The sequence below is a fragment of the Hyla sarda genome, chromosome 11, assembly GCF_029499605.1.
Source record: "Hyla sarda isolate aHylSar1 chromosome 11, aHylSar1.hap1, whole genome shotgun sequence".
NCBI lineage: Eukaryota > Metazoa > Chordata > Amphibia > Anura > Hylidae > Hyla > Hyla sarda.
Window position 1 is genome coordinate 13276435 of NC_079199.1, and position 144179 is coordinate 13420613.

General features: G+C 44.5%; 2 long non-coding RNA genes across 2 annotated transcripts; one reads left to right on the top strand and one right to left on the bottom strand.

Moving 5' to 3' along the window:
- The first annotated feature begins 23442 nt into the window (after positions 1 to 23442).
- On the top strand, positions 23443 to 34712 carry LOC130295210 (uncharacterized). Its single transcript, XR_008848733.1, has 3 exons — positions 23443 to 23617; positions 33304 to 33427; positions 34406 to 34712. It is a non-coding gene; the product is annotated as an uncharacterized LOC130295210 (long non-coding RNA).
- Positions 25837 to 89165, bottom strand: LOC130295211 (uncharacterized). Its single transcript, XR_008848734.1, has 3 exons — positions 89098 to 89165; positions 56802 to 57235; positions 25837 to 25926 (listed from the first exon to the last, which is right to left on the bottom strand). It is a non-coding gene; the product is annotated as an uncharacterized LOC130295211 (long non-coding RNA).
- Between the last annotated feature and the right edge of the window lie 55014 nt (positions 89166 to 144179).

Here is a 144179-nt window from a genome sequence, read left to right on the forward strand (position 1 = left end):
GGGGATTTGCTTCTACTCTGGACAGTTCCCCGAGACAGGTGTCATCAGAGAGCACTTAGACAGAAAACAACTCAACTTCAGCAGCTCATAAGTACTGAAAGGATTATGATTTTTTTTAAATAGAAGTAATTTACAAATCTATTTAACTTTCTGGAGTCAGTTGATATATATATAAAAAATAAAGTTTTTTTTCCCCTGGATAACCCCTTTAACAGAAGTCATTTTGTAGAATGCGGTCAAAGATGTACCAAAAATGCAAAAAAAAAGAGGCTGCCTTTCACATAATGTGACTGTGTCATGTGGCCACGAATGACTGTTTCTATTCGATGACAGCAAGCACAGGTCTTCCAAATAGTGAACAATTGATAAAGAAAGTTTGCTAGAAACTTTCTAATACTTTTTCTATGACTTTTTTTTTTTACGCTTTTCCGATGTCTTTGTGGAACTTTCATAAAGTTTGATCGTTTGGTGGCAAATTTGACCATCGTATTCCTACCTAATATGCGCGCGTTCCAAAGGATGGAGTCCTACAATGTATAGATCTGCATACGTGTTTCTCGGTCGCCCCGTGATTGGCGCGTCCCGGCTGGGTAGCTCTATGTCGTGGCGTGCAGCTCGGGCATGTGAGGGGGGGTGGTCTCGGGGGGCAGCGCCATGTAAAAAAGTGTCAACATACTAATTAAACCATCATTAATGGTACTAATTGGCACCCTAGGGGGTGGTCCCAGCAGCATGGCGAATAGATGAATGGACTTATTAAATTGCTATGGAAACGCAACTCCAGACTTACACATGTTGTCTGCAGCAAACATTATTCGGACAGAATTGGGACAGGGGATGACTGCGCGCTCATTCTTTTCGTATATGGCAACAAACGCGAAGCTCCGCGCCGCAGCTTCCAGCCTCATTTAACACGTGGACACTTTACTATGAACAGTGGGAACAGTCAAATCACATTACACATGTTTAGCAAACAATTGTCCTGTCTATGTTCTGTTTACAAATAGGGGGTCGTGCTATAAATAGTGGGTGACCACACAGCGGCTGAGCGGATGGGGGGGGGGGGGGGGTAAGATGGGGGGTATGGGGGGCACGACAGGTTTCGTATACTGCAGTCTGAGATTGGAAACCTAAAGCTAATAAAAGGCTTCTAAAGGTTTAATGTTTTCAAAGTATAAACATAAATGTTAAAGGGGTATTCAAGGAAAAAAACTTTATATATATATATATATATATATATATCCACTGGCTCCAGAAAGTTAAACAGATTTGTAAATTACTTCTATTAAAAAATCTTAATCCTTTCAGTACTTATGAGCTTCTGAAGTTAAAGGAGTAGTCCAGTGGTGACTCAGTGGTGAGCAACTTATCCCCTATCCTAAGGATAGGGGATAAGTTGCAGATCGCGGGGGGGTCCGACCGCTGGGGCCCCCTGCGATCTCCTGTACTGAGCCCGACAGCCCGCGGGAAGGGGGCGTGTCGACCTCCGCACGAGGCGGCGACCGACATGCCCCCTCAATACAACTCTATGGCAGAGCCAAAGCGCTGCCTTCGGCAATCTCCGGCTCTGCCATAGAGATGTATTGAGGGGGCGTGTCGGCCGCCGCTTCGTGCGGGGGTCGACACCCGCTATCTGGGCGGAGAGCCAGGGCCCCGTACAGAGAGATCGCAGGGGGCCCCAGCGGTCGGACCCCCCGCAATCCCAAACTTATCCCCTATCCTTAGGATAGGGGATACGTTTTTCACCACTGGACTACCCCTTTAAGGTTGTTCTTTTCCGTCTAAATCCTCTCTGATGACACGTGTCTCGGGAAACGCCCAGTTTAGAAGAGGTTTGCTATGGGGATTTGCTTTTAAACTGGGCGTTTCCCAAGACACGTGTCATCAGAGAGGATTTAGACAAAAAAAAAAAAACAACCTTAAAGGGGTATTCCATTTTTTTATATATCAACTGGCTCCGGAAAGTTAAACAGATTTGTAAATTACTTCTATTAAAAAATCTTAATCCTTCCAATAGTTATTAGCTTCTGAAGTTTTCTGTCTAACTGCTCAATGATGATGTCACATCCCGGGAGCTGTGCATGATGGGAGAATATCCCCATAGGAACTGCACAGCTCCCGGGACGTGAGTCATCAGAGAGCAGTTAGACAGAAAAAAACAACTCAACTTCAGAAGCTAATAACTATTGGAAGGATTAATATTTTGTGATAGAAGTAATTTACAAATCTGTTTAACTTTCCGGAGCCAGTTGATATATAAAAAAAAGTTTTGGCCTGGAATACCCCTTTAACTTCAGAAGCTCATAAGTACTGAAAGGATTAAGATTTTTTTTTAATAGAAGTAATTTACAAAACTGTTTTCTGGAGCCAGTTGATATAAATAAAAAAAGTTTTTTTTTCAGGAATAACCCTTTAACTCTCTTTAAAACTAATTTTTGCTATTGCACTCTTTTTGGTAAATAAAATAATATTTCTAATATACTTTGTTTAAAAAAAATGAAGTTTTCTATGTTTTATTTGTGCTTAAAAAAGCTCAAGAGCACATTTTCCCCCATCTTATACACAGACTTAGGACCGGAGCCCAAACACAGGAAGTGCAGCCTGGAGTGCTGAGGGGGGGGGGGGGGAGGGGGTCCAACCAACAGCATACAGTGATCCCTCAACTTACAATGGCCTCAACATACAATAGTTTCAACATACAATGTTTTTTTCTGGACCATCGTAACTTGAAACCAGACTCAACATACAATGTACAGGCAGTCCAGATCTGTGAAATGTGTCACAACTGGAGGAACTGACCAATCAGAATGGGCATTTTACTGGTAAACCACCTCTATTACTGAAGTGTATGCACTGACTGGCTGTCTGGTAGCGCCCCCTACAGTACAGGGAGGAACTACAAGTTCTGTACTACTCCTTACCTGTGCCAGGGTTAGCTGCTCCTTTGGACACCAAGTAAGGGCGGCTCCATTTGGGACACTGTGTGTACTGTATAGGACCCTGAAGAAGCTCCTGTCCTCTACATAAACCATTGTTTCCCAACCAGGGTGCCTCCAGCTGTTGCAAAACTACAACTCCCAGCATGCCCGGACAACCAACGGCTGCATGCTTGAAAAAGGCTGCATTGGCAGCCGAAACGTTGCACCTGTATTTGTGAAATGGAATAAAGCCACTTTATATTTTCTCTACTATTGGAGTGCTGCGACTATTCTATTGCTGTATCTGGATTGGGATCTCACACCGGGCCCAACTAGTTGCCTGCACCCTTTCATCTTTGCACTTTTTCTGGGTTGTACTGCTCTTCCAGTATTTTTTCTATCTAGATAGATAGATAAAAAAAGAAAGGATTACTGCAGCACTCAGTAGATAGATAGTTATGAGATAGATAAATATGAGATAGATAGATATGAGATAGATATGAGATAGATAGATAGATAGACAGATAGATATGAGATAAATAGATATGAGAGAGATAGATATGAGATAGATAGATAGATAGATAGATATGAGATCGATAGATATGAGATAGATAGATAGATATGAGATAGATAGATAGATATAGTTACATAGTTAGTATGGTTGAAAAAAGACATACGTCCATCAAGTCCAACCAGGGAGATATGAGATAGATAGATATGAGATAGATAGAAAGATAGATAGATAGATATGAGATACATAGATAGACATGAGATAGATAGATATGAGAGAGATAGATATGAGATAGATAGATATGAGATAGATAGATAGATAGATAGATATGAGATAGATAGATAGATAGATAGATATGGGAGTGATAGATAGATAGATATGAGATAGATAGATATGAGATAGATATGAGATAGATAGATATGAGATAGATAGATAGATATGAGATAGATAGATAGATAGATATGAGATAGATAGATATGAGATAGATATGAGATAAATAGATATGAGATAGATAGATAGATATGAGATAGATAGATATGAGATAGATAGATAGATATGAGATAGATAGATATGAGATAGATAGATATTAAATAAAAGATTTTCCTAAGCAAATTATTTGCATTCTATGGCTATATGGTGGCTGTCAGGGCATACTGGGAGTTGTAGTCTTTGCAGCTGCCGGGGTTCCGCAGGTTGGAGTTGCGGACGCTGAATGATTTCTGGTGTTTACGCCAATAATTGATGACATTTCCTTTCAGCCGCAGCCCGAGATGTTTTCTTTGATTGTTATCACATAAATTCTGGGAGTAAACTTTTCACCCGCCGGCCGGGCTCGTCCCTCTTCATTGCTGTTTATATTTGTAGCTTTTCCAGCTGAGATGAAAAGACAAAACATTGAGGAACGCACTTAATTTCTGATGTGACCTTTTTTTCCCTCGGAAATCGATAAAAAATAAAAAAATAAAAATGTTTAACCAGTTCATTGCCACTTCGAAAGGATTCGGAAAATTCAAAAATTCGGCTTTTCTTCCTGTTGTGATCTCCAAGACCTGTGTAGAGGAAGTGCGGTGCAGTTGCCCATAGCAACCAATCAAATCGCTTCTTTCATGTTTAAGCCCTTAACGATGCAGGATGCTCCCGCGATATGAAGCGGGGTCGCGCCGCGATCCGGCATCATACCGCGTCGGTCCCGGCGCTCATCAACGGCCGGGACCCGCGGCTAATACCACACATCGCCGATCGCGGCGATGTGCGGTATTAACCCTTTAGAAGCGGCGGTCAAAGCTGACCGCCACTTCTAAAGTGAAAGTGAAACTATCCTGGCTAGTCAATCGGGCTTTTCGGGACCGCCGCGGTAAAATCGCTGCGTCCCGAACAACTTACAGGACACCGGGAGGGACCTTACCTGCCTCCTCGGTGTCCGATTGACGAATGACTGCTCCGTGCCTGAGATCCAGGCAGGAGCAGTCAAGCGCTGATAACACTGATCACAGGCGTGTTAATACACGCCTGTGATCTGTGTAAAAGATCAGTGTGTGCAGTTTTATAGGTCCCTATGGGATAACAATGATCAGTGTCCCTATGGGACCTGTAACACTGCAAAAAAAAGTTAAAAAAAGTGTTAATAAAGGTCATTTAACCCCTTCCCTAATAAAAGTTCGAATCACCCCCCTTTTCCCAAAAACAGTGTAAATAAAAAAATAAATAAACATATGTGGTATCGCCGCGTGCGTAAATGTCCGAACTATAAAAATATATCATTTATTAAACCGCACGGTCAATGGCGTACGCGCAAAGAAAATTCCAAAGTCCAAAAAAGCTTATTTTTGGTCAATTTTTATACCATTAAAAAATGAATAAAAAGTGATCAAAAAGTCCGATCAAAACAAAAATCATACCGATAAAAACTTCAGATCATGGCGCAAAAAATGAGTCCTCATACCGCCCTGTACGTGGAAAAATAAAAAAGTTATAGGGGTCAGAAGATGACATTTTTAAACATATAAATTTTCCTGCATGTAGTTATGATTTTTTCCAGAAGTTCAACAAAAACAAACCTATATAAGTAGGGGATCATTTTAACCATATGGACCTACAGAATAATGATAAGGTGTCATTTTTACCGAAATATACACTGCGTAGAAACGGAAGCCCCCAAAAGTTCCAAAATGGCGTTTTTTCTTCGATTTTGTCGCACAATGATTTTTATTTCTGTTTCGCCGTGAATTTATGGGTAAAATGACTAATGTCACTGCAAAGTAGAATTGGTGACGCAAAAGCCATAATATGGATTTTTTGGTGGAAAATTGAAAGGGTTATGATTTTTAAAAGGTAAGGAGGAAAAAACCAAAGTGCAAAAACTGAAAAACCCTGAGTCCTTAAGGGGTTAAAAGGGCCTCTGAGAAATGAAAGAAGTGATCCGATTGGTTGCTATGGGCAACTGCACCACCCTTCGTCTACACAGGTTTTGATAAATCTCTACCTATGTCCTATTCTGAGTGGACCATTGGGGGAATATAGATGGGGAGATTGTATAGAGGGGCATTATTACCATTGGGGGACTATAGATGGGGAGATTGTATAGAGGAGCATTATTACCATTGGGGGACTATAGATGGGGAGATTGTATAGAGGGGCATTATTACCATTGGGGGACTATAGATGGGGAGATTGTATAGAGGGGCATTATTACCAATGAGGGACTATAGATGGGGAGATTGTATAGAGAAGCATTATTACCATTGGGGGACTATAGATGGGGAGATTGTATAGAGGGGCATTATTACCATTGAGGGACTATAGATGGGGAGATTGTATAGAAGGGCATTATTACCATTGGGGGACTATAGATGGGGAGATTGTATAGAGGGGCATTATTACCATTGAGGGACTATAGATGGGGAGATTGTATAGAGGGGCATTATTACCATTGGGGACTATAGATGCGGAGATTGTATAGAGGGGAATTATTACCATTGAGGGACTATAGATGGGGAGATTGTATAGAGGGGCATTATTACCATTGGGGGACTATAGATGGGGAGATTGTATAGAGGGGCATTATTACCATTGTGGGACTATAGATGGGGAGATTGTATAGAGGAGCATTATTACCATTGGGGGACTATAGATGGGGAGATTGTATAGAGGAGCATTATTACCATTGGGGACTATAGATGGGGAGATTGTATAGAGGGGAATTATTACCATTGAGGGACTATAGATGGGGAGATTGTATAGAGGGGCATTATTACCATTGGGGGACTATAGATGGGGAGATTGTATAGAGGGGCATTATTACCATTGTGGGACTATAGATGGGGAGATTGTATAGAGGAGCATTATTACCATTGGGGGGCTATAGATGGGGAGATTGTATAGAGGGGCATTATTACCATTGAGGGACTATAGATGGGGAGATTGTATAGAGGAGCATTATTACCATTGAGGAACTATAGATGGGGAGATTGTATACAGGGGCATTATTACCATTGGGGGACTATAGAGGGGGAGATTGTATAGAGGGGCATTATTACCATTGAGGGACTATAGATGGGGAGATTGTATAGAGGGGCATTATTACCATTGGGGACTATAGATGGGGAGTTTGTATAGAGGGGCATTATTACCATTGGGGGACTATAGATGGGGAGATTGTATAGAGGAGCATTATTACCATTGGGGGACTATAGATGGGGAGATTGTATAGAGGGGCATTATTTCCATTGAGGGACTATAGATGGGGAGATTGTATAGAGAAACATTATTACCATTGGGGGACTATAGATGGGGAGATTGTATAGAGGGGCATTATTACCATTGGGGGACTATAGATGGGGAGATTGTATAGAGGGGCATTATTACCATTGGGGGGACTATAGATGGGGAGATTGTATAGAGGGGCACTATTACCATTGAGGGACTATAGATGGGGAGATTGTATAGAGAAGCATTATTACCATTGGGGGACCATAGATGGGGAGTTTTGTATAGAGGGGCATTATTACCATTGGGGGACTATAGATGGGGAGATTGTATAGAGGGGCACTATTACCATTGAGGGACTATAGATTGGGAGATTGTATAGAGAAGCATTATTACCATTGGGGGACTATAGATGGGGAGATTGTATAGAGGGGCATTATTACCATTGGGGGACTATAGATGGGGAGATTGTATAGAGGGGCATTATTACCATTGAGGGACTATAGATGGGGAGATTGTATAGAGGGGCATTATTACCATTGGGGGACTATAGATGGGGAGATTGTATAGAGGGGCATTATTACCATTGGGGTACTATAGATGGGGAGATTGTATAGAGGGGCACTATTACCATTGAGGGACTATAGATGGGGAGATTGTATAAAGAATAAAGAATGGAGGGTGAGGTGGGTGCACTATAAGGGATGGAGGGTGGGGTGGGTGCACTATAAGAAATGGAGGGTGAGGTGCAGCATCATCTTACATACCCCCCATCCTATAGTGCAGCGTCATATTACATACCCCCCATCCTATAGTGCAGCATCATATTACATACCCCCCATCCTATAGTGAAGCATCAGATTACATACCCCCATCCTATAGTGCAGCATCATATTACATACCCCATCCTATAGTGCAGCATCATATTACATACCCCCCATCCTATAGTGCAGCATCATATTACATACCCCCATCCTATAGTGCAGCATCATATTACATACCCCAATTCTATAGTGCAGCATCATATTACATACCCCCCATCCTATAGTACAGCATCATATTACATACCCCCATCCTATAGCGCAGCATCATATTACATACCCCCATCTTATAGTACAGCATCATATTACATACCCCCATCCTATAGTACAGCATCATATTACATACCCCCCATCCTATAGTGCAGCATCATATTACCTACCCCCATCCTATAGTGCATCATCATATTACATACCCCCATCCTATAGTGCAGCATCATATTACATACCTCCATCCTATAGTGCAGCATCATATTACATACCCCCATCCTATAGTGCAGCATCATATTACATACCCCAATCCTATAGTACAGCATCATATTACATACCCCCATCCTATAGTGCAGCATCATATTACATACCCCCATCCTATAGTGCAGCATCATATTACATACTCCCATCCTATAGTGCAGCATCATATTACATACCCCCCATCCTATAGTGCAGCATCATATTACATACACCCATCCTATAGGGCAGCATCATATTACATACCCCCATCCTATAGCGCAGCATCATATTACATACCCCCATCCTATAGTGCAGCATCACATTACATACCCCCATTCTATAGTGCAGCATCATATTACATACCCCCCATCCTATAGTACAGCATCATATTACATACCCCCATCCTATAGTGCAGCATCATATTACATACCCACATCCTATAGTGCAGCATCATATTACATACCCCCCATCCTATAGTACAGCATCATATTACATACCCCCATCCTATAGCGCAGCATCATATTACATACCCCCATCTTATAGTACAGCATCATATTACATACCCCCATCCTATTGTGCAGCATCATATTACCTACCCCCATCCTATAGTGCAGCATCATATTACAAACCCCCATCCTATAGTGCAGCATCATATTACATACCCACATCCTATAGTGCAGCATCATATTACATACCCCATCCTATAGTGCAGCATCATATTACATACCCCATCCTATAGTACAGCATCATATTACATACCCCATCCTATAGTACAGCATCATATTACATACACCATCCTATGGTACAGCATCATATTACATACCCCCATCTTATAGTACAGCATCATATTACATACCCCCATCTTATAGTACAGCATCATATTACATACCCCCATCCTATAGTACAGCATCATATTACATACCCCCATCCTATAGCGCAGCATCATATTACATACCCCCATCCTACAGTGCAGCATCATATTACATACCTCCATCCTATAGCGCAGCATCATATTACATACCCCCATCCTATAGCGCAGCATCATATTACATACACCCATCCTATAGCGCAGCATCATATTACATACCCCCATCCTATAGCGCAGCATCATATTACATACACCCATCCTATAGCGCAGCATCATATTACATACCCCCATCCTATAGCGCAGCATCATATTACATACCCCAATTCTATAGTGCAGCATCATATTACATACCTCCATCCTATAGTGCAGCATCATATTACATACCCCCCATCCTATAGTGCAGCATCATATTACATACCCCCCATCCTATAGTGCAGCATCATATTACATACCCCCATCCTATAGTGCAGCATCATATTACATACCCCCCATCCTATAGTGCAGCATCATATTACATACCCCAATTCTATAGTGCAGCATCATATTACATACTCCCATCCTATAGTGCAGCATCATATTACATTCCCCCATCCTATAGTGCAGCATCATATTACATACCCCCCATCCTATAGTGCAGCATCATATTACATACCCCCATCCTATAGCGCAGCATCATATTACATACCCCAATTCTATAGTGCAGCATCATATTACATACCCCATCCTATAGTGCAGCATCATATTACATACCCCCATCCTATAGTGCAGCATCATATTACATACCCCATCCTATAGTGCAGCATCCTATTACATACCCCCATCCTATAGTGCAGCATCATATTACATACCCCATCCTATAGTACAGCATCATATTACATACACCATCCTATGGTACAGCATCATATTACATACCCCCATCTTATAGTACAGCATCATATTACATACCCCCATCTTATAGTACAGCATCATATTACATACCCCCATCCTATAGTACAGCATCATATTACATACCCCCATCCTATAGCGCAGCATCATATTACATACCCCCATCCTATAGCGCAGCATCATATTACATACCCCAATTCTATAGTGCAGCATCATATTACATACCTCCATCCTATAGTGCAGCATCATATTACATACCCCCCATCCTATAGTGCAGCATCATATTACATACCCCCCATCCTATAGTGCAGCATCATATTACATACCCCCATCCTATAGTGCAGCATCATATTACATACCCCCCATCCTATAGTGCAGCATCTTATTACATACCCCAATTCTATAGTGCAGCATCATATTACATACTCCCATCCTATAGTGCAGCATCATATTACATTCCCCCATCCTATAGTGCAGCATCATATTACATACCCCCCATCCTATAGTGCAGCATCATATTACATACCCCCCATCCTATAGTGCAGCATCATATTACATACCCCAATTCTATAGTGCAGCATCATATTACGTACCCCCATCCTATAGTGCAGCATCATATTACTTACCCCATCCTATAGTGCAGCATCATATTACATACCCCCCATCCTATAGTGCAGCATCATATTACATACCCCCATCCTATAGCGCAGCATCATATTACATACCCCAATTCTATAGTGCAGCATCATATTACATACCCCATCCTATAGTGCAGCATCATATTACATACCCCCATCCTATAGTGCAGCATCATATTACATACCCCATCCTATAGTGCAGCATCATATTACATACCCCCATCCTATAGTGCAGCATCATATTACATACCCCCATCCTATAGTGCAGCATCATATTACATACCCCCATCCTATAGTGCAGCATCATATTACATACCCCCATCCTATAGTGCAGCATCATATTACATACCCCCCATCCCCCCATCCTATAGTACAGCATCATATTACCTACCCCCATCTTATAGTGCAGCATCATATTACATACCCCCATCCTATAGTACAGCATCATATTACCTACCCCCATCCTATAGTGCAGCATCATATTACCTACCCCCATCCTATAGTACAGCATCATATTACCTACCCCCATCCTATAGTGCAGCATCATATTACATACCCCCATCCTATAGTACAGCATCATATTACATACCCCATCCTATAGTACAGCATCATATTACATACACCATCCTATGGTACAGCATCATATTACATACCCCCATCTTATAGTACAGCATCATATTACATACCCCCATCCTATAGTACAGGATCATATTACATACCCCCATCCTATAGTGCAGCATCATGTTACATACCCCCATCCTATAGTGCAGCATCATATTACATACCCCCATCCTATAGTGCAGCATCATATTACATACCCCCATCCTATAGTGCAGCATCATATTACATACCCCCATCCTATAGTGCAGCATCATATTACATACCCCCATCCTATAGTGCAGCATCATATTACATACCCCCATCCTATAGTGCAGCATCATATTACATATCCCCATCCTATAGTGCAGCATCATATTACATACCCCCCATCCTATAGTACAGCATCATATTACATACCCCCATCCTATAGTGCAGCATCATATTACATACCCCCATCCCCCCATCCTATAGTGCAGCATCATATTACCTACCCCCATCCTATAGTGCAGCATCATATTACATACCCCCCATCCTGTAGTGCAGCATCATATTACATACCCCCATCCTATAGTACAGCATCATATTACCTACCCCCATCCTATAGTGCAGCATCATATTACATACCCCCCATCCTATAGTGCAGCATCATATTACATAGGTTACTAAGGTAACATTTAATTAGTAAATAGTAAAGCTTTGCCCGGAGTGTCCCTTTAAAACAATGTATCCTCACAATACTGTCCATTACGGAAAACACATTGCAACAATAGCAAATATTGATCGTTCTGTGCAAATAGCAAACTATCTCCTTTATGCTACAACCAGTCCTGGAAAATCACTGGCAGCGGTAAAGCGCCGTATCATTCCCTTCTGCCGTCTATTCATAGCTCAGCCCGAAATCCAAAGTTTCCATCTTTGGTATTTAAATGAGAAAAGATGCTATAATGATAATAAGTCACAAATGTCACTTCACACTATGGATGAGGCTGCTGGAATATTGGCCATATCAATTGTGGTTATATCTAGTTATCTCCTTATAAAGGGGAAGCCGCTGCCAGACGCCTTTGGTGCCAGCTTCCCTCCCAGAGAACAAATAGATTGGGCAGCTTTAATTCTATTCTAATTTAATTCCTAAGCTAACATGCTACTGTATAGTTTCTGATCGGAATATAAGGGGGGACACTACAGGCTTTTCAAAACTATTTTGGCGCACGTCCCTTTTTTGCAACATTTCAGAAAAGTGGGCAGAGCTTAGCAGGAGGGGGCGGGGTCTGGGCAGAGTTATTGTTGTAAATTATTGTTGAAATATAAAACATTTTATATCTCCCCCATAGAATTTCGGCCAATTGTCTTTAGCAGTGTTTCCCAACCAGGGTACCTCCAGCTGTTGCAAAACTACAACTCCTAGCATGCCTGGACAGCCGTAGGCTGTCCAGGCATGCTGGGAGTTGTAGTTTTGCAACAGCTGGAGGCACCCTGGTTGGGTAACGCTGCTCTTTCTTGTTTGGTCACCTTGACTGCCAGCATAGCTCCACCGAATGGCCAGAACCAGCGCACAAGGTATGAAAACTTTTTCAATTCTAGAAACTTTCAGAACTTTTTTCACGTCTAGAAACTTCTAGAACAGTTTTTCGCCTTAAATCTAGAAATTTTTAAAACTTTTTCAATTCTAGAAATTTTAGAACATTTTTTCAGATCTAATAACTATCAGAACTGTTGTTTTTTTTACGAGTTTAGAAGCTTCCAAAGCTTTTTCAATTCTAGAAACTTTCAGAACTTTTTTCACGTCTAGAAATTTCTAGAACAGTTCCCCCCTTAAATCTAGAAACTTTTAGAACTTTTGCAATTCTAGAAACTTTCTGAATATTTTAAATTCTAAACACTTTCAAGTTCACAGACTTCCAGAACTATATTTTTTTAAATCTAGAAACTTTTCCCCCTCCTATTCTAGAAACTTTCAGAACTTTTTTTGTACCCCCTTTTCTAGAAGCCAATAGAATGTTTTTAAAGTTTAGAAACTTTCAGAACTTTTCAATTCTAGAAACTTTTGAAACATATTTATTTTACAACTCTAGAAACTCTGAAGTATTACAATGTCATGTTTAGAAAATTTTCAGAACTTTTTAAACCTAGAAACATATTCAGTTCTAGAAACTTTCCGTCCTTTTTTTCAATTCTAGAAACTTTTTGAACATTTTAAATTCTAAAAACTTTCAGGTTCACAGACTCTCAGAACTTTTTAAAATCTAGAAACTCCCCCCTCCTTCCTATTCTAGAAGCGTTCAGAACTTTTTTATACCCCTTTTCTTTTGAAAACTTTGAAAACTTTTGAAACGTTTCTTTTTTTAAACAATTCTAGAAACTCTGAAGTTTTACAATTCTAGAAACTAATGTCATGTTTAGAAAAATTTCAGAACTTTTTAAACCTAGAAACATATTCAGTTCTAGAAACTTTCCGACCTTTTTTCAATTCTAGAAACTTTTTGAACATTTTAAATTCTAAAAACTTTCAGGTTCCTAGACTTTCAGAACTTTTTTAAAATCCAGAAACCCCCCCTCCTATTCTAGAAGCGTTCAGAACTTTTTTTTATACCCCTTTTCTTTTGAAAACTTTTGAAACGTTTCTTTTTTTTTTTAACAATTCTAGAAACTCTAAAGTTTAACAATTCTAGAAACTAATGTCATGTTTAGAAAAATTTCAGAACTTTTTAAACCTAGAAACATATTCTGTTCTTTTTTCAATTCTAGAAATTTTCTGTACCTTTTTCAACTCTAAAAAAAACTTTCTGAATGTTTCCAATTCTAGAAACTTTTCAAGTTTAAAAACTTTCGGAACCTTTTCAATTCTAGAAATGTTCTGAACCCTTTCTATTCTAAAAACTTTAGGGACGTTTTCCAATCCTAGAAACCTTTTTTTAAAACGTTTGTAAATTCTAGAAACTTCTAGAACTTCCTTCAATTTTATAAACTTTCATTTTTCGAATTTAGAAACTTTCAGAGCTTTTTCAATTCTTTGAAACTTTGTCAACTTTTACAATTCTAGAAACTTTTTGAACCGTTTTCTTTTTCAGTTCTAGAAACTTTTAGTGCTTTCAGATTCAGAAATTTTGTTGAACATTTTCAAATCTAGAAACTTTGCAGACATGTTTAAAAACTAGAAACTTTCAGAACTTTTTTCCCCCCAAAACTCTTAAAACTTTTTAATATGTAAAATGAGAAGAAAAAAAAAAACCTAAACACGTAACTCTGGGAGTTGGGAGAGAAGTTGTCAGCTTTCTTCTGTCTATGGGGATTTTTAGTCATTTTTGATCTTTTTGATGTTATTTGGGTTACACCAGATATCGATACAGACAGGGGTTAACACAGGACACACAGAAAGGCTCTTTTCCTTTCAATCGCTGAGTCCTGCATGAGTCATAGAGCAAATTTCCTCCCTGTGTCCAGTGTTCTCCGTCTCTGAATAATTTCCCCGAAATACTTTAATTGGCACTAATTCATTAATAAAAGAGTAGTTTTATTTTTATGCCGTGTCCTGGGATCTCATTCAACTACGAGAAAGAAGCAATCTGTCAGAGCCGAGACGGCCTCACATGAAATATTTATCCCCCACCCACCCCCGGAATGATCTGCAAGTTGAGGTGGGTGTAATGGGGAGCGGGGGGGGGGGGGGGGGGGAGAGGGGAAGGGTTCGCACCCCCTCAAATTTCGACAGCGTCTGGTATTGTCGTCTCCACTTGATGGGTCTTTTAACAAATGAGTCTGACATTGACTGCTCCTGAGTATGAGACTCGGAGGACCCCGCTCTGTTTGTTGGGGGGGGGGGGGGGGTGTAATAAAAGACTCTAATTCCCAGTGGGAGACTGGGAAAATAATGTCCCTGCCACTAAGACCCAGGAGGAGAGAGGATGCAGAAAATCACATTGTTGCTGCGCATTCAACTACCTATCTGCATGTACAGTGCTAGAAGTAAATAGCTGTTAGCTTCTCAGCCGTATTATTAACCCCTGCCGTCCTCCTCCCCCTAAGAATCGAATGGGGGCGGGGAGTGGATTTGGGTCTCGGTTGCTTTGTAAAAGAACAACAACGGTTCTGCGCCAAAAGATCCTGTGTGACCTCAGCTGCACCTTGAATTTTTGTACACAGAAACAGCGGAGGGAGAACAATTATATAACGGAGGATAGCACAAACAAATGGGGGAACAGAACAGCAACAACAGTGTAGCCTCCGCTGTGTCCTCTCACATTGGGGCGGCTGCCTGCCTGATGGGCGGTGGGTGTTATACAGGATCATCACATGGCGCCGGCATAGTCAGTGGGGCTGTACAGAGAGCAAAGTAAGGAGCCCATAATATGTCATTACCTTGCCTCAGACAGACATACACAGACACACACACACATACACACACACACACACACACACATACACATACATATATAGGTTCTCCACAATGGACAAACCACTTTCATTTGGTATAATACACATAGTGATGTCACAGTACAGGGATAATATACACAGTGATGTCACAGTACAGGGATAATATACACAGTGATGTCACAGTACAGGGATAATACACACAGTGATGTCACAGTACAGGGATAATACACACAGTGATGTCACAGTACAGGGATAATACACATAGTGATGTCACAGTACAGGGATAATACACACAGTGATGTCATAGAACGGGGATAATACACACAGTGATGTCACAGTACAGGGATAATACACACAGTGATGTCAAAGTACAGGGATAATACACACAGTGATGTCAGAGTACAGGGATAATGCACAGTAATGTCACAGTACAGGGATAATACACACAGTGATGTCACAGTACACCGATAATACAGACAGTGATGTCACAGTACAGGGATAATATACACAGTGATGTCACAGTACAGGTATAATACACACAGTGATGTCACAGTACAGGGATAATACACAGTAATGTCACAGTACAGGGATAATACACACAGTGATGTCACAGTACAGGGATAACACACATTGATGTCACAGTACAGGGATAATACACACAGTGATGTCACAGTACAGGGATAATACACACAGTGATGTCACAGTACAGGGATAATACACACAGTGATGTCACAGTACGGGGATAATACGCACACAGTGATGTTACAGTATTGGGGGTAATACACAGCGTTGTCACAGTACAGTGATAATACATACAGTGATGTCACAGTACAGTGATAATACACACAGTGATGTCACAGTATAGGGATAATACACACAGTGATGTCACAGTACAGAGTTAATACACAGTGATGTCATAGTACGGGGATAATACGCACAGTGATGTCACAGTACAGGGATAATACACACAGTGATGTCACAGTACAGGGATAATACACACAGTGATGTCACAGTACGGGGATAATACTCAGTGATGTCACAGTACAGTGATAATACACACAGTGATGTCACGGAATGGGGATAATACACAGTGATGTCACTGTACGGGGATAATACTCAGTGATGTCACAGTACAGTGATAATACACACAGTGATGTCACAGTACAGGAATAATACACACAGTGATGTCACAGTACAGGGATAATAAACACAGTGATGTCACAGTACAGGGATAATACACACAGTGATGTCACAGTACGGGGATAATACACACAGTGATGTCACGGAATGGGGATAATACACAGTGATGTCACTGTACGGGGATAATACTCAGTGATGTCACAGTACAGTGATAATACACACAGTGATGTCACAGTACAGGAATAATACACACAGTGATGTCACAGTACAGGGATAATAAACACAGTGATGTCACAGTACAGGCATAATACACAGTGATGTCACAGTACAGGAATAATACACACAGTGATGTCACAGTACAGGGATAATATACACAGTGATGTCACAGTACAGGGATAATACACACAGTGATGTCACAGTACAGGGATAATACACACAGTGATGTCACAGTACAGAGATAATACACAGTGATGTCACAGTACAGGGATAATACACACAGTGATGTCACAGTACGGGAATAATACACACAGTGATGTCACAGTACAGGGATAATACACACAGTGATGTCACAGTACAGGGATAATACACAGTGATGTCACAGTACAGGGATAATACACACAGTGATGTCACAGCAGGGGTAATACACACAGTGATGTCACAGTACAGGGATAATACACAGTGATGTCACAGTACAGGGATAATACACAGTGATGTCACAGTACAGGGATAATACACACAGTGATGTCACAGTACAGGGATAATACACACAGTGATGTCATAGTACAGGGATAATACACAGTGATGTTACAGTACGGGAATAATACACACAGTGATGTCACAGTACAGGGATAATACACACAGTGATGTCACAGTACAGGATAATACACACAGTGATGTCACAGTACAGGAATAATACACACAGTGATGTCACAGTACAGGGATAATACACACAGTGATGTCACAGTACAGGGATAATACACAGGGATAATACACACAGTGATGTCAAAGTACAGGGATAATACACACAGTGATGTCACAGTACAGGAATAATACACACAGTGATGTCACAGTACAGGGATAATACACACAGTGATGTCACAGTACAGGATAATACACACAGTGATGTCACAGTACAGGAATAATACACACAGTGATGTCACAGTACAGGGATAATACACACAGTGATGTCACAGTACAGGGATAATACACAGGGATAATACACACAGTGATGTCAAAGTACAGGGATAATACACACAGTGATGTCACAGTACGGGAATAATACACACAGTGATGTCACAGTACAGGGATAATACACACAGTGATGTCACAGTACAGGGATAATGCACAGTGATGTCACAGTACAGGGATAATACACACAGTGATGTCACATTACAGGGATAATGCACAGTGATGTCACAGTACAGGGATAATATACACAGTGATGTCACAGTACAGGGATAATATACACAGTGATGTCACAGTACAGGGATAATACACAGTGATGTCACAGTACAGGGATAATACACACAGTGATGTCACAGTACAGGGATAATACACACAGTGATGTCACAGTACGGGGATAATACACACAGTGATGTCATAGAACGGGGATAATACACAGTGATGTCACTGTACGGGGATAATACACACAGTGATGTCACAGTACAGGGATAATAAACACAGTGATGTCACAGTACAGGGATAATACACATAGTGATGTCACAGTACAGGGATAATACACACAGTGATGTCACAGTACAGGGATAATATACACAGTGATGTCACAGTACAGGGATAATACACAGTGATGTCACAGTACAGGGATTATATACACAGTGATGTCACAGTACAGGGATAATACACACAGTGATGTCACAGTACAGGGATAATACACACAGTGATGTCACAGTACAGGGATAATACACAGTGATGTCACAGTATAGGGATAATACACAGTGATGTTACAGTACAGGGATAATACACACAGTGATGTCACAGTACAGGGATAATACACACAGTGATGTCACAGTACAGGGATAATACACACAGCGATGTCACAGTACAGTGATAATACACACAGTGATGTCACAGTACAGTGATAATACACACAGTGATGTCACAGTACAGGGATAATACATACAGTGCTATACCGGCTACCCTGGTAGCTACGCCTATGGGCGTATGGAAGGAATATAGGGGAAGGGCAATACTGATGGCACAACCCCTATTGATATATTATAGCAGTGTTTCCCAACCAGTGTGCCTGCAGCTGTTGCAAAACTACAACTCCCAGCATGCTGGGAGTTGTATTTTTGCAACAGCTGAAGGCACATTGGCTAGGTATTATAGGATATCTATAAATTCTGCAACAGGTGATGATTGTAATGATGTGCCAATGCTGCAATGGGGAGGGGATCCTATATGGCCCCTTGTATGGGAGCAGCTGGAAGATTAGGAGAGATAGCAGGGTGAGGTCCGGGGGGTTAGAGGGGGTCTCGGGGCGAATTGTGCAGCGTGACACATTAATGTGATTAGTGATTCACACCATCTCCTAGGTAATCTCATGTCATGTCCCCACCGACGGGGTTGTGTCAGTTCACGCTGCAAATCTTTTTTTTTCCCCCCGTATTTTGATAATTTCTGAATTCTCTTGTTTGCAGGGATGAAGCGGAGAGCGCAGAAATGTCTTTTCATTGTAAAGAACACAGTAAACATTTCTGCGCCGCCTGCCAGCTCATTATCTAACTAGGTCTCTCCGGTTACTCCGAAAACAACAGGAGCCGAGACGCCACTGCCAAAAAACACATTTCAGCCGGTGAATCCATCTACAGCACATTATAAGAGATTATCACATTTCTGGGATCATTTATTTACATAAATCTCCAGTTTTCAGGCTGCTTAAAACTCCGCATCATAATAAGGAAAAAAACTGCAGAGAAAAACCTTAAAGGGGAACTCCACCTTAAAAAATAAATAAATCTGATGAATAAAGCCTGACACGCTTTCATCTTATTCGGTGTGCTGCTGTTTTGTTGAATTGGCTATATATATATATATATATATATATATATATATATATATATATATACAAATATTATATATATCCTCAGCGATCTGGTTATACCATGTCACATCCCCTGTTGCGGGTAGGTTACTGCCCAAAAGATTGGCGCTGTAACACTAAACAATATGTAAAAGGTCGGGTTTTATAAATGACAAGTAAAGTAGTTCCCTCTTTTTGTAATTTCAACCCAAATAACACCACCATGTAATGCCAAGATAATACTGCCATATGCATCCCACATAATATCACCATATAATACACTCTTAAACATCCCATATAATATTGTCATGTACTGCAAAGAGAGTCCTGTCATAGACATCCCACAAAATACCACTCGACAGTGTCAAATGCAGACTCAAACAACTCACAATACTGACATATAGTGCCAATAAAGTACGGCCATATACAGTGCATCCTACATAATACCATCATATAGTGCCATATAATACAGCTTGAAACAACTCACATATGACCACCATATAGTGCTAAATAGTACAGCCATATACAGTGCCAAATAATACAGCCTCAAACCACTCATATGTGACCTCTATGTAGTGCCAAGATAGTACAGCCGTATACTGTGCATTCCACATAATACCATCATACAGTGCCAAATAATACAGCCTCACACTACTCACATATTTCTGCCATATAGTGTCAAGATAGTAAAGCCATATACAGTGCATCCCACATAATACCATTTTATAGTATCATAATAATGCAGACATAAACCATCCACATAATACCACCATTTAGTACCCAGATAATGTTCCCTAGTAGGGTGAAGTTTCTGAGATGCCTCCTAGACATTCCCCCAATACCATGGATTGGTTTTACTCCAAAGCATGTCCTGCTGGTTAGGATTTAATGCTGCAAATGATTTGATCCCGAAATAATACTGCAATACTCTATTACATAAAACAAGACTGTTCCTGGGATCAATCTATCTCATATCTATCTATCTATCTCATATCTATCTCATATCTATCTATCTATCTCATATCTATCTATCGATCTCATATCTATCTATCTATCTATCTATCTATCTATCTCATATCTATCTCATATCTATCTATCTATCTATCTATCTCATATCTATCTATCTATCTATCTCATATCTATCTATCTATCTATCTATCTATCTCATATCTATCTCATATCAATCTATCTATCTATCTATCGCATATCTATCTCATATCTATCTATCTATCGCATATCTATCTCATATCTATCTATCTATCTATCTCATATCTATCTATCTATCTATCTCATATCTATCTATCTCATATCTATCTCATATCTATCTATCTATCTATCTATCTCATATCTATCTATCTCATATCTATCTCATATCTATCTATCTATCTCATATCTATCTATCTCATATCTATCTCATATCTATCTATCTCATATCTATCTATCTATCTATCTATCTCATATCTATCTATCTATCTCATATCTATCTATCTATCTCATATCTATCTATCTATCTTATATCTATCTCATATCTATCTCATATCTATCTATCTATCTATCTATCTATCTATCAATCTATCTCATATCTATCTATCTTATATCTATCTCATATCTATCTATCTCATATCTATCTATCTATCTATCTATCTCATATCTATCTATCTATCTATCTATCTATCTCATATCTATCTATCTATCTATCTCATATCTATCTATCTATCTATCTATCTCATATCTATTTATCTCATATCTATCTATCTCATATCTATCTATCTCATATCTATCTATCTATCTATCTATCTATCTATCTAATATCTATCTATTTCATATGTATCTATCTCATATCTATCTATCTTTCTCATATCTATCTATCTATCTATCTATCTATCTATCTTTCTCATATCTATCTATCTATCTATCTATCTATCTATCTAGAAAATAGTAGAAGAACAGCACATCCAGGTCCAATACAGTAGTAAGGAGGTGCTCGCAGATCCTGGATCCTTGGTTAGAGGATCAAAAATTACTTAGAGAAAGGTTGAGAAAGGTCAGGTTGAGCTGACTGAAACATCGCTGCTGTATTGACACCTGTTATGGAATAAAACCTACACTTTTTATGGAATTTGGTGCTGTGGACAAGATTTTTTCTGCTATCTATCTATCTATCTCATATCTATCTATCTTATATCTATCTATCTATCTATCTATCTATCTATCTCATATCTATCTATCTATCAATCTAATATCTATCTATCTCATATCTATCTATCTATCTATCTATCTATCTCCTATCTATCTATCTATCTATCTATCTATCTATCTCATATCTATCTATCTATCTATCTATCTCCTATCTATCTCATATCTATCTATCTATCTATCTATCTATCTATCTATCTATCTCATATCTATCTATCTCATATCTATCTATCTCCTATCTATCTATCTATCTCCTATCTATCTATCTATCTATCTATCTCATATCTATCCATCTCACATCTATCTCATTTCTATATATCTATCTATCTGTCGTGGGTTGGTGAGGGGGGGGGGGGGGGGCACCAGCGGATGTAATTCACCAGGGCAAAGCTTGAGTAATTTGTCTAATGTTACACAATGAATTGGCGCAGTGATATATGAGCTCCATATCCATTACTCCCTCCATTGGTTTCTCATGCAGACGCTGCCAGCTTTTCTTCACGGTTAATCTGTGTGGACTATAAACTATAGTAGTGAGCGGTGTAACCTATCCGTGCCCCTGCCCGGTTGCTGCTTTGTAGTGCAGTATTACAAGCGCCATCTTGTGTGCTGAACCAGGACTGCAGCGCTGTCATCTATCTATCTGCAGGGGGAGCAGACTCTGACATTAGCATCTGACGAATAACATTAAAAAGCTTTTCACCATGTTTGACTTGTACATAGGACAATATATATATATATATATATATATCTATAATGGAAAAAAATAACAGAAGTTTTAGATAAATGGGGCCATTTGAAAGGCTCCAATAACTGTAGAAAACATCTAAAAACAGCACCTGTGCTTTGACCCATAAAGACCCATTAGGGGGTCCCACTGCCATAGAGAGGGGTGGGGGTGGGGGCTTGGTCTGTACAATGGTTAGGTAGGTGGTACGTGTCTCAGTAACATCCACATGATGCCAGGACACAAGGTTTCCAGAAGAACATTGCCCATCACACTGCCTTCCGCCATCTTGTCTTCTTCCCACAGTGCATCCTGGTGCCATCTCTTTCCCAGGCAAGTGACGCACACGCACCCGGCCATCCACATGATGGAGAACGTCATCCATCAGACCAGACGCCTTCTTCTGATGTTCTGCTGTGTATGGGGTCTGCCCTTGCCCTCTGATCGGTTTGCAGGCCCCATACACAGCAGCTGCGATCTTCTGTGTGAGCTGACCTGAAGTTTTTCAGCAGTTTGCTTTACAGCAACTCTTCTGTGGGATTGGACCAGACAGGCTGGCCTTCACTCCCCACACACATCAATGAGCCTTGGGCCCCCATGATGATCTGATCACGGTCGATCAGATCCTTACATTTTGCCCATTTTTACACTTCCAATATCAACTTCCAGACCTGACCTAATAACCTATCTCACCCCTGACAGGCGCCATTGTCACCAGATAGTCCCATGTTATTCACGTCACCGGTAAGTGGTTTTAATCTTACGGCTGATCGGTGAATAACTCAAGATTTGAATAATCCTGCAAAATGGACAATCAGGTCATGAAATATTAGTAAAGAGCGGATGGCGCGGGGCCCGAACGATGAGCCGTCAATGTCACCGCCAACAGAAACATCCCAATTAGAACAGAAACCCTGATCCAGAAACGTATCACTTGTTGGCCATGAGCAGCATTCCTGATCATATGAGATCAGCTTCATCCCCTCATGGTCAGCTTTTAGTCATTAGGGGGCAATGTGAAGACGTATTGCCTTCCTGACTATTTATAGGGTGGCATTATATTCATTGTCTTCATGTTTATAAAGGGCAGTATTATAGGAAGTGAAAGTGAAAGCAGCATAGTAGTGAGGAGGAGGGCTTGTGCTTTAAGACTGTGGTCACTATGGTTACTGTTCTGGGAACATGGCAGCTGTCATTATGGAGGCCCTTTGGCAGTATCTGTGTAATGTGCAGTATAAACACTGCTCAAAAAAAATAAAGGGAACACTAAGATAACACATCGGAGATCTGAATGAATGAACTAATCGTATGAAATACTTTTGTCTTTACATAGTTGAATGCGCTGACAACAAAATCACACAAAAATTATCAATGGAAATCAAATGTATCAACCCATGGAGGTCTGGATATGGAGTCACACTCAAAATCACAGTGGAAAACCCCACTACAGGCTGATCCAACTTTATGTAATGTCCTTAATACAAGTCACAATGAGGCTCAGTAGTGTGTGTGGCCTCCACGTGCCCGTATGACCTCCCTACAACGCCTGGCCATGCTCCTGATGAGGTGGCTCCTGGACAGTCTGTGGTGGATGGAGCGAGACGTCCCAGATGTGCTCAATCGAATTCAGGGGAATGGGCGGCCAGTCCATAGCATCAATGCCTTCCTCTTGTAGGAACTGCTGACACACTCCAGCCACATGAGGTCTAGCATTGTCTTGCATTAGGAGGAACCTAGGGCCAACCGCACCAACATATGATCTCACAAGGGGTCTGAGGATCTCATCTCGGTACCTAATGGCAGTCGGGCTACCTCTGGCAAGCACATGGAGGGCTGTGCGGCCCCCCAAAGAAATGCCACCCCACACCATTACTAAACCACCGCCAAACCGGTTATGCTGGAGGATGTTGCAGGGAGCAGAACGTTCTCCACGGCGTCTCCAGACTCTCACGTCTGTCACATGTGCTCAGTGTGAACCTGCTTTCATCTGTGAAGAGCACAGGGCGCCAGTGATGAATTTGCCAATCTTGCACAACCCCCACCTGTGGACGTTGGCCCCTCATACCACCCTCATGGAGTCTGTTTCTGACCGTTTGAGTGGACACATACACATTTGTGGCCTGCTGGAGGACATTTTGCAGGGCTCTGGCAGTGCTACTCCTTGCACAAAGGCGGAGGTAGCGGTCCTGCTGTTGGGTTGTTGCCCTCCTACATCCTCCTCCACGTCTCCTGATGTACTGGCCTGTCTCCTGGTAGCGCCTCCATGCTCTGGACACTACGCTGACAGACACAGAAAACCTTCTTGCCACAGCTCGCATTGATGTGCCCTCCTGGATGAGCTGCACTACCTGAGCCTCTTGTGTGGGTTGTAGACTCCGTCTCATGCTACCACTAAAGTGAAAGCACTGCCAGCATTCAAAAGTGACCAAAAACATCAGCCAGGAAGGAACTGAGAAGTGGTCTGTGGTCGCCACCTGCACAACAACTCCGTTATTGGGGGAGGGTGTCTTGCTAATTGCCTATAATTTCCACCTGTTGTCTGTTCCATGTGAAATTGATCATCAATCAGTGTTCTTCCTGAGTGGACAGTGGGATTTCACACAAGTGTCAGTGACTTGGAGTTACATTGTGTTGTTTAAGTGTTCCCTTTAGTTTTTTTTTAATGTATGTATGTTGTAAACGTGTGTGTGTATGTATGAAGCATGTGCAGTAGGGTTATGATTATGTACATGTTATGTATTTGTACATGTGTGTAATATGCGTGAGATAAGGTATATGCTGTACAGTATATCTTTAGCTGTCCGGTCATGTTGGGAGTTGTAGTTTTGCAACAGTTGTCTCTACACTTCTTGGGAAACAGTGGCTTCAGGTAGTTTTTTTTTGCACAACAACATACAGGAGAGTAGAAAGTGTTAAGCGCGGTCCTTTTTTTAATTTTTTTATTTTATTTAAGAAGAACAAACAAAAAAAATAACAAGATAAATAAAGTTGTTTTTTGTTGTTGCATAACACAATTTTCACCATCACGTTGTTCCAAGTTCTCTTGGCGGCCACTGTAAAAAAACAAAAAAACAAAAAAATAAATAAAACTGTTCCTGTAAGAAGAAAAAAAGAACAAGAAAGTATCCTTTCCTATTATTTCATCTATTTCACAGAATTTCCTCTGCCAAAAGAATAAGCGAGCGAGCCCTCGATTATTCCATAAATATCAGTGGTCTCCGACCTGTGGACCTCCAGATGTTGCAAAACTACAACTCCCAGCATGCCTGGACAGCCAACGGCTGTCCGGGCATGCTGAGAGTTGTAGTTTTGCAACATCTGGAGGTCTGCAGGTTGAAGACCACTGCCCTAAATGTCTTGCCCTCGATTATTCCCTAAATGTTTTGTGTTACTTAAAGGGGTACTCCGGTGGGAAAACAATTTTTTTTTCTTTCTTAAATTAACTGGTGCCAGAAAGTGAAACATATTTGTAAATTACTTCTATTAAAAAATCTTAATCCTTCCAGTACTTATTAGCGTCTGAATGCTACAGAGGAAATTCCTTTCTTTTTGGAACACTGATGACATCACGACCACAGTGCTCTCTGCTGACATCTCTGTCCATTTTAGCAACCGTGCATAGCAAATGTATGTTAAGGGCAGCATGGTGGCTTAGTGATTAGCACTGCTGCCTTGCAGTGCTGGGGCTTGGGTTCAAATCCCACTAAGGACAACAATAAATAAATAAAGAATTATTATTATTATAATAACGTCAGCAGAGAGCAGTGTGTTCGTGATGTCATCAGAGAGAATTCCAAAAAGAAAATAATTTCCTCCGTAATGTTCAGCAGCTAATAAATACAGGAAGGATTAAGATTTTTTAATAGAAGTAATTTACAAATATGTTTAACTTTCTGGCACCAGTTGATTTATAAAAAAAAAAAAAAAAAAAAATAAGTTTTTCCACCGGAGTACCCCTTTAATAGTTTTGCATATCTCTCAATGCCTATGTATATTTGCACTAGTTTAGGGGGTTTATGTGATTACCTTATAATCGAGGTCCAGCGGTGTGGGTGGGAGGGGTAAGCCTTGCGCAAGAGGGATAGGGTAGATGATTAACTCCAATGTCACGGCCGTCTCTATTTTTTTGGGACTGGCTCAAATTTAATTGTAGAGCAAAGTTGAAAACATGTCTGAAGCGAGCGCTTCCATGGCTCGCTTCACATCCCAGGGACTCGTTCTGTTCTTATTGTGTCATTCGGTACCCACGGCCAGACTACATGTTAATAGTTGGCATGTCAGGTGGTGCCGCCCTGCCAACGTGCAATCTATCCTGACAATTAACCTTTGACTACTCTTTTTTTGTTGTTGCTGTTTTTACGTTGCTGATAGATATACAACCTGTAAATTGCTGATAGATATGCAACCTGTAAATTGCTGTGTATGGAAATTTGGATCTTCCAAAAGTCGTTGTGTCACAACATCTCTTGTGTGAAGATGGATCGTCAGACGTAGAACGTGCGAATGTAGCACAGCCGAGCTGTGCCAAGAACATCGGGCGCGAACCGCTTTATCGGCCTGTGCCAGAAACTGTGGCAAGGGGTTATGAACTCCTCATCTGTTCCTTGTGTAATATAATATAAATATTGCAGCTGTATTGAAAATTCCTATAGTCCTGTATTAACTTTAGGGCATTTCCCAATAACATAGGGGGAGTAATTCCAAAAATGCCAAGCTGTCCCCTATCTGCAGGATAGAGCAGTGTTTCCCAACGAGTGTACCTTCAGCTGTTGCAAAACAACAACTTCGGCATGCTGGGAGTTGAAGTTTTGCAACAGCTGGAGGCACACTCGTTGGGAAACACTGGGATAGAGGATAACTGTCTTAGCGAATGGAAAAGCACCGCGCGTGCTCTGCCACCGATCCATTGGCTGTCTGTTATCGGGATCATTTGGCACCATGAAATACTTTATTTCACCTGTGGTGGTGCTGTGACAGGAATGGTCATCAGGGATTGCTATATTTTTCCAAGGGGCCTGTTGTATATATATATATATATATATATATATATACACGGGTACATGCTTTCAGGAAGTTCCTGTCTTAAAATAGGGAAAGCCGGGTGAGATATGGAAAAATTAGAAAGCAGTTAAAATCCCTGGCAAAACTTAGCTTGCTAGGGAAATCTGCGAATCCTGTAATCAGGCTTGGATTTTTATGAGATAAAAGGCAGATCAGGTAGTGGGGTCTTTCATCCCCTTTCTGGGACAGTTCAGATTTTACGGTTGGCCCTGAGTCAGCACTGGTGCTGAGGCTGATTAGTAATAGGCTTACAAAAAGTGTGACCAAGTCAGCACAGGTGCTGAGGCTGATTAGTACTGGGCTTACAAAAAGTGTAACCAAGTCAGCACTGGTGCTGAGGCTGATTAGTACTGGGCTTACAAAAAGTGTAACCAAGTCAGCACTGGTGCTGAGGCTGATTAGTACTGGGCTTACAAAAAGTGTAACCAAGTCAGCACTGGTGCTGAGGCTGATTAGTACGGGGGCTTACAAAAAGTGTAACCAAGTCAGCACTGGTGCTGAGGCTGATTAGTACTGGGCTAACAAAAAGTGTAACCAAGTCAGCACTGGTGCTGAGGCTGATTAGTACTGGGCTTACAAAAAGTGTAACCAAGTCAGCACTGGTGCTGAGGCTGATTAGTACTGGGCTTACAAAAAGTGTAACCAAGTCTGCACTGAGGCTGTGAGGAACCTTTGATGAGAGTTGTAGTCCTGAGGTTGTAGCTTTCAATTGTGAATATTTACCTTGTGTGAGTAACACATTTTAGGTGATTGCAATGTTGGGTGGCTGGTAGTAAGCCACCTGTACAGAAAATGTAAGTGTAGTTGACGCTGGACAAGCAGGATTTATTTTGTATTTGTTTGTGCCTGAAGTTAAAGGCTGTATTTGTTTTCTTACTGAAAAATTAAAACGGTAAAAACCCTGTTTAAACGTTACTTCCTTGTCCCTGTCTCTGACTACTATTTTCTGCTACTGGACTGGTTCTACAGAGCTAATCTTCCACACTTTACATTAAGAAGTAAAAAAACGACCATTCTCGTCTTGCTTGATCCTCTATAGCAGTGGTCTTGGACCTGCGGACCTCAAGATGTTGCAAAACTACAACTCCCAGCATGCCTGGACAGCCAATGGCTGTCTGGGCATGCTGGGAGTTGTAGTTTTGCAACATCTAGAGGTCCACAGGTTGAAGATCACTGCTCTATAGCATGCCTGCCAAATTTAAAGGGGTACTCCACTGCCCCAGTGTTCGGGACATTTTGTTCTGAATGCTTGGTGGTGATGTCACGGCCACACCCCCTTATGATGTCACACCACACCCCTTCAATGCAAGTCTATGGGAGGGGGCATGGAGGCTGCCACACCCCCTCCCATAGACTTGCATTGAGGGGGAGTGGCGTGACATCATGAGGGGCGTGGCATTGACATCACGACACCCGCTGCCTGCACCCAGCCTTCTAAATGAAAGCCAGGTGCTTCACAGAGATTGTGGGGGTCCCAGCCATGGGACCCCCGAGATCAGACATCTTATTCCCTATCCTATGGATAGGGGATAAGATGTAAAGGGGCGGAGTACCCCTTTAAGGCCTGTGGCACGTCATTTTATGTGATTGGCCATCTTGTATGTGCAGTTCCACACCACACTGTTCAGCTACTCACAAGTGGTGCTACAGTTCTGACAGTCCTACCAGGGCGCCCTGACCACCCTCCAAGATAGAAAGCTGGGTGCTTACAAGGTGGAAGGGGATGACTATCATCTAACCTGGTCCTAAGAGACACCTTGGCCTTCTGGTTACAGAGGGGCGCACCATAACACCTCCGGTGGAACAATTTAAAGGGAACCAGTCATCAGATTTTACCCTATATAACGCTTGGCAAAGCGTTATATAGGGTAAAATCTTTATCCTCACCATTTCCGGGGGACGCTCCTGCCCCCAGGGATGGTGAAGATATGAAGTTATAAACTAGTCACCGCCACCGTAAGTAGTCACCTGGGCGGGGTGCTCTTCTCATCTACTCCCGTTCTTCGGCTGGAAGCGACGCCCCCTCCGCTTGATTGACGGGCCGCGTAATTGTTCTGCTCACTGAACAGACGGAGCAGAGCGATGACGCGGCCCGTCAATCAAGCGGAGGGGGCGTCGCTCCCGGCCGAAGAACGGGAGTAGATGAGAAGAGCTCCCCGCCCAGGTGACTACTTACGGCGGCGGCGGTGACTAGTTTATAACTTCATATCTTCACCATCCCTGGGGGCAGGAGCGTCCCCCGGGGATGGTGAGGACAACAATTTTACCCTATAAAACGCTTTGCCAAGCATTATATAGGGTAAAATCTGATGATTGGTTCCCTTTAAACTACCTTGATTTGTGATATACTGACACTCATTTACTAAGAGTGGAGTGTTTATTGTAGAGGGGTTTCTATATCACTCCATTTTTTACCAGGCTTATTAACTAATCTGTCGCACTTGTCGGTTATTTTTCTGACGCACGTTTTTTTGTGTCGCACTAGTCAATTGTGTCGCACAAACTCCAAACAGGTAACACAAACTTTTTTTTTGGACCTCAAAGACCATTTATAAATAGAAATGTATTTGTGTGAGTCAAAAGGTTTTGGACTAGTTTGTTTATAAAATAAAATAATGTCAAATAAAAAAAAATAAAAAAATAAATTAACACCCAAACATTAAATACTTTATTCATAAAAGTGTTTAACTGTACAAAATGTTTTCAGGCTATAAACCAAAGTTACTTTCACACAAAACACAATGGTAAACAGTCCCTTGTTAGAAATCGCTCCATTTTTGGAATTTCACTCGGCCTCTTGGCTGTCGGTTATTGTGTGAGGCAGACTCACACTTTTTCTCGAGTGATTTTGGAAGTACTTTGGAGTATTTTTGGGTTTTTGTCGGTAAAACGCCCATTTTTGCATAAAACACGCCCATTTCAGAGTGAAAAAAAAACACTCCGAATGTTTTCTAAAATGACGGTTGTGCAACAAAAATTTGGTCGCAAAATTAGTCGCACAGACGTTGCGACCAAAATTTCGGCGCAATAACCGAGAAAAAGAGTCGGTTGGAAATTTAGTAAATGAGGGCCAGTGTCTCAGGTTAATGTGGTCCTTGGTGAGTATGAGTATGACCCCCCATGCTCTATAGTAGATATATATGTGGAAACTTTCTCTTTATCACCCCTCACTGTAGTTGGACAAAAAGGACATGACTTTAGCTGGCCATACCCATTAGGTTAAAGGGGTTCTCCACCATAAGGTGATTTTAGTACGTACCTGGCAGACAGTAATGGACATGATTAGGAAGGATCTGCGCTTGTCTTGGGGCTAAATGGCTATGCTGTGATATTACCATAACACTGTGGCTAGCTATTTGTGAACTGGTATTTCCTGTTTGAGTTTTCTTCTTTTGCCTACAATTCCCATAATTCCATTTTCCTCCCTCCCACACATCAGCCACCCCACCCATTGAAACATAAATGAGCTGCATCCATTCAAAAGACCTGTGGTTTTCAATCAGGGTGCCTACAGCTGTTGCATTAGTTGCAGATTGATCTCTCTCCCACCAAGCGATCGCTCCACCCATTGAAGCAGACAGGCTCCCTGTCATCAGCTGACTAGTGATGTCATGTCTCGGTCACATTGCAACCTGGGAAAAATCCGAGACAACAGTCATTTTGTATGCTGCTAAAAATAAATATTGGGGTGAAAATCACAGAAGAATTGTGAGAAAACCGTCACATACAGGTTCAGACACTATATTATGAACTACACTAACTGTATAGCCCCTGTAGTATAGTCAAATAAAAAAAATTCCTGGAATACCCCTTTAAGCCAAACCCACCGATTTCATCAGCATTGGCCGGCTATCTAAATGTACATTGACTTCCTGACCTCCTCCTGGCTCGGAGAGAGAGAATGGTCCGGCATGTTGGATTTCATGCACCCATAATCCACTGCTGGAGGAGTCTGGTAGACTGGGGTTCAGTACAAGAGTTTTGTGTCACAAATGTTCCCCTATTTAAATAGAAAAGAATAAGACATACAATAGACTACAACTACAATGTAAGACATGCTTTAACATGCACCTCTAATGTTGAGGGCACTTTTTATATAATAAAATGACTATAGTGCAGCACTGTACACGATACTGACTGCTCTACTTCTCGGGCTTTGAATGCAGGCCCTTTTCATTCCAAAAAACCAAAGCCTTGAGATTTTCCTGCCTGATAGCTCCTCGAGCTTTACTGCTTAGCTCTATGTCTTGCACTGATGAGCGGAACAAACCTGGAACAGCCATGAATGCCGTATACAGTGACCCCCCCAACCTACGATGGCCCCGAAATACGATCATTTCAACATACGATGGTCTCTCAGAGGCAGCATCAACATACGATGCTTTTGTATGTCGGGGCCATCGCATAAATGGCTATCCGGCAGCGCAGACTGCTTCAGCTGCCACCGGATAGCCGTTTACGGTGCCCCGTGTGGTCCGCTGACGATCACTTACCTGTCCTCGGGGCTCAGGCGCGCCATCTTCGGGATCCCTGCATCGTCGGTGCTCTCCATCGTTGTCATCACGTCAATGCGCATGCCGCCACGTCAACCAATAGGAGCGGTATGCGTAGCGACGTGATGACGGCGACGGAGAGCGAGGATGCCGGGGAAGCAGAGGCCTTGCCGAAGCGTCGGGGAAACCTCGGGGACGCGGAGACAGTGATGGACGGCGACATCCAGGGCAGCGGTGACGAGCGGTGACGGTCCGGAGTGGCGGGGACATGTGAGTATAACCTCCAATACCAGTGGTCTTCAACCTGCGGACCTCCAGATATTGCAAAACTACAACTCCCAGCATGCCCGGACAACCGTTGGCTGTCCGGGCATGCAGGGTGTTGTAGTTTTGCAACATCTGGAGGTCCGCAGGTTGTAGACCACTGTCCTATACTTTACATTGCACGGATCCCTCAACATACGATGGTTTCAACTAACGATGGTCCATTTGGAACGGATTACCATCGTATGTTGAGGGACCACTGTACATTGGTCATCGAAATGTCAACGGTTTAATAGAAAGGGCAGTATATTCTACTATGGGGCCATTTCGGTTGGGGTCCTTCAGTTTTAGAGCCTTTTGTCCATACAGTGGCCTACAGACCGCACCCGCAGGCCGGTTACCCAACACAGTTTCCATAAATGTTTCCCGCTGGCATTGACGCAAGTGTCTCTATGAGCGGATTTGGACCGCCAGACAGTTCCCGGCTCCCTGGTTTAATGTGTTCTTTTGGCTTTCACAGGATGTCCACTCTAATTTACTGTTATATCATTGAAGTTTGTTTTTGTTATTCCAAAAAGAACAAATCGTACAGTTGTCTTTTGTAACTAACAGGGTTCAGAGAACACCCACTGTATGAGCGGAGATGATCTGCAGCGCCATGGGAAGATGACACGTGAAGGATAATGAACAATATTATATTATTCATCTATAGGAATACCTGAACAAGGGTATCAATGTAGGCAGTATTATAGTAGTTATATTCTTGTATATAGGAGCAGTATTATAGTAGTTATATTCTTGTATATAGAAGCAGTATTATAGTAGTTATATTCTTGTATATAGGAGCAGTATTATAGTAGTTATATGCTTGTATATATGGGATCAGTATTATAGTAGTTATATTCTTGTATATAGGAGCAGTATTATAGTAGTTATATTCTTTTATATAGGAGTAGTATTATAGTAGTTATATTCTTGTATATAGGGGCAGTATTATAGTAGTTATATTCTTGTATATAGGAGCAGTATTATAGTAGTGATATTCTTGTATATAGGAGCAGTATTATAGTAGTTATATTCTTGTATATAGTAGCAGTATTATAGTAGTTATATTCTTGTATATATGAGCAGTATTATGGTAGTTATGTTCTTGTACATAGGAGGCAGTATTATAGTAGTTATATTCTTGTATATAGGAGCAGTATTATACTAGTTATATTCATGTATATAGGAGGCAGTATTATAGTAGTTATATTCTTGTATAAAGGAGCAGTATTATAGTAGTTATAGTCTTGTACATAGGGAGCAGTATTATAGTAGTTATGTTCTTGTACATGAGAGGAAGTATTATAGTAGTTATATTCTTGTATATAGGTGGCAGCATTATAGTAGTTATATTCTTGTATATAGGAGCAGTATTATAGTAGTTATATTCTTGTATATAGAAGGCAGTATTATAGTAGTTATATTCTTGTATATAGGAGCAGTATTATAGTAGTTATAGTCTTGTACATAGGGAGCAGTATTATAGTAGTTATGTTCTTGTACATGAGAGGAAGTATTATAGTAGTTATACTCTTGTTAGAGATGACTGAGTTAGATGCTCTTTAAATGTATAAATTGTGTATCCCATATTGCTATACTTTTTGCTAACAGGCAGTGTTTTGCAGATGTTGCTCACCTTGACTTTTCTCTCTTTCGGTTTATTTCGCAGGAACACATTATACTTGCAGCCTCCGGAGAAGCAGAAATGTGTGTTCAGCCGTTCCTGAGACCGGAGATAGTACATTTCACCTCTTGCAAAATAAGAACTTTGACTTTCATCTTATTTTTGAAGCTCTTGGCCTTCAAGCCTCTTCTATGACATCTTTGGTTTTTGTCTGTAACAGAGACCTGTTTTTTTTTCCTGATTTCTGTAAAAATGGAGCTGCAATTTATGTTTTCTGGGCAAATGCTTTTTCTTTTCCCTATTGTTCATCATCTTCTGTTAGCAGTTTGTATTAGATGTGTAACTTAAAGCTACTGGGCCTCAATGTAAAATATGTTCCATTGAGTGAAATCTATGGGAAATCTTTGGCCGATCCCTTGTAGTTACATTCCATTGATGACTATGTCTACACCAGTGTTTTCCAACCAGGGTGCCTCCAGCTATTGCAAATACAAGCAAGAGGATAACAGCAGCACACTGTTAGTGCTAAACTATATGTGAAATATGACATGTGCTAGACCTTACATGCCCAAATATTGAGGCTCAATGCAGCCTAGTAAAGGCATATTCATCGTGTAGGGCCCATCCCAAATGAGGTCACATTATCGTGGTGGGATGGTACACACTATTTGGCCAAATGGTAAGCTAAGAACCTCTATTTTCACCATAGCAGTATTGCAAAGTAAAACATGTGATATTTCATATACAGTGCTCCCCCCAACATACGATGGCCTCAACATACGATCGTTTTAACATACAGTGGATTCTCAGATGCCATCATATGTTGAAGGCAGCATCAACATACGATGCTTCTGTGTGTTGGGGCCATTGCAAAAATGGCTACCAGGTCACGCTGACTGCTTCAGCTGCCGCCGGATAGCCGATTTATGTGCCACATGTGCCCCACTCAATTATGCTCACATGTCCCTGACGCTCTAGCCCGTCAATTCGCCGCTCCTCTGTAGCCGCTGCCCTGCGGGGTCACTCTGCGTTGCCGTCGCTGCTCACGCCGACCCCTTTGTCCAATAGGGGTGGCATGAGCGGCGACGTGATGATGGCGATGGAGAGCGACGGCGCAGGGCAGCGGCGACAGAAGAGCGGTGAACTGACGGCCCGGGGCAGCGGGGACATGCAAGTATGATTGAGCATCCATGTCCCTCAACATACGATGGTTTCAACAAATGAGGGTCCACCTGTAACCTATTACCATTGTATTTTAAGCACCACTGTATAGCTTTGTCCTGGCAGTGTGATGCTGTGATTCTTTTGCTTGTATTTGCTTATATATATATATATATATATATATATATATCATATCTATCTCATATCTATCTATCTATCTCATATCTATCTATCTTATATCTATCTATCTATCTATCTATCACATATCTATCTATCTCATATCTATCTCATATCTATCTATCTATCTATCTCATATCTATCTAATATCTATCTATCTCATATATATCTATCTCATATATATCTCATATCTATCTATCTATCTATCTATCTCATATCTATCTATCTATCTATCTATCTATCTCATATCTATCTATCTCATATATATCTATCTCATATCTATCTATCTATCTCATATCTGCATTGGACCCAATATCTCAGAATGTTTGAGATAATATCTTAGAGCATAAGAAAAAATATTTCATGGCACTGGAGATAATTTCTCAGAGCATTGAAGATAATATCTTAGAGCATTATAAGTAATATGTCATGGCACTACAAATAACTCAAAGCATACGAAATAATAAGTCATGACACTAGAGATAATAATTCAGAGCATTAGAAATATTAAGTCATGGCATGTAAGAAAATATCTCAGAGCACTAGAAATAATATGTAATGGCAGTTGAGATAATAATTCAGAGCATTGGAGATCATATCTCAGAGTATATTAAATAATAAGTCATGTCACGTAAGATGATAATTCAGAGCATTGGAGATCATTTCTCAGAGCATAAGAAATAATATTTCATGGCATTGTAGATAATATCTCTGAGCATTAGAAATAATGTGTCATAGCACTAGAGATAATAATTCAGAGCACTGGAGATAATATCACAGAACATTGGAGATAATATATCAGAGCATTAGAAATTTTATGTAATGGCAATAAGATAATATGTCATGGCATTGCAGATAATATCTCTGTCACATCCCGTGCTCTGGTCGGGCACTCCGGCCGGGAGCGCTCTCTCCTGTCCCCCTCTGTCCTGGGCAGTGCCGTAGTCCGCATAGCGGGACGTGCCTGCATGCGAAATCTGGACTGCCGCTCCCCTTCCGCTGCCTCCTCCTGCCATGTCCCTCTGTCCTTTGCGGGGCAAGCTGGTTTGCGAGCCCCACTCTGTTCTCCTCCTGCCCGTTCCTGCTGGCATGCGCGTCCCGCCTCCTAGGGCGCACGTGCACTGACTCTTCTAAATTTAACGGGCCAGTGCACCAATAAATGGTGCTTTGAAGAAACAGTCCCTATTTAGTTCCGGCACTTCCAGCGGCTCGCTGCTGGATCTTTGTGCCCTAGTTGCCGAGGGAAAGTGTATTTTGTGTCTAGTCTTGCCGTGTATCTGATCCCTTGCTACATATACTGACCTTGCTCCTGTGCCGCCTACCTTCTGAACTCCCGCTATGTGACCTGACCTTGCTTCATTGCCGCCTGTCCTGACCTCCTTCCTGTCCAGACTATGTCTGTGCCTCATCCTACTTGTGCCACGTTATATCTCGGCTGCCTGTGGGGAGGAGTCATATCAGGGGTAGCGACCTGGGTGCCGCCTGCCGCAGCAAGTGTATCCCGCTTTACGGCAGGCTCTGATGAAAACCAGCGGCACCTTAGACCTCGCTCCCTGGTACGGCCCAAGCCATCTTCCTCAACAGTTCAGTGGATCCTCCTACCACAGCCGTTACAGTAAGATCCGGCCATGGATCCCACTGGTGTGCCTCTGCCTGATGTCTTGGACCTTTCCACCGTCGTTGCTCAACAGTCGCAACAGTTCTCATGTCAGGCTCAACAGTTGAACCAGTTGTCAGCCATGATGCAACAACAGCATCCGCAACCAGCTTCAGTGTCTCCTTCAGTGCCAGCAGCTTCTTCCGGGTCCAAGCTTCATTTATCCTTACCTTCAAAGTATGAGGGAGATCCCAAGCTGTGTAGAGGCTTCGTGACTCTGTGCATTTGGAGCAAGGTAAAGTGGCCTTTGTGGTCAGTCTACTGTCTGGTAAAGCCCTGGCCTGGGCTACTCCTCTCTGGCATCGTAATGATCCGGGGTCTTCAAACCTGCACCTGAATTCTGCAATGTCTTTGAAGAACTCCTCGGCCTAGACGGCACTTCTGAACCTCCTCCAAGGGAACTCCTCCGTTGGTGACTAGGTGGTTCAATTCCGCACCTTGCCTCTGAACTGGCTTGGAATGACAAGGCCTTGTGTGCTACATTTAAAAAAGGACTGTGTAGTAGGATCAAGGATGCACTTCCTGCTTGTGATCCCCCGTCTACCCTGAGTGAGCTCATCCATTTGGCCACTCGAATTGATGTGCTTTTTGCCGAGAGGCAGGAAGAACTTCATCTGGAAAGAGAACCTGTCCGAACTTGTCGATTTCCTCGTCTGGCACCCGTGTTCCAACGTCTACCTCTACTGTCTCCTTTGCCTCCTGCCGAAGAGGCAATGCATTTGGATCGGTCTCGCTTAATGTAGCTGTAAAGAGCCCGTCAATGCAATGAGAATTTGTGCCTCTATTGTGCTAGTCCGGAGCACTTTCTCAAAGACTGTTCTATATGTCCTCAACGTCTGGGAAACGCTCGCACCTAGGACACATGGGAGAGGCATCCCTGGGTGTGAATACTACCTCTCCTCATTTGACCATGCCGGTTCTTGTTTATACTCCTGCCAAGACATCTTTCTACGCTTCTGCCTTTTCGAACTCTAGTTCCGCCGGAGATTTTATTGAAGCCTCCCTGGTCCATAAACATCGTCTCCCAGTGACTCGGCTTCCTAAGCCTTTGTACATTTCTTCTGTCAATGGAGAAAACCTGAACTGTACGGTGATATTCAGCACTGAACCTCTCATTATGCAAGTGAGCGTGTTACATAAGGAAAAGATTGAGTTCTATGTGCTTCCTTATTGTACTTCGGAGCTTCTTCTTGGTCTTCCTTGGCTTCAACGTCACTCTCCACTTCTCGACTAGAAATCTAGTGAGGTCAACCGCTGGGGACCTTTTTGCAAAAAAAATCACTGTCTTGGGTCTCTCCAGCCTAAGTCTGTCTCTTCACCTTCTTCTATGCCAGGCCTGCCTCTTCCATGAGCTCATTTTATTCCATTGCCCGGTTTACCATCTGCTCCGCAACTGGCCAAACACTTCCTTCAGCATATCTTCTGCTTACATCGCTTCCCGTCTCACATCATCTCGGACTGCGGGGTACAATTTATCTCTAAGTTCTGGTGAGCTTCATGCTCTTGTCTAAAAAATCATGTTGGATTTCTCATCTTCATATCACTCTCAATCCAATGGGTAAGTTGAGAGAGTAAATCAAGTTCTGGGAGAATTTATTTGTCATTTCGCTTTGGTCCAACAGGACGACTGGGTCGATCTTTTACCCCGGGCGGAATTCTCCTACAATCGTAGAGACTCTGAGGCCATGAAGTCTTCTCCATTTTTTGTTGTCTAAGGTCTTCATCCTCGGCCTTCTCTTCCAGTCACCTCAAGCATCCCAGCTGTTGATGAACTAGTTCGGGATTTCACGTCCATCTGGCTCAACGCTCCCTGCTTCAAGCCTCCTCCCGTATGAAATCCCAAGCGGATAAGAAAAGAAGACCTCCTCCATCCTTCTCTTCCGGTGATAAGGTCTGGTTATCCTCCAAATGTATCCATTTCAAGGTTCCCAGCTACAATTTGGGCCCTTGTTTCCTGGGTCCGTTTGAAGTGCTACAAAGGATTAATCCGGTCTCCTATAAACTTTGTCTGCCTTCTTCTCTTCGCATTCCGAATTCTTTCCATGTCTCCCTTCTCAAGCCATTTGTTATCAATCGGTTCTGTAAAAAAAAGTTGTTTCTGGGTCTTCTGATGTCTACGAGGTCAAAGAGATTTTAGCTACGAAAACTGTGACAGGGAGACGTTATTTTTTGGTGGACTGGAGAGGATTCGGCCCGGAAGAGAGATCTTGGGAGCAGGAGGAGAATATCCTGGGCCATATTTCGGAACTTTTTAAGTCCCAAAAAGAGGGGGAGACCCAAGGGGGGGGGTACTGCTGCCATGTCCCGCGCTCCGGTCGAGTGCTCTCTCCGTTCCCCCCTCTGTCCCTGGCAGTGCCGCAGTTCACATTGCGGAACATGCCCGCATGAAAAGCCCAGGCTGCTGCTCACCTTTTGCTGCCTCCTCCGGCCATTTCCCTCTGTCCTTTGAGGGGCACGCTCGCCTGCGAGCCCTATTCTGTTCTCCTCATGCCCGTTCCTGCCGGCCCGCGCGTCCCCACCTCCTAGGGCGCACACGTGCCAACTCTTCTAAATTTAAAGTGCCATTGCACCAATAATTGGTGCTTTGCAGAAACAGTCCCTATTTAGTTCCGGCACTTCCTGCGGCTCGCTGCCAGATCTTTGTGCCCTAGTTGTCAAGAGAAAGCGTATTTTGTGTCTAGTCTTGCCGTGTATCTGATCCCATGCTACGTTTACTGTGCCGTCTGCCTTCTGACCTCCTGCTATGTGACCTGACCTTGCTTCATTGCCTCCTGTCCTGACCTCCTGCCTATCCAGATTACGTCTGTGCCTCATCCTACCTGTGCCACGTTATACCTCGGCTGCCTGTGGGGACGAGTCATATCAGGGGTAGTGACCTGGGTGCCGCCTAACGCAGCAAGTCCATCCCGCTTTGCAGCGGGCTCTGGTGAAAACCAACGGCACCTTAGACTCTGCCTGGTATGGCCAAGCCATCTTCCTCAACAGTTCAGTGGATCCACCTACCCCAGCCGTTACAATCTCAAAACATTAGAAATAATGTCATGGCACTAGAGATAATAATTCAGAGCATTGGAGATAATATTTCAGAGCATTAAAAATATATCATGACACTTAAGATAATATCTCAGAGCTTTAGAAATAATATGTCATGGCACTAGAGATAATGTCACAGAACATTGGGGATAATATCTCAGAGCCCTTTAATTTGCCCCCAAATGCTGTTTTACACCATATAATACCTATATAATGCTTGCTCTAAGGCCTTGTTGTTGTCTTGTCCATATTTTATTTTCTTAGCTGCTGTGTATTATGTATATATCTTTTCACGCCGACCCCTGTCCGGGGAAGATCTCTTTTAACAGGTCTAATGCCAATGAGACAGATATTTCATACGGAGAGTGATTTTATTTCGGACAGGGGAGAAGTCATGGAGCGCTGAGGAATCTGTTTGATGTATGTTACAGCTATAACACGATCCATATGCCCCGTTCCCAGGATCTCGCTTTATGTCAACAATTCCCATTTGTACGCTTGTTCTTTTATTTGTAGACATTTCTGGACGCAGTTTGAGATTTTGGCGTGAGGGGGAGGGGGGGGGGGTATATGTTATTTATTAAACTTCTGATACGCGGCGATGAAGCATTTACATTAACTGGATGATTCCATACATTAACGTAGGGCGCCAACACCAACGCTGCGAGCCAAGTGCGGCTCTTCGAGGTAACGCACAGAGCCCCCCCCCCCCCCTGATTGGCTGACCCTGCAGATTTACTAGTAGGAAGTCGGAAAGCCAAGAACGCTTTAGGTTTAATAGGGAGGCCCGACACGTTATAAGACCTCAGGACGTAGATGGAAAACTGAAGCCCCTGCGCTATTGATGAGGTCAATGGATGAATGATGGGGGGGGTATAAGGACATGGTCCCTTTAAGAGATAGAATTTTCCTTTGATACATTTTCTACATGCTGCTGATGGTTCATTGTGGTTCATTGTAGCCAATGTGTACAACAGTGTTTTCAGACCAGTGTGTCTCCAGCTGTTGTAAAACTACAACTCCCAGCATGCACGGACAGCCCTTGGCTGTCCGGGCATGCTGGGATTTATAGTTTTTCAACAGCTGGAGGCACCCTGGTTGGGAAACACTGCTGTAGATAGACAGGAGATAAAAAGATTAGAAATATAGATATGTTAAATAAAAGATAGATGTATGTTTCATAGATAGATATGATAGATATATAAAATATAGATAAATCAATGAATAAATAGATAGAAGACAGATGATAGATAGATATGAGATAGATAGATAGAAGACAGATCAATTGATAGATGATAGATAGATAGATAGAAGACAGATAGATAGAAAAACAAAGCAACAGCACTCCCAAAGTAAAAAAAAGGGGAAAAAAAGGATGCTGGGTGCAAGCTACTGAAAAGTCCAAAAGTTCCAACGCATACAAAAAATTCAAAGCCAGTGCAGCGCTCCGTATTTAAGTTTATTCCATCAGAAAGATTCTGGAGAGGATCAAAACGTCGCTGCTTTGTCACATTTTCTGATGGAATAAACTCACATTTTTTCACTACTACGGAGTGCTGCACTGGCTTTGAATTTTTTTTTAGATAAATAGATAGATATGAGATAGATAGATATATAGATATAAGATAGATAGATAGATAGATATGAGATAGATATGAGATAAATAGATAGATATGAGATAGATATGAGATAGATAGATATGAGATAGATATGAGATAGATAGATATGAGATAGATAGATAGATAGATAGATAGATAGATAGATAGATAGATAGATATGAGAAAGATATGAGATAGATAGATATGAGATAGATAGATAGATATGAGATAGATATGAGATAGATAGATATGAGATAAATAGATAGATATGAGATAGATAGATAAATAAATAGATAGATATGAGATAGATAGATATGAGATAAATAGATATGAGATAGATAAATAGATAGATATGAGATAGATAGATAGATAAATAAATAGATAGATATGAGATAGATAGATAAATAGATATGTATGAGATAGATAGATAGATAGATATGAGATGGATTGATAAATATATATATATATATATATATATATTTATGCGATAGATAGATAGATATGAGATAGATAGATATGAGATATATAGAGAGATATGAGACATATATATGAGATAGATAGATATGAGATAGATATGAGATGGATAGATAAATATATATATATATATAAATATTTATGAGATAGATAGATAGATATGAGATAGATAGATATGAGATATATAGAGAGATATGAGACATATATATGAGATAGATAGATAGATATGAGACAGATAGATGGATAGATAGATATGAGATAGATAGACAAGAGACAGATAGATAGATATGAGATAGGTAGGTATGAGACAGATAGATAGCTAAATAGATACTGTATACTGTATACTACTGTACACTACTGTACACTACACATATACTATATATACATATACTATACACCCCTGTATACTATACATACGCCCCTCATGGGCACTGTATCACCCCTGTACACATACAGCTTATGGCTGTGCAGGGTTGGGGCCCGAGCTTTGGTTTTGCACCAGTTGCACAAGCTTTTACCTACACCCTATATCTGTATCCACCAGTCTGTGATGTCTATTTACACAGTAATGCGACTATTTGTGTATTTTACAATGCAAATACTGTAATTATATAACTATGAAATTGCGGTTATGCCCTTTAAGTAAGAAGTTCTTTGGAAATGGGACTTTTTTTGAGCCAACGTTTCTCTTTATCTCCCTAAGGACCTTTTGTAGTTTTATTTTTAATTTGCTTGGGCAGATAAGGTGACCCGAGTCCTTCTTATCTGCCGAAATTTATGTATCTATCATGTTTCCTCCAAATTTACTGCATGTGCGCTGTGCCAAATATTTATAATGTATAAGAAACACATTATGGAGATTAATCAAAATCAGCACCATTTCCCCTTGTAAATGAAGCGCAATGATTGCATCAAGATGTTGTCTCCCGGTTCATTGAAAGAGCCGCGCGCAAATCTGGAAACTGGGGGGCTTGGCGTCTGCCGCTCTTTATTTCATTTCCCTCTCTATTGTACGTAATGATTAACACAGTATTGAAATCTCTACTGTTTGGAAATGTGCGCAGAGACGTCCATTTGTTTCATTTCTATTCCAGCCTTATCTCACTGCTTAAATATTTATCTAAATTTTAAAACTCTCCTTGCCAAATTCCTGCACGGTTAAATAGCCGGACAATTTCCCGTCCAATTCTCAGTGGGCACTGTAATAGAGCATAATCACAAAACTTTTTTTTTTTTTTTTTTTTAATAAATGTTCAGTTCTTGTGAGAACATCTGTGAATTAATTGAATTGGTAATTTTTTCTACAAAAAAAAAATAAATCGAAAATTGATGGAAATGCTTAGATGCAGAGAACGAAGTAGGTGAATATAATAAAATTTTGTAAAAAAATGGCCATGCACCTGAGGGTATGTTCACACGGAAACTTCGGAACGGAATTTTGCTGTATGAATCTAACATTGATGTTAATGGGTTTTTTGTTGACCCATTCACAGTGCAGAAGTTTGGGATTTCGGAACATGATCATTGGCCCTGTTGCTGGGGGGGAGATTTGTTAAGTTTCAGATAGCGGTGCGGAGCAGGGTCAGCACGTGTCCTCCATTCATCTCTATAGAAGAGCCTAAGCACAGAACTCTGATATTTTCGGCTCGTAGGTAGTTGTAGCACAGTTTCCCCACATTAGGTAACACAGCACAGTTTCTCCACATTAGGTAGCGCAGCAGTTTCCCCACATTAGGTATCGCAGCACAGTTTCCCCACATTAAGTAGTGCAGCAAAGTTTCCCCACATTAGGTAGTTCAGCACAGTTTCCCCACATTAGGTATGGCAGCACAGATTCCCCACATTAGGTAGCGCAGCACAGTTTCCCCACATTAGGTAGCGCAGCACAGTTTCCCCACATTAGGTAGCGCTGCACAATTTCGCCACATTAGGTAGCGCAGCACAGTTTCTCCACATTAGGTAGCGCAGCAGTTTCCCCACATAAGGTAGCGCAGCACAGTTTCCCCACATTAGGTAGCGCAGCACAGTTTCCCCACATTAGGTAGCGCAGCACAGATTCCCCACATTAGGTAGCGCAGCAGTTTCCCCACATTAGGTAGCGCAGCACAGTTTCCCCACATTAGGTAGCGCAGCGGTTTCCCCACATTAGGTAGCGCAGCACAGTTTCCCCACATTAGGTAGCGCAGTACAGTTTCCCCACATTAGGTAGCGCAGCACAGATTCCCCACATTAGGTAGCCTTAGCACAGATTCCCCACCTGGACTATGCTACTTACATCTGACTGAGGGGACTTCCTGGTGGAGGTGCGTGCTATAAGTGATGTCATCGCACTCGCTGCGCAGGATATCGGTTTCCCTGCGTGGCACTTGCGATGACGTCACTCACCGCACGCACCTCTGCCAGGAAGTCCCCTCAGGCAGATGTAAGTAGCAGTTTAATGACGGGGCAAGACTTTTTGCCCCTTCATATGTGCACCGAGTCCCATGTAGCAGTGTTTGTCGAAGTGTGTGAAGTCTTCCGGCATTTAACCCTGCTTGCCTGAAGCAGGGCTAAATGCCTCAAGAAATCCCCTGCCCGGCGCCCGGAACGTCATGTCCCAGGTGTCTGGCGATACAAACTCCAGATCCCTGGTGCGGGCCGGGAGTTTGAGACACCGGGTCTACAGGGTTAACTCAGGATTGGAGCGCAGCTACCACGATGGGGCCCCCCTCACCACCGATCACTTCATACAGTGAAGCGACAGCGGAGTGAAGGAAGCAGGAGACCCCCGCCAGATCCCTGCTATTGTTCCTTCTGTAATGACGGACCAATAGCAGCGATTGCTGGCCGGGGACCACTGCGATTGGTCCCTGGCCGGCTTCAGGGGGGCTCTGCTGTGCAGCACAGCTGAGCTCCATAAACTGTCACAGTGACCGGTGGCGCTTCGACAGTCTATTTCCATCAGGTACACATGTATGTGATGATGCGGGAAGTCATCCCTAATCATCATGTACATGTACCTGATTTAGCGTAAAGGGGTTAAACCTATAGATCTTGGCAGACCAGTTGATTATCTAACGTAGCGTTTCCCAACCAGTGTGCTTCACGCTGTTGCAAAACTACAACTCCAAGGACAGAATTCAGCTGCTCTGTCTGACCTTTTCACTCCATAAGGTCGCCGTTTAATGACAGGAAGGGAGTGAGGCGCTCACTGCCAAGCACTTCACCCAGCTGAAACTGCCCATTGCAGCGAGACCCACTGTGATCTAAACTTTTGACATGTCTAGACAAATTGTCAAAAGTTTAATTAAATGATAGCACCGCTTTAAAGGGGTTATCCAGGAATTAAAAAAGAGAGATAATTTCTTTCAAAGACTGCACCCTGTCTGTCTCCAGGTTGGGTGTGGTTCTGCAGCTCATTTCCACTGTAGTGAATGGAGTCAAGTTGTAATACCACACCCAAAGTGACGACAGACAGGGAGCAGTCTTTCAAGGAAAACAGGTCTGTTTTTCAATTCCTGGACAGCCCCTTTAAGGCCTAACCTACCTTATATCATCTGCACTACCTAAGATTTTTTTAATTTATTTATTGAGAGATAGGGTGGAATTTTTTTATGTAAAGTTTTTTTTTTTTTATAAAAAGGGACCTGAGTTTTCAAATAACTTTTGCGTGAAACTAAATACTGCTTCTCTCCATCTGAACTCCCCCGGTTCCACCTGCCGCCTGCCCACTCCAGTCCGAAGTGGATGTTCGTATGGGTTTGGAAGTCCGGTTCACCGGGTGAGTGCACCGTTATATTTCTTGTAGTTTTCCTATCGTCATGGACTTGTAATTTCCACGTGAGCACCACCATCCATACCCATAACGACACCTCTTCCACATCCCGAGTGTGTTTGATCCCCATCATATGCGAGTCTACAGTGCCGGCATTCTTTCCTTTTTTTTCTTGTTATCGTTAAAACACAATAAGCCTTATTATCTGTAGGTAAATATGTAAAATCAGCCAGTTAACCAGCTGTAGACAACCTTTGCACTCACGTGTGGTCTTCTTGCTCTTCTTGCTTGGCAAATATGTATCTGTCACGTGCTGTGTACTCTCCTGTACCACATGGCAAGGTCATATTGAAAGGATTGCCTTGAGGTCACCTGTTATTTCTTTGAACTCTGTGGCACGGTCTACACTATTTTTAATTATTTTTTATTTATTTTTTGTGGAAAAGTTGGGAAACTTTACATAAAAGGATTTCTAAACACAATGTACATACAGAGAGAAGCTATAAACATTGGCTGAATGGTAAATGATTAAGTTACATTGATGGATATAAAGGGCACAACTTGGTAAAAATAAAATCTTTTGGGCGGTTTTGCAGTTTTTTTTCTATTTTTCATGTGTCTAAAGCAGGGGTATTCACTTAAAATATAAAGAGGTCCCAAGAGAAAATTTCCTCAAGCAGAGGAAAATCTACGATCCACTGTACTGAAGTGAAGATTAAATAAACTTCACTTCGTTTGGCATCTAAAGGGTGAGTGCTGTGCTGCAACTTCTTTTTCTACAAAATACCAAAAATGTCTCGTCCATCCCAACATGTTTCCCCCCCTGAAAATAACAGCAGATGCGGGGTTCATCATGGGATATAATAATGCAGGCAAAGCAAATTAATGATAGGGCTGAAAACAGAAAATCATTGAGAGCTAGTGGGTACAATGACCCAGGTCCACAGTGGGACCACTCACTTAGATCCATATAATATCAATAGGATTGGATAGTGGAGACCATTGGTGCGGTGATAGGTGATGACTCTTCTTTTGGCAGCAGTGTGGAGACTCTAACTCACCCTGTTAAATATGTCTGCATTGGCGCCCAAACTATAGTGGGAACACCTCCTAGTCTTTCCTCGTGGCCTACTAGTGACCGCGGATCTAAAAAATATGGTTGGATAGGTGACCAATATCGCCTACTGGCGTGAAATTATTCCACTTTATTACAAGAAATAGATAGGTTGAACCATATCTTCTACTAACATGCAACTATTTCGTACTTCTCATCGAGAGAAGATCTCATCAACTGGAAACAGTGGGTATTTGTATAACTGGATCTGTAGCACCCCATCGTCAACTAGCATGCAACTATTTCACACATTAAATCTCAGAGGTTGAAACCCTTAAAGGGGTACTCCACTAGCCAGCGTTCGGAAGTAAATGTTCCAAATGCTGTTTTCATGCTGCAGCACTCGGCCATGCCTCTCGTGATGTCATGGTCATGCCCCCTCAATGCAAGTCTATGGGAGGGGGCGTGACAGCTGTCACGCCCCCTCCCATAGACTTGCATTGAGGGGGCATGACCATAATGTCACAAGGGGGCGTGGCTGACCCCCACAGCGCAAAAACAAGCGCAAAAACAGCGTTCGGAACATTTACTTCTGAACACTGGCCAGTGGAGTACTCCTTTAAAGGGGTTGTCCAGGCTGCATGTTCTTGATGCATATGCTCAGGGTTAGGGTAGTTGTAGCATAACTTCAATCACCCTTCAGCAGGAGACTATCTGTTAACATTTGAGACTGCCATGACTACAGTGATTAGGATACGGATTTGGCAGAAGTCTCATAGACTTGCATGGGACTTCAGCCAAATCTGTATCCAGAGATTGCTGTTGTCTCGAGCAACAAAGATAACGCAAAAATTTGAACAGATATCTGTATCCTGCTGCTGAAGTTAAGAAGCACACGCACTTACCTTACTCGTTACAGTGCAGCCACTGGTATTACATAACTCCAATCCCTTTCTAGGCAGCCATTCGGGGATGTGATGTTACGGGCGGCCACAGATGTCCCATCTCACCCACTAATTGACCAAGTGACCTGTGATCACGTCCCCAAACCCAGAAGCGCCACACAATAGGGACTAGGGCTTTGTGATACTGGTGGCAAAGCAGAGGTCAGGAAGGTATTTGATTCCACCAGATGAATTAGCTCTGTACTACTAATTACCTGTATTACTGAAGTGCATGCACTGACTGGTGTCTGGTAGCGCCCCCTACAGTACAGGGAGGTATTACATGTTCTGTACTACTCTTTACCTGTATTACTGAAGTGTATGCACTGACTGGTGTCTGGTAGCACCTCCTACAGTACAGGGAGGTATTATAGTTACATAGTTACATAGTTACATAGTTAGTATGGTTGAAAAAAGACATACGTCCATCAAGTCCAACCAGGGGATTGAAGGGAAGGATGTAAGGGAATAAGGGAAAGGGATGTAGTTTTAAAATTCTGCATAAGCATTAATGTTATTTTGTTCCAGAAATGTATCTAACCCTGCTTTAAAGCTGTTAATTGTTCCTGCTGTGACCAGTTCCTGAGGTAGACCGTTCCATAAATTCACAGTCCTCACGGTAAAGAAGGCGTGCCGCCCCTTTAGACTAAACCTTTTCTTCTCCAGACGGAGGGAGTGCCCCCTTGTCCTTTGGGGGGGTTTAACTTGGAACAGTTTTTCTCCATATTTTTTGTATGGGCCATTTATATACTTATATACGTTTATCATATCCCCCCTTAAACGTCTCTTCTCAAGACTAAGCAATTGTAACTCCTTTAATCGCTCCTCATAGCTAAGATGTTCCATGCCCCATATTAGTTTAGTCGCGCGTCTCTGCACCCTTTCCAACTCCGCAGTGTCCCTTTTATGGACTGGTGACCAAAACTGAACAGCATATTCCAGGTGAGGCCGTACCAATGCTTTATAAAGGGGGAGTATTATGTCCCTGCCCCTCGAGTCCATGCCTCTTTTTATACATGACAATATCCTGCCGGCTTTGGAAGCAGCAGCCTGACATTGCATGCTATTCTGTAGTCTGTGATCTACAAGTACACCCAGATCCTTCTCTACCAGTGACTCTGCCAGTTTAAACCCCCTAAGACATACGACGCATGCAGGTTATTAGTACCCAGATGCATAACTTTACATTTATCCACATTGAACCTCATTTGCCAAGTGGATGCCCAGACACTTAGTCTATCCAAGTCATCTTGTAACTTATGCACATCCTCTATAGACTGTACCGTGCTACAAAGCTTGGTGTCATCTGCAAAGATAGAAACAGAGCTGTTAATACCATCCTCTATATCATTGATAAATAAATTAAACAGCAGCGGGCCCAGTACTGAACCTTGGGGTACACCACTAATAACCGGGGACCAATCAGAGTACGAATCATTGACCACCACTCTCTGGGTACGATCCATGAGCCAGTGTTCAATCCAGTTACAAACTAAAGTTTCCAAGCCCAAGGACCTTAACGTACCTGTCAGACGTCTGTGAGGGACAGTATCAAACGCTTTGGCAAAATCCAGAAACACTATATCCACAGCCATTCCTCTATATACAGAGCCCCCCTCTATATACACAGCCCCCCTCTATATCCACAGCCATTCCTCTGTCAAGGCTTCTACTCACCTCTTCATAAAAGCAAATTAGATTGGTTTGACAACTTCTATCCTTAGTAAACCCATGCTGGCTATCACTTATAATACTATTATCCCCTATATATTCCTGTATGTAATCCCTTATAAGTCCTTCAAACAATTTACCCACAATGCACGTTAGACTTACCGGTCTATAATTGCCTGGCGAAGACCTAGAGCCCTTCTTGAAGATTGGTACCACATTAGCCTTGCGCCAGTCCCTTGGCACAATACCAGACACCAGAGAATCTCTAAATATCATGAACAAGGGTACAGATATTACTGAACTTACCTCTCTAAGAACTCTTGGGTGTAGTCCATCCGGCCCTGGAGATTTGCTTACATTTACTTTACTTAACTTACCTTGTACCATCTCTACATTAAGCCAGTTCAATACATTATATGATGTGTTACCAGCACTGACCTGGCCAATGTCAGCTCCTTCTTCCATAGTATATACAGAACTAAAGAACCCGTTCAGTAGCTCCGCCTTCTCTTGATCGCCCGTGACAACCTCCCCATTATCATTATTAAGGGGTCCTACATGCTCGGTCCTTGGTTTTTTTGTATTTATATATCTAAAAAAATATTTAGGATTAGTTTTGCTTTCTTCGGCCACCAGTCTCTCATTTTGAATTTTTGCTGTTTTTATTACATTTTTACAGATTTTATTAAGCTCCTTGTACTGTTTAAATGTTATAGCTGACCCATCAGATTTGTATTTTTTGAAGGCTATTTTTTTGTTGTTTATTGCTCTTTTATCCTCATTTGTCAGCCATGTAGGATTTAGTTTTAATCGTTTATATTTGTTCCCCTTTGGTATATATTTAGCTGTATAGTTATTTAGAGTTGATTTAAAGATGTCCCATTTACCTTCTGTATCAGTATTTGAGAACACCTCCCCCCAGTCTATGTCCTGTAGTGCAGCCCTCACACAGGGAAGTACATGTTCTGTACTACTCTTTATATGTATTACTGAAGTGTATGCACTGACTGGTGTCTGGTAGCGCCCCCTACAGTACAGGGAGGTATTACATGTTCTGTACTACTCTTTACCTGTATTACTGAAGTGCATACACTGACTGGTGTCTGGTAGCGCCCCCTACAGAACAGGGAGGTATTACATGTTCTGTACTCTTTACCTGCATTACTGAAGTGTATGCACTGACTGGTGTCTGGTAGCGCCCCCTACAGTACAGGGAGGTATTACATGTTCTGTACTACTCTTTATATGTATTACTGAAGTGTATGCACTGACTGGTGTCTGGTAGCGCCCACTACAGTACAGGGAGGTATTACATGTTCTGTACTACTCTTTACCTGTATTACTGAAGTGCATACACAGACTGGTGTCTGGTAGCGCCCCCTACAGAACAGGGAGGTATTACATGTTCTGTACTCTTTACCTGTATTACTGAAGTGTATGCACTGACTGGTGTCTGGTAGCGCCCCCTACAGTACAGGAGGTATTACATGTTCTGTACTCTTTACCTGTATTACTGAAGTGTATGCACTGACTGGTGTCTGGTAGCGCCCCCTACAGTACGGGAGGTATTACATGTTCTGTACTCTCTACCTGTGTTACTGAAGTGTATGCACTGACTGGTGTCTGCTAGCGCCCCTACAGTACGGGGAGGTATTACATGTTCTGTACTACTCTTTACCTGTATTACTGAAGTGCATGCACTGACTGGTGTCTGGTAGCGCCCCCTACAGTACAGGGAGGTATTACATGTTCTGTACTACTCTTTACCTGTATTACTGAAGTGTATGCACTGACTGGTGTCTGGTAGCGCCCCCTACAGTACGGGAGGTATTACATGTTCTGTACTCTCTACCTGTGTTACTGAAGTGTATGCACTGACTGGTGTCTGCTAGCGCCCCTACAGTACGGGGAGGTATTACATGTTCTGTACTCTTTACCTGTGCCGGGGTTAGCTGCTCCTTTGGACACCAGGTGAGGGCGGCTCAATGTTCCTTTTTTGGACACTGTGTACTGTACAGGACCCTGAAGAAGCTCCTGTCCTCTACATAGACAGTTATTTACAGAGAAAGCTCTTACTTTCTTACTTTTATATGTAAGGACTTGCTTTATCTGTATTAGCTACTTTTTTTGTCTTTAATCTTCACTTTTACCTATTTTTGGATGACATTTTGGGGGCTTCAGAACCAATGACCAGGTTTTTGTTATGGTCTCAGCACACAGTGGCTGTCCTGGAACCGACTAATATTGTAACTTGTGGGACCAATGTATATTCATTCAGTATACCTGCTTATTGAATCTTATCAGTAACAATCAGCATGGTAGCACAATATTGATGTTCTACTGAGATATGACTATGTTCTGACTAGATACGATATAGATCTTCTACTGAGATACGACTATGTTCTTACTAGATATAATATGGATCTTCTACTGAGATACGACTATGTTCTTATTAGATACAATATGGATCTTCTACTGAGATACGACTATGTTCTTACTAGATACAATATGGATCTTCTACTGAGATACGACTATGTTCTTATTAGATACAATATGGATCTTCTACTGAGATATGACTATGTTCTGACTAGATACAATATGGATTTTCTACTGAGATATGACTATGTTCTTACTAGATATAATATGGATCTTCTACTGAGATCTGATTATGTTCTTATTAGATACAATATGGATCTTCTACTGAGATACGACTATGTTCTTACTAGATATAATATGGATCTTCTACTGAGATACGACTATGTTCTTACTAGATACAATATGGATCTTCTACTGAGATATGACTATGTTCTTACTAGATACAATATGGATCTTCTACTGAGATACGACTATGTTCTTACTAGATACAATATGGATCTTCTACTGAGATATGACTATGTTCTTACTAGATATAATATGGATCTTCTACTGAGATATGACTATGTTCTTACTAGTTACAATATGGATCTTCTACTGAGATACAACTATGTCCTTACTAGATACAATATGGATCTTCTACTGAGATCTGAGATATGACTATGTTCTTACTAGATACAATATGGATCTTATACTGAGATATGACTATGTTCTTACTAGATACAAAATGGATCTTCTACTGAGATACGACTATGTTCTTACTAGATACAAAATGGATCTTCTACTGATATACGATGATTTTCTTACTAAATACGTTAAGGATCTTCTTCTTGGAAACCACTATGTTCTTACTGGATCTTATTAGGTATGAATTAATCAGAATGCTATAAAAAGTTAGGTAGCATAATGTAGAACTTCTAATTCTTTTTGGGGACACTTTTATAATTTTAGGTTCCTACTAGATTTCATGAGTTAAACAATCCAAAAAGAACCGATAGGTAAAGACCGTTTCTTGCCTAAAACTTTCCCCCCCATATCAGACTCATCAGCTCCAGTAATGAAACAGTAGATTTTATTGTGTAATTTGTAGCAAAACTCAGATTTCTCATTAACAATACAGAAAACAAATCACGAGTTTTCTGTAAAATGATATCCTGTTGGAATTTAATCCCTGACGTTAATTCAGCGCCGGCCCCAGTGTTAACAACCTATGGTCTGCACAGTATATACGTACTTAGTAAGAGATCTGTTTCACATCTGCTCCTGTAATCATGATATTCCGGTGATGATGAATGACTTCCACGAAGCAGGGGAATATATTTGCGTGACTCGGTAACACTAAACAAGCGAGGAGTCATGTTAAGTAGTAGGAGGTATTAAATAGTTGTGGTCACGCTGGAATGGAAAGTAAAAACGGACCATCGACCCGACTTTGATTTTTTTCCCCCCTTCACTTTCTCTGCATCTCACACCTGCATTCATGGATCAAAGATACTTTTATTTCCATCACAACTGAATTGATAACCTCTTTTATAGGAGGATAATTTAACTTCATCAGGACTTGGCATAAAATGTTAAATTCTGGAACAGATTTATACTTAGGGTTAAACCAAACCCTATATAATGGATAACAAGAGGCTTCATTCTTTGGCGATAAACTGGGTATACAAAGCAGATTTCTGTCCCAGTCTAATAATTAAAGTGACGTCAAGTCGATGGGGCCAGAAGATAGGAACCGGAAAAAATGTTCCAATAATTAATGGAACACCGATAAACCATGTTATGTTTAGTACAGAAGCATGACACATGGGTTTACTTTTAGGGCACATTTACAATACAGAATTTAGTTTGGAAAATCCAGTGCATGTTCATTCTTTCTGTGGAATTCCGCTCAGACTGAATTGCCTTTAAAGGGGTGCTCCGCCCATAGACATCTTATCCCGTATCCAAAGGATAGGGGATAATATGTCTGATCGCGGGGGTCCCGCCGCTGGGAACCCCCGTAATATAGCATGCGGCACTCACCTGTTTCTGCTCCGGAAGCGCTGGAGGGTCTGGGTCCCGAACGCAGGAATGGAAGTCCGTGACGTCACGACTCCGTCCCCGTGTGACGTCACACCCCGTCCCCTCAATGCAAGTCTATGGGAGGGGGCATGACGGCCATCACGCCCCCTCCCATAGACTTGCATTGAAGGGACGGGGCGTGACGTCACACGGGGGCAGAGTCGTCACATCACGGACTAGATGTCTAAGGGTGGAGTACCCCTTTAAGGACCCAGGGTTTTTCCGTTTTGTACTTTCGTTTTTTTCCTCCTTACGTTTCCAATTTTGCACCTAAAAATCTATATGATGGCTTATTTTTTTTTGCGCCACCAATTTTACTTTGTAACTACATCAGTCATTTTAACCAAAAAATGTATGGCGAAATGGAAAAAAATCATTGTGCGACAAAATTGACAAATAATTGCCATTTTGAAACTTTTGTGGCTTCCGTTTCTACACCTTACATTTTTCGGTAAAAATTACACCTTCTCTTTGTTCTGTAGGTCCATACAATTAAAATGATGCCCTACTTATTTAGCACAGCAAAAACAAAAAAACAAAACAAAAATGTAGCCAGCACCTAAACCCAATACACGGGTGCACGCTGCTGTGGCAAGTACAAAACATGTAAAAAAAAGAAAATGGCAGCAGCACACTTGGTCAACAAAGTGGAGGCTCTTAGCGCACTTTTTGATCAAAACGTGTCCCCCCATCTACCACGCGGAGGTGGCCTCATATCGGATGGGACCCTAACACTAACTCACCTCTTATATCTTCGGACACCTTAAAGGGTTAGTCCAGGAAAAAAAATATTTTTTTTAGATCAACAGGTTCCAGAAAGTTAAACAGATTTGTAAATTACTTCTATTAAAAATCGTAATCCTTCCAGTAGTTATCAGCTACTGAAGTTGAGTTGTTCTTTTCTGTCTGACAACAGTGCTCTCTGCTGACACCTCATCTCAGAACTGTCTGGAACATAAGAGGTTTGCTATGGGGATTCACTCCTACTTTGGACAGTCCCCGAGACAGGTGTCATCAGAGAGAAGTTAGACAGAAAAGAACAACTCAACTTCATCAGCTGAAAAGTACTGGAAGGATTAAGATTTTTTTTAATAGAAGTAATTTACAAATCTGTTTAACTTTCTGGAGCCAGTTGAGATATATATATATATATATATATATATATATATATATATATATAAAAAGTTTTTTCCTGGCATACCCCTTTAATGGTGGAAAACAGAGGTTACTTATGTTGACCATGCACCGTAGTTTGGCCAACTCCACCATACACATACAAACTTGGCTAAACTTTTTGTCAGTATATTCTCACTAGGGACAGGGTAGTATGCCTTTTGTCTCTTGTCCAACAGGCTGATCTTTCCCTTGACGTCTGCCATCGAGGAGAGTCAGGGCACCCTTATGTATTCAGTCAGTCTGGCTGATATTGACAGCCGACGTTCATCTACTGTGTATGGGTTCATTCATACTCCTCCATTTCAGTCACTTAAGCTGCCAAAACTCTTTATTCCTCTTGACTCCACCATGTACACGCACATTTACAATGGAGAAGGGGATAAGACACCTTTGGCATCAGCTCATCTCATAAAGGAACAAAGGATCGGACATGTTTATGTTTAATAAGCCTGATGTTTTTTGCCGAGTGACAGTCTAGTGTTCCCAAGGGGCATGGCTGCCGATCCTGTGTATGGGAGGCTATAGTCCATTCATGATCCAGATTTGAATTCTAGCTGTACCTTACAAAGTTCTTAGCTCATTGTTAAAATCCACCACTGGAAATGATGACATCACGACATCTCAACATTGCAATTTACATATCACAATCACCACAATTTGAGTTTTAGGTACAAAGATTCTCAGTTACAAAATAAGTCAGAGAACCTAAAAAGAACTGTCTCCTGGCAGTAGGGCAAGAGCTGTATTTTATCTGCAATAGTTTGCAATACCGTGTGAACAAATAAGCGACTTTGATATGGAAGGTCGGTTTATTGGCACATCTTGCAGACATGAGGTGCTCTTTACAGACAGAAAGAGTGCAAACAGGGAAAGTTAAACATGTGGCAGCCAGCCATTAGAGGAAAACTTCCAGCAGACTGAGAGAGATTAGATATGTGTTTCTTACCAAGTAATCGGACATATCAAAGCTACATGTGTAGATCCAGCTCACATACAGAAGGAAAGCCGGGAAATCATGGTGAGCAAGTCTGACGAAACAAACCATAAAGGCTAAAATATCAGTAAAACATCATGGACACATACTTGGTGGGCATTATGGGCCATGGAGACATACAGCAAATTAAGGTGGAATCCACCTTCTTTGGGCTGCTCTTTTTCATAAGCATCAAGGTTAGAAAACAGGAAAGAGAGCCATCATGTGGGTCAATCATGGTTTCCCCATTGTAACAAAGTTCTTCGGAATGTCGTGGACCCATTCTTGGTGGCTACAATGACTTTGCAATAGCAAATCAAGGTCTTACCTACCTTGTCAGTGTTGCTCCTTCCTATGGGCACCAAGGCTCCTCATGAGGGTCACTTATGGCTTTCACATTCTTGCACAGTTCTTCAGAATGTGTTCCACCAACATTTTCCAATCACCTGAAGACCATGAGCCTATGCAATTGGGTAGAATTGATAGCATAGATGGTCTTGTTTGAATATGTTGACTTGGTCCCATTTTATGCAGTGTCTACTTCATTCATGTCATGGACACATCCTTGGTGACTACAATGACTCGTGGAGATGCATAGCAAATCAAGGTCCTTCCCACCTTGTCAGTGTTGCTTCTTCCTATGGCCACCATGGCTCATCATGAGGGTCACTCATGGCATTCACATTTTTGCAAAGTTCTTCAGGATGTGCCTCACCAACATTCTCCAACCTTCTGTAGACCATGTACATATACAATTGAAGCGTACCTGTCAGAGCCAACAACAAAAAAACATTTTTTAAATATATCACTCAGTACCTAATCCTGACCATGTACATCTAATTTTTATGTGTCTAGAACATTTATTTATTTATTTTTATTACACTTTTAATTTAGCTCTTTAGTCTGAATTCCTCTCAAAGGGAGGGGGCGTGGCCTCACTGTGCAGGTCTCCGCCCCCTCCCTCAGTATCCTGTCTGCTCACATCTCCCCTAGCATTAGCAAAACTACAACTCCCAGCTTGTCCTCACTGACAGTAGCGGGACACAAGATGACAGCGGGAGGATTTTTCCTCCAGCTATGAGCCCTGCACTCACAGCTGTCAATCAAGGAAGTGTGTCCATGACATAGGTGATGACTCATGGACACAGCAGGACTAGTATCTGTGCAGGCAGGGGGGGGCAGTTGTTTGTCTGGCTTCTTCAGTATTAATTTTCTATTTAAAGCAATTGCAAACCCTACTGGTTATACATGCTTTAAAACATATCAAAAGTTTTTGTATCTGACAGTGCCCATTTAAGTATAATTAGCAACACAAACAATATTGTTTGAATATATTGTTTTGGTTACATTTTATGAAAGAAATTATTATTATTTCCCAACTGAATGATTTAGGAGGCCAACATCAATGTAGTCCTTGCAAGATGGCTCAATAGACTGACTTACAAGACCATGAGAAAACAAGTAGATTGATTCGCAAGATTAAGTTTGTATGAAGACTTGACATGAGTCTCAAAAACATTTGCAGTGACCCGTAAATTCATTGAAAGATTATCTTATTACATAATTTCTACATGGAATTTGACTCTAGGCAATGTGGTTACACCAACTCTTCTACTACGTATGGGGACTGGATTTCATTACCTGTAGGAGACCTAATTCCGAACTTGAACATATTATTGTATGTGTCAAGGAAATGGGTCAATTGCCTAGGACAAATTAAGCAAAATATTCTCACTTGTGAGGTTTGGAACGATCACTAATATCTGGAGAATTTTGTTGTTTTCTTAATAGTTTGGCAAAAGTCTGTATGCAGCTGTGGTCCCGAAAACACATGTTCGCTGGACATTCTAATCAAATATCTAGTCAAAGGGAGCAGTGAAGAAGAACAATAGAGAGAATATCCGGCAGGGGGCACGTGTCCTTCATAGAGAACCAACTAATAGTATCGCTTGTTCATGAAATGTAGAGAATGACAATGGAGCCACAGTTCTTGGAAAAGGCCCAAAGAATGTGGAACTATTTTATAAGATGTGATAATTGAACACATACACATGTATTGTTTATAGTGGTTTTTTTGTGCCTCTACAACAAAATTCCAAAAACTTCAGTATTGGCTAACGTTTAAAGGGGTACTCTGCCCCCAGACATCTTATCCCCATCCAAAGGATCCCCACGATCTCCCTGCTGTACACGGCGTTCGTTTAGAGTGTTGGGTGCAGCGCCGGAGCGTCAGAGACTCGTGATGTGGTGGCCATGTCCCCTCAATGCAATTCTATGGGAGGGGGCGTGACGGCATTGAGGGGGCATGGTCATGACGTCATGATGGGCGTGACTGTGAGCTCACGAGTCTCCGCCCGCATCGCTAGTCATCCGTCGCTCTGTACACTGGATGTCTGGGGTGCCGCAGCCGAGATCGTGGGGTACCCAGCGGCTGGACCCCCGCGATCAGACATCTTATCCCCTATCCTTTGGATAGGAGATAAGATGTCTAGGGGCGGAGTACCCCTTTAAGCTGAATTTCTACAGGTGTAACTGTTGGCAGTACTGATCCTTACTTCTCTTTTTGAGTTGTGGTTACAAGGTCAAGGGTCTATTTTCAATATAATTCTAAATGGGAAGCCAAAGACTTTGGCTGGGGAAATCCATCAAATATACAAGGATGAACCTCAGGCCTAGATTCTCCTTCTTTTTATCTCTTCTGTCTTTCTGTGGGAGTTAGTGTTTCTTGCTTTTAATGAATTTCTCTAAAGTATCTACACAAATTATAGTATTTTGGACAAAGTGGTCATTGAAGATTTATAGTCCTAATTTTACGCCTTTTACAGTGCTGCAGAAATAGCCTGGCATGGTATCCTATGAGAGTGCGACATCTAAGTGGTTCACAGCAGAAAAAGGCTTCCACTGGCACCCCTGCTACTTGATCACAAGGCACTGAGGGGCAGATTTATCAAAACCTGTGTAGAAGAAAAGTTGCCCATAGCAACCAATCAGATCGCTTCTTTCATTTTTCACAGGCCTTCCTAAAAATGAAAGAAGCGATCTGATTGGTTGCTATTGGCAACTGGACAACTTTTCTTCTACACAGGTTTTGATTAATCTCCCCCTGAGTGTTTTCTCCATTGGAGCCAGGGACTAGCCGGTCATGTATTCAAATGAGAAACAACAAAAATACAAACTGCTGTTAAAATGTTTTCCTCTCAATAACATTTCTTTTTTATATAGTGCAACCAGATTCCGAACATAGTGGTATTTGAACCCAGAACCTCAGTACTCCAAGGCAACAGTGCTAACCCTCTAAGCCAATGATCTATTAAATAAAAGAAAAAACAAACAAACATATGTTCCTCAAAATTATATTAATAAAAACCATCCTGCGGGCGGAGACGGTATGTTGGAGGTGGCGTGTTGCAGTGGGCGGCACTTTGCGGCAGTGTGTTGCCGTGGGCGGCTGCCTCTGTATACTGTGGCCCTCTAGCAGTTTCAAAACTACAACTTCCAACATGCTCAGACAGCCAACAATAGCTTTGTTAATGTGACAAGGCCCCCAAAAACTATTGCAGACAAATTCTCTCTCTAAAAGCCGAATGCGCTCCTTCTCTTATGAGCACTGCCGTTTGACCGCACAGCACTTTACGCCCCACATATGGGGTCATTTCTTACTTGGGAGAAATCGGATAACACATTTTGGGGGCTTTTTCTTCTTTTACCCCTTGTGAAAATAAAAAATTAGGGTTACACCAGTAATTTTTAGCCTAAAGTCTGTGTGCGTGTTATACGCCGATACACCCCCAGGAAAGGCAGGGGGAGAGAGGCCGTCGCTGCCCGCTTCTCTCCCCCTGCCTTTCCTGGGGTCTAGAGCGCTGCTGTCGGCCCTTCTCACCCCCTGGCTATCGGCACCGCTGCCCCTTCTCTCCCCCTGGCTATCGGCGCCGGCACCGATAGTCAGGGGGACAGAACGGGCAGCGGCGCCGATAGCCAGGGGGTGAGAAGGGCCGACAGCAGCGCTCTAGACCCCAGGAAAGGCAGGGGGAGAGAAGTGGGCAGCGACGGCCTCTCTCCCCCTGCCTTTCCTGGGGGTATATCGGGGTATACACGCGCACACACGCACCCTCATTTTACCATGGATATTTGGGTAAAAAACATTTTTTACCCAAATATCCTTGGTAAAATGAGGGTGCGTGTTATAGGCCGGTGCGTGGTATACCCCGATAAATACGGTAAGTGTAAACATTTTCAGTTTTCATTTTCACAGCCCACTGTTCCAAAATTTTGTCAAACACTTGTGGGGTGTAAATACTCACTGTACCCCTTATTACATTCCTTGAGGGGTGTAGTTTCCAAAATGGAGTCATATGTGAGGGGTATTTGAGCACCATGGGGGTAAGCCCAAATGTCACTTCTTCCTTTCTGCGCCCTGCCGTGTACCTGAAGAGCATTTTATGTCCACATATGGGGTATTTCCATACTAGGAGATAATGGGTTACAAAGCTTGAGGGGGCTTTTTCTCCTTTGTCCCATTATAAAATTGAAAAATTGCAGTTTTTGTAATGGGGTCATTTATGGGGGATTTCTAACATAAAGCCCCCTCAAAACCACTTCAAACTGAACTGGTCACTGAAAAATTCAGATTTAGAAATTTTCATGAAAAATTTTAAAATTGCTCCTAAACTTTGAAGCTCTCCAATGTCTTCAAAAAGTAAAAACATGTCAACAAAATGAAGCCAAAATAAAGTAGACATAGTTTATTTGTGAATCAATATGTCATTTATTTAGCATGATCATTTTCCTTTCAAGCTAATCATTTCAAATTTCGAAAAATTCTAATTTTCCCATGACATTTTTGAATTTTTCACAAATAACTGAAGCAAGTTTCAATGAATAATTACCACTATCTTAAAGTAGAATATGTCACGAAAAAATTGTCTCGGAATCTCGGAATTAGACAAATAAGTAAAAGCATCTCAGAGTTATTCATTCATAAAGTGACACAAGTCAGATTTGAAAAATTTGGCTGTGTCCTTAAAGGGGTTATCCAGGAAAAAAATGTATATGTATATATATATATATATATATATATATATATCAACTGGCTCCAGAAAGTTAAACAGATTTGTAAATTACTTCTATTAAAACTTACATATGAGCTGCTGAAGTTGAGTTGTTCTTTTCTGTCTAAGTGCTCTCCGATGACACCTGTCTCGGGAATTGTCCAGGGTAGAAGCAAATCCCCATAGCAAACCTCTTCTCCTCTGAGCAGTTCCCGAGACAAGCAGAGATGTCAACAGAGAGCACTGTTACCAGACACAAAAGAACAACTCAACTTCAGCAGCTGATAATTATTGGAAGGATTAAGATTTTTTAATAGTCATTTACAAATCTGTTTAACTTTCTGGAGCCAGTTGATATAAACAAAAAGTTTTTTCCTGGAATACCCCTTTAAGGCCAAAATGGGCTGTATCCTTAAGGGGTTAAAGATGTTTATATTGTGTTTTATAAGTTATAGATTAACCAAAATGGTTCCAATTAATAAGAAAACTTGACTCGATAAAATCAAGCCCCCATGTGACGATCAGGTTTATTTGGTTACATGCTGTAACTGATTGGTTCCAGGTGAACCCCATTGACTTATAGTAGGGTCCGCTGAATTTTGCTGTAGTGTCCGTCATTTTGACAGAAAAAATAGCAGTGCATAGAGCCTCGGACACAGATGTGAACAAAGTCTTAGATAGGGTTGTCCAGATAGAAAAACATTTAAAGAGTGAATCCAGTGATGGCCGTCCGAGCCAGAGACTTAAAAGAGACTACAGTGTTTCCGTAGACTTTCATTGGACTTCCACAACATCCCTAGATTCTTGGGAGTTGCACTTTAAATAATGCACTTTACCTGAAAGCCTAAAAAACATGGTCAAACATTGACCCATGGTCAAATATCAACTGGAAATATTTTTGGTCCTACTTTGGGACCAATTTTTTTCCATTTTTTTTTTTGATTGTCTTAGATTCTACTGTTTTGGCCCGAGACACATCAAATTTATACTATGTCATAAAAACTAAGAATAAAACCTAAATTATTTTTGAAAAAACAAAACAAAAACTAAATGAAATCTGTTTGGAAGGCTTTCAGATCAGTGTTGCACGGTATGAAGAATTGGCCCCAGGAGCCAGACAGCCACAGGTTGGATATACAGAAAGTGCATTGTTCATGGGCCAACCACAACAAAGCAATTACAGGAGAACATTAGTTCCAATGAAAAGTAAGTTATGGTGCTGGACTTGTGGACCGAGACCAAATTAAATTTACTTAAGAGCGATTTACTGAGGGATTGTTTGCAGATAGGCGATCTCATGGAGGATAAATACAGGGATGAGAAATGTGTTCTTGGCATACAGAAAGGAAAACAGGAGCGGCGGTCCAGGAAGCTTATCAGGAAGATCTAAATTAAAAATAAATATTAAAAAAAGTCACCTGTTAATAGGAAATAATTATTGAGGTCAAAGGTGGAAAAGTGGCCAAAGGGGAATTGCATGAAAACATTTACTGAGAAATTCCTCAGAACTTCTTACTCAAAGAGTATATATTCTCTTAAATTGTTTGTTTTTTTATTTACTTTTGCTGAAACATATTCTTTTGCTATGGGATAGTGTAGCAAGCATGCTCTGTGACATTTACAGAAATTACTGTGTTGAGGGGGAGCAGGATGGGGAGCTGTCCCCACAGTGAGCATGCTCTGTGACATGTGCATAGGTTAATGTGAGAAGGGGAAGGAGGAGCTGTCCCCATAGTGAGCATGCTCTGTGACATGTGCATAGGTTAATGTGAGAAGGGGAAGGAGGAGCTGTCCCCATAGTGAGCATGCTCTGTGACATGTGCATAGGTTAATGTGAGAAGGGGAAGGAGGAGCTGTCCCCATAGTGAGCATGCTCTGTGACATGTGCATAGGTTAATGTGAGAAGGGGAAGGAGGAGCTGTCACCATAGTGAGCATGCTCTGTGACATGTGCATAGGTTAATGTGAGAAGGGGAAGGAGGAGCTGTCCCCATAGTGAACATGCTGTGTGACATGTGTAGAGGTTACTGTGTGGATGGGGAGGGAGAGAAGGAGCTTCTATGGTAGGAAAATAACACCAAAATGTAAGGTTGGCTTAAAGGGGTACTCCGCCTCTAGACATCTTATCCCCTATCCAATGGAGATCCCCGCAATCTTTCATGCAGCACCCGCTATCATCAGCGAACATCGCTCTAGGTCTGATGAATCACGATCACGGGGCCGAAGTATCGTAATGTCACAGCTCTGTCCCCATGTGACGTCACGATACTTCGGCACCGTGATCGTGATTCATCAGACCCGGAGCTATGTTAGCTCTGGAGGCTGATGATAGCGGGGTGCTGCATGAAAGATTGCGGGGTCCACAGTGGCGGGACCCCCGCGATCAGGCATCTCATCCCCAATCCTTTAGATGTCTTAGGGCCGGAGTACCCCATTAATAGAAATCCTTGAATTACTTGTTGAATAATTCACATGACAGGGTAAAAAAAAGGCCAAAGATAAAACTGGAAAGACAAAAAAATAGTGCAAACAGTGCAAAATAAATGAGGAGGGAGTTTTTGTGGCCCTTTTCTTCATTTAAAAAAAAAAATGCCCAAAATAAATTGTGTGAAAATATAGCCTAATGCGTACTATTTAAAAAAAAAAATACTTAAAGAGGTACTCCACTGCCCCAGTGTTACGGCATCATAAGGGGTGTAGCCGTGATGTCACGACCCGCAGCCCGCACCCAGCGTTCGGAACAAAATTTTCCGAACGCTGGGGCAGTGGAGTACCCCTTTAAGAAAAAATGCATCTTGGAGGTGAAGAACGAGGGCCAAAAAGGCCCCCAAAAAATACAAAACAAAAGTTGTGTGTGTTCGTCGTCTTATTCCAGAAGACAGAGTGTACACCTTACAGACAATGAATCCACAGGGGCCAGGAGATCAGGAAGAAGAAGACAACAGAATTCTGGATTTATTTGAGAATGAGATTTTTAACACTTGAGAAGTAACATTATATGATTGACAGTCATTCATAGAACACTCTAGTTAGAGTCTCCGTTCCTTCTACATAAAAGCTTGTTTGCTAGATTTGAAAATCCAATGTGTTACTCAACGTATTTGGTCACAAAAATTTCTATAGAAAAGTGTCAAGAGATTATGCAAAATTGAGTTATGTTCCCCTCGTGTGATGTTTCTGAGCTGCCCTGGCACCGAGGTTGCAGACAGCACGTTCACTCCGGGGCACAATGCAGCGTCCTAAGTTGACACGCCATCTGAAAGGGTCATCTGACTTGGGAGAAGCTTAGATTAACTTACTGATCTTTCTGGAACCCCCCCAGAGGTTGAGGATTTCAGAGAATCACGTCAGGACATCTCATTCTCGTGCTGCGCTACTCGTACTTTGAACAGCGCCCAAACGTATTGTACCACTGAGCTTGTGTTTCAGCTGCAAGAAAATAATAAACCAAAATAACCCCCCCCCCCCGCCAATCATTCTACAACACAAAAACATGAAAAATCTGGGCGGCTTCATGAGAACACAATTAGGAAGTGGAAGGAACATTTGTTGCTCTTGTTTTATCATGACAAATGAGAACGTTCTGTAACAAATCTGCGCCATGGGATGACCTCGCAGCCATTCATTAACCTCCCATCGCCAGTAAACAAGAATTTATGCGCTATTATCACGGCGCCAGGTTATGTAAATACCAAATTTATCATAGAACATGGCTTCCTGACACAAAAATAAACTTCATCTTTTAGATTCATACACACGAGGGGCGCTCATTTATACAAAGAGGGGACAAGTATGTTGTTAGTCTATCTTCAGGAGTCTAGTCGTGACATGGCAAATACAATATCTTATTCATATACTAAAGAAAGTGTGCAAAGGGGATAGTGGGGTGAGCCTGAGTGGATGGTAGCAATATGCTTGTAGTTGTGCTTGAAGTTACCCAATATGTTACCACAATGGCGGAATTACGACCTCTGGTCTTTCCTGGATAACTTGGTAGTGAGAAAGGGGGGTACACTAGTAATGGTAGTCTCTGTCCCTCATGGCACACTTGGGTAGCGTTTTGGTGGATTGAAGTTGGGGTGGACATGGTGTTCTTGTTGCAGTGACAAAGTTTTATCGAAATAGCTGGACAGTTCCTTAGTGATGGTCCGTGTATATAGGTCCCCATTTCTATTTCTTAGTGCAGAAAGACACATGTGGGGGATGATAAGAAGATAATTCACTCTTCTAGCCTTTGTACTGATGTAAGAGATAAATAGTCCTAAAATGCTTCCCTAAAGGGATCTCCAATAGTTGGCTCCTAGTGGGTGAATTGTGTAGAAGTAAAGTACTTACTAAAAAGGAGCTGCAGTTTCCTTTCAAAGGATGCAGGCCTGGACAGGCTCCGGCCTGAAGTCGTGCAGGTACCAGGAATGCAAAAGATGCCCTTGTAAAGCTTACCCCTAATGACTTCATTGAGTTAATGGTGATGGTAACGGTGATTAGATATTTCACGAGTTATCTTCGTGAGTTATCTTCGTACGCTCAGGGGTGTTCTATGACACTGGTCAGGATGGTATTGAGGCAAGTATAACCATTAAATGGCAGCAAAATAAAAAATTCACAATGTTCAAATATGTATAAAATATGGCATAAATAACACATGAAATAAGACGTGCAAAATAAGTGTAGTATTACACAGCAACAGCACTGTGACCAAACGGCAACCAATACATTTTGGAAGCTCGATCAGTATAGGGATACTGCAGGTGGATTTATTGAGAGTAATATTTTATATGGCTGTCTAAATGCGAAAATGTGCTGGAGTAAGGAGAACCAACAGTAAGATGCATTAGGATCTAGCTAGAAGCTGGTGCCAATTTCTGCTATATTATATGACATATATCTGGCATAAATTTAGGTAAATCTGTTGGGCTTTTGTAGGCTACACCCTCTATCATTAAACACCACACACTTCTCCACTCCTTGGCTTGTGCAAAAAATGTGCACATTTATTATTATTTTTGCTTAGACGGCTTAATAAATTTCCCCCATAAGTGTCTCTTTTGACCCATTGCACAGATTTAGACATTCTTGATTAGTTTCGAGAACAGGAAGCAATAATATATTTTTATCCTTTGATTTTGGGCCAGACGTTGTGCAGATGGTTACGTACTTTTATTCAGTAATCGCAACTCGTGTTTTCTTCTGTTCTCTGGTTATTTGGTAAGTTTTGTTATTACAGTAAAAGATTTACAAATTTACATGGATCAGAGGGTTCTACAAAAAGTAAAGAAAAACAAATCCAGTTTTTCTTCTTAAAGGAATTTTCCACCTTAGAGGGGTTTCCAGGATTAGTAAATCATTACTGATTTAATCTACAAACAACACCACACTTTTCTATTGGTTGCATTTGGTACCATACACAACCTACAGAGAGGGGTAGCACTGTTTTTGGAAGAAAGAAGCCATGCTTTTCTAATCCTAGACATTGAAGGCTAGACAGGGTTGCAGTATAGAAGTAATCTTCTCGATTTTAACCAGGAAGTTATAGACTTTAAGGATTTTCAGGTCACTATCCCCAGAATAGTGGATTGGTATCTGGTGTAATTTTAGAATAGTCAGTAACGGAGTCAAGGAGTGGCACCAGGATAGTGGTCAGGATGTGAAGAGCTGGAAGATGAGATGGAAACATAGAAGATGGGCCAGGGTTCAGAACCGTAATCAGGACAATAGGCACCAAGTGATGGATCCGAGAGGTGAGACAGAAGTGTAATCCAGAAATGAAGCCAAGGTCAGAGTCAGCATCAAGTCAAGCACCGTACAATACAGGATAATACCTTAATACACAAGTGAAGAATATATGCTAGTTCTTCTTTAAATAGGCCTGACATCATCACTGAGTGCCAGTCTATATGAATACTCAACTTGGCTTGGAAATGGGAGACATGGCAGCAAAGAAGAGATTGGTGGTGCCAGGAGTAGAGACAGACTGCCTTGTTATCAAGACAAACTGACCTTGCTATTGGTTGCCTGAAGATGTGTAATCACCATCGGCAGAATGTGTTTTCAATGGTGAGTGGGGAGAAAGCCTCTTCTAGACTCCTCTGGCAGTATCTTATCTCCCCATAAGCAAACGGATCAGGCAGTTAACGTCCAACATGCTCGATCCTTCTTTCTCCCAAGATCTGCTGTCTCGAAAGATCCAGAAGGCCGCCATACACCTCAGATGGTGTTTCAGCCATGTTGAAATTGGGTTTGTATGAGGTGTCTATATACATAAGTCAAACCTACTAATCTTAGACCATCAAATTTGCGTAGAGGCCTCCTGACTGACCTCACCCCCCTCTAAATAAACACGTACAGGCAGATTTTATCCTCCATGTATATGTGCATGCTGCAAACAGATATAGGGAGACAATATAGTACATTTGCCACGGTCTTCAGTTGTGTCCATCATAAATTATCTCCTGTATTTTCATATTTTTGTCTTTATCTCTGAAGACTGATTTTGGGAAACTGATCTGAGCAGATCATTTTCCCCATAATTCCCCCAGAGTAAAATATGGCCCATTATTAAGCAATTTGTTTTTTTATAATCATCCCGAGCTTATCCTATGATCCAAAATAACAAATGGTTTCTACATTTGATCGTGAACTGAAGCTCTTTCTCCCCAGTGTTTGGACTCATCTCCATTATCAGCCTCTTCGCTCTAGTTTTGTAGAGTTATGTGTTCTTCAGATCCTGTCAATGATTAATAAGTTCAGTTTTAGAATTTATAGTCTTTTTATGTCTTATTGGCAAAACATTTATGGAGTAATTCAATTCTGTGATTTAAAGACCTTCTCCACTGAGCCAAAGACGGGAACAAAGGTCTGCTTGGCTCTAAGAGATACAGTATGAATTCTGGTCCAGTTTTCTCCCTGTTAGGTCTTCATCGTTGATGTCCTTCAATTCTTTGGCATTTCTACCTAAAAGTTTCCATTGAGCCATTTCAATGACTTTGTAAAATAAGTGACAAACAAGATGGCTGCCATTAGAGCTCTCACACAGTTGCTTTCTCAAGCCCTGGAACAGCAAATTTTCTTGGTTAAAATAGAATCACATCCCCAGTTCCCACTTCAAAGCATATCTAGGCCATTCTTTGTGTCAGAAATAGGGACCCCGTGACCAGACATCTTATCCCCTATCCTTTGGATAGGGGATAAGATGTATTAGGGCCAGAGTACCCCTTTAAGTAGGGCTGACACTAGGTGAATGTGAGTCTATGGAAAACAGAACTACAATGTGACCACTATTTATCTCACCTTTAGGCTTGTCAAACATTGACCACGATATGGCTCTGTTTGCATCACGTTTAAGACTTTGGTCAAAGGTATACACAGAAGAAGAATATCCAGACCTATACCTCTTGTGAAAGGATCCAATGTATGTTAGTGTATGGGCACCACAGTGCTTATTATTAATCACACGGTCAGTCTGAGACTGTTTAATGGATCTTTATAGAGACATATGATGTATAGCCTACTTCAAGCATTTATGCCAAATGTAGGGGTAGAAGGCTTTAATATTTGTCATTGTATAGACATTCAGTGGCATACGTCAACCATATGCTAAAATGTTGTCAAGATTCTGGTGAATAAATCCCTGTGGAAACAATTTGTGTTTACCCCGAGATCTTTTTTCAGGCATATATGTCAACTAAAGGGGTCAAGATGTGTACATAACATTTCTTAGATCCGGCTCAGTGGGCATCTATATATTAGACTGTCTCTTAACCCAAGCATCATGGGCTTGTAATAGTATTGTAGCTGGCTTTCTGGTGCCAACTATTGGGGGTAGCTGTATGGGACAAGCATTGACCTACAGGAAAGCTACCCCCAATAGTTGGCAATAGAGAGCTTACTTCCTTCTGAATGAGAGCTCATTTGCATAATGTTCCCCCAGAGAGCATTGCCTGGTCTATAAGATTCCCTACATCACCTTAGTGGTCACCCCGAGGAGAAATATTACTTCCTCAAGCCTGAGTGAGACTGTAACGTCTACACACTCTATAGCTACTCAATGCAGCCTTGACAATACACTTCCATTCATTAGTAGACGGTGATGATTCCCCTTTAAGCAGTTGGCACTCATTTAGAATCTGTGGACATGATGTCTTGCTCAGCCGAATGGAATGTACCAAGAAACTATTCCTCTACTTGGCAACTAATACATTCCCAGTAGGATTGGAATTTGTATCATGAGTTGAAAATCTGTGATCTTGCTGTAAATCTCAAAGTCGTCACCTCGTTGTCATCTTAATTGTTCGTAATAATAACTTCCTTTCTTATCAGGGGGTCCTTATGAGACATGTCTATGACTATAACCACACATGACACATGTTTACTTGGGAAAGAGCAGCAGAAGTTTATATACACTGACGAATGACTTTATTAGAGCCCACTGGCCTTCACTATTGGAGTTTCTATCTATGGACATTAGAGCCTGGAGTGTAGCAAAAAATCAAGTGAGCAAGTTTTCTGTGGATAATTTTATATGTTAAAATCCAGTGATCTGAGTGACTCGGAGTGAAGCTTGATAATCGGTGCTTGCCTATCCAGTGTTTCATTGCCAACCTTAGGGGGTTTCCTTGTGCAGAAGCGGGAAGAGTATACTGTGAATGGTACAATGAAGAAACAATATCCAAAGAAAGAGGATCCTGTGGACAGAAACAGCGTGTCACTGAAACAAATTGTTCCAATGTAGAGGCCGAGCGCAGTTAAGAATACAATGCCGGACCTCAACTAACATGTCTCAATGCACAAGTAGTTGCTCCTTACCCTGATGGGCTATAACAGAAGACAACCAGGTCCAGGGCTATTGTGTCTAAGGGAAAAGGCTAGACTCCAAGGGAACAAAGAGCAAAAACTTTGTCACCGCGCAGTATGTTAGAACTCTGGTGGAGTTCTAAATGTGGAGAAATAATAACTGCAGCGGCGCTTTCATCCAAGGAGTCGGAAATTCAGAGGGTATCTCGGTTTCAATTGTTCTTTTATTGAATACTTAGTATAAACAGCATACAAAATAAAAATAAATAAAATGAAACAACATTAGGTTGCAGTTATTTTTTCTCCACATTTTCTGCCTTTACTACTATGGACCTCTGCCAAGGTTTCTGTCCGAAAACTGCTGGCTTGCTCTCCATACACATCCATACCTTACCATCACCTACAACTTGCCCTACGGAAGACTCACCTCTGCATACACGCGGGGCGCTGTCATCTCCTCCTGACTTTTTGTATACTCAGCAGAGCATGTTAGGACCTTCATATAACGTGCGGGACCAACTACGCCAATATTCCTACAGAACAGTTTAATCACCTGGTGGATTCTATACCATGGTAAACTGTTGCAGTTCTAAGGGCCAAAGGAGGTCCACCTGTAACAGACATGCCATTCAGTGTACCTGTCGTTGCAGTAGGTTTGCCCTTCTGGGAAAGATCCAATGTTTTTTTTTAATTATCACTCAAAAGGATTTTCTGGGAGGTAGGACCCCCCCCCCCCCCATTTGGTTAACCCAAGAGTGGTTATTTCAGGGGCCATTTAACTCTACTGGACATAGTACCATGTTCCATACTTGTGGAATGATAGAGGTTACATTGTGATTCGGGCTTCTAGTTTTATGAATGGAGACAGTAGCACGCACAGTAGCACGAGCCCTCGACATGTAAACACAGAACCATAAGTGTCTGTAGATTTGAGCCAAACCTAAATTCGCATATTTACATCTTCCTGGCATGTGTCTTATGTCAGATTAAATATCAAACATTATACAGCAGCCGTGGAAATGTGCAATCATGTTCTATTTTGTAAGAGAAAACTTGGCAGATAATATTACGGCTTAATATACAGATTATGGTTTGGACAATGATTGAGCAATTACGCCTGAATACAACTTCTTGTTATGGATTGCTTTTGGCCAGAAAATTTATTTCTGTGAGAACTTATCTAATGTGTATAGTGAAAAACACTTTCTTAAAGTGGGTACTTCCCGTCTAGAATGTAGATTTCATCTTGCCCCATTAGGTTGTCCAACTCTTGGACCTCGAGAGGGTAAGTTTTGCAGGATGTGGGTGTTTCCTCTATATAGAGGTGGAGCTTGATGGATCGAGGCGGAGACAGATTTACGCACCAAACATGCTATTGGTCACTTGGCTTTCTAAGAGTTTTATCTCAATAGAAAGTACTAGAGGAACCAATGAACCATGTTTTGGTTCTTAGGATACGATTGAGTCATTATTAAATATCCAAACCTTAAGTTTATTCGGCTCCACATTCTAACATAAAAGAAGGTATTCGGTCAAAATGAATATACAGTGGGGAAGTATTTGATTTTGCAGGTTTTCCTACTTACAAAGCATGTAGAGGTCTGTACTTTTTATCTTCAACTGTGAGAGACAGAATCTAAAACAAAAATCCTGAAAATCACATTGTATGATTTAAAAAAAAAAAAAATTTGCATTTTATTGCATGACATAAGTATTTGATATATCAGAAAAGCATAACTTAATATTTGGTACAGAAACCTTCGATTACAATTACAGAGATGAAACATTTCCTGTAGTTATTGACAAGTTTGCACACCCTGCAGCAGGGATTTTGGCCCACTCCTCCATACAGACCTTCTCCAGATCCTTCAGGTTTTGGGGCTGTTGCTGGGCAATACAGACTTTCCGCTCCCTCCAAAGATTTTCTATTGGGTTCAGGTCGGAGACTGGCTAGGCCACTCCAGGACCTTGAGATGCTTCTTACGGAGCCACTCCTCAGTTGCCCTGGCTGTGTGTTTCGGGTCGTCATGCTGGAAGACCCAGCCATGATCCATCTTCAATGCTCTTACTGAGGGAAGGAGATTGTTGGCCATGATCTCACGATACATGGCCCTTTCCATCCTCCCCTCAATATGATGCAGTCATCCTGTCCCCTTTGCAGAAAAGCAGCCCCAAAGAATGATGTTTCCACCTCCATGCTTCACGGTTGGGATAGTGTTCTTGGGGCTGTACTCATCCTTCTTCCTCCTCTAAATGGTGAGTGGAGTTTAAACCAAAAAGCTCTATTTTTGTCTCATCAGACCACATGACCTTCTCCCATTCCTCCTCTGGATCACCCAGATGGTCATTGGCAAACTTCAGATGGGCCTGGACATGCCCTGGCTTGAGCAGAGGGACCTTGCATGCGCTCCAGGATTTTAATCTATGATGGCGTAGTGTATTACTTATGGTTTTATTGGAGCCTGTGGTCCCAGCTCTCTTCAGGTCATTGATCAGGTCCTGCCTGATCAGTTCTGGGCTGATCCCTCACCTTCTTCATGATCATTGATGCCCCACGAGGGGAGATCTTGCATGGAGCCACAGACCGAGGGAAATCGACCGTCATCTTAAACTTCTTCAATTTTCTAAGAATTGCACCAACTGTTGTTGCCTTCTCACCAAGCTGCTTACCTATTGTCCTGTAGCCCATCCCATCCTTGTGCAGATCCACAACTTTATCCCTAATGTCCTAACACAGCTCTCTGGTCTTGGCCATTGTGGAGAGGTTGGAGTATGTTTTATTGAGTGTGTGGATAGGTGTCTTTTATACACGTAACAAGTTCAAACAGGTGCAGTTAATACAGGTAATGAGTGGAGAACCGGAGGGCTTCTTAAAGAAAAAAATAACAGGTCTGTGAAAGCTGAAATTCTTACTGGTTGGTAGGTGATCAAATACTTATGTCATGCAATGAAATGCTAATTAATTTTATAAAAATCATACAATGTGATTTTTTGGGTTTTTGTTTTAGATTCTGTCTCTCACAGTTGAAGAGTAACTATGATAAAAAGTACAGACCTCTACATGCTTTGTAAGTAGAAAAACGTGCAAAATCGATAGTGTATCAAATACCTGTCCTCCCCACTGTATACCTCAGTGTTATCTGCAAATGATATGGTATTGACTCTAGTGCCAAGTTCCAGGAATGCTTTGACTCGATAGGTGCCTTGAGTTTTCTTAACAGTTGAGGCAGCATTTGCATCTATCCTGAAATCCACATGTGGCTTTCAAGCAACTGGTTCGGAAACCTTTATTTACTTTTTTTTAACATACAAGTATTGTCTCATAGACAACCATTTCAATTATTCTTGCAGTTGGATATATTTGGGGTGTGATGCCAAGAATTAATTTTCATCCAGGTACAAATTTGTTGCGGTCCTAAGGGACCTCTTTCCATGAAAGCCCAGTACCCCAATAGGATGTATGGATAAGAGATATTATGAAGGGCAACCCCCTTAAGTTCTAAAAACTTGAGTCCACATAGTATTGATTAAATATATTTTATAGATATCTGCCACATTTTTATATTTGCAAAATTAATGTTTTTTAACTTTTTTTTTAAGTGTCAATTTTAACATAAATTCTAAACTCGTTCTCCGGAAGTTACTTTTTCTAACGTTGGTGCCATTAAGGAAATGTTGGCCTAGGAGATGGCTCGGTGCTTGGCGGTGGTATGATCTGGCAGATGGTACTAAGGAGTAATCCACAGTTCCCGTTGCCGTGCCATGGGCTGTTACTTTGTGTTTTCTGGCTGTTATTCACTATTTCCTCTACCAGAGTTTTTTGTTTGGCTCCTACTCAGTGGCATTCTTCAGTGTCCCTCCCAAGTATGTGAAATGATATAAGCAGACTGGAATTACGATATTCGGAAGAAGAGACTGTTATGAGGAGACTGATGGAATATGTGAAACAAATTCAATGGAAAAAAAATAATTATGATAGTTTCAACATTAAATGTAACACATTGTGATCCTTGTACCAATGTTGTGCATGGGTCAAGAGGATACGCCTTTAACATTTAAAGGAAAAATCTATTTATGGTGGATGATTTTGACATTGATGTAGCACTATAAGAGATATAACTTGAAGCTCCTGGATCCAAATGTATATGAACATCTAGAGGATGCTGTTATCTTGTAGGTCTTGACTAAACCCTAGAGAAGCTACTAAAAGAAAATATCATTGGCAATAGATCTACTCTAAAGGCCCCCATACACATTAGTGAAAAGTTGTCTGAAAAACTGTTTTTGGGAGGACTGCCTGACCAGCTAATGTGTATGGAATCCTCCTGATTCTTCACTGACACTTGTCAACTAGCCAGGCCAGTTACAGAGATAGTGGCACAGTACAGAAACAGTTAGCAAAAAGAATAGTCAGAGAACAAGCCAAAAAGGAATACAAGTAACCCAGGAGATACAATCACAGAGCCAGTAATGAGGTAGGATCCAATAATCCAGGCAAGGAACACTCGAGTGAGTGAAGTATAAATAGCCAGCCTAGAGTGGCATGCATGCCAGGAATGAACACTATAGGGCCAGGCTTTGCACCCTCTGATAGGTCTAAGGGCGTCACAGCTGCAGGGGTGATGTCAGCGTAATGAACAATGCCTGGTCTGTACACAGGACAAAACAGAACTGATAGATCCCGGGAATGGCATGAGTGTGACACTTAAACTTGAACACTTACTGGCCCTCATTTCCTAAGCTAAAACCGACTAGTTTTTGTCAGGTTAATTTGGCGAATATGTCTGCGTCAGTCTGTTCTAATGTGCTCCAGGAAAATCAGACATTGCATTGTGGAAAGCCAAAAAAGGGGGCGTGATCGACTCAAAAAGGGGCGTGACTTGTAAATTTCTATGAAATCCTACAAGTCTGAAACAACATTTCACACTAGTAAAAACCCCACTCTTAGTAAATGAGGGCTACTTTGAGAGATCCTAAAGGATTATAGCTGATCACTGGAGGTCTCAACAGGGGGAAATGTTGTAATCAACTTAATGTCAAGTGACCCTTTTAAAAATTAGGAATTGTTCAAAATGAGAACCATTTTAATACCACTGGGTCCTTCTTCAGGAGTCTTTGTCCTCTAGAAACCTCTATGGATAGTTCTAATCTAACCATAACTACTACAATGAATTCCCACTCTCAATATAAATGTCTACAATTCCTCACTACCCTAATACCTTGCCTACGAAGAAACAGATGATGCCTACGTGAAAATATTCATTGTGTAGCATGGATACACATTGGGAGCTCTACGACCAAAGCAAGTGGATCATACGGTAACAGCTTAGAAAGATTCTAAAGAACATTTTTAGTCGGATTATAGCATAAATCATAATTCTTGCTGAAAAGGTTGCCCTGGGATAGGCTATGAGCCAACCATGTGCTGCTTGGGACATGTCCTGAAATGACCTAACCAACAAGGAACACCAAGCCACTGGCAATTCCTTTGCTACTATGTCCCCTACGTTATTAGGTGATCTTAAAGGGGCATTCTGGCCTTAGACATCTTCTCTGCTATCCAAAGGATAGGGGATAAGATGTCTGATTGTGGGGGTCATGCCGCTGGGGACCCCCGCGATCTCGACTGCAGCACCCCATAAATCAGGTGCACTAAGCGAACTTTGCTCCTTGCCAGATGGCTGGCGATGCGGAGGCTCGTGACGCCACAGTCACGCCCCACTGGTGACATCACTACCATGCCCCCTCAATGCAAGTCTATGGGAGGGGGCGTGACAGACGCCCCCTTCCATAGACTTGCATTGAGGGGATGTGGCCATGACGTCAGGAGCCTCCAGAGCTGCACCCAACCCTAGTCTAAACGATTGCCAGGTGCAGCAGGGAGATTGCGGGGGTCCACTGGGACCCGTTGGGACCCCCCTTGATCTTGATGCAGCACCCAGCATTCTGTGCCGGTCGCTGCTCCAGAGACGTGATGTCACGCCACGCCTCCTCGATTCCTGTCTATGGGAGTGGGCGTGACAGGCCGTCACACCCCCTCCCATAGACAGGACTGGAGGAAGAATGGCATGGCGTCACGAGGAGATACGGCGTGACTTCACGTCTCCATCTCTGGAGCAGCGCCTGGCACAGAATGCTGCATGCTGCACGGAGATCGCGTGGGGTCCCAGCTTGCATACAAGCTATTCCCGTTCCAGTTTAGTTGGCCAACATTTAGAGCCCATTGGAGCACATACACAGAATTAGTCATAGGAGTCTAGATCTGTGTAAGGACAATCTGACTTCTTGTCTTCACACGAAGTTCTATGTCAATAGGAACCATTTGGCTTCCTTTTTTTTTTTGCTCAGAGCATAAGGTTCATAAGTGTTTATAGCTGTTGCCTGTAAAAAGGAATCTTTTATAACTACAATTATAATTTTATAACTTAAAATCAGCTATGTGAAAGGGAATGATGTGTTTAGTACTTTTAACAGATGCCTCTAATGGTTCTTTTACCTTCAACCCATAGATGTTGACGGTCTTTAGATCAGCATCAGATTGTGTTGTCTTCCGCTTAACCTTTTGTACTGGTTATTTTTTCAGAGCCTGGGTCAACTAAGGATTCTCTTTTTCTCATGTGGGCCTGTCCAACCCTGACTATTGACACCCCAGCTCACCCCTCCCTAAAAGCCATTAAGTCAAGAGGAAGTTGTATAAAGCAGAGAACTTCACATAGTTAAATAGAGCAGAGTGTGTTAATGAACTCCTATTGTCTTATTGTCAGTGATATAATTTTGCATATCTTGTCTCCAGCAGCAACTGCCTATCTCGTCTCCAGTAATACAAAAAGGAAATTCCAAAATACTGCAGTTTTTACACTGACTATACAGAAAGCTGACATTTCCTATTTTCTCTACTGGTATAGAGAGTCCGAACTCTAGCAAAACTGCGGTGGCATCTGAGCGGCTACAAAAATCCTTTGGCAGTGCTACTGGATATATACAGTTCATAAATGTGCGACAAGAAGAAAAGAAGATCAGTGCACTCACCATCCAGATATAAAAAATGAAGCTCTTTATTCCATATGCTCAGTAGCAAATATCCAACTTCACATGGAGCAGAGAATGCGTGCAGGCAGGAGCTTCTCACCGTGCGGGCTAGGGACGTTCCTGTCTGTACGCAATCTCTGCTCCATATGGAATAAAGCTTCATCTTTTATATCTGGATGGTGAGTGCACTGATCTTCTTTTCTTCTTGTCACACATTTCCTATTTTCTGTTGCCACTCTTCAGCTTTGCTGTGTTGGTTGGAGCAGAGTTGTCTCACTGCGATTAGAAAGTGGGGTCAGCAGAGTCATCTTATTAACATGAGGGGACAGGGTCAGCAGAATCAACTCATTGTGATTAGAAAGTGGGGTCAGTAGAGTCATCTCAGCCCAACACTATATAAGTAGTAGTTAGCTACACATGGGCTATTTCTTTCCTAGCAGCCTCCCAGTCTGACTGGGAGAGCATGGTAAATTATCTATTACACCTTGTTCACACTGGTGTGGTGCTGTGCGGCGTCCGTTGCTGCCGTGGCGCCGTGTCTGCGGGGAGGTGCGACCCAAAGACTGGTTTGAGTGGCATTGGGGCCACTCTGCCAGTGGGTCCCCCCCGTGGGCACTGGTGTCGCGGCGGTGGTGGTCGCCGCCCAGTGCTACGCCTTTTCATGCTAGGGACGTTAGGGACCCACTCTAAATAGGTGGCCTTGACGTGGCGAGTGGGCTTGTACTTTTTGATCAAAAATGTATACTAACAACCTGTTAGTTTTTGATATTATGCTGAGAAGCAATCAGATCATTATACAAGATTGTAGATGTGCGCCATGTCTGTTTTCTAGCCAAATTCTCATTATTATTAGTGTGTAGGGTCATCTTATCATTAGAGGGTAATGTCAGCAGAGTCATCTCATTATCATTAGTGGGTGGGGCATCTCATTATTAAAAAGTTGTGTCAGCAGAGTCATCTCATTATCATTAGTGGGTGGGGCATCTCATTATTAAAAAGTAGTGTCAGCAGAGTCATCTCATTATCATTAGTGGGTGGGGCATCTCATTATTAGAGGGTAGTGCAAGCAGAGTCATCTCATTATCATTAGTGGGTGGTGAATCTCATCATTAGAGAGTAGTATCAGCAGAGACATCTCATTATCATTAGTGGGTGGGATCATCTCATCATTAGAGGGTAGTGTCAGCAGAGTCATCTCATTATCATTAGTGGGTGGGGCATCTCATCATTAGAGGGTAGTGTCAGCAGAGTCATCTCATTATCATTAGTGGGTGGGGCATCTCATTATTAGAGGGTAGTGTCAGCAGAGACATCTCATTAGTGGGTGGGGCATCTCATCATTAGAGGGTAGTGTCAGCAGAGTCATCTCATTATCATTAGTGGGTGGGGCATCTCATTATTAGAGGGTAGTGTCAGCAGAGACATCTCATTAGTGGGTGGGGCATCTCTTCATTAGAGGGTAGTGTCAGCAGAGTCATCTCATTATCATTAGTGGATGGGGTCATTTCATCATTAAAGGGTAGTGTCAGCAGTGTCATCTCATTATCATTAGTGGGTGGGGTCATCTCATCATTAAAGGGTAGTGTCAGCAGAGTCATCTCATTGTCATTAGTGGGTGGGGCATCTCACTATTAAAGGGTAGTGTCAGTAGATTCATCCCATTATCATTAGTGGATGGGGCATCTCATCATTAGAGGGTAGTGTCAGCAGAGTCATCTCATTATCATTAGTGGGTGGGGCATCTCATTATTAGAACGTAGTGTCAGCAGAGACATCTCATTAGTGGGGGTGGGGGGTCATCTCATCATTAGAGGGTAGTGTCAGCAGAGACGTCTCATTAGTGGGTGGGGTAATCTCATCATTAGAGTGTAGTGTCAGCAGAGACGTCTCATTAGTGGGTGGGGTCATCTCATCATTAGAGGGTAGTGTCAGCAGAGACGTCTCATTAGTGGGTGGGGTCATCTCATCATTAGAGGGCAGTGTCAGCAGATTCATCTTATTTTCTTTACAGATTAGGGTCACACTGGGGGGATTGTAATACTAGATGTTCTGTTGTTCAGGAGGTCTATCTACAGCAATATGGAAACACTCTACACATAAATAATGCATTAAATGCAGCACACACACCCTATCTATACACACAATGCAGGAAACAAGTGTCTAGTCTCCAATATGGCTGCCCCAGGTAAGTTTTCAGAAAGGTAAAAAAAAATAATTCAAAGCTACAAAATGTTACACAACCTATTTGCACAAACCAGAATATACCCTACAAACACTAAAGTAAAGAAGCGGCTTAAAATATGTCCATAGCGCCCCTTTAAGCAGAGGTGGATATGGGTTAAACCCATTTGGTCTAAGCTCATCCTGTAGAATCAATCTGCGCGAGCATAAAAAAATGATGTCAATATGCCGCGTTCTTTATTTGTTGCTTACACTCAGCAATTTTTATTTTCGCCTAGCGTCTTATCATATTCCCTTTGCCTATTACAACCGGGGGTGGTGATAATTTTTTCGGATTTTATTTATTTATTTCTTTTTAAAGTTTGAAATAAAACGTAACATGAATGCAAAAGACCTTAGCTTTTATATTTTTGTTCAATGTCTCGCTGTCTGATTGAATTCCGACCCCGCGAGAGGTACAGTAAGTCCGATTAAAGCCTCTATCAAATTGTAATTATATATGCATTGTCACATTTTGCAGTTGTTGCTTTGTACGAGACTTACTGCTCGGCGAGATGCTCATTAGACGCCGGTTCATCTGAGGTAACAGACTTTCTTCCCACCTCAGGCATCCGAGTTGGATCGCTGCTATGTTGTAAGTACATCTACCCCATCTTATTACCAAAATAGCAACCTTCTTAATCCTTTGCTGAGAGGAACAATGCTCCGATTCAGGCGACGGTAGAAATAGGATCTTATGAAAGCGGCTGGCAACCGAACTGTTGTTATTTTTGTTAGAAAATAGAAAAATCGGAATTTGCTGATGTGTGTTAGATTAAAGAGTTTATTGTTTAGAAATTAATCGGATTGTTTCGGGTCTTTCCAAAAAAAAAAAATTTTATTTAAAAAAAAAAGAAAAAGAAAAAAGAAATCTTTTTGGTTCAAGATAAAACAATTAAGACTGAATTTTGATTCGGATAAAGTAAAAAAAAAAAAGCATAAACAAAGGCAGGGCTGCTTGAATTAAGAAGGCATCAATGTTATAATCCGCCCCTGCCAAGCTCTAAGCCTCAAACAGTCAAACTGTTGTTGTGTCTGCCGTTCCTGTGATTGGCTCCGTAGCCAAATCCTTGTAGAGGACAATTGGAGTTGTAGTCCTCTGACAGCTGGAGTTGTAGTGCTGTTATATTAGGATATAAAGTGGTTATCCACTGTGATGTCCCAGTAAGGCATATAGTCCCGTACAGTACTTAGGCCCTGTCAGGTTGAGTCCCTCTGGGTCTTAGGGGCCCTCCTGCAGTGTCTCCCCCATAGTAATATATATTATGTATAGTGATATGTGTGTTATGGATAAAGGACCTTTGAGTTAGTCACATGATAATGTGTTCACATGATGTGTTTGTTACCCAGAGAGCACCACCTAACCAGGTGACCTGCAGCATGTCCTATGGGCTTCTGGCTCAGCCCCCCTTTTTAAGAGGGGCAGCCATTACAATCTCTCTCTTAGATACAGAGGCACAGTAAAGACCAGACGTCTCAGAGCCAGTGTCCAGCACATCTAGAGGCCTCAAGCCTCAACTAGTAATGAGTCAAGTCATCTATGTCTGTCAAGTCATCTATGTCAGTAAGTCAAGTCATCTATGTCTGCTGTCACTACCCACAGTCAAGTCAAGTCTGTAGTCAAGTCTATTATAGTCAGCATGGCTGTCCTAAAGTCTGCCAAAGTCACAAGTCCCAGCAAGCTGCGAGGTCCTTCTGTGTTACTGGCCACCTCTCTGGGATCCTGGCCTAGCTGCAAAGACTATTTCCATCTGTCTACCTCAGTAAAGTCACCGTTAACCCTAACCTGGTCTTGGACTATTATTGCCCTGCCTAACCTTGGGATAGCAGTACTACCGTTCGGGTAGTTACCAGGAAAACCACGCCCTGGCATCACGAACATTTAGGTGTGAATACCATTTGCCCCTGGGCTATAACATCTGCCCCATACACCTCATTGCACACAACCCCCCCCCCCCGTGGCACACCACACCACCATATGAAATTAGTACACATGGTGCTTAGACGAGCTTAGGAAGGATCCATGCTTGCCTTAGGGCTTATGGCTAAATGAGTCCATAATGCTGCTACTTTCTTTTTGTGAAATCACTATTTCCTGTTGGAGTTCCCTCCAACTACAAGTTCCAGGATCCCTTGCTTGCAAGTGTAAGGTCACTTTTTCCCTTCCACACATCATTTACCCCACTGATTGCAGCACAGCTGGGCTCCCTTTCATGTGTGCTGTGCTTGGAACTACAATTCCCTGAAGCCCTGTGGACAATGATCTTCCTCCCACTCAGCATTTATTTTGTATGTCTCTAAAAATGAACATTGGCATCAAAGACAGGTACCGACACTATATTATGAACTATACTGGGGGAGATTTATCAAAACCTGTGCAGAGGAAAACTTGCCCAGTTGCCCATAGCAACCAATCAGATGGCTTCTTTCATTTTTATGAAGGCCTGTGCAAAATGAAAGAAGCAATCTGATTGGTTGCTATGGGCAACTGGGCAAGTTTTCCTCTGCACAGGTTGTGATAAATCTCCCCCACTATCTTTATAGCATAGTCAAATAAAAATATCCTGGAATACCCCCTTAAAGGGAACCTGACATTAGATTTACTACATATAATGCTTGGAAATGTGTTATATCTGCTAAAATCTTCTTCCTTCTCATCAGGGATGGTATTCCCCGCCGACCCATAATTAATGGGGCGGGATTACAGACAGAGTAGACGGGACTAGGTGGACAGTTCCTGACATGGACAGAGGTGTCAGCAGAGAGCATTGTGGTGGAAAAGAAATTAAAAAAGAAAGGAAATTCCTTTGGAGCATAAAGCAGCTGATAAGTACTGGAAGGATTAAAATTTTTAAAAATAATTAATTTACAAATCTATTTAACTTTCTTGCAGCAGTTAAAAAAAAAATTTCACCGGAGTACCCATTTAATCCTATTAAAATAGACATTTTTAAAAATTTTCTTTTATTTTGTAGCTAATGTGGCATTTTTTCCCCTCTTTCTTTAAGCAGAATAAATCAGCAGAGCTCATAATCTTTTCACAGTTTTATTGGTTCAGTTCAGGTTGCAGGTACAAAAATATTGCTCCCTATGTAGAAACATTCTATCCAAAATCGTAAAACGCAGAGGACAGTGAAATCATGACGTTGGCATTCGGATATTTTACGCCGGTTATTGCAGAATCCAGGGGAAAGTTTACTTGTGATTTATTTGACTTTTTTGCCTGTTATTATTAACCCCTTCTACGTAATGAACAGAGCACCATCCTAAAAATTATTATAATAATTACACTTTTAAATATGGTGTTTTTTTTTTAAATGACTTTTCTATTCAGTTGCTCCTTTGTTCTATATCTGCCCTTTTAGGACATAGCTGGGGCAGGACTGGTGGGACATGTGAACCGAATGCTGGGTGACAGTAGGGGGCGCTAACAAATCATTTTGCTTTTTATTTTTTTATTTTGCCAAGGCAGCAAACTGAATTGTCCCATGAGTGACGGAAAGTCAATTTTTGGTTAAAAAGTATATTTAAAAGGTTAAAGGAGTACTCCTGCTCCGTCCTGCCCGGGCTGCAAAAAAAATGAAAATAAACCATCACTCACCTTCCTGGGTTCCCGCGGAGCGCCACTACAGCTGATCGGTCCTCCGGTCCATCTTCTTCATACTTGTGTGAACGAAGCATCACATGGCGCTCAGCCTATTATGGGCCGAGGCAGAACATTGCGGTGGCCGGCTATAGGCTGAGCGCCATGTGACGCTTTGTTCACACAGAAGTATGAAGAGGATGGACCGGAGGACCGATCAGCTGTAGTGGCGCTCTGCGGGAACCCAGGAAGGTGAGTGATGGTTTCTTTTCATTTTTTTTGCAGCCCGGGCAGGACAGAGCAGGAGTACTCTGCACCAGAGTACTCCTTTAATGTTTTGCCAAGATGTACAACATATGGAAAGTTTTTGAATCTGACAGTGCCCATTTAATACTGCCGCACTGTTTGTTCATATTGGCTGCTGGGTATAAGCACAAGATTAGCAGGAGGATTACATAGAGATCTGCCCCACATAGAATCATAGGAAGGTCCTCGGGGGGAGCAGCCTATAGATAACATTTGTGATCTCCAAGTCTTGGTCTCTGTAAAAGGATGGAAAATGGTACAGTACAGCTCTCAGCATGCCCGGACATGTTTCAGGGCCAATCCAGCCCCTTCATCAGACCGGGATGACTCCAGAATATTTCATCCAAATGAGAATCCAGGATAGAAGAAATATTTGCCCCCCTTGACTGTCATATAGAGAAGCCATCTCCATATTGTGGACATTCAGTTGTTGCAAAAGCACATCTCTCAGCATGTCCGGACACGTTTCTGGTCTGATCTGACTTCTTCATCAGATCGGCATAATTTCAGAATACTGCATCCAATGGGCATCCAGGATAGAAGAATTATGTGCCCCCCTTGACTGCTATATAGAGCAGCGGTCTTCAAATTGTGGACCTTTAGCTGTTTAAAAACTACAACTCTTAGCATGCCCGGACACATTTCTAGGCCGATCTGGACCCCTCATCACAACAGCATTACTGCAGAATACTGCATCCAATAGACATCCAGGATAGAAGAATTATGTGCCCCTCTTGACTGCCAGCGGTCTAAAAAATTGTGGACCTCCAGCTGTTGAAAAACTACAATTTCCAGCATGCCTGGACAGCCGTTGGCTGTCTGGGCATGGTAGGAGTTGTAGTTATTCAACAGCTGGAGGCACACGGATTGGGAAACACTGCTCACATTTTTTTTTTTACTTTTTTTTTTTACCTCCTCTATAGCCTATTGGTGCCCACATGGTGTCAACCCACCCCCACTTTTAAAAATTAGATAACCATTTAAATATTTACATTTAAAATTGATATTTTTGAATATTTTTTTTTTTGCTCTTGTATATATATTTTTTTCTTTTTCTTGCTTTTGTTTTTTAGATTTATTGCATTTGATATTGATGTGAAGTAATGCTGGCTGTGTGGAAGGCAGCGTTTGTTCCTATCAGCGAGAGACAATAATCCTTATAAGATGAGGACAGGTTTATGGGACATTCATTGTTCAGCTAGAGAAACATTATTTCAGACCCGGGCTCCGATCCCATATTCTGAAAATATGGATCCTTGCTTAAAAGTTTTTTTCTTTTTTTCCAAGTATTAGCAAAATGAGATAATTTTTTAACAAAATGTTTGTGAGAGCTGGGGGCGGAATTGGGCACACATGTTGCAGTAGTGGGCGGGATTGGGCACACATGTTGCAGGAGCGGGTGGGATTGGGCACACATGTTGCAGGAGCGGGTGGAATTAGGCACACGTTGCGGGAGCGGGTGGGATTGGACACACATGTTGCAGGAGCAGGTGGGATTGGGCACACATGTTGCAGGTGTGGGCGGGATTGGGCACACATGTTGCGGGATCCGAAGGATTGGGTACAGATGTTGCAAGAACGCAAGGGATTGAACATATGTTGTGGGGGCGGGATTGAGGAAACAGTCTTACGCAGGGCTCTACTGCATACTGAGGGGCCCTGTATACTTACTGGTGTGTGTGTGTGTGTGGGGGGGGGGGGGATGGGGCATGAACTTGTACCTTTTACGTCCTACTAACTCTTTCCTAACTCAACCAACTTTCCTACCCACTTCCCTGTGCTGGACACCAAGGGGCCAATGTTACTATATGGGGCACTATAAAGGGTCCTGGAAAAGTGCGGAGCCTAAGATGTTTGTCAAACAGCTTCTGCCGTGATAGGCTGTAGGAAATTGTCCTGGCGGTCTGGGCCAGATGGGTAGAAAAAAGAGAACGTGAACAACTCCAATCAGAGAAGATGTCACTTGTAGCCACTGGATATAACTGCACTGTAATCACTTGATATAACTGCACTGTAATCACTCGATATAAATGCACTGTAATCACTTTTTATGGTCTTCAGCAACTGTGTAGAGCTGGTATCTATCTTACAGAAATTACTTTGAAAAGTGTCCCAGTAACAATGCTTTCTGCCTTGTACTTTGACAGCTGTGATAGGAAAACAGTCATCACTCACATTGTGAGTCATGTTGCAAGATAAAAAAATGTCTCTACAACAGCTCCTAGAGGATAGGTAGGGTTGGATTAAGGTTGGAGGGCAAAAATGTAGTGTGTGCCCCATCCCCCCTTGGGAATTGAATGCCCCCTGTACAACCCCCACCCACCATCCAGCCATAGAGATAACTGTGCATTCATGCGTCTCTCAGGGGAAGTCTAATGCAATTATGGCGGCAAATGGGCCAATGACATCGAAAAAGTTAGCCACCTCCATGCGTCAACATCAGTCCACCTTTTGTTGGATGGTGGTGGCTCCAGGACACATGACCCATAGTCCCCACTCCCCACATCCAAGCCCTGAGGACACTCTAGTAGAGAAGCTGAAGTCCTGTAAGTTCAGTCTATCAGGTAATGGATATCCCATCGTGCAGCGGACTCTACAAGAGACTGTCATTAGTTTTCTTTAAACTTGTATTCAGCCTCATTTCTTTCATCTTTGCGGTTTAGTCGAAGTTTCCATTTCATGTGATCGGAAAACAAACACAATTATCATTAATATCATCCCAATCAGTGATAGAAAGGAAATGCCTGGAAGCGACGTGACTTCCTCCGATTACCGCTGAAGACACCATAGCGGCCATCATTATTGTAATCTTTATATGTTTTTGTTCTCATTTTTAATGTCCTGATTTGTTTACATCAGAGAGCTGAGTTTTATAAGACATTTAAGGATATATTCCAAATGTGGCCAGTCACTGAACTGGAACAGGTCATGGGTCCTAAAAAGTACTTAGTGTAATGGCCAATGGATGTTGACCCACTGTGTCACCTCACTCGTTTGGCTTTGGGCCATTCCCAAGGGTGTTGTTTAAGTAGTCCCCTGGTTTTCACCCTTTAAAGGGGTACTCCGCCCCTAGACATCTTATCCCCTATCCAGCTGCAGGACCCCTGCGTTCTCTGTGCAGCACCCGGTGATAGTTTAGAACACTGGGTGCGGGAGGCGGGGGTTGTGACGTCACGGCCATGCCCCTCGTGAGCTCACACCATGCCTCCTCAATGCAAGTCTATGGTAGGGGGCGTTGCCACGCCCCCTACCATAGACTTGCATTGAGCGGGCGTGGCGTGACCTCACGAGGGGTGTGGTCGGGACCTCACGACCCCTGCCACCCGCTCCAATCGTTCAAAACAAAATGTCCCGAACGCTTGGGCAGCAGAGTACCCTTTAGTCTTCTCCAGATGAGGATCTGTTCTTCGCTGCAGAGAGGCTACCAGTTTTCTGCCTCTGGGTGTGGTAATATAGGTGGCAGTTAACCAGGAAACACCAGTGAGAGGCACCAAGGGAAAAGCTTGAGCCAAGTCTGGGTACCGGCCCAGGACTTGTGCATGTGTGTGGCCAGAAATGGGCAACACTGGTTCATAGTCAGTCATGCCAGGGTCACACACAAGAGAGACAAACATGATACAAGGGAAAGGTGGAAATGGAGTCGAGAATACAGCCTGAGGTCAAACACGATAACAGAAGCACATAAGACAAACACCATTGCTGGAACACTAAAGAGACCTTGCTCAGGCAGTGTAGTGAGGGTAAGGCTAGGTTCAGACTACGGAATTTCTGCCTGAAATTCCGCTTTTAAATTGCAGCCAGAAATTCTGCTTACTAAAATGTACCTGCTAGTGAACGGGTTTTCCATTCACCAATTCACACTTCGTAATTTTAGAAGCGGAATTTGTGAACGGAAAATCTGCTTGAAAATATTCACTTGAAGAATGGCGTTGCTCATTCTTCAGGCGGATATACTTGCGGAACACATTGCAGTCTATTGGGGATGGCAATGTCCTAGCTACACTCGGAATCTCTAGACGGAAATTTTCCGTCTGGAGATTCCATAGTCTGAAACTAGCCTAATGCTGCCGGATATTTGGCTATGGAGCGATTTTGGATAAGCGCACCCCAAGGGGCAGCACTAAAAGTGTCAGCAAGAGCAGGAGAGGAAAAGGCACCATCCCATGCTGATGGAAGGAACTTGGTGGTGTTGTCTGCCAGAAGATATAGCTCACCAGGGGGAGTGAAATACTAGTTACACCTTGAAACAGGACTCTACTTATCAGGAGTCAGGCCTGGAAGGAAGCATCATATGTAGTGTTGTTCGCGAATATTCGCAATTCGAATTTTATTCTCGAATATCGCACATTCGCGAATACGCGAATATTCGCGAATATAGCACTATATATTCGGAATTACGAATATTCGTTTCTTCGCTTATGCAAATTTTAGCATATGCTAATTTTCACATATGCTAATTTTCTTATATGCGAATCTTCTCCTATGTACATTTTCGCATATACGAATTTGTTATGCACTAATTTTCTTACATGCGAATTTTCACCTATGTAAATGTCGCATACGTTAATTTTCTTATATGCGAATTTTCTGTTGTGACATTTTCCGTATATGCGCATTTTCAAATAAATTTTCTCCTATGTATATTTTCGCATATACGAATTTGTCATACACTAATTTTCTTACATGTGAATTTTCAACTATGTAAATTTCGCATTCGTTAATTTTCTTACATGCGAATTTTCTGGTATGGCATTTTCCGCACATGCGCATTTTCACATAGTCTAATGTTCTGATATGCGAATTTTCTGGTATGAACTGTTTCGCATATGCGCATTTGCAGGTATGGGAAATTTTCTTATATACGAATGTTTTATATGTGCATTTTCTCGTATGTAAATTTTCGTGTATGCGAATGTTCACCTTATGCGCATTTCCACCTATGTTCACCTTATAACTAGTGTTGAGCAGCATAAGCCATATTGGACGAATATTCGTCATATATCCGCTAAATTTGCATATTCGTGCTATATTTCCGCATATGCGAAAATATGTATAAACGGAAATTCGCATATGCGATAATTAGCATATGTAAATTTTCCCATATGCGAAAATTCGTACGCCAGTCTCACACAGTAGTATTACAGCCTTCTTTACACCACACAAGCTGGAAGCAGTGAGGGATGATCACTGTGATGTGTACTGTGAAAAAAAAATATATATTCGTAATTACGAATATATAGTGCTATATTCGTGAATATTCGCGAATATACGATATTCGCAAATAAAATTCGCATTGCGAATATTCGCGAGCAACACTTATTATAACAGATTATTTGTACAGGTTGACCCCCCCCCACCACCACCATCTTAAAATCCAGATAGCTTGGCCGAAAGACACACCATTTTAGATGACTTTCTAGGACAGTGGTTCTCCAACCTGTGGACCTCCAGATGTTTCAAAACTACAACTCCCAGCATGCCCGGACAGCCGTTGGCTGTCCGGGCATGCTGGGAGTTGTAGTTTTGCAACATCTGGAGGTCCGCAAGTTGAAGATCACTGGTCTAGGAGATATCTGATGGGTCACAGATGTTGAGAGCACTCCGCACAGTATTTCACATAATTACAGACCTAACTAATTGTTCTATTTTTTACCAAAATTTGCTGGTCCCTGTTCCAAGTGATCACATAGGGGGAGATTTATCAAAACCTGTGGAGAGGCAAAGTTGCCCAGTTGCCCCTAGCAACCAATCAGACCCCTACTTTCATTTTTAACAAGGCCTCTGCAAAATGAAAGCAGAGATCTGATTGGTTGCTATGGGCGACTCAGCGACTTTACCTCAGGATGGGTTTTGATAAATCTCCCCCACAAGGAGTCGGAATTGTTGTCGGAGCCAACGTCGGAGTGTTTTGGAGTTAACGAAGAGTTGGAGTGAGTCGGAGTTTGGGGAAAAAAAGAGGAGTTGATGTTAGAATCATTGGAAAAATAGAGGAGTCTCAATTAGTCAGTCACAGTGTTAAAAAATTGGGGGTGAGGGTCTATTCACACGGTGGTACCTTTGTAGATTTCGAGTTGTCATGTAGAAAAATGGAAGTCGGAATTGAAGGTTTGGCTCACCAACAATACAGTCTAGTGTGAGAGTTGTGTAGTATATAGTGAACGGCGGTGGTCCCCGACATAGGGGGAGATTTATCAAAACCAGTGCAAAGGAAAAGTTGCCCAGTTGCCCATAGCAACCAATCAGATTGCTTCTTTCATTTTGCAGAGGCCTTGTTAAAAATGAAAGAAGAGAGCTGATTGGTTGCTATGGGCAACTGGGCAACTTTTCCTCTACACAGGTTTTGATAAATCTCCCCCACAGTCCTCAGGGCCCCCCTCCCCAACATTCCAGCTTTTTTCAGTTACTCTATTGGAATAGAACAGGTACAAATTAAAGGGGTTATCCAGGAAAAAAATTTTTTTTTATATATCAACTGGCTCCAGAAAGTTAAACAGATTTGTAAATTACTTCTATAAAAAAAATCTTAATCCTTTCAGTACTTATGAGCTTCTGAAGTTAAGGTTGTTCTTTTCTGTCTAAGTGCTCTCTGATGACACGTGTCTCGGGAACCGCCCAGTTTAGAAGAGGTTTGCTATGGGGATTTGCCTCTAAACTGGGCGGTTCCCGAGACACGTGTCATCAGAGAGCACTTAGACAGAAAAGAACAACCTTTACTTCAGAAGCTCATAAGTACTGAAAGGATTAAGATTTTTTAATAGAAGTAATTTACAAATCTGTTTAACTTTCTGGAGCCAGTTGATATATAAAATAAAGTTTTTCCCTGGAATACCCCTTACCTTTCCTGAACCTGTGCGGCCATGTCCAATGCCGGCTCAACGGAGGGTGAAGGTCCCTCAGAGACAACTATGTCGCAGGATAGTATTGAGCAGCCCCGGAGGCGTCGCTGCTTTCACAAAAAAAATGTTTAATGTATTCTGACCCCTTTACATTTTCTGACATTGCTATGTGTGTTTTCCATGTGCAAAATTTCTTGGAGGTGAATTGCGCCCCAAAAAAACCATAAAGGCGCAAAATTGCGCCAAAGATCAATTGGCGCAAATGATGAATTACTGACTAAAATTAAAATCACACTCAGGACAGTGTGATTTTGAGAAAGTTGTAAAAATGACAGTGGAGAAGATGCACCAAACTTTGGCGCAAAAAGAGACTGCGCCAAAGTGTTGCGCCAAAGTTACGGGAAAAACCCCCACAAATCTTTTGATATATGTTCCTGTTTTGCTGTGTGCTAGAGATTGTAGCTGGGCGAGGATGGTTCTTTTTGTAGAGTACAGGATGATTTTGATGTTGTGTGGGTTGTCAGTGTGTGGAGCATGGCGTGGGTGTGTGACAAAGTAGCTGTGCGCTCTGAGGATAACATCAAAAACAAAATTTGGGAGAAATTCATTATCCAGGGCTGTTCTGAAGCTTTAAACCTATATTAAGCTATTTATTCCCATATCATTTATGTTGCTTTATTGGGTTATCCTGTATTATTAATTTTATATTTTGTATTGGATTATGCTGCAAGGATTTTTGCCACCTTAGGCCAAAGCTAATTTTGCCGCCCCTTGACCCTGCCCATTGACTCCTCTCGATGTATGGAGGGGTGCGCGTCAGGATGTTGGACAGACCTGACCTTAGTGATCTCCCCTGTCTGACCTCCAGCAGGCTGAAAAATGCTGATTATTATAGTACGGGTGTGGGAAGCATGGCGGGATTTTGCCTGATGGGCAGGTGCTTCAGATGGGCGGGTGCTTCAGATGTGCTGGTGCTTCAGATGGGCGGGTGCTTCAGATGGGCGGGTGCTTCAGATGGTCAGGTGCTTCAGATGGGCAGGTGCTTCAGATGGGCGGGTGCTTCAGATGGCAGGTGCTTCAGATGGGCGGGTGCTTCAGATGGGCAGGTGCTTCAGATGGGCGGATGCTTCAGATGGTCGGGTGCTTCAGATGGTCGGGTGCTTCAGATGGGCGGGTGCTTCAGATGAGTGGGTGCTTCAGATGGGCAGGTGCTTCAGATGGTCAGGTGCTTCAGATGGGCGGGTGCTTCAGATGGGCAGGTGCTTCAGATGGGCGGGTGCTTCAGATGGGTTGGTTCTTCAGATCGGCGGGTGCTTCAGATGGGTTGGTTCTTCAGATGGGCGGGTGCTTCAGATGGGCTGTGCTTCAGATGGGCGGGTGCTTCAGATGGGTTGGTGCTTCAGATGGGCGGGTGCTTCAGATGGGCTGGTGCTTCAAAAGAGCGGTGTGCTTCAGATGGGCAGGTGCTTCAGATGGTCGGGTGCTTCAGATGGGCAGGTGCTTCAGATGGGCGGGTGCTTCAGATGGGCAGGTGCTTCAGATGGTCGGGTGCTTCAGATGGGCGGGTGCTTCAGATGGGCGGGTGCTTCAGATGGGCAGGTGCTTCAGATGGGCAGGTGCTTCAGATGGTCAGGTGCTTCAGATGGGCGGGTGCTTCAGATGGGCGGGTGCTTCAGATGGGCAGGTGCTTCAGATGGTCAGGTGCTTCAGATGGGCGGGTGCTTCAGATGGATAGGTGCGTCAGATGGGTGGGTGCTTCAGATGGTCAGGTGCTTCAGATGGGCGGGTGCTTCGGATGCTGGCTAACTTTAAACTTTTTTTTTTTTTGTCAACTGCTGCCAGAAAGTTAAATAGATTTGTAAATTACTTCTATTAAAAAAATCTTCTTCCTTCCAGTACTTATTAGCTGCTGAATACTACAGAGGAAATTCCTATCTTTTTGGAACACAGAGCTCTATGCTGACATCATGAACACAGTGCTCTCTGCTGACATCTTTGTCCATTTTAAGAACTGTCCAGAGTAGGAGAAAATCGCCATAGAAAACATATGCTGCTCTGGACAGTTCTTAAAATAGACAGAGATGTCAGCAGAGAGCCCTGTAGACATGATGTCAGCAGAGAGCTCTGTGTTCCAAAGAGAAAATAATTTCCTCTGTAGTATTCAGCAGCTAATAATTACTGGAAGGATTAAGATTTTTTAATAGAAGCAATTTACAAATCTGTTTAACTTTCTAACACCAGTTGATTAAAAAAAAAAAGAAAAAGGCTTCCACCGGGGTACCCCTTTAATGCAGCAGGCAGAACCGCGCCCCATCGATAGCGCGCTCTAGACAGCTGCCTATTTTGCCTACAGGCAGAGCCGGCCCTGGTAGTTTTTAGTGATGAGCGGCATTGGCCATATTCGAATTTGCAAATATATGGACGAATATTCGTTCTATATTCGCAAATTTTGCGTATTCATTATATTCGCTGTGTATTTGCGTATCTGTTGCATATTCGCGAATGCGCGTATTCGTTGCTTTTTCACGTAATCGCGAATGGACATATTCCTTGCAGATCCATAAGTTTGAATATATTGCGAATATATTTGCAATATTCACGAATTTGCACATGAAACTGCAAAAAAACGCTGCTGGGAGGAATCTTATAGCGAAGGGGTGGGCAACTTTCCTATTGGTTGCTAGGGATGTTGCTAACCTTTGACAAGTGTATTTGCATCCTTCTCATTGGCCCACAAGCTAAAAGAAGGAATATGCGCATATGCGAAATATTCGCGCTCCACAGTCTCACACAGTAACTAGTATTGTCGCCTTCTTTAGACCACTAGCTGGAAGCAGGGAGGGATGTGTTCTGTGAAAAAAAAAAAAGAATATGCGTAATTTCGAATATATAGCGGATTTGCGATATTCGCGATAAAAATTCAAAATGCGAATATTCGCACCCAACACTAGTAGTTATCTTACTAACATTGAGGACTGGGTCACCATGAAAGATAAAACTTCTATTATAAAGCCAGACAAGGGAATATAGCAGTGTTTTCTAACTGGTGTGTCTCCAGCTGTTGCAAAACTACAACTCCCAGCATGCCCGGACAGCCGAAGGCTGTCCGGGCATGCTGTGAGTTGTAGTTTTGCAGCAGCTGAAGGCACACTGGTTGGGAAACACTGGTCTATACAATCCAATGCATTTGTTTTTGATACTTTGTTGTATTATGCTTTTTGTATCATGTTGTTATCCAATATTATATAATTGGTTACATTGTATTACATAAGTAGATGTTTAGCCTGTTTTCCTTGGTCTGGCCCAGATAAGACATATGTGTGGCGGGGCGGGGGGGGGGGGGGGGGGGCGAATGGTAGACGGAGCTGGCACCTTGTCATCTATTCGGCTTCGTCTTTGCAGATTTCCTGGGATTCCGTCATCTGGGGAAATTTTCCCTTTATTTTGTAAACATCGCCGGGAGTTAATGGATGTCAGCAATAATGGCTGAGCAATGTGTGAGGTTTTTTTTGTTTTTTTTCGGGAGCTGTGAATGCTCAGTCTGTGTGGTCTCTTCCCTCGCTGCGTCCTTCTGTGTGAGCGGAGGATCAGGTGACCTTACCTTATTGATCCGTCTTCGCTGAGTAACATTTCTCAAGTAGCCAAACACAAGTAAAAACATTAAAAAAAAAATCCCACAAAAAAAATATGTTACTTGGTACCTACTGCTGAACATGTACATATAATGGTTATATGTCTAGCAGTTATATTTCTCTCACAAATACCTTCTATCTGTTGCTCATTTGGTTTGTCATTCTGTTCTTTGGAAGGGGCATGTCCTTACTCTGCATGACTTATATACTTTGATTAAATCTATCACCTTAAAGTGTACCTGTCAAATCCCACAAACAAATATGTTACTTGGTACCTACTGCTGAACATGTACATATAATGGTTATATGTCTAGCAGTTATATTTCTCTCACAAATACCTTCTATCTGTTGCTCATTTGGTTTGTCATTCTGTTCTTTTGAAGGGGCATGTCCTTACTCTGCATGACTTATACACTTTGATTAAATCTATCACCTTAAGGGTGCGTTCCCACAGGGCGTATACGCAGCGTATTTGACGCTGCGCAAATTTTACGGCAGCAGCGGGAAATACGCTGCGTATCCCTTGCTCACTATACACACAGGGCTTTCCGGCGGCAGCCCTATGTGTGTAGTGAGTTTTGGAGGCGTGGCCGTGTGCCGGCGTGTCTGTGACGCGCGGCCCTGCCTCCAAAACTCACTACACACATAGGGCTGCCGGCGGAAAGCCCTGTGTGTATAGAGAGCGAGGAATACGCAGCGTATTTCCCGCTGCTGCCATAAATTTTGCGCAGCGTCAAATACGCTGCGTATACGCCCTGTGGGAACGCACCCTAAAGTGTACCTGTCAAATCCCACAAAAAAATATGTTACTTGGTACCTACTGCTGAACATGTACATATAATGGTTATATGTCTAGCAGTTATATTTCTCTCACAACTACCTTCTATCTGTTGCTCATTTGGTTTATCATTCTGTTCTTTGGAAGGGGCATGTCCTTACTCTGCATGACTTATACACTTTGATTAAATCTATCACCTTAAAGTGTACCTGTCAAATCCCACAAAAAAATATGTCACTTGGTACCTACTGCTGAACATGTACATATAATGGTTATATGTCTAGCAGTTATATTTCTTTCACAAATACCTTCTATCTGTTGCTCACTTGGTTTGTCATTCTGTTCTTTGGAAGGGGCATGTCCTTACTCTGCATGACTTATATTCCTCTCTGAGTCTGCTGTGCTGTGCTGTGTCTCTTCATCCAATCACTGCAGGCTCATTAACCCCCACCTCTGTTTTCATGCTTCAGTCTGATAGGACAGGAGTGAGCACAGAAAAGTGCTAGTCCTGCCCTTACTTCCTGGACTTTGTCCCGGCCTGTGCTTCAGCTGGGACAAAGATGCTGCGGCTGCTGGACAGGATTATGTTCTGGATGGTATGGAGACCCCTAGTGGTCTGTTTTATAAGCCATAATTTCTTATGAAGTATATTAGAAAGGTTAATGTTTTGCCAAGATGTACAACATATAAAAAGCTTTTCATTCTGACAGCAAATTTCAGGCGGACATTCTGCAGGCAGCGGACTGCTCGGATATGCTCTGTCTTCATAGAGTGGATTCCACAGAAAGAACGGACATGTTAATTCTTTCTTTGGAGGTCAAAATTAAAATTTCTATGCCAGATGTTTCAGGCACAGAAATTCCACGGTGTGCACAGTGCAGCAGAATCCTATTGGATTTTGTTAGCAGATTTTTTCCACCCAATTCCGCTAGGAAATTTCGCTGTGTGAACAAGGCCTACGTTATTCTGTATCCTCTGTTTTCACAGAATTCGTTTACAGAAAAACGGAGCCGGGTAGTTCTCCCTGCAGGAAAGAAAAGTATAAGGCCATGTTCAGGCTGCGGAATTTTAGAGGGAAATCTGACAGAAAAAAATTTGATAGGAATTTCTATTGCAGCAGAGTCCCATTGTTTAAAAAAAAAAATGTGTTTTCCACCGGAGTTCCCCTTCAATATTTGTACATTGCACAACCCTAGGCAAATGCTTATTTTGCCGCCCCTTGTCCCCACCCATTGGCCCACCCTTTGACACACCCCAACTTACTACTGGGGTGACACACTGTAACAAACCTCCTCCTCATGCTACTGCTTGAGCGAGTGGTTCGGATGCTGATTGTCTAACTTTCTTGCGGCAGGCAGAGCGGCGCCCCCATCAACAGGGCGCTCTAGGCGGCTGCCTATTTTGTCTATAGGCAGACCCGGCCATGTTGAATCATACAGATTTGGTTGTCAAACAGCGATCTGCATAGTGATCAGTCCTTAATAAACCATAGCTAAATATAATAGCAGAACTGAGAGGAGCAGTACGAGCAGGGTAAAGAATGGAGATCTTTGTTCCTGTTGCTGTGTTTTATATCCAGTGACCCCCCGACATTCGATGGTCCCGACATACGATCATTTCAACATACGATGGCCAACCAGAGGCCATCGCGTGTTGAAGGCCGCATCAACATACGATGCTTTTGTATGTTGGGGCCATCGCATAAACGGCTATCCGGCAGCGCAGACTGCTTCAGCTGCCACCGGATAGCCGTTTACGGTGCCCCGTGTGGTCCGGTGATGATCACTTACCTGTCCTCGGGGCTCCGGCGCGTCCTCTTCAGGATCCCCTGCATGGCCGTCGCTCTCCTTCGTCGTCAGTACGTCGTCGCGCACGCCGTCCCGTCATCCAATAGGAGCGGCATGCAAAGCAACGTGATGACGGCGATGAAGAGCGACAATCCTGGGCAGCAGTGACAGTCCGGAGAGGCGGGGACACCCCGGGGACGCGGCGACAGTGATGGAGGGCGACATCCAGGGCAGCGGTGACGGTCCGGAGCGGCGGGAACTTGTGAGTATAACTTCCTTTTCTTTTCATTGCACGGATCCCTCAACATACGATGGTTCATTTGGAACGAATTTCCATCGTATGTTGAGGGACCACTGTATAGTTCTTAATAAAAGGATGTAAGTGTATTTACAGGTGTAGATAACCCTGGACAGTCCTCCATTCTTTACACTCCAGGCTGCATCCAGAGAACTGATGCAGAACAGAAACAAAGTTTCTATTACAGTGGTCCCTCAACATACGATGGTAATCCGTTCCAAATGGACCATCATTTGTTGAAACCATCGTATGTTGAGGGATCCGTGCAATGTAAAGTATAGGACAGTGGTCCACAACCTGCGGACCTCCAGATGTTGCAAAACTAAAACACCCAGCATGCCAGGACAGCCAACGGCTGTTCGGGCATGCTGGGAGTTGTAGTTTTGCAACATCTGGAGGTCTGCAGGTTGAAGACCACTGGTATAGGTGGTTGTACTCACCTGTCCCCGCCGCTCTGGACCGTCACCGCTCGTCACCGCTGCCCTGGTGTCACCTTTCATCGCTGTCGCCGCGTCCCCGAGGTGTCCCCGACGCTCCGGCAAGGCCTCTGCTACCCCGGCATCCTTGCTCTCCGTCACCGCCATCACATCGCTACGCACGCCACTCCTATTGGATGACAGGACGGTGTGCGCAGCGACGTGATGACAACGATGGAGAGCGCCAACGATGCAGGGAATCCCGAAGAGGACGCGCCGGAGCCCCGAGGACAGGTAAGTGATCGTCAGCGGACCACACGGGGCACCGTAAACGGCTATCCGGTGGCAGCTGAAGCAGTCTGCGCTGCCGGATAGCTGTTTATGCGATGGCCCCAACATACAAAAGCATCTTATGTTGAAATGATCGTATGTCGGGGCCATCGTAGGTCGGGGAGTCACTGTACAATATGACTTTTTTCTTATTTCGTGGCTTTTTTTGATGAATATGCGCTCCGGGCTGTTAATGAAATCCAATGGGTGACTTCATCTGTAGTTTATTTGAATGGTTAATTCCTCCAGCTCGCCTGCGTCACCCGTATGGTTCCCATTTACATTTTCCACGCTTATCTGTATCATAGATCACTTGAAAGAGGAGGAAATGGTTGTGTAGATTATGAGATGTCAGGGGAAAGTCGCCATATGGAAAGGACAGTAAATTTCGGTGTGTAATGAGTACAAATGACTAAACCCTGCAGCAATATATATCAGGAAGCATAAGTCATATATATATCTGCCTCCAAATTTGTGCAGACGTCACCTACTGACAAATTGCATTTACCTTACCCTGTGGTCTGAGCAGTCAGGCAGGCAGCGCATTGCTGTGTGGTGACTCCATGCAAAGTTCTCTAATCAGCTAAAAAAAACAAAGTTCTGCTTCACATCTGGAAGGGCCTTCTGCTTTCCAACAATTAGGAATTTGCTAGAAAGACGACTTCAAATATGTCCATTAATGTGTATGATCAGGGCTACCAGGTCGCTCCGCTTCTGGAAGCATATGGATCACATATGGGTCAGAGATTTTATATGTGTGTTATATGCCTGTATAGGAGACTTGTACAGATGGAATACATAGAAGAACTTCATGCAACTGATTAACCCCTTAAGGACCAGGCCCATTTTGGCCTTAAAGGGGTACTCCCAGCCTAGACATCTTATCCTCTATCCAAAGGATAGGGGATAAGATGTCTGATCGCGGGGGTCCCACCGCTGGGTGTTGCATGCGGCACCCACCTGTTTGGGTCTGCACCCACACTGGAGGGTCTGGGTCACGACCACGGGAACCACGTGAAGTCTGTGATGTCATGACTCCGCCCCCGTGTGACATCACGCCCGATCCCCTCAATGCAAGTCTATGGGAGGGGCGTGACGGCCATCACGTCCCCTCCCATAGACTTGCATTGACGTCACACGGGGATGGAGTCCTGATGTCACGGACTTCCCTTCCCGTGGTCGCGACCTAGACCATCCAGCGCTTCAGGACAACAAACAAGTGGGTGCCGCATGCAACTTTGATGTCACGAGCCTCCACCCCACATCACCAGTCATCCGGTGCAGAGCTAAGTCTGGGGTGCCACAGCCAAGATCGTGGGGGTCCCCAGCGGCGGGACCCCCGCGATCAGTTATCTTATCCCCTATCCTTTGGATAGGGGATAAGATGTCTAGGGTGGGAGTATCCCTTTAAAGAGGTACTCCGCTGCTCAGCATTCCGAACGCGTGACGTCATAGTCCCGCCCCCTCATGATGTCACACCCCGCCCCCTCAACGCAAGTCACGACCGTCACGCCCCCTCCCATAGACTTGCATTGAAGGGCCATGGTTGTGACGTCATGAGTGGGGCATGACTCACGAGCCTCCCCCCCCACATCACCAGTCATCCGGCGCAGAGCAAAGTCTGAGGTGCCACAGCCAAGATCGCGGGGGTCCTCAGCGGCAGAACCCCCGTGATCAGACATCTTATCCCCTATCCTTTGGATAGGGGATAAGATGTCTAGGGGTGGAGTAACCCTTTACATATTATCCCCATATCCCAGCAGCCGGACCCTCTCTACAATCTCCGGGCCAGCACCCTGTGGTCCTGACGTAATGCCATGCCCCCTCCACTCATGTCTATGAACATGAATGGAGGGGGTGTGGTGTGATGTCATGACCATGGCTACATTATGTTCAGAATGTCGGGGTGCTGACCCGAAGGTCACGGAGGGTCCCACTCCCGGACCCCACAATCAGACATCTTATCCCCTTACCTTTTTATAGGGGATTAGATATCTAGGAATGGAGTGCCCCTTTAAGGTAAAGCAAATGTGACAAATATCCTGGGGCCTCCATCATTTTGGGGCTTACACCAGTTCCTAACTTACAGTCCAGTTCCTTCAGCTTTTTCAGTTCCATAACTATGTATTATTCCTTTATATAAGGCCTCCCTGCATCTTAATTCCTTGGCAAAGTCAAAGTGACTTGATGGTGTTATGCTACGCAACTGTCTCACAACTGATCAATCGCTCTGGATCCGCTATCTTGACTACAGTGGAGTTCCTGTTGGTGAACTTCTCTTTAAAAGGGAACCTGTCACCTGTTTTATGCTGTCCAAACTGCGGGCAGCATAAAACGGGTGCAGGCATCGGGATGTTGGGACACTATGTTTTACTCTGAAACCCACAGGCGTTTTAGAGGTATCATAACTTCTATTGTAAAGTCCACCAAGACCCAAATAAATAGTTATTGGGGCAGCTCCCGGCACCTGCTCCCCGCCCACTGGCCTTGAGTGACAAGACAACCCCCATGACTACTAACACAGGTCCTAGTGACTTTTTTAAACTATGATTTCCCCCAAAAAAGTGTTTGGAATTACAGCCAGTAACAAAGTATCCGTCCGGGGCTCCACAACACCTACTGCCCTGCCGTTCCATCGGCCTATGTATAGCCACTGTCATCAACTCTGAATAAAGTGCACAGCATTGAATTTGTGGTGAGGGATCCTGCTTCGTTCCTTACTGCTATTTTGGCTGATTGCCTTGCTGTATCTGCTAGCGTGAACACCACTAACGCATCATGCGAACAAGCGCCTAACCTACTGACAGCATTACAAACTCTATCAGTCGCCCTAGAGCGGTGCCGGCTGTGCTTCTTCACTGTGTGTTATAATGCATCTTAGTCACCCAAATTTACCAATACTGTAACTGCTGGGAGTTGTAGTTTTGCAAATACACGTGGAAAATCCCCACTGTATATGACCTGTGTGAATTTACCCTAAAACAATGCTTCTTAAATAAATGCCTAAATCCTGTCTGCAAAGTAGCAGAAAATAGACGCTCCAGTATAAAGCAATTTTGAGTTGTATCTGTACCCAGAGGAAGCAGGTTTTTACATGTACTTTTCCCCCTATGAGATAGATGTCTGCCCCTCTGTGGCCTTTAAATGAAGTGCACTTAGCTATAGACTCAGGGACAGTGGCAAATCCGGCATCTGCTTAGCAAAAGGAGCAAAAACCATGGCTTACGCCAATCCCGTCTTAATGTACACAAACACGCTTTTGAGGATTTATAAGGCTGAACCCAGAGGACACAATGCTGCACAGTTTACACAGTCTAAGATTACACGGCGCTTTCAAGTAACAGCAGACACAGGGACCCGTTTATAGGAAACAAAACCCCAATTGAGCTCTGTATTAACCTTGGTAGTTTTCTAATCTCTGGAAATCTTGCCCCTTAGAAACAAGTCTGCGTCATGCACAGCGTCCTCTGCGTAAGACATTCTCAAGACGTCTGCGGATTAGCAAGGAGTAAATTATGACTCACTGAGGGAAACCCATACTGTTATTATATGGTAATATTTATCTGTAAGACCTCAGCGGAGATGATTAAACCCGAGCAGAGCCAGCAGAACTGTCAAATGTATTCTTGGCAAAGTCGTATAAGGTCCTTAGGTCTGATGGGTTCACTGAGGCGAACGTCACTTCAAGAGGATTTCCCTCAAATATAGAAAAAAATACCAGGATAAGTCAAATTCTCATGGAGTTAAAATGTTTCTGGAAAAGCCGGGTACAACGTCACCCTAAGGTATATAAATTAGTAATGCATATGACCCCCATTTATCACAGTCTTCCATATCAGGCCCCAACACAAATTCAGGCCTCAGACCAGATGCCCTAAATAACTACAGTCCCCAGACAAGATTCCTAAAACTAATACATACCTGAAACCAAACCCCAGGACAAATTCAGACCCCAGATCAGATGCAGTAGTAACTACAGATGATACTAAACAAAGTGTTTAACACAATAGAGGACAGTGCACTGTTACAAATGGATCTGGATAGGTTGGAAGTTTGGGCTGAGAAGTGGCAGATGAGGTTCAACACTGATAAATGTAAGGTAATGCACATGGGGAAGAAACATTTGGGCTGGGATTATGTCTTAAATGGGAGAACACTTGGGACGACTGATGTGGTACTTGGGAGTCTTCCAAGACAAGAATCCTTAAACAAATTCAGACCTCAAACCAAACCCCTACACATATTCAGACCCCAGGCCAGATTCCAGTAGTAACTACAACCCCCAGACAAGAATCCTTAAACTAATACAGACCTCAAACCAAATCCCTGATCAAATTCAGACCTTCTACAGAAATACATACATCAGACCCCTTAATAAACACATAATCCAAACTAGACCCCCTTAATTTTATGTAGACCCCAGAACATAAATTTGTAAGCAAATTCAGATCCCATATTAGACCCCCCCTCCCAACTAGTATAAACCCCAGAAAAACGTCCTAAATAAATACAGACATGAGACTAAACCAATACAGACCCCGGCCATCTCCCTTATAAGTAGTGCATATGACTCTCTTTATAACTCTGTCCCTAGACTAAACTCCCTAAATAAGTTCAGACCGCAGACCAGATCCCCTAAATAAATACAGCCCCCAGACAAGACTCCTTAAAATAATGTAGAACTCTACACAAATTCAGACCTCAGACCAGATGCCCTAAACAACTACAGTCCCCAGACAAGAATCATTAAACTAATACAGACCTCAAAAGAAACACCTAAATAAATTCAGACCCCCAGACCAGACGCCTATACTGTATTTACTCCAGGCCAGACCCCCAAATTAATAGAAGCATCATCCTACAGTGTTTCATTCACAAGTTGTACATATTACTCCTTTAATCATAGTCCGCCTAACTAAATCCCTATACAAATCCCAAACTAGACCCCCTAAATTAATACAGACTCCAGACCAGATCCCTTAAATCAGTGGTCTTAAACTGTGGCCCTCCAGATTTTGCAAAACTTCAACTCCCAGCATGCCCGGACAGCCAACGGCTGTCCGGGCATGCTGGGAGTTGAAGTTTTGCAACATCTGGAGGGCCACAGTTTGGGACCACAGCCTTAAATAGATGCCTACTCAATGCCAGTCCCCCTTTAACTAATACAGACCCTAGACCACCAGGGAAAAATGGATTAACCCCCTCTATTACCATAGACTGCCAGAGAATCAATTACTAACTCCTCTACTACTCTATATAGCCTAGGAGGCAGACTTTAATCCTATACATTACCCTAGACCACCAGGGAAGGAAGAACTAACTCCTTAATTATCCTAGACACCACGGAAATACTGTAGATATGAATTTCTCCATTACTTTATGCTTCTAGTAAACAAAAACCTAAAACATTACTGTCACGATTCGGCTGGCAGGAGGTGGATCCTCTGTGCCAGAGAGGGATTGGCGTGGACCGTGCTAGTGGACCGGTTCTAAGCTGCTACTGGTTTTCACCAGAGCCCGCCGCAAAGCGGGATGGTCTTGCAGCGGCGGTAGCAACCAGGTCGTATCCACTAGCAATGGCTCAACCTCTCTGACTGCTGAAGATAGGCGCGGTACAAGGGAGTAGACAAGAGCAAGGTCGGACGTAGCAGAAGGTCGGGGCAGGCAGCAAGGATCGTAGTCAGGGGCAACGGCAGGAGGTCTGGAACACAGGCTAGGAACACACTGGGAAACGCTTTCACTGGCACGATGGCAACAAGATCCGGCAAGGAAGGGAAGGGGAAGTGAGGTTATATAGGGAAGTGCACAGGTGAATTCACTAATTAAAACCAGGCGCCAATCAGCGGCACACTGGCCCTTTAAATCGCAGAGACCCGGCGCGAGCGCGCCCTAGGGACCGGGGCCGCGCGCGCCGGGACAAGACCGACGGAGAGCGAGTCAGGTACGGGAGCCGGGATGCGCATCGCGAGCGGGCGCCTGCCGCATAGCGAATCGCATCCCGGCTGGGAGAGGTATCGCAGCGCACCCGGTCAGCAGGTCTGACCGGGGCGCTGCAATTGCGAGAATGTTGCGAGCGCTCCGGGGAGGAGCGGGGACCCGGAGCGCTCGGCGTAACAGTACCCCCCCCCTTGGGTCTCCCCCTCCTCTTGGAGCCTGAGAACCTGAGGATAAGACTTTGGTCTCTCTTCAGGACCACAGCCCTCCCAATCCACCAGGAAAAATTTTTTTCCTCTGACCGTCTTGGAGGCCAGAATCTCCTTCACGGAGAAGACGTCAGAAGAGCCGGAAACAGGAGTGGGAGAAACAAATTTGGGAGAGAAGCGATTAATGATGAGTGGTTTAAGGAGAGAGACATGGAAGGCATTGGGAATACGGAGAGAAGGAGGAAGAAGGAATTTGTAAGAGACAGGATTAATCTGGCACAAGACTTTGAAAGGACCAAGATAGTGTGGTCCCAGTTTGTAACTGGGGACACGAAAGCGGACATATTTAGCGGAGAGCCATACCTTGTCTCCGGGCGCAAAAATGGGGGGAGTTCTTCTTTTCTTATCGGCAAACCTTTTCATGTGGGATGAAGCCTGTAAAAGAGAATCTTGGGTCTCTTTCCATATGGTGGAAAGATCACGAGTCACTTCATCCACAGCGGGCAAACCAGAGGGCAAGGGAGTAGGGAGGGGGGGAAGAGGGTGACGGCCGTACACCACGAAAAATGGGGACTTAGCAGAAGATTCTGAGACTCTGAAGTTGTATGAAAATTCGGCCCATGGTAGAAGATCTGCCCAGTCATCCTGGCGGGAGGAAACAAAATGCCGTAAATAGTCACCCAGGACCTGGTTAATTCTTTCTACTTGCCCATTGGATTGGGGATGATAAGAAGAAGAGAAGTTTAATTTAATCTTGAGCTGTTTACAGAGGGCCCTCCAGAATTTAGACACGAATTGGACGCCTTTATCCGAGACGATCTGTGTGGGCAAACCGTGAAGACGAAAAATGTGTACAAAAAATTGTTTTGCCAACTGAGGCGCTGAAGGGAGACCAGGAAGAGGAATAAAATGTGCCATCTTGGAAAATCGATCAACGACCACCCAAACAACAGTGTTGCCACGGGATGGGGGTAAGTCTGTAATAAAGTCCATACCAATCAGAGACCAAGGCTGTTCGGGGACAGGCAGAGGATGAAGGAGACCAGCAGGCTTCTGGCGAGGAGTCTTATCCCGGGCACAGACAGTACAGGCCCGCACAAAATCAACAACATCCGTCTCCAGAGTCGGCCACCAATAGAAACGAGAGATGAGTTGCAAGGACTTTTTGATGCCCGCATGGCCTGCGAGGTGGGAGGAGTGACCCCATCTGAGAATCCCGAGACGTTGGCGTGGAGAAACGAAGGTCTTCCCTGGAGGAGTTTGCCTGATGGAGACTGGAGAAGTGGAGATCAGACAGTCAGGAGGAATGATGTGTTGCGGAGAGACCTCTACTTCCGAGGCATCCGAGGAACGAGAGAGAGCATCGGCCCTAATGTTCTTGTCGGCAGGGCGAAAATGAATTTCAAAGTTAAAACGGGCAAAGAACAACGACCACCTGGCCTGGCGAGGATTCAGCCGTTGGGCAGACTGGAGATAGGAGAGATTCTTGTGATCGGTGTAAATGATAACTGGAAATTTTGATCCCTCCAGCAGATGCCTCCATTCCTCAAGTGCCAATTTAATGGCCAGTAGTTCTCGATCCCCGATGGAGTAGTTCCTCTCTGCCGAAGAGAAGGTCCTAGAAAAAAAACCACAAGTAACAGCATGCCCAGAAGAATTTTTTTGTAGAAGGACCGCTCCAGCTCCCACTGAGGAGGCATCAACCTCCAATAGGAAGGGTTTAGATGGGTCAGGTCTGGAGAGCACGGGAGCAGAAGAAAAGGCAGACTTGAGCCGTTTAAATGCGTCTTCCGCTTGGGGAGACCAGGACTTAGGATTGGCATTCTTCTTGGTTAAAGCCACGATAGGAGCCACAATAGTGGAAAAATGTGGAATGAATTGTCTGTAATAATTGGCGAACCCCAAAAAACGTTGGATAGCACGGAGTCCGGAGGGGCGTGGCCAATCTAAGACGGCAGAGAGTTTATCTGGGTCCATTTGTAGTCCCTGGCCAGAGACCAAGTATCCTAGGAAAGGAAGAGATTGACATTCAAACAGACATTTCTCCATTTTGGCATAAAGTTGATTGTCTCGAAGTCTCTGAAGAACCATGCGGACATGCTGGCGATGTTCTTCTAAGTTGGCAGAAAAAATCAGAATATCGTCCAGATACACAACAACACAGGAATATAAGAGATCACGAAAAATTTCATTAACAAAGTCTTGGAAGACGGCAGGGGCGTTGCACAGGCCAAAGGGCATGACCAGATACTCAAAGTGTCCATCTCTGGTGTTAAATGCAGTTTTCCATTCATCCCCCTCCCTGATGCGGATGAGATTATATGCACCTCTTAAGTCCAGTTTGGTAAAGATGTGGGCACCTTGAAGGCGATCAAAGAGTTCAGAGATAAGAGGTAGGGGGTAGCGGTTCTTTACCGTGATTTTATTAAGTCCGCGGTAATCAATGCAAGGACGTAGGGAGCCATCCTTTTTGGACACAAAGAAAAATCCAGCTCCGGCAGGAGAGGAGGATTTGCGGATAAACCCCTTTTTTAAATTTTCCTGGATGTATTCAGACATAGCAAGAGTCTCTGGGGCGGACAGAGGATAAATTCTGCCCCGGGGTGGAGTAGTGCCCGGGAGGAGGTCAATAGGACAGTCAAAAGGCCTGTGAGGGGGTAAAGTCTCAGCTTGCTTTTTGCAAAATACGTCAGCATAGTCCATATAAGCCTTAGGGAGACCGGTTACAGGGGGAACCACAGGGTCACGGCAGGGAGTACTGGGAACCGGTTTAAGACAGTCCTTGAAACAAGAAGTACCCCAGCTCTTGATCTCTCCTGTGGACCAATCAAGGGTTGGGGAATGGCGTTGAAGCCACGGTAGTCCAAGGAGAATTTCGGAAGTGCAATTGGAGAGGACCAAAAACTCAATTTTTTCGTGATGAGGTCCGATGCACATTAGGAGGGGTTCCGTGCGGTAACGCACGGCACAGTCCAATCTTTCATTGTTAACACAATTGATGTAGAGGGGTCTGGCGAGACTGGTCACTGGGATGTTGAACCTGTTGATGAGAGAGGCCAAAATAAAATTTCCTGCAGATCCGGAATCCAAGAAGGCCTTAGTAGAGAAGGAGAAGGTAGAGGCAGATATCCGCACAGGCACAGTAAGGCGTGGAGAAGCAGAGTTGACATCAAGAACTGTCTCACCTTTGTGCGGAGTCAGCGTACGTCTTTCCAGGCGGGGAGGACGGATAGGACAATCCTTCAGGAAGTGTTCGGTACCGGCACAGTACAGGCAAAGATTCTCCATGCGGCGTCGTGTCCTCTCTTGAGGTGTCAAGCGAGACCGGTCAACTTGCATAGCCTCCACGGCGGGAGGCACAGGAACAGATTGCAGAGGACCAGAGGAGAGAGGAGCCGGGGAGAAAAAACGCCTCGTGCGAACAAAGTCCATATCCTGGCGAAGCTCCTGACGCCTTTCGGAAAAACGCATGTCAATGCGAGTGGCAAGATGAATGAGTTCATGCAGGTTAGCAGGAATTTCTCGTGCGGCCAGAACATCTTTAATGTTGCTGGATAGGCCTTTTTTAAAGGTCGCGCAGAGGGCCTCATTATTCCAGGATAATTCGGAAGCAAGAGTACGGAATTGGATGGCGTACTCGCCAACGGAAGAATTACCCTGGACCAGGTTCAGCAGGGCAGTCTCAGCAGAAGAGGCTCGGGCAGGTTCCTCAAAGACACTTCGAATTTCCGAGAAGAAGGAGTGTACAGAGGCAGTGACGGGGTCATTGCGGTCCCAGAGCGGTGTGGCCCAAGACAGAGCTTTCCCAGACAGAAGGCTGACTACGAAAGCCACCTTAGACCTTTCAGTAGGAAACTGGTCCGACATCATCTCCAAGTGCAGGGAACATTGTGAAAGAAAGCCACGGCAAAAGTTAGAGTCCCCATCAAATTTATCCGGCAAGGAAAGTCGTAGGCCGGAAGCGGCCACTCGCTGCGGAGGAGGTGCAGGAGCTGGCGGAGGAGATGATTGCTGAAGCTGTGGTAGTAGCTGCTGTAGCATCACGGTCAGTTGAGACAGCTGGTGGCCTTGTTGCGCTATCTGTTGCGACTGCTGGGCGACCACAGTGGTGAGGTCGGCGACAACTGGCAGTGGAACTTCAGCGGGATCCATGGCCGGATCTACTGTCACGATTCGGCTGGCAGGAGGTGGATCCTCTGTGCCAGAGAGGGATTGGCGTGGACCGTGCTAGTGGACCGGTTCTAAGCTGCTACTGGTTTTCACCAGAGCCCGCCGCAAAGCGGGATGGTCTTGCAGCGGCGGTAGCAACCAGGTCGTATCCACTAGCAACGGCTCAACCTCTCTGACTGCTGAAGATAGGCGCGGTACAAGGGAGTAGACAAGAGCAAGGTCGGACGTAGCAGAAGGTCGGGGCAGGCAGCAAGGATCGTAGTCAGGGGCAACGGCAGGAGGTCTGGAACACAGGCTAGGAACACACTGGGAAACGCTTTCACTGGCACGATGGCAACAAGATCCGGCAAGGAAGGGAAGGGGAAGTGAGGTTATATAGGGAAGTGCACAGGTGAATTCACTAATTAGAACCAGGCGCCAATCAGCGGCACACTGGCCCTTTAAATCGCAGAGACCCGGCGCGCGCGCCCTAGGGAGCGGGGCCGCGCGCGCCGGGACAAGACCGACGCAGAGTGAGTCAGGTACGGGAGCCGGGATGCGCATCGCGAGCGGGCGTCTGCCGCATAGCGAATCGCATCCCGGCTGGGAGAGGTATCGCAGCGCACCCGGTCAGCAGGTCTGACCGGGGCGCTGCAATTGCGAGAATGTTGCGAGCGCTCCGGGGAGGAGCGGGGACCCGGAGCGCTCGGCGTAACAATTACCCTAGACCACCAGGGAAATATAGATCAGTTCTTCCATTACTTAATACTTTCAGAGAAGTAACATTACTCCATTACCCTAGACCACCAGGGAAACATAAATTAACCTTCTCAATTACCCTGGAGCAATGGGAATGCATGGACTAACCTCTCTGTCATCCTAGACCACCAGGAAAGCAGATAATAACCTTCTCCACTACTCTAGACCACCAAGGAGGCAGGTACTAACCCCTTTAGCTCCCTAGACCACCAGGGAAGAGAATATTAACCCCTAAGTCAGAAGGTCACTTTAAATTGCAAAAAAAGTAAAAACTCCAACCCTCTATTACTTCTGACCACCACTAGTACCCTAGACCACCAGGAACACAGATAATAACCTTCTCCACTACCCTAGACCACCAAGGAGGTGGGCACAAACCCCTTTAGCATCCTAGACCACCAGGGAAGATAATATTAACCCGTAAGTCACCTTAGACAGCAGAAGAAGTGAAAAATATTTTCCCCAATTCCTCTTGACCACCAGGAAAGCAACTACTAATACATCTACTACCCTAGACCACCAGGAAAAAAACATTCACCCTTATCATTACCCTAGACCACCAGGGAAGTATAAACCCCTCTATTGCCCTAGATGTCCAGAGAAGAAAACATTAACCCCTGGGCGATTTCCCTCCTAATCGTACGTAGTTTAAACTTTAGATTTATCACATATAACCAAAAATTCTGACCTTTGACCCCTCAGACCTCCGTCCATCCCTATAGAAGTAACTTCCAGGATATGGAGTGGAAATCCCACGGTTCTTATCAAGTTTTGAAACCCACAATTATAACCATTTTTGTTCCCGATTTACAGTAAATGAGGGTCTTCCCCTTCACCGTTCTTTTCCAGTAACTTCCCAAGAATTTCTAAAATTTGGATCAAAACGCAGATGCAAATTACAGCATTTACTGCGTGTGGGAAATGTAAGGATTTTACGTAAGCTGAGAGGTCTTTGGCAGGCTTTGCGCTTTAGGACTTGAAATGACTGTGTTAGTATATCTAGGAATTTACGTAACTACATCCCCTTCCCACCCTTCCCCCCCTACTCAACTTTGGCTTCGAAAAATTACTTTGGTTGCATAATAAAAGTAGGATTTTACACCACAAGGAACATGTTATGTAGGGTGTCATATGGTTATATTTCATTTTATATTGCGGAGGAAACAATACAATGAAATGCACTGTATGCTAGTCTCTCTCTATTGCTTCTTATTACTGGGTGAAACTGAATTATAGCAGACATTTTTAGACCTGATGAATCAGTCACCCAGGCTCCATAGAAAAACATGGCCCCTGCTATTTCCTATTTCTGTTCTATGTTTTAAAGGAGTAGTGTAGTGAAATATAATGTATCCCCTATCCAAAGGGGATAAGTTATAGATCGTGAGGGGTCCGACCACTGGGACCCCCCCGCGATCTCCTGAACAGGGCCCCGACAGTCTGCTGGAAGGGGGCGTGCCGACACCCCCCCTCCATGTTACCCATAGGGATACATTGAGGGTGCGTGTCGGCCATGGCTTCCTGCGGGGGTCAGAGATCGGTCGGACCCCTCTCGATCTATAACTTATCCCCTATCCTTTGGATAGGGGATAAGTTATTTATTTTTCACTGCACTACTCCTTTAAAGGAGTAGTCCAGTGGTGACCCAGTGGTGAACAACTTATCCCCTATCCTAAGGATAGGGGATAAGTTTGAGATTGCGGGGGGTCCGACCGCTGGGGCCCCCTGCGATCTCCTGTACGGAGCCCCGACAGCCCGCGGGAAGGGGGCGTGTTGACCTCCGCACGAAGCGGCGGCCAACACGCCCCCTCAATACAACTCTATGGCAGAGCCGATGCGCTGCCTTCGGCAATCTCCGGCTCTGCCATAGAGATGTATTGAGGGGGCGTGTCGTCCGCCGCTTCGTGCGGGGGTCGACACCCGCTATCTTGCCAGAGAGCCTGGCCCCTGTACAGAGAGATCGCAGGGGGCCCCAGCGGTCGGACCCCCGCGCGATCTCAAACTTATCCCATATCCTTTGGATAGGGGATAAGTTATTTATTTTTCACTGCACTACCCCTTTAAGGCTGGGATTATGCCTGCAATTTTTGTAGTGTTTTTAGTCTCAGCAGCAGTTTTCTAAAATTGCAGCTCCTGAAGAAATGGCATTTGAAAAAAAAAAAAATATATATCTATATATACAGTGACCCACCGAATTACGATGGCCCCGACATACGATAATTTCAGCATACGATCACTCTCAGAGGCCATCGCATGTTGAAGGCAGCATCAATATACGATGCTTTTGTGTGTCGGGGCCATCGCATAAACGGCTATCCGGCAGCGCAGACTGCTTTAGCTGCCACCGGATAGCCGTTTAAGGTGCCCCGTGTAGTCCGGTGATGATCACTTACCTGTCCCCGGCGCTCCGGACCGTTCTATTCAGATTCCCCTGCATCACCGTCGCTCAGCTTCGTCGTCATCATGTCGCCACGCACTCCGTCCCGTCATCCATCCCGTCAGCTTCTTTATTTGCCTCACAAATCCCTCTGTTCTGCTGCTCACTCATTCTGACTTCCACTGCTCAGAAAGGGGCGTGTCCAAGGCAAGAACTGAGCCCGCCCTCACTCACCATGCATTTACTTTTTCCCTGAGTCTGCTGTGCTGTGCTGAGTCTCTTCATTCAATCACTTTAGGCTGTTCCGTAACCCCTTCCTCTTTGTTTTCATGCTGCAGTCTGATAGGACAGGAGTGAGCACTAAGGATTACTAGTCCCACCCTCACTTCTAGGGACAAAGATGGTGCTGAAGCTGGGCAGGATTATGTTCTGGATGGTATGGGGACCCCTTGTGGTGTATTTTTTATTTTTTTTATAAGCCATGATTTCTATAAAAAGGAGATTTTTTATGAAGTATATTAGAAAGGTTAATGTTTTGACAAGATGTATGACATATAAAAAGTTTTTTTTTATTCTGACAGTGTCCATTTAAGGCTACTTTCACACTGCCGTTATAACACGGCAGTGTGACGGCCGTCGGCGAACCCGCGGAGAGTAGTGGGAGAAAAAATACTGCAAGCACCGTCTTTTCCTTCCACCACTCCCACTACAAAACATCAGTGTCTGACGGATCCCATTGACTATATTGGGATCTATATGGACTCGTTGTTGCCCGTTGTGCCCCGTCTAGATAACGGCCATTAAAGTAAAAAAAAAAAAGAGAGAACTTAATGCCCGTTCTTGACCGCCGCAACGGTAGTGTGAACGTAGCCTTAGTCGCAGACACATTCAATAGTCAATAATCGATAAAGATACATGGAGGTAGAGAGGTTGCAAAACTACCACTCCCAACATGCCATAGGCTGTCCGGGCATACTGAGAGTGGTAGTTTTGCAACATCTGAAGACACACTGTTTGGAAACACTGCTGTAGGAGAAAAAGAGGTTGCAAAACTACCACTCCCAGCATGCCCGGACAGCCTTTGGCTGTCCGGGCATGCTGGGAGTGGTAGTTCTGCAAAAGCTGGAGGCTCACAATTTGGAATAGAATGCTATAAGAGGTACAGAGGCTGCAAAACTACCACTCCCAGCATGCCATAGGCTGTCCGGGCATCCTGGGAGTGGTAGTTTTACAACAGCTGGAGGCACACTGTTTGTAATAGAATGCTATAGGAGGTACAGAGGTTGCAAAACTACAACTCCCAGCATGTCAAGCATTTTGAATGCTACTGTAGAATTTGGAATGCAGTTATGGTACTAAACTTCTTCAGCTGCCCAGGGGGCCACGTGCTGGCAACGTACCCCGAAAAAAAAAAAAAAAATCGGAGCCCGATTCTTGTCTCACGTGTTACATATTTGCAGCGAGCTTTAATATCATCATTTTTCCCTCTGAACAGCTATTGAGTTATCTGAGGTAGAGCTGCCAGCAGCTGAGCTGTATTGTCTGCGAGCGCTCGACAAGACTAGCGTGGCCTCACATGACCCCGGCTGTTCGGAAGATGCCTGCTGACTGTATAAAGAACACATATGAGATGTGTACGCGAGGAATCGAAAAACCGCTCCAGCATTATTGTGTGGGTGCAATGTGCAAATATATTCCTCCCATGAATAATACAGAAGAGATTGAACAGTATATATATGTATTTTTTTGAACAATTTGAACAATTATGGTAAAGTCGCCGTGTGCCGCAGTTCAGTGTCTACAGTAAAGTGCTCGTCCTCAAGCCAGAGGAACGTTGCAAAGAAGAAGAAGAAAATTCGGAAATAATTGGCAAAGATTTTGATGTCTAAATCGTATGAGAAAAATTTTTTTTAGGGGACAGAAATTGGTTCTGGAATAGTTTGAGACAGAGGAAATGAGTCATTTTGAGCTGCAGACGTAGCAGAGCGAGCGTGTCAGGTGGATCGGAGCTTAGTGTGCGAGATGGAGAAAAGCTGTGTGTATCAGATTTATCTGAGTGGAGAAGGTTAGATGTAGCAGAGCCATTTATATTCAAGATGTAGCAGGGTTGAGTTTGTATAGGTTGGGGCTTTGGGCAATTTGGAATCTTTTCCTACCCGTTGGTTTTCATTCAGACAAGCAGGTTTATTGAATGTTCATGTCACTTAAAGGGGGTTTACTGTATTACTTAAATAGACACTGTCATTTGCATACATTTTGCATAGTTAAATAGTGCAAGCGAATATAAGAAACTTTCTAATATATCTCATTAGAGAAAAATGCTTCTTTCTCCTGTTATCAAGCTTCTTCCCTCTCCTGTAAGACTGTATTCCTCTCTGAAAATCAGCCCAGCTTTGTCCTGTGTCTGCAAGACAAGCCAATATAAGTCTATGGAGTTGGGAGGAGAGAGTTCCGCCCACCAGTTCTGTGAGAACTGCAAATTTGACATGAAGCCTACATCTGCTAAAAAAAAATACCATATACCTTATATGTAAGTTACATAATGACCAGAAAAAGTGCTGCTCCTCATGTACACCAACAGGAAAGCCTGTGAAGCTGAAATGACAGGTACGCTTTATGGTATCCCCTATCTATAGGATAGGGAATAACAAGTAGATGGTGGGTGCCCAACTGCTGGGATCTCAATCGATCCTGAGATTGAAGACATAATTATCTCACATAGTAGGAGAAAACAAGCAAATCGGTGAGTGTCCAAACCCTGGGACCCCCATCGATGTCAAGATCGAAGACATAATTGTGATTGGAATTAATGGTCTAGACCATGCGAACGCGACCAATGGAATCATTAGACGGCCTCATAGACACCGAATGGTGTGGTAGCCATGAAAGCACAGTCCACACCATTCATTCCAAGGACAATTATGTCCCCGTTCTCAGGATGGGGGCTGAGACCCGCACCGATCAGCTTGTTATCCTGTGGATAGGGGATAGCTTAATGAGATGACGTTTTTCAGTAGAGGCACATAAGCTTTACAGTTACTCTCACCAAGTGATGCAACCTCTTATATATTACAAAGAAACAATGCTAACAGTTTCAATATTGTTCAAGCTGATTTCAGGATCCTGTTGTCTTTACAGAAGTCTCCTTCATGACTGTGTTGCTTCACACAGGACCACACTTTTCTATGCTTACCGCCTTTTGCGCCTTCAGCTGCTTCTCCTTAACCAGATCCCAGAGGATAATGGAAAAGGATGATTTGCTCTGAATGAGCTTGTTCCCAATAATCCCAATTCCTGCACATGTAAAACCGGCAGCGATCAGCTGACCAATGAGCAAGCTCTTGTTCATCACCTGATTGAATCTATTGTGCGACCAATAAAATGATTGTTACTGGACCCACATCATCCTATATAAAAAGGGGATTCACAACTGACAATGATGTTTGATTGTTATAAGGCCATTGGCACATCCTAAGTCTTGTAGTATGCAGTTCTGAGTCTCAAGGTCACCATTCCCTGTGTTTCAAGGATTACATATAGTTTTAAACACTGTCTGATACTTCTGATAGACACTATAACTGAGGCTCATATATTGTATTCACCCACCGTTCCTCGGGTTTCACCAGTCCAAAGTTCTGTCTCTCGCTCAAAAATCTTCCTTAGCCGAAGTGGATCTTTATATAGGGCTGTACTTATGGCTTAGGGAGATACAAATCTCCTTCAGCAGTCATCCAGTTTTCTGTCACAGGACTGACATGTCTCACAGCCTTGCCGAAAATGGCCAAGCCTTCCTCAGGCTTAAGCAATGCATCAAACACCCAACAGTGGTAATACGACTGGGCAAACTATTCCCAAAACCCAGTAGCCCTCATGAACTATCCATAAAACTGGTAATAAACCACTGGATTGCACCATTGGCAGGCTAGTCATTCTTTGAAGAATCCGCATGGAATACCTAGCCCTCTGTGAAACGGCGCATTCCTGTGCGATCCTAGCACCGACATATGATTCCAGCGCCCCGCAGTATCTGGAATGTCCGCACAGAGATTCTCCCTGCGGATATTCCGCCATTTGAACATATCCTAAGCTTTCATTGGCAATTGTCTCCTAGAAGAGTCTCATACCCTTATCCATTTACTCTCATCATGTCTCCGGCAGTGCAACAGGATCATTTTCACTACCACTGTGAAACGTTATTGTTGCGTTATTGTGTTATCAATATTAATGTGGTCATGGCGGCTGAGTTAATTCCTGTGTTGTCTCTGACTTTTCACAGTTTGCTGTGTGGCCTGAGACAATACATCACAAGTCATGTGATCATGTGATCAAAAGGGGCATGGAAGTGTGGAAGGGAAAAAAAGTCACCTCCCACCTTGAAACAAGGATCCTGAGGATTGTAGATCCCAAAAACAAGCTAGCAGTGTGATAGAGGGCACAGGACACGACCATTTACCACGAACACAAGCAGAGATCCTTGGTAAGCACGACCATTACTGTATGAAACTTAATTACTAAAGTCACATTAGGTTGGATAACCCCTTTAATCTTATGCTGTTGGCCTCCCCCTTTTCTATGTATTTCATTAGATGTTGGCATAAGGGTTCCGCAGTAGTGTGCAGGTCCCAATCAGCCCCTGGAAAAGAACTAATTTTGATCCTCATTGTTGGACCTCCTCCATTCATTTTGGATAGTATTAGTCATTCAGGGCAGAGCAGATTGCATAAGCAGCTTATCTATAAAAAGCAAATAATAGGAATAAACCAAGTTGTCACCTGAAAGGAGACAGTTCTGGTAAAGAACAAAAGTCTCAGGCACAACAATTCACATAATAAGACCTGTTCCACCAAGGGCGGAGATCTCAATCCAAACATTTACAGTAAGGAACTTGGACCACCAGTACTGGAACTCAACAGGTCATGGTTTTACCCAGCTGTTCTTTGCAGTAGAAATAAGATTACAGTAAGGTATGAACTTTCCCTGGAAATATTAGTCATGGTCTCCCGATAATGACGACAAGACAATCTGTATCACTAGGGAAAATCAGTTCACATCCCAGCTGTGTTACACATCCATCCATCACATTGATGCTTCTTTCCACTTGTTAACTGATGGGCAGAAGACGAAGCTTGAGAATCCAGATCCACCATCATTTATCATCCGGTTACTAACAAAATCCATCTCAGCTTACGGAAGCCTTACACAATCATTGACAAATTGTTCCAGTCTTTAAGGAGAAGGAAATTCTCAAGTTTTCTTACCTAGAGGAACATAATAGGAGCACATCTCAGATCAAGGAGCAACCAATATAAATCTTTCAGAGGCAATATATTTAGTTGTCGGGTTTACATATGTCTTTTATATTCTTACATTACTTGCCTAATGTGACCTTCTTCACCAGCCCTTTTTAGTTATTATATGCAGCATTACATAGACCTCAGTATATCTTCTATATTCTTCTTGCTGAAAACAGACACAGCTTTTTTGTAACACCCCCCACCCCCAGCCCCACCCAAAAATGCTATACTTGCATGACATTTGCATGACATTTTTTTTCCTTTTTGGCCAAATAGGCTGAAGACAAATTTTACCTGGGAGTCAATAAGGAAATATAAACACCAAACCCACTTGGCTTTTTGCCATTATTTTTTTTTTTATCACCCCTTTAATGTTGTTTTGGGTTCAGTTGCAGTTTTGGCAAAATTTATCCATCCTCTAGCATTTTTTTTTTGTCATTTTTTCATCCCATAGACTTTATAGGTGTTTTTTTTGGTGTGTATACTAATTTTTAAAACAACGAGACAAAACGACATCATGGAGAAAAAAAGATAAGATCTGGACAGTCAGAAAAATCTGGCAGATTTTGTACCATTAAGATTGTAAAGTATATTGTTGCAGCACAAATGGAAGCTAAAGGACACTGTCACGATGCCGGCTGGCAGGTAGTGGATCCCCTGTGCCAGAGAGGGATGGCGAGGACCGCGCTAGTGGACCGGTTCTAAGCCACTACAGGTTTTCACCAGAGCCCGCCGCAAAGCGGGATGGTCTTGCTGCGGCGGTAGTGACCAGGTCGTATCCACTAGCAACGGCTTACCTCTCTGGCTGCTGAAGATGCTGAAGATAGGCGCGGTACAATGGAGTAGGCAGAAGCAAGGTCGGACGTAGCAGAAGGTCGGGGGCAGGCGGCAAGGATCGTAGTCAGGGGCAACGGCAGGAGGTCAGGAACACGGACTAGGAACAGACTAGGGAACGCTTTCACTAGGCACTAAGGCAACAAGATCCGGCCAGGGAGTGCAGGGGAAGTGAGGTGATATAGGGAAGTGCACAGGTGGGAGCCAATTAAGCTAATTGGGAAGATTGGGCCAGGCACCATCATTGGTGCACTGGCCCTTTAAATCGCAGAGACCCGGCGCGCGCGCGCCCTAGGGAGCGGGGCCGCGCGCGCCGGGACAGGACCGAGGGAGAGCGAGTCAGGTACGGGGGCCGGGGTGCGCATCGCGAGCGGGCGCTATCCGCATCGCGAATCGCATCCCGGCTGAAGGCGGACCCGCAGCGCACCCGGTCAGTGGATCTGACCGGGGCGCTGCAACAACGAAGATGAGGCGAGCGCTCCGGGGAGGAACGGGGACCCGGAGCGCTCGGCGTAACAGTACCCCCCCCCTTGGGTCTCCCCCTCTTCTTGGGGCCAAAGAACCTGAGGAAAAAAAACTCAATTTTTCCGTGATGAGGTCCGATGCAAATTAGGAGGGGTTCTGTGTGGAAACGTACGAGACAGTCCAATCTTTTATTGTAAAAACAATAGATGTAGAGGGGTCTGGCGAGACTGGTCACAGGAACGTAGAACCTGTTGATGAGAGAGGCCAAAAAATTTTTTCCTGCAGATCCGGAATCCAAGAAGAGCATAGTAGAGAAGGAGAAGGTAGAGGCAGATATCCGCACAGGCACAGTAAGGCGTGGAGAAGCAGAGTTGACATCAAGAACTGTGTCGCCTTTGTGCGGAGTCAGCGTACGTCTTTCCAGGCGGGGAGGACGGATAGGACAATCCTTCAGGAAGTGTTCGGTACCGGCATAGTACAGGCAAAGATTCTCCATGCGGCGTCGTGTCCTCTCTTGAGGTGTCAAGCGAGACCGGTCGACCTGCATAGCCTCCACGGCGGGAGGCACAGGAACGGTTTGCAGAGGACCAGAGGAGAGAGGAGCCGGGGAGAAAAAACGCCTCGTGCGAACAAAGTCCATATCCAGGCGGAGCTCCAGACGCCATCCGGAAAAACGCATGTCAATGCGAGTGGCAAGATGAATGAGTTCATGTAGGTTAGCAGGAGTCTCTCGTGCGGCCAGAACATCTATAATGTTGCTGGATAGGCCTTTTTTAAAGGTCGCGCAGAGAGCCTCACTATTCCAGGACAACTCGGAAGCAAGAGCACGGAACTGAATGGCGTACTCGCCAACGGAAGAAACACCCTGGGCCAGGTTCAGCAGGGCAGTCTCGGCAGAAGAAGCTCGGGCAGGCTCCTCGAAGACACCACGGACCTCAGCGAAGAAGGACTGGACTGTGGCTGTGGCAGGATCATTGCGGTCCCAGAGAGGTGTGGCCCCAGACAAGGCCTTTCCAGAAAGGAGACCACGGCAGAGTCTAGAGTCCTCATCAAATTTGTCCGGCAGAGACAAGCAGGGGTTAGGAGCGGCCGGTTGCTGCGGAGGAGTTGCAGGAGCCGGCGGAGGAGATGGTTGTTGCAGTTGCAGCTGCTGTAACTGTGACTCCAGTTGCTGTGTCACGGTGGACAAGTATGCCAGCTGGTGATTTTGTTGGGTGATCATCGTGGAAATGTCGGCAAGACTTGACAGCGGCACCTCAGCGGAATCCATGGCCGGACGCTGCGGAGGAGTTGCAGGAGACGGCGGAGGAGATGGTTGTTGCAGTTGCAGCTGCAGTGTCAGTGGCAGCAGCTGCTGTAACTGTGAGTTCAGTTGCTGTTCCACGGAGGACAAGTATGCCAGCTGGTGATTTTGTTGGGTGATCATCGTGAAAATGTCGGCAAGACTTGACAGCGGCACCTCAGCGGAATCCATGGCCGGATCTACTGTCACGATGCCGGCTGGCAGGTAGTGGATCCCCTGTGCCAGAGAGGGATGGCGAGGACCGCGCTAGTGGACCGGTTCTAAGCCACTACAGGTTTTCACCAGAGCCCGCCGCAAAGCGGGATGGTCTTGCTGCGGCGGTAGTGACCAGGTCGTATCCACTAGCAACGGCTTACCTCTCTGGCTGCTGAAGATGCTGAAGATAGGCGCGGTACAATGGAGTAGGCAGAAGCAAGGTCGGACGTAGCAGAAGGTCGGGGGCAGGCGGCAAGGATCGTAGTCAGGGGCAACGGCAGGAGGTCAGGAACACGGACTAGGAACAGACTAGGGAACGCTTTCACTAGGCACTAAGGCAACAAGATCCGGCCAGGGAGTGCAGGGGAAGTGAGGTGATATAGGGAAGTGCACAGGTGGGAGCCAATTAAGCTAATTGGGAAGATTGGGCCAGGCACCATCATTGGTGCACTGGCCCTTTAAATCGCAGAGACCCGGCGCGCGCGCGCCCTAGGGAGCGGGGCCGCGCGCGCCGGGACAGGACCGAGGGAGAGCGAGTCAGGTACGGGGGCCGGGGTGCGCATCGCGAGCGGGCGCTATCCGCATCGCGAATCGCATCCCGGCTGAAGGCGGACCCGCAGCGCACCCGGTCAGTGGATCTGACCGGGGCGCTGCAACAACGAAGATGAGGCGAGCGCTCCGGGGAGGAACGGGGACCCGGAGCGCTCGGCGTAACAGACACCTAATGGATGGCATCATGAAAGGTACTCTGGCTGGAGCACAACAGAGCCCACCAGCAGCTAAATGTTTAAGACCTACAGCAGAACTGTAGTTCAGTGAACACTAGAGGGCATGTGCAAGAGGGAGGAGAATGTACACCAGAGGGCATGTGCAAGAGGGAAGAGAATGGACACCAGAGGGCATGTACAAGAGGGAGGAGAGTGAACACCAGAGGGCATGTACAAGAGGGAGGAGAGTGGACACCAGAGGGCATGTACAAGAGGGAGGAGAGTGGACACCAGAGGGCATGTACAAGAGGGAGGAGAGTGGACACCAGAGGGCATGTACAAGAGGGAGGAGAGTGGACACCAGAGGGCATGTACAAGAAGGAGGAGAGTGGACACCAGAGGGCATGTACAAGAGGGAGGAGAGTGGACACCAGAGGGCATATACAAGAGGGAGGAGAGTGGAAACCAGAGGGCATGTGCAAGAGGGAGGAGAGTGGACACCAGAGGGCATGTACAAGAGGGAGGAGAGTGGACACCAGAGGGCATGTGCAAGAGGGAGGAGAATGGACACCAGAGGGCATGTGCAAGAGGGAGGAGAATGGACACCAGAGGGCATGTGCAAGAGGGAGAAGAATGGACACCAGAGGGCATGTACAAGAGGGAAGAGAGTTGACACTAGAGGGCACACAGGAGGGAGAACAGTGAACACTATAGGGCACACAAGAGGTAAGACAGTGGACACTAGAGGGCATGCACAGGTGGGAAGACGGTGGACACTAGAGGGCATTTACAGGAGGGAAAACAGTGGACACTAAAGGGCATTCAGAGAAGGAAGAACAATGGTCATTAGAGGGCACACAGGATGGAGAGCCATTGGCATTAGAGGGCACACAGTGGAGAGGACCGTGAGCATTAGAGGGCACACAGGAGGGAGGTCAATGAGCATTAGGGAGCATGCACAGGTGGGAGGACAGTGGACACTAGACAGAATGCTCAGAAGGACAATGGACACTGGAGAACATGCACAGAAGAAAGGACAGTGGACCCTAGAGAGAACACACAGGTAAGGACAGTGGACCCTAGAGAGAACACACAGGTAAGGACAGTGGACCCTAGAGAGAACACACAGGTAAGGGCAGTGGACCCTAAAGAGAACACACAGGTAAGGACAGTGGACCCTAGAGAGAACACAGGTAAGGACAGTGGACCCTAGAGAGAACACACAGGTAAGGACAGTGGACCCTAGAGAGAACACACAGGTAAGTACAGTTGACCCTAGAGAGAACCACAGATAAGGACAGTGAACCCAAGAGAGAATGCACAGGTAAGGACAGTGGACCCTAGAGAGAACACACAGGTAAAGACAGTGGACCGTAGAGAGAACACACAAGTAAGGACAGTGGACCATAGAGAGAACACACAGGTAAAGACAGTGGACCCAAGGGCGAACACACAGGTAAGGACAGTGGACCCTAGAGAGAACACACAGGTAAGGACAGTGGACTCTAGAGAGAACACACAGGTAAGGACAGTGGACCCTAGAGAGAACACACAGGTAAGGACAGTGGACTCTAGAGAGAACACACAGGTTAGAACAGTGGACCCTAGAGAGAACGCACAGGTAAGGACATTGGACCCTAGAGAGAACACAGGTAAGGACAGTGGACCCTAGAGAGAACACAGGTAAGGACAGTGGACCCTAGAGAGAACGCACAGGTAAGGACAGTGAATCCTAGAGAGAACACAGGTAAGGACAGTGGACCCTAGAGAGAACACAGGTAAGGACAGTGTACCCTAGAGAGAACGCACAGGTAAGGACAGTGTACCCTAGAGAGAACACACAGGTAAGGACAGTGGACCCTAGAGAGAACGCACAGGTAAGGACAGTGGACCCTAGAGAGAACACACAGGTAAGGACAGTGGACCCTAGAGAGAACACACAAGTAAGGACAGTGGACCCTAGAGAGAACACACAGGTAAGGACAGTGGACCCTAGAGAGAACTCACAAGTAAGGACAGTGGACCATAGAGAGAACACACAGGTAAAGACAGTGGACCCAAGGGCGAACACACAGGTAAGGACAGAGGACCCTAGAGAAAACACACAAGTAAGGACAGTGGACCCTAGAGAGAACACACAGGTAAGGACAGTGGACCCTAGAGAGAACACACAAGTAAGGACAATGGACCCTAGAGAGAACGCACAGGTAAGGACAGTGGACCCTAGAGAGAACGCACAGGTAAGGACAGTGGACCCTAGAGAGAACACACAGGTAAGGACAGTGTACCCTAGAGAGAACGCACAGGTAAGGACAGTGGACCCTAGAGAGAACACAGGTAAGGACAGTGGACCCTACAGAGAACACAGGTAAGGACAGTGGACCCTAGAGAGAACACAGGTAAGGACAGTGGACCCTAGAGAGAACACAGGTAAGGACAGTGTACCCTAGAGAGAACGCACAGGTAAGGACAGTGTACCCTAGAGAGAACACACAGGTAAGGACAGTGGACCCTAGAGAGAATGCACAGGTAAGGACAGTGGACCCTAGAGAGAACATACAGGTAAGGACAGTGGACCCTAGAGAGAACGCACAGGTAAGGACAGTGGACCCTAGAGAGAACGCACAGGTAAGGACAGTGGACCCTAGAGAGAACACACAGGTAAGGACAGTGGACCCTAGAGAGAACACAGGTAAGGACAGTGGACCCTAGAGAGAACGCACAGGTAAGGACAGTGGACCCTAGAGAGAACACATAGGTAAGGACAGTGGACCCTAGAGAGAACACAGGTAAGGACAGTGTACCCTAGAGAGAACACACAGGTAAGAACAGTGGACCCTAGAGAGAACACACAGGTAAGGACAGTGGACCCTAGAGAGAACACTCTAGGATAGTGGACCCTAGAGAGAACACACAGGTAAGGACAGTGGACCCTAGAGAGAACACTCTAGGACAGTGGACCCTAGAGAGAACATACAGGTAAGGCCAGTGGACCCTAGAGAGAACACAGGTAAGGAAAGTGGACCCTAGAGAGAACACACAGGTAAGGACAGTGTACCCTAGAGAGAACACAGGTAAGTACAGTTGACCCTAGAGAGAACCACAGATAAGGACAGTGAACCCAAGAGAGAATGCACAGGTAAGGACAGTGGACCCTAGAGAGAACACACAGGTAAAGACAGTGGACCATAGAGAGAACACACAAGTAAGGACAGTGGACCATAGAGAGAACACACAGGTAAAGACAGTGGACCCAAGGGCGAACACACAGGTAAGGACAGTGGACCCTAGAGAGAACACACAGGTAAGGACAGTGGACTCTAGAGAGAATACACAGGTAAGGACAGTGGACCCTAGAGAGAACGCACAGGTAAGGACATTGGACCCTAGAGAGAACACAGGTAAGGACAGTGGACCCTAGAGAGAACACAGGTAAGGACAGTAGACCCTAGAGAGAACGCACAGGTAAGGACAGTGGACCCTAGAGAGAACACAGGTAAGGACAGTGTACCCTAGAGAGAACGCACAGGTAAGGACAGTGTACCCTAGAGAGAACACACAGGTAAGGACAGTGGACCCTAGAGAGAACGCACAGGTAAGGACAGTGGACCCTAGAGAGAACACACAGGTAAGGACAGTGGACCCTAGAGAGAACACACAAGTAAGGACAGTGGACCCTAGAGAGAACACACAGGTAAGGACAGTGGACCCTAGAGAGAACACACAAGTAAGGACAATGGACCCTAGAGAGAACGCACAGGTAAGGACAGTGGACCCTAGAGAGAACGCACAGGTAAGGACAGTGGACCCTAGAGAGAACGCACAGGTAAGGACAGTGGACCCTAGAGAGAACACACAGGTAAGGACAGTGTACCCTAGAGAGAACGCACAGGTAAGGACAGTGGACCCTAGAGAGAACACAGGTAAGGACAGTGGACCCTACAGAGAACACAGGTAAGGACAGTGGACCCTAGAGAGAACACAGGTAAGGACAGTGGACCCTAGAGAGAACACAGGTAAGGACAGTGTACCCTAGAGAGAACGCACAGGTAAGGACAGTGTACCCTAGAGAGAACACACAGGTAAGGACAGTGGACCCTAGAGAGAATGCACAGGTAAGGACAGTGGACCCTAGAGAGAACATACAGGTAAGGACAGTGGACCCTAGAGAGAACGCACAGGTAAGGACAGTGGACCCTAGAGAGAACGCACAGGTAAGGACAGTGGACCCTAGAGAGAACACACAGGTAAGGACAGTGGACCCTAGAGAGAACACAGGTAAGGACAGTGGACCCTAGAGAGAACGCACAGGTAAGGACAGTGGACCCTAGAGAGAACACACAGGTAAGGACAGTGGACCCTAGAGAGAACACAGGTAAGGACAGTGTACCCTAGAGAGAACACACAGGTAAGAACAGTGGACCCTAGAGAGAACACACAGGTAAGGACAGTGGACCCTAGAGACAACACTCTAGGACAGTGGACCCTAGAGAGAACACACAGGTAAGGACAGTGGACCCTAGAGAGAACACTCTAGGACAGTGGACCCTAGAGAGAACATACAGGTAAGGCCAGTGGACCCTAGAGAGAACACAGGTAAGGAAAGTGGACCCTAGAGAGAACACACAGGTAAGGACAGTGTACCCTAGAGAGAACACAGGTAAGTACAGTTGACCCTAGAGAGAACCACAGATAAGGACAGTGAACCCAAGAGAGAATGCACAGGTAAGGACAGTGGACCCTAGAGAGAACACACAGGTAAAGACAGTGGACCGTAGAGAGAACACACAAGTAAGGACAGTGGACCATAGAGAGAACACACAGGTAAAGACAGTGGACCCAAGGGCGAACACACAGGTAAGGACAGTGGACCCTAGAGAGAACACACAGGTAAGGACAGTGGACTCTAGAGAGAACACACAGGTAAGGACAGTGGACCCTAGAGAGAACGCACAGGTAAGGACATTGGACCCTAGAGAGAACACAGGTAAGGACAGTGGACCCTAGAGAGAACACAGGTAAGGACAGTGGACCCTAGAGAGAACGCACAGGTAAGGACAGTGAATCCTAGAGAGAACACAGGTAAGGACAGTGGACCCTAGAGAGAACCCAGGTAAGGACAGTGTACCCTAGAGAGAACGCACAGGTAAGGACAGTGTACCCTAGAGAGAACACACAGGTAAGGACAGTGGACCCTAGAGAGAACGCACAGGTAAGGACAGTGGACCCTAGAGAGAACACACAGGTAAGGACAGTGGACCCTAGAGAGAACACACAAGTAAGGACAGTGGACCCTAGAGAGAACACACAGGTAAGGACAGTGGACCCTAGAGAGAACTCACAAGTAAGGACAGTGGACCATAGAGAGAACACACAGGTAAAGACAGTGGACCCAAGGGCGAACACACAGGTAAGGACAGAGGACCCTAGAGAAAACACACAAGTAAGGACAGTGGACCCTAGAGAGAACACACAGGTAAGGGCAGTGGACCCTAGAGAGAACACACAAGTAAGGACAATGGACCCTAGAGAGAACGCACAGGTAAGGACAGTGGACCCTAGAGAGAACGCACAGGTAAGGACAGTGGACCCTAGAGAGAACACACAGGTAAGGACAGTGTACCCTAGAGAGAACGCACAGGTAAGGACAGTGGACCCTAGAGAGAACACAGGTAAGGACAGTGGACCCTACAGAGAACACAGGTAAGGACAGTGAACCCTAGAGAGAACACAGGTAAGGACAGTGGACCCTAGAGAGAACACAGGTAAGGACAGTGTACCCTAGAGAGAACGCACAGGTAAGGACAGTGTACCCTAGAGAGAACACACAGGTAAGGACAGTGGACCCTAGAGAGAACGCACAGGTAAGGACAGTGGACCCTAGAGAGAACATACAGGTAAGCACAGTGGACCCTAGAGAGAACGCACAGGTAAGGACAGTGGACCCTAGAGAGAACACACAGGTAAGGACAGTGGACCCTAGAGAGAACGCACAGGTAAGGACAGTGGACCCTAGAGAGAACACACAGGTAAGGACAGTGGACCCTAGAGAGAACACAGGTAAGGACAGTGGACCCTAGAGAGAACGCACAGGTAAGGACAGTGGACCCTAGAGAGAACACACAGGTAAGGACAGTGGACCCTAGAGAGAACAGAGGTAAGGACAGTGTACCCTAGAGAGAACACACAGGTAAGAACAGTGGACCCTAGAGAGAACACACAGGTAAGGACAGTGGACCCTAGAGAGAACACTCTAGGACAGTGGACCCTAGAGAGAACATACAGGTAAGGCCAGTGGACCCTAGAGAGAACACAGGTAAGGAAAGTGGACCCTAGAGAGAACACAGGTAAGGACAGTGGACCCTAGAGAGAACACACAGGTAAGGACAGTGTACCCTAGAGAGAACGCACAGGTAAGGACAGTGTACCCTAGAGAGAACACACAGGTAAGGACAGTGGACCCTAGAGAGAACACAGGTAAGGACAGTGGACCCTAGAGAGAACGCACAGGTAAGGACAGTGGACCCTAGAGAGAACACAGGTAAGGACAGTGGACCCTAGAGAGAACAAAGGTAAGGACAGTGTACCCTAGAGAGAACACAGGTAAGGACAGTGTACCCTAGAGAGAACACACAGGTAAGGACAGTGGACCCTAAAGAGAACACAGGTAAGGACAGTGTACCCTAGAGAGAACACACAGGTAAGGACAGTGGACCCTAGAGAGAACGCACAGGTAAGGACAGTGGACCCTAGAAAGAACATACAGGTAAGGACAGTGGACCCTAGAGAGAACACAGGTAAGGACAGTGGACCCTAGAGAGAACACACAGGTAAGGACAGTGTACCCTAGAGAGAACGCACAGGTAAGGACAGTGTACCCTAGAGAGAACACACAGGTAAGGACAGTGGACCCTAGAGAGAACACAGGTAAGGTCAGTGGACCCTAGAGAGAACGCACAGGTAAGGACAGTGGACCCTAGAGAGAACACAGGTAAGGACAGTGGACCCTAGAGAGAACAAAGGTAAGGACAGTGTACCCTAGAGAGAACACAGGTAAGGACAGTGTACCCTAGAGAGAACACACAGGTAAGGACAGTGGACCCTAGAGAGAACACAGGTAAGGACAGTGTACCCTAGAGAGAACACACAGGTAAGGACAGTGGACCCTAGAGAGAACGCACAGGTAAGGACAGTGGACCCTAGAGAGAACATACAGGTAAGGACAGTGGACCCTAGAGAGAACGCACAGGTAAGGACAGTGGACCCTAGAGAGAACACACAGGTAAGGACAGTGGACCCTAGAGAGAACACACAGGTAAGGACAGTGGACCCTAGAGAGAACGCACAAGTAAGGACAGTGGACCCTAGAGAGAACGGACAGGTAAGGACAGTGGACCCTAGAGAGAACACAGGTAAGGACAGTGGACCCTAGAGAGAACACAGGTAAGGATAGGGGACCCTAGAGAGAACACACAGGTAAGGACAGTGGACCCTAGAGAGAACACAGGTAAGGACAGTGGACCCTAGAGAGAATGCACAGGTAAGGACAGTGGACCCTAGAGAGAACACACAGGTAAGGACAGTGGACCCTAGAGAGAACACAGGTAAGGACAGTGTACCCTAGAGAGAACACACAGGTAAGGACAGTGGACCCTAGAGAGAACACAGGTAAGGACAGTGGACCCTAGAGAGAACGCACAGGTAAGGCCAGTGAACCCCAGAGAGAACACAGGTAAGGACAGTGGACCCTAGAGAGAACACAGGTAAGAACAGTGGACCCTAGAGAGAACACACAGGTAAGGACAGTGGAACCTAGAGAGAACACACTGGTAAGGACAGTGGACCCTAGAGAGAACGCACAGGTAAGGACAGTGGACCCTAGAGAGAACACACAGGTAAGGACAGTGGACCCTAGAGAGAACACAGGTAAGGACAGTGTGCCCTGGAGAGAACGCACAGGTAAGGACAGTGGACCCTAGAGAGAACACACAGGTAAGACAGTGGACCCTAGAGAGAACACAGGTAAGGACAGTGGACCCTAGAGAGAACACACAGGTAAGGACAGTGGACCCTAGAGAGAACACAGGTAAGGACAGTGGACCCTAGAGAGAACACACAGGTAAGGACAGTGGACAGGATAGCGGACAGAAGAGTGCAGGGAGGAGACCCAAAAAGCAAAGGATTGGAAGGCCAATCCTCCAATAAATGGTAATACTAAGCCTTCAAGGGGAAGCTACAGTTTGGTAATGATATGCGTTTTACATGCTACTTCGACTGTGAGGGGGTGAAGCAAGGGGCAAAACACGTGTTGGGGGTCTGAGGTTGCGGTCCAGGTTCCCACCGGGCACTTGTGGGTATATGTGGCACCCATGGTTTTTGATGTTATCATGTACTGATACAAATGTGTTCTGTATCTACACTACATTGTTTACACTACAGTTCTCTGGAGAGATGAGTTCTGCACAGTTTCTTACCTGTAGAAAAAGGGAATAGGTCCACCCTGGATGGGGCCCCTCTTTCCAAAGGCTCCATAGCAGCCTCATGGTCCACAACTGTAGTACATAGACCCTTGGGTACAAACAATGTTGCAACTGAGATGGATGCTTTAGTAAGTAAGTAACAAAACTATTGTTGCCAACAAGATGGGGACAAAGTATCCTATTCCAGGTTTCCAATTACATCTGTTCTTACCCCAACACAAACTTTGTGAACATATCTGATATTTCCTAAATGTTTCTCTATGGTGCCCCATATTTTTCTTTTTATTTGTGCATCAGCTAACACATGGTAACACCACTGAAACAATGGTTTGCAAACCTCTACTCTATGCCCAAGGAATGGAAACAACGCAAGACACTGGGTTAATGTGTTTGCAGATCAGCCCCCTCACTACACTGCCGAGTCATGTCAGCTTCCAGTTACCATTCATTTGGGTCAAAAATAAACTTTGCTCATTATTGAAAAATTGTATTCACTCTATGGAAGCCGCTAATTCAGTTCCCGGTACCAAGAACAAACTAGATACTTGATATCAAAAAGACTTTTTATATGTCCCGGTAATTGCCTCCTGTTGCTGATGGGAATAATTGTACAATGTTGCTATTTTATAACAATAGTATCTCAAGTTAAATTAGACTTTTACAAGTGGATTTCACCCAAAATTAGAAAACATATTTGCTTTTCCTTTATTGGGCTCTTCACCTTTAATCTCCCACATCCAAAATGATTTTGGCGGCACGATAGAAGGGGGTGCCAGCCCTGGAACACAAACTTCATTAGCTAAACCAGGGAGATGGACTTTATTTTTGATGGGTTGCAATGGTATTTTTCCCATGCAGCTAATCTTAGCGAATTCCATTAACTCTAGAAGGAGATTGTCCAAAGATGGACAATACCTTTAAACCACTTTATATTGTGCACCAAAATGTTTATTATAGACATGGCCTGGGATTCTCTGTTCTGCTGTTTGGGTTGTTAATGGCCATTTATTCATAGGAATATGAGAGTCTTAAAACATTCTCAATTAGTAGAGAGGAGCTTGTGCTAATGCTGGTAAATGCCTTGGGAAACTCTAATGATGTTCCCATGTGCAGATAAGTAGGACTGGGGTGTTCATTCAAATGTGGATAGGACTGGCCTTCAATCGTTCAGTCGTCTTAAGCTTTTGATCTGTTGACAGTTTTACAAGGACCCATCAAGTTAACCTGATGTTACATGCAAGTGTTTTGTGTGGATTCAAAAGAATAAACCATTCCCATCTCTAAATTCAGCCCCTCATCCTGTATTGCGCTCCTCCAAGACAAGAGCCAACTCTCCTCAATTGTTGGGAATTTTTCTTACTTTTACCTTGTGTTACCTCTATCCATAGCATAGTGTGGTCACAGACAACGTATACAAGTTTTCAGCTTTTCTAAGGACATAAAAACCTAAATTCACAATCACAATATGTAACATACATACCTGTCCAGGCTCTATTGCTGCCTCCGGTTCACACTCTGGTGGTTGGTGACATTCCTCATCATTCTGGTGACAGTCCTGTATGTCATAGGCCCGTTGGCTTTGCCAATAAGATAGGGTGAGCACCGGGCCAACGAGCTGTGACATTGGTGCTTACACATTCTAGTGGCGGGATATTTAATCTGCTCTGTATCTTTACTAGCATTTCTGTACCGTGTATTATGGGACCTGACCTCTGCTTGTATCTCTAACCTGCCTCTTGCCTGTGAATTTGTACCATGCTACTTCCTAGGTTTGATCATTGCCTTGCCTGTCCTGACATTGCTTCTGGTTCTGATTTAGTACTGCGCTGCCCTCTTTTTTTGACTTTCTGGCTTGTCCCTGGTTAATTCCTTGTCTGCGGATTTGGTTCTTGTGTTACTGACTTGGTCTGTCTGATGCCCCTGTTTTCCACTATAGGCACTGTTGGCCAGTTGGGGGACGCTGTTTGAAGTGGATCATCCAAGTAGGTTGGAGAATTGCTTTGGTGAGACCTCAGATCTGCACTGCTCCCTACCCGGATGTGACACAGAATTAGTAACAGAGAGACGAGGATGAAACACAGAAAGTGGGGGTGGGGCTTAGCTAGTGTTATGTGCAAGAGAGAGAGAGGGAAAGAGCCTCAGCCTGTCTGCCTCCCCCAGTGGGTCCACAGTGTGTCTGAACAGTAAAATTAGGTCTTCCCTCTTATTTCTCATCACCCATAGAGTTCTGGGCAGCTGTAAAGATTCCCTTTAATGAGCTTTTCTTAACTTTTCTTAACACAACTATCTCCAGTCTGATAAACTAGCCACGCAGTGACCTCTTCATTCTGTCAGGCTGCTGGCCACCTCGCCCGGTAGTACAGCATTCTAGGGACATTTATTTTCCCATTAGATGGGGTTTCTAAAGATTTCTCCCCACCTATCCTACATTAGTGACATGCTGTAAATGTCAGATATCTGGTTCTTCTCTAGAGAATTATGATAACTATTAGTTAATTTTCTGTTGTTTATAAAGCACATGATAAATGGACGATTGTATGGAAGAGCCGTGTAACATATTCCGTCCTTTCCTCCTTGGAGAAGAATCATTTTTAATGAAAACTTCAGAATCTAATCTGTGTAACCAGAACTGGCATCTGAGACATTAACGCGCTCCGTCTCCCTCCAAGGTCTGGACAGACAATGTTTATGGACAGAAAAATCCTACTCTAAACATTCTTCCCAGCTGATATCATTGTGTTCCAAAAAGCTTCAGGACCTTAACCTCACATTATCCCCTGCAGCCATTTCACAAGAACTTGATGGAGATCTGCCGGGAGCGGAGGAAAGAAGAAGAAGAATTCAGGAAAGAAAGATAGAAAAAGGAAGGGTGGATGTAGAGAAGGGATTTGGGAAGAAACAACAGAAGGAAAGAAGAACAAAAGAAAAAAGAGAAGGCCAGAAGGAAAGGCGAAAAGAATGAGAATGGCACAACAATGGAATAAAGACAGAAGAAAAGAAGGATAGATGGATAGAAGGAATGGAGGGAAAAAGCAAAGAGGAATAGAATGGAACTAGAACAAAAGGAAATAATAGAAGAAAGGAAGGAAAAGAGGGTAGAAGGTCAGAAGGAAAGAAGAATTCAGAACAGAAGAATGGAAGGGAAGTTGAACAAGGATAGAAGAAAAAGAACGACAGGAGCAAAAAGGAAATGAAGATCAAACAAGAAAAAAGACAGAGAAAGTAAAGAAGACAGAAGGATTGGTGGACAATAGAAAATAAGTACAGAAGGGAAAAAAGACAGAAAGATAGAAAAGTAGAGGGATGGGAAAAACAGAAGTCCGAATGAAGGAAAGCATAACTGAGAGAAAGATAGAAGAGAAGTAAGAAAAAAAGAGGAAATAAAAATAAAAACAAAGGACAGAAGGATAGTGGGACAAAGGGAACAAAATGTATGATACAACATCCCCCCTTGGATCTTTACTCAAAAATAAAACAATCAAACCAAGATCATACACAGAATACAGGCAAACATAGTGCCATACAGAGAGTGCCCTATTAGTGCACATTACTGCCCCAAACATAATACAAGAAAGAGAGTGCCTCATACAGAGTGCCAGACAGATAGTGCCCAATACACTGCGTCAGACAGAGAGTGCCCCATACATAGTATCAGACAGAGAGTACCCCATTAGGGCAAGACAGTGCCCCATACATAGTGTACGACAGAGAGTGTCTCATTGATGCAAGTTAGTGCCCCATACATAATGCAAGACAGAGAGTGCCCCATAAATAGAGCCAGACAGAGAGTGTCCCATACATAGTGCTAGTCAGAGAGTGTCCCATACATAGTGCTAGACAGAGAGTGCCCCATATATAGTGCTAGACAGAGAGTGCCCCATTCATTGTGTCAGACAGAAAGTGCCCCATACATAGTGCTAGACAGAGAGTGCCCCATACATACTGCAGGACAGAGAGTGCCCCATAAATAGTGCCAGACAGAGAGTGTCCCATACATAGTGCCAGACAGAGAGTGTCCCATACATAGTGCTAGACAGAGAGTGACCCATACATAGTGCTAGACAGAGAGTGCCCTATACATATTGCAAGACAAAGAGTGTCCCATACATAGTGCTAGACAGAGAGTGCCCCATATATAGTGCTAGACAGAGAGTGCCCCATTCATAGTGTCAGAAAGAAAGTGCCCCATACATACTGCAAGACAGAGAGTGCCCCATAAATAGTGCCAGACAGAGAGTGTCCCATGCATAGTGCTATAGTGCTAGACAGAGAGTGCCCCATTGATACTGCAAGACAGAGAGTGCCCCATAAATAGTGTCAGACAGAAAGTGCCCCATACATAGCGCTAGACAGAGAATGCCCTATATATAGTGCCAGACAGAGAATGCCTTATACATAGTGCCAGACAGAGAATGCCCCATACATAGTATAAGACAGTGAGTGCACCATACATAGTGCCAGATAGAGAGCGCCCCATACCTCCCAATGCCACCTTAGAGTTTCTCCTAAGCCATGGTGCCTAAGCTGGTCCAAAGGCCCTTTGCCACATGATACCAGAGTTAGAAATGGCATATAAACTCAAACTCTTAAGAAATGTCCTTAAGAGCTGCCTAAAAGTACTAGAAAAATCCAGGCAAAGAAAAGTAATCTCTCTTTAGGTCCAAACTTTAAGACCATGAATAAACACGGACATTTTCCTGAGAAGAGAAATGAAAACTTTCAACAAGAAAATCATAAGTGGAGCCCAATGTGGACGCCATCTATTCATGTCCTAATGAAATGCAGCTGAGCCCATGGGTGGAGATCACTCACGAATCTGCTGTCACAAGGAGCAAGAAACCACAGCAGACAGGCGAGACTCCACATGTCCACCGCGCATGCCCAGCATTGGGGCCTTGTTTTTTTCCATCTATTGCTCAATACTAAGTACAGTATCTATCCATCTCAAGCCAAGTCCCATTCTACTCCATCCTTATTTATACATCTATCACCATCTGCAAACCCAAGTTCATGTAAACTTGGAGACTTGTCGAGAAGACTGGCCAGCCTTGAAAGACATTGTTTCCCTTAAGCTGAACCTGGTAGAACCTCGCCAAAGTTCTCAGACTAGGCGAACATTTCTTATGAGAAACACATTAAATAAACTGTAAGTTCCTATGGCAATGGAGACCATGATAGGAAGTTACATGTGCTATGAACTGACACAGCTTCTTCTATCCTGGAGAAGGCCGTCCTGCTCTTTGTTCTTGGTCTTCAGCCAAGGAGGATCTGATAGGATGACTAGTCATCCCAGAAAGGTACTATGTGTGGTTTCATTCAGCAGCCTAAATTAACTTGCAGCCAGTTCCTTCTCAAACACTTTCTAGACATACTGTGGTTTTTGGCTCTCTAGGAATTTTGGAAGCTTCAAGTGGCTGCCTGAATGCTCTGGATTCTATACATAGAAAACTTTCTCACCAGACGAGACAGGCTGTGGTTGTAATTACAATAGTACAAACACACAAATATAAGCGGGCTTCATTGGAGTATCAGACACGCTTACTGTTAACGTTATACTCACATTACACCGGCTGATCAATGCGTTTCTTGAGTTACACGCATCTTGATCCCAGAAGTGGCTTCAGCCAGAAGTGTTATAGAACAGAGACGTATAAATTTGGGATGTTATCCCAAATTTAGCTTAGATTGCGAGGGTTTGAAGGTTAAATAAATATTCCATTCAAAGTCCATAGAAAGTCCATTTAGAGGTGAAGACATTCTATGATTGCCTCCCCATGATAACCCTCCTATTCTTCCTATGAGAGTTCTAAAATAATAATAATAATAAAGCTCAGGGCACGAAAAATTTTTATGGATGAAGAAGATATTTTTTTTATGGGCAAAAAAATCCTGACTTTACAGATTAATTCATAGGAAACATACAAACTCTAAAGACCCTTTCACTTTTTTTTATATTTAATGATGTTACGGCCTTTTCCTTCATCATTCGGCCCAAGATAAACCATAATGTCAAAACAAAAATAGAATGTTAAAAATCTTTTATAATTTATTGAAATGGAAAATCTACTTGCAGTAATATAAGTATTCATACCCTTTACCCAGGACTTAACTGAAGCCCATATAGCAGTGATTAAAGCCTTCATTCTTCCAATAAATGATGCCACAAGGTTTACACTCTTTTCTGCCATTCTTCTTTGCAGACCCTGTCAAGCTCTGTAAGGTTGGATGGGGAACATTGTTGGACAACCATTTTCAGGTCCCTCCAGAGATGTTCCATTGGGTTCAAGTCAGTGTTCTGGCTGGGTAATATTCACAGAGTTGTCCCTAAGCCGCTCCTGTGTTGTCTTGGCTGTGTGATTTGGACCATTGTCTTGTTGGAAGGTGAATCTTCACCCCAGTCTGAGGTCCAGAGCTCTGGATTAGGTCTTCATTAAAAACTTCCCAGTAGTCAGTTTTCCCTGAACACTGACCAGTCTCCATGTCTCCAGATCATGATGCTGCCCCCACTATGATCACTGTAGGGATGGTATATAACAGGTGATGGGCAGTGCCTGGTTTCCTCCAGACATGATGCTGCCCCCACCATACTTCACTGTAGGGATGGTATTGAGCAGGTGATGGGCAGTGCCTGGTTTCCCCCAGACATGATGCTGTCCCCACCATGATCACTGTAGGGAAGGTATTGGGCAGGTGATGGGGCAGTGCCTGGTTTCCCACAGATATGATGCTGCCCCACCATGCCTCACTGTAGGGATGGTATTGGGCAGGTGATGGGCAGTGCCTGGTTACCTTCAGACATGATGCTGCCCCACCATGCCTCACTGTAGGGATGGTATTGGGCAGGTGATGGGCAGTGCCTGTTTTCCCCCAGACATGATGCTGTCCCCACCATGATCACTGTAGGGAAGGTATTGGGCAGGTGATGGGCAGTGCCTGGTTTCCCCCAGACATGATGCTGTCCCCACCATGATCACTGTAGGGAAGGTATTGGGCAGGTGATGGGCAGTGCCTGGTTTCCCACAGATATGATGCTGCCCCACCATGCCTCACTGTAGGGATGGTATTGGGCAGGTGATGGGCAGTGCCTGGTTACCTTCAGACATGATGCTGCCCCCACCATGATCACTGTAGGGATGGTATTGGGCAGTGGGCAGGTGATGGGCAGTATCTGGTTTCCCCCAGACATGATGCTGCCCCCACCATACTTCACTGTAGGGAAGGTATTGGGCAGGTCATGGGCAGTGCCTGGTTTCCCCCAGACATGATGCTGCCCCCACCATGATCACTGTAGGGATGGTATTGGGCAGGTGATGGGCAGTGCCTGGTTTCCTCCAGACATGATGCTCCCCCCACCATGATCACTGTAGGGATGGTATTGGGCAGGTGATGGACAGTGCTTGGTTTCCCCCAGACATGATGCTGTCCCCACCATGATCACTGTAGGGATGGTATTAGGCAGGTAATGGGCAGTTCCTGGCTTCCCCCAGACATGATGCTGCCCCCACCACCATCACAGTAGGGATGGTATTGGGCAGGTGATGGGCAGTGCTTGGTTTTCTCCAGACATGATGCTGCCCCCACCATGATCACTATAGGGATGGTATTGGGAAGGTGATAGGCAGTGTGTCACGATGCCGGCTGGCAGGTAGTGGATCCTCTGTGCCAGAGAGGGATGACGTGGACCGTGCTAGTGGACCGGTTCTAAGCCACTACTGGTTTTCACCAGAGCCCGCCGCAAAGCGGGATGGTCTTGCTGCGGCGGTAGTGACCAGGTCGTATCCACTAGCAACGGCTCACCTCTCTGGCTGCTGAAGATAGGCGAGGTACAAGGGAGTAGGCAGAAGCAAAGTCGGACGTAGCAGAAGGTCGGGGGCAGGCGGCAAGGTTCGTAGTCAGGGGAGATAGCAAAGTTCTGGTACACAGGGTATAAACACACAAAACGCTTTCACTAGGCTCTAGGGCAACAAGATCCGGCAAGGAAGTGCAAGGGAGGAGACTAGATATAGCCAGGAAACAGATGGGAACCAATTAAGCTAATTGGGCCAGGCACCAATCATTGGTGCACTGGCCCTTTAAGTCTCAGGGAGCTGGCGCGCGCGCGCCCTAGAGAGCGGAGCCGCGCGCGCCAGCACATGACCGCAGGAGACGGGAATGGGTAAGTGACCTGGGATGCGATTCGCGAGCGGGCGCGTCCCGCTGTGCGAATCGCATCCCCAACGGCCATGACAGGGCAGCGCTCCCGGTCAGCGCTGACCGGGGAGCTGCAGGGAGAAAGGCGCCGTGAGCGCTCCGGGGAGGAGCGGGGACCCGGAGCGCTAGGCGTAACAGTACCCCCCCCCCTTAGGTCTCCCCTTCTCTTTATCGGGTAACTGCCTCCCCTGGGATGAGGACACCGGGAAAGGATGGAGGGATTCCTCAACGGCAGGCAGAACCGCAGGAGTAGGAATGGGGAGAGAGGGCAGAGGGCGAGACCTGGCACGGGGCAGTGTGACACCAGGACGAGGGCCATGAGGGGACACAGAAGCTTGCCTGGGAGGGGGGGAGGGGCATTTCCTGTGGCAGGCAGAGTCCTTAATGACCTTAGGGGGACCGGATACAGGAGGAACCACAGAGTTACGGCAAGGGATACTGGGAACCGGTTTTAGACAGTTCTTGGCACAAGAGGACCCCCAACTCTTGATCTCCCCAGTGGACCAATCCAGGGTTGGGGAATGAAGTTGAAGCCAGGGAAGTCCAAGGAGAATTTCCGAGGTGCAATTGGGGAGGACCAAAAGTTCAATCCTCTCGTGATGAGATCCGATGCTCATAAGAAGGGGCTCCGTGCGGAAACGTATGGTACAGTCCAACCTGGCTCCGTTGACCGCGGAGATGCGGAGTGGCTTGACAAGACGGGTCACCGGAATATGGAATTTATTCACAAAGGACTCCCGAATAAAATTTCCAGAAGCTCCAGAGTCCAGACAGGCCACGGCTGAGAGGGGAGAGCTGGCTGAAGTGGAAATCCGAACAGGTACCGTTAGACGTGGAGAAGCCGACTTGGCATCAAGAGACGCCACACCCACGAGAGCTGAGTGTGAGCGTGCGTTTCCCAGACGTGGAGGACGGATTGGGCAATCCACCAGAAAATGTTCAGTACTGGCACAGTACAAACAAAGATTCTCTTCCTTACGGCGATTCCTCTCTTCCAGGGTCAGGCGAGACCGATCCACTTGCATGGCCTCCTCGGCGGGAGGCCTAGGCGCAGATTGCAGTGGAGACTGTGGGAGAGGTGGCCAGAGATCTAAGTCTTTTTCCTGGCGGAGCTCTTGATGCCTCTCAGAAAAACGCATGTCAATGCGAGTGGCTAGATGAATGAGTTCATGCAGGCTAGCAGGAGTCTCTCGTGCGGCCAGAACATCTTTAATGTTGCTGGATAGGCCTTTTTTAAAGGTCGCGCAGAGAGCCTCATTATTCCAGGAAAGTTCAGAAGCAAGAGTACGGAATTGTATGGCGTACTCGCCAACGGAGGAATTACCCTGGACCAGGTTCAGCAGGGCAGTCTCAGCAGAAGAGGCTCGGGCAGGTTCCTCAAAGACACTTCGAATTTCCGAGAAGAAGGAGTGTACAGAGGCAGTGACGGGGTCATCACGGTCCCAGAGCGGTGTGGCCCATGACAGGGCTTTTCCAGACAGAAGGCTGACTACGAAAGCCACCTTAGACCTTTCAGTAGGAAACTGATCCGACATCATCTCCAGATGCAGGGAACATTGGGAAAGAAAGCCACGGCAAAACTTAGAGTCCCCATTAAATTTGTCCGGCAAAGACAGGCGGAGGCTAGGAGTGGCCACTCGCTGCGGAAGAGGTGCAGGAGCTGGCGGAGGAGATGGTTGCTGCTGCTGTAGCTGAGACTGAATCTGCTGTAGCTGCGACTGGAGTTGCTGAGTCATGGTGGTCAAGTACGACAGCTGGTGATCTTGTTGGGCAATCTGTCGGGCTTGCTGGGCGACCAGTGTGGGGAGGTCGGCGACAACAGGCAGAGGAACTTCAGCGGGATCCATGGCCGGATCTACTGTCACGATGCCGGCTGGCAGGTAGTGGATCCTCTGTGCCAGAGAGGGATGACGTGGACCGTGCTAGTGGACCGGTTCTAAGCCACTACTGGTTTTCACCAGAGCCCGCCGCAAAGCGGGATGGTCTTGCTGCGGCGGTAGTGACCAGGTCGTATCCACTAGCAACGGCTCACCTCTCTGGCTGCTGAAGATAGGCGAGGTACAAGGGAGTAGGCAGAAGCAAAGTCGGACGTAGCAGAAGGTCGGGGGCAGGCGGCAAGGTTCGTAGTCAGGGGAGATAGCAAAGTTCTGGTACACAGGGTATAAACACACAAAACGCTTTCACTAGGCTCTAGGGCAACAAGATCCGGCAAGGAAGTGCAAGGGAGGAGACTAGATATAGCCAGGAAACAGATGGGAACCAATTAAGCTAATTGGGCCAGGCACCAATCATTGGTGCACTGGCCCTTTAAGTCTCAGGGAGCTGGCGCGCGCGCGCCCTAGAGAGCGGAGCCGCGCGCGCCAGCACATGACCGCAGGAGACGGGAATGGGTAAGTGACCTGGGATGCGATTCGCGAGCGGGCGCGTCCCGCTGTGCGAATCGCATCCCCAACGGCCATGACAGGGCAGCGCTCCCGGTCAGCGCTGACCGGGGAGCTGCAGGGAGAAAGGCGCCGTGAGCGCTCCGGGGAGGAGCGGGGACCCGGAGCGCTAGGCGTAACACAGTGCTTGGTTTCCCCCAGACATTATGCTGCCCCCACCATACTTCACTGTAGGGATGGTATTGGGCAGGTGATGGGCAGTGCTTGGTTTCCTCCAGACATGATGCTGCCCCCACCATGATCACTATAGGGATAGTGGTGGGCAGGTGATGGGCAGTGCCTGGTTTCCTCCAGATATGATGCTGCCCCCACCATGATCACTGTAGGGATGGTATTGTGCAGGTGATGGGCAGTGCCTGGTTCCCCCAGACATGATGCTGCCCCCACCATGATCACTGTAGGGATGGTATTGGGCAGGTGATGGGCAGTGCCTGGTTTCCTCCATACATGATGCTGCCCCCATCATGATCACTGTAGGGATAGTGTTGGGCAGGTGATGGGCAGTTCCTGGTTTCCCCCAGACATGATGCTGCCCCCACCATGATCACTGTAGGGATGGTATTGGGCAGGTGATGGGCAGTGCTTGGTTTCCTCCAGACATGATGCTGCCCCCACCATGATCACTGTAGGGATGGTATTGGGCAGGTGATGGGCAGTGCCTGGTTTCAACCAGACATGATGCTGCCCCCACCATGATCACTGTAGGGATGGTATTGGGCAGGTGATTGGCAGTGCCTGGTTTCCTCCAGACATGATACTGCCCCCACCATGATCACTGTAGGGATGGTATTGGGCAGGTGATGGGCAGTGCTTGGTTTCCTCCAGACATGATGCTGCCCCCACCATGATCACTGTAGGGATGGTATTGGGCAGGTGATGGGCAGTGCCTGGTTTCAACCAGACATGATGCTGCCCCCACCATGATCACTGTAGGGATGGTATTGGGCAGGTGATTGGCAGTGCCTGGTTTCCTCCAGACATGATACTGCCCCCACCATGATCACTGTAGGGATGGTATTGGGCAGGTGATGGGCAGTGCCTGGTTTCCTCCAGATATGAGTCTGCCCCCACCATGATCACTGTAGGGATGGTATTGGGCAGGTGATGGGCAGTGCCTGGTTTCCCCCAGACATGATGCTGCCCCCACCATGATCACTGTAGGGGTGGTATTGGGCAGGTGATGGGCAATGCCTGGTTTCCCTCAGACATGATTCTGCCCCCACCATGATCACTGTAGGGATGGTATTGGGCAGGTGATGGGCAGTGCCTGGTTTCCTCCAGACATGATGCTGCCCCCACCATGATCACTGTAGGGATGGTATTGGGCAGGTGATGGGCAGTGCCTGGTTTCCCCCAGACATGATGCTGCCCCCACCATGATCACTGTAGGGGTGGTATTGGGCAGGTGATGGGCAGTGCCTGGTTTCCTCCAGACATGATGCTGCCCCCACCATGATCACTGTAGGGATGGTATTGGGCAGGTGATGGGCAGTGCCTGGTTTCCTCCAGACATGATGCTGCCCCCACCATGATCACTATAGGGATAGTGTTGGGCAGGTGATGGGCAGTGCCTGGTTTCCTCCAGATATGATGCTGCCCCCACCATGATCACTGTAGGGATGGTATTGTGCAGGTGATGGGCAGTGCCTGGTTCCCCCAGACATGATGCTGCCCCCACCATGATCACTGTAGGGATGGTATTGGGCAGGTGATGGGCAGTGCCTGGTTTCCTCCATACATGATGCTGCCCCCATCATGATCACTGTAGGGATAGTGTTGGGCAGGTGATGGGCAGTTCCTGGTTTCCCCCAGACATGATGCTGCCCCCACCATGATCACTGTAGGGATGGTATTGGGCAGGTGATGGGCAGTGCTTGGTTTCCTCCAGACATGATGCTGCCCCCACCATGATCACTGTAGGGATGGTATTGGGCAGGTGATGGGCAGTGCCTGGTTTCAACCAGACATGATGCTGCCCCCACCATGATCACTGTAGGGATGGTATTGGGCAGGTGATTGGCAGTGCCTGGTTTCCTCCAGACATGATACTGCCCCCACCATGATCACTGTAGGGATGGTATTGGGCAGGTGATGGGCAGTGCCTGGTTTCCCCCAAACATGATGCTGCCCCCACCATGATCACTGTAGGGGTGGTATTGGGCAGGTGCTGGTCAGTACCTGGTTTCCCCCAGACATGATGCTGCCCCCACCATGATCACTGTAGGGATGGTATTGGGCAGGTGATGGGCAGTGCCTGGTTTCCTCCAGATATGAGTCTGCCCCCACCATGATCACTGTAGGGATGGTATTGGGCAGGTGATGGGCAGTGCCTGGTTTCCCCCAGACATGATGCTGCCCCCACCATGATCTCTGTAGGGGTGGTATTGGGCAGGTGATGGGCAGTGCCTGGTTTCCCTCAGACATGATTCTGCCCCCACCATGATCACTGTAGGGATGGTATTGGGCAGGTGATGGGCAGTGCCTGGTTTCCTCCAGACATGATGCTGCCCCCACCATGATCACTGTAGGGATGGTATTGGGCAGGTGATGGGCAGTGCCTGGTTTCCCCCAGACATGATGCTGCCCCCACCATGATCACTGTAGGGGTGGTATTGGGCAGGTGATGGGCAGTGCCTGGTTTCCTCCAGACATGATGCTGCCCCCACCATGATCACTGTAGGGATGGTATTGGGCAGGTGATGGGCAGTGCCTGGTTTCCTCCAGACATGATGCTGCCCCCACCATGATCACTGTAGGGATGGTATTGGGCAGGTGATGGGCAGTGCCTTGTCACTTCCACACATGATACTTACAATTAAGGCCATGCAAGTAAAAAAAAACAGGTCAGTCTTGCTTTCATCTGACTAAAGAATCTTGTTTCTCACAAGCTGAGAGTCCTGGGCTGACTTGATCATGGACAATATCTCTCACATGTTTCTTCATTACGCAGACCCTTTCTCTATGTAATGGCGGGTGATTCTCCCACCAAATTGTACACATCCATGTCTAACTTAGGATGTCCTAGTACCTAGAGATGATTTCTTTGACATGTTTCTTTTAAACATCATGAACACCCGCAATTCACTTTTTCTTATCATCTGCCACCCTGTGGTGTATGTAGAAGTAAGGGAACCGCATAGCAAATATTGAAATGGGCCCCCATAGCTGCTTCTTTCCATACACAGCTCAGTTTGTGTATGATATTGTGCTTAATTCCATTGAAGTGAATGAAGTTGTAATATCCCACATAACCTGAGGACAGGTGTGGCGCTGTTTTTGGAAGAATGCATTAGCATTTATTTATTTATTTTTTTATCCTGGATAACCCCTTGAATGTAAGAGTCTGCAGACTTGAATTGCACAACATAAATTCTTCGGAACACACAATAGGGCAGATTTATTTGCAGTTAGTTATTTTCCAGAGGGTTGTTTGTGTGAACCCTGATGTCTGTGATATATCTACCAGCTGGAATATGACCCAGTATATGAAATGGTCTGGGGACATGAATTACTGTCTATACGTCCATACCTATAAAAGTGTTCAAAGGGACCACGAAAAAAAATGGGGCCTGAAAAGTGATCCTCTCAGAAAGTTAAATCAACATGAGGTGGTGACTGAGCGTCCATGTATCTCTCAGCAATGTTCTGTTATGGTGAAGAGTTTCCACCTTTATCTTCTGTCCCTGTCAGGGGGAATCCTAAAGGGAAATGCATCAGATGAAGAAAACATATTCGAGTCCAGTCACTAAACATACCAGAGGCGAATGGGAAAGAGATTTCACATTACAGGTTTGCAAAAAGCATTTCTTTCTTAGTTTTGAGGTTTTCTCCCATCATGGCTCAGGATGAAGCGTTAGTATTATACTCTTTTTAATATGAAGAATGTTCCTGTGTTTATTGGCACCTTCATGATAAAATCCTGTTATATATTCCGCTCCCTAATTACTAGAAGAATAATATAAAAATATAATAACTTTGTGTAGGAATTCACCCCGGTGCTCAGATGGATTGTCAAAGCCTGGCGGAAAGCAAAGCACTTGTGGAAAATCTCTACTTCAGTCAGTTAAATCTTTCAATTCAGAGTGCGCTGCTAAAAATCCTGAAGCTGCATTCAACGGCAACCACAACTCCCAGCAAGGCAACAGGCTCCCGAGTTCCACGCTGCCCCTCCCTCTGCACAAGAGACCATATTGATTGAGATCTGCTACCTCCAGCAGAAAGCAAAGTAAAGAGACAATTATCTGTAACCGGGCATTAGTGTATTTATTATCCCATGCCTGGACCAGGAGTAGCTGCCGTATCCTCAGACCATGCAGGTTAAAGGTGCCCTGGCGTCACAAAGTGATACATCTATCCACCCAGAGTCATGTACCAAAATCTGTCTAACTCCCTGCGGCTGCTACAATAACAAAAATCAGTCCAGGAGGAGTAACTGGTGTTCCTTGCAGGACTCTCAGTTGTTTTGGGATCACCAAACCATTATAGAGCATTCCGTGCGGTATTTTTCTCATGATACAATTCCCTTATCTATTGTGGATAGCATTCCCTGTGGAGGTCCCAACATGCCTTAAAGAACATCTGCAGCCATAGAACATTTATCCCCTATCCGTAGGATGGGGGATACGTGTCTGATCGCGAGGGGTTTGAACGCTGGGACCCCTACAATCTCCTGTACAGGGCCCTGGCTCTGCCGCAGCTCTCCCGTGGAGGAGGCGCGTCGGCCACAGCATGACGCCATGGCCGACATGCTCCCTCCATGTATGGGAGAGGTGGAGATGCAGCATTTGTGCATCCTTGCCTTGGCCTAGAGCTGTATGGAGGGGCGTGTCGTCGACCTCAGTGAAGTCGACGACACATGCATAGGCCGCGCAGAGCCACTGTAATGCCAGGTCCCTGTATGGGAGATTGCGGGGGTCCCAGCGGTCAGAACCCCCACAATCAGACACTTATTCCCTATACTGAGGACAGGTGATAAGTACTCCTTTAACAGTATTGATTTCAGTGAGAACTGTGTAATACTTCCTTTAACCTGTGGTGGTGCTGCAGCAGAACAGCTGACACGATCCATCGCAGATTACTGGGAATCGATGTCCAAACAGATGCATGAATTTAGTGAGTAGTTTTGTGTAACACCCTTGTTTGTCCAGTGCCACCCTCCATCCGGTTACAGTACAGTCATCCCTAATATCATTTCCATCAGGTGACCAGTGACTAAGAATCTTTTTTTTTTTTTTTTTGACGATTTCATATTTTCTAAAAATGTGCTGACGAAAAAGGACAGCATGTTCCTTCTGCTCTGTCCGTCCTGAGGGAGTCGTAAC